At 46.1% G+C, this 144,179-nt stretch overlaps 5 protein-coding genes, 2 long non-coding RNA genes and 1 pseudogene across 20 annotated transcripts in view; 3 read left to right on the top strand and 5 right to left on the bottom strand.

Moving 5' to 3' along the window:
• The window catches only part of tfap2d (transcription factor AP-2 delta (activating enhancer binding protein 2 delta)), a 29,129-nt gene extending 24,868 nt beyond the window's left edge, over positions 1-4,261 (bottom strand). Inside the window, exons 1-2 of the mRNA XM_023839382.2 lie at positions 4,070-4,261; positions 3,856-3,942 (exon numbers count right to left, since the gene is read on the bottom strand). Coding sequence (XP_023695150.2) covers positions 3,856-3,942; positions 4,070-4,243 — 261 coding nt within the window. The 5' untranslated portion in view covers positions 4,244-4,261. The remainder of the gene's footprint in view (positions 1-3,855; positions 3,943-4,069) is intronic.
• On the top strand, positions 2,823-9,043 carry LOC111858024 (uncharacterized). Of its 13 annotated transcripts, none has more exons than XR_002841492.2 (3): positions 2,823-2,915; positions 4,977-5,080; positions 6,739-9,043. It is a non-coding gene; the product is annotated as an uncharacterized lncRNA (long non-coding RNA). The 13 variants fall into 13 exon arrangements; XR_002841484.2 differs by having other exon boundaries at positions 6,180-9,043; XR_002841483.2 differs by having other exon boundaries at positions 5,765-9,043.
• Positions 9,044-53,533: 44,490 nt separating this feature from the next.
• LOC111858044 (U6 spliceosomal RNA) lies at positions 53,534-53,630 on the bottom strand (annotated as a pseudogene).
• An 18,743-nt stretch (positions 53,631-72,373) lies between these two features.
• On the top strand, positions 72,374-83,335 carry LOC111858027 (uncharacterized). The gene is made up of 2 exons (XM_072703101.1): positions 72,374-73,259; positions 74,710-83,335. Exon 1 carries the CDS (start codon positions 72,374-72,376, stop codon positions 73,196-73,198), a length of 825 nt encoding a protein of 274 aa, XP_072559202.1. The 3' UTR covers positions 73,199-73,259; positions 74,710-83,335.
• Positions 83,336-90,449: 7,114 nt separating this feature from the next.
• LOC140581149 (uncharacterized) lies at positions 90,450-92,503 on the bottom strand. Its single transcript, XR_011984198.1, has 2 exons — positions 91,780-92,503; positions 90,450-91,055 (listed from the first exon to the last, which is right to left on the bottom strand). It is a non-coding gene; the product is annotated as an uncharacterized lncRNA (long non-coding RNA).
• Positions 92,504-97,202: 4,699 nt separating this feature from the next.
• Positions 97,203-106,060, bottom strand: hadhb (hydroxyacyl-CoA dehydrogenase trifunctional multienzyme complex subunit beta). The gene is made up of 16 exons (XM_023826528.2): positions 105,957-106,060; positions 105,353-105,425; positions 105,137-105,178; positions 102,510-102,606; positions 102,086-102,130; positions 101,790-101,889; positions 101,228-101,315; positions 100,921-101,108; positions 100,630-100,810; positions 100,132-100,253; positions 99,958-100,037; positions 99,108-99,155; positions 98,777-98,864; positions 98,096-98,170; positions 97,845-98,009; positions 97,203-97,565 (listed from the first exon to the last, which is right to left on the bottom strand). The coding sequence occupies exons 2-16, from the start codon at positions 105,417-105,419 to the stop codon at positions 97,530-97,532; spliced, it is 1,422 nt and encodes a 473-aa protein (XP_023682296.1). The 5' UTR covers positions 105,420-105,425; positions 105,957-106,060; the 3' UTR covers positions 97,203-97,529.
• A 222-nt stretch (positions 106,061-106,282) lies between these two features.
• On the top strand, positions 106,283-114,287 carry hadhaa (hydroxyacyl-CoA dehydrogenase trifunctional multienzyme complex subunit alpha a). The gene is made up of 20 exons (XM_023826544.1): positions 106,283-106,407; positions 108,140-108,181; positions 108,263-108,333; positions 108,446-108,579; positions 109,083-109,221; positions 109,386-109,505; positions 109,784-109,886; positions 110,033-110,155; positions 110,884-111,002; positions 111,107-111,163; positions 111,250-111,359; positions 111,500-111,634; positions 111,742-111,913; positions 112,100-112,186; positions 112,321-112,461; positions 112,786-112,854; positions 112,948-113,143; positions 113,230-113,344; positions 113,428-113,573; positions 113,647-114,287. The coding sequence occupies exons 1-20, from the start codon at positions 106,341-106,343 to the stop codon at positions 113,790-113,792; spliced, it is 2,292 nt and encodes a 763-aa protein (XP_023682312.1). The 5' UTR covers positions 106,283-106,340; the 3' UTR covers positions 113,793-114,287.
• On the bottom strand, positions 114,206-143,783 carry gareml (GRB2 associated, regulator of MAPK1-like). Of its 2 annotated transcripts, XM_023826543.2 has the most exons (6): positions 143,066-143,783; positions 134,774-134,914; positions 127,029-127,159; positions 123,016-124,227; positions 117,865-118,037; positions 114,206-116,528 (listed from the first exon to the last, which is right to left on the bottom strand). In XM_023826543.2, exons 1-6 carry the CDS (start codon positions 143,175-143,177, stop codon positions 115,520-115,522), a joined length of 2,778 nt encoding a protein of 925 aa, XP_023682311.1. In that variant the 5' UTR covers positions 143,178-143,783; the 3' UTR covers positions 114,206-115,519. The 2 variants fall into 2 exon arrangements, with proteins under 2 accessions (XP_023682311.1, XP_072559090.1); XM_072702989.1 differs by lacking the exons at positions 134,774-134,914; positions 143,066-143,783 and adding an exon at positions 131,939-132,051.
• Between the last annotated feature and the right edge of the window lie 396 nt (positions 143,784-144,179).

Below are 144,179 nucleotides of genomic sequence, written 5' to 3'. Positions count from 1 at the left end.
ATCCGTACAATTTCGAGTAGGATGCTGCAGGCATGATCTACAGCACACATACAAGCACAGCACACGCGGGATACATCCATGGCGCTTGCATACCGCCGCTCACGCGCAAGACATCCGCGAGCCAGCGTTGTTCTGAATTAGGAGCCCGGTGAACCCGGCATGGCTTCAAAGCGGGGAGCTCGTGGAGGCCCAGCGTCTGGCACAGGAACTGAGGCGCTCACTATTTTCAAGTTACAACCCACAATTGACCTTGATGGTATTGATTTTATCCGCACTTCGGGGATACAGTTGTGTGAATAATATAAATATGGAGCTACAAAGGAAAAACAGCAGCAAAGCACGTCCTTCAGAGACGGGTGCCGAGCGACGAGGCGGCTGCCCGCCACACGTCTGCGGAATAGGCCAACCTGGAGCCCCCTTTGTGATGGGGTGGGGGCTATAACCAGGCGGCCCCTGCCTTATTGTTAATGTAGCGATGCTTCTTAGTGGGCCTTCCTGACACAGCGCAGACAGATGGGCAAATGTCTGGTGGTGTGGGAATGTGAGCCGCTGAGAGGGGCTTTCATTAGGAAGGTATTAATATTCAGGGTAGCGCAGGCATGGCGGCCGGGGCAGGGGCAGAAGGCCCACACCGCCTGACTGTAAGCGCTTTAATAATACAAATTACCGCCTCCATCCGCATCAAACGGTCAGGCGGGCGGCGACGGCGTCCTGCCACCGGCCCGCGGGCCTGTGCCCGGCCATCACCGCGCCCTCCTCGGTCAGTCTTCAGCTGCTGATGGGGTTGCTGTGGGGTCCCAAACAAAGAGCTGTGGCTTAATGGGAAAGTGGCACTGCCTCTCATTTGGCGATACGGATCCTGAATGCTGGCTGGAGGAGGTTTCTCAGGGAGGAGATTAAATGTACAACATGGACAGATACTGTAGATAGATAGATGGATAGATAGATAAGGACTTCATTTAATGTTGTGATTTTAATTATCATAGATGTATATTCATTCTGTAACAAAAAACAAACTTCACTCAGTTAATAAGATTCGGACTGATGTCTGGACTAATAGTGCATAGTTCGAAATAACTGACACCCCCCCCCCACACACACACACACACACAGCCCTAGCGGCACTTTACCGCCGTCAGCCTGGTGTCAGATGGGGGCGCTGATGCTCATCCTCAGCAGGGGCACAGGGCCCAGCACAGTCCATTTGAGTGGCACCCAGTGCCAGTCCCCGTCCCAGCCTTGCAATCAAGCACGTGTTCAGTAGTGGCACATCGAGGGGGTCCGGAACAGTGCCGAGCTGGGGGGGTGGGTGGTGGTGATAGCTGGCAGAGCCCCAGCCATCACAATTAGTAATTCAAGTAATTTTCCAGAAAAGCCCGCAGCCAGACGGGGGGCCTGCTGTGTGTGCGGCCCACCCCTGTCCAGGCTGCCTATTAATATGCATGCCCGCGCTAATGAGCGGAGCGGGCCCAGGTGAACCGCCGGCCCCACTACCCATAATGCCCCACACCTCGCGCCTCCATGGTCATTATTGTAAAGAAAAAAAAACTCCATGTCAGATCTCTCCTCCACAAATCGATGACTGATTTCTGCTTTTTCCAGGCCATCTTCAGCAAGAGGTGGGGCTCACTCCGGTCATTCCCAGTCCACATCGGAGGAGACGCGTGGATTTAAAACCCCTGGCGTCTCCCACACGAGGTGCGATTCCGCCACATGAACCGAAACAGCAGGCGGACTCTGCAGGTGAGCTGATTGCATAGAGGAGCTTATCATGATCGCCATCGTATGTTGGGGGGAGGAGGGTGCTTCGCTCGTCTGCAGCAAAATGAACGAAAGGAACTGAATATCCAGCATGAAATTTAGCATGGGGAGGGCAGGCGATGAGAATAACGGGGAGAGACACACTGGTGACGGATTTCCACATGGAGTCACGGCCTGCTTATTGTTACCAGGAAACTGCCCCCCAGCCCCCGACACTGCTGTAGCTCCCATTATCTTCCTAGTTTCCTCCTGTTTCCCTCCATTTTCCCTCTGGTTTCCTTCCCAATTTTCAGTCTCTCAAACAGCCACATCACCCCCCACCCAAAAAAAATAAAAAAGCTATCATCCTATTCCATCCCTTTGAGTGGCACCGGGCATGGGGTCCATCGGAAACAGCCCAAGATCTCACTCCAAAGGCTTTCTGGACTGTCACCTGCCCCCCCCACTCCCCGTCCAGCCAAAATGGAGCGGTTGGCATGTGCAGCCCGGCGCTGTGAACTTAACGTCGTTTAGACGCATACGGAGGGGCCGCCCCGGTCCCCGGCACGCGCTGCACACCGCGGGCTCCCCATGTCAGAACAGCATATTTAACATTTCAGGGAGAGGGGATGGCTTATTGTCAGAGAGGGAGAGCCACAGCGCTCCCTGGAGACGCCTCCCATTAATTGTCAAGCGCAAGAGCCCTCGGGGCGTCACCAGGGAAGTGCATTAAATGCAGAGAGGGGCTCGACAGCCACCCCGCTGAAGAAGCATCTAAACAGCGGAAACTCTTCAGAGAGTGCCGCTCTCTCTGCCCGCATCTGCAGATTAAATCCTTCCTGCCCCCCCCCCCCCCCCCATCACGCTTCATGTACAGACTGTGTTCTTCCTACTTATATAGCATTAAGGCTCTAAAAAAATAACTGCAGATAGTCGATATGTATATACATCCCTCTTTTGACCGAATAAATAAATAGTCACACCATGTGGTAAATGCGTTATTCTTAAATGAGTAGTTTTCTATTGCGTAGCTTGTTGTTCACGCCTTGGGCTGTGAACAAACTCGGCCACTAGAGGGGGCACATGTAATGCAAAATGCCACGGTCCAAAATTCTTGCGCCACTCATTTAACACAAACCACAGAGTGACAGACGATGCGGATCGATACACGGACAGTAGGAACCCGCTACATTTATTTTCAGTTATGAAATATGGTGGAGTGTTTTCTCTGTGTAGAAGATAAGTGATTTTTGATGTAACAAAAATATGACTGCTGCAAAGATGTGCCGATATGACATTTACCTGTCTGTCTCTGTTTACGGCTGTCAGTCGGGCATGTGTCAGTGCCGTTATAATACAAACCTCCGCTCAAAAGACAGCTGTCCGAGGTAATCGTATGATATAACGCTAAACCAACTTAGCTGGCTTTATCTCCAAAAGCAGCAGTGTGACCATAAGGCTAGTAAACCCGTCACAGATTGGGCTTCGCCTTTAGGGGGAGAGGTTTCTTGAGGTTTCCCTCATGTATTAAACACACGCATTATTATTCTTGGGTAAATAAACATGGAAGACGACCAGCTCGAGCTGGAAGTTCACTTTCTTGTGTTTCTTCCAGGAAAAGCTCGCCCTTTTCGCTTGTGCTGTCTCAGCGCTTCGACAATCCCCAGAGCGGGAGGCGTCACCACAGTGGCAGCATTTGACAGCCTGGGCTTTGTGTGCCTCCAACTTCTTTAAATACCCGCTGTCTCGCGGGTCTCGCGCCGGCCGGCGCCGCTGCGGCAGGCTCGCGGCCGAATGCTAGCCCGCCAATGCCGGCGCGAGACTTTGCAGTTAGCGTGCGCTCACGATAAACCGTCACTCGAGTTTCCGTATCGCTCGCAGGTGAATGTTTTCCCGTGAACATGAACATATAAAGAAGGGTAACACTAAACGCCGTCAACAGAGTTGCTAACTTCCACGCATCTGGCGTAAAATTCAGTTTTCAGACTCTCACGCACGAAAGCGTACGGCAAATTTATATTATTCCATTATAAACCTAAAATTACCTACATTAAAAGCGTAGGGGTAGTTTGCAATAATATAGACTATTTACAAGATAATAAAACTCTTACATACATGTAAATGAGTGTGCAGACCAAAGTCGGCAACCTTCAGCCGCCACGGTAAAGCAGCTGCTCGCGTCTTCCGGGCGTCAGAGCTTGGCTGATGTTGAGAAGGTTAGTTTTAAAATTTATCCCGTTACAGATTACTGAATACATGTAATTTGAAACCGTTAGATTACTCCAAGGTAGAACCTCAATCAAAATACTTTAAATTACAGACATCCTACCTTAGTTATATTGATTTCAGGAGGGCTGAGATATATACTGTCCAATGCTTGGCTGGTTTTACGGTAATGCCGTATGTATATTGCAGACCTGGGGGGGGGGGGAATTTGACGCAAGGTTGCAACGGTACGGCTTATTGCCAATTTTACCGCAAGAACGACAGATTTCCGGGACATTGCGCATCATTTGCGGGTGTCAGGGAGCTGCTTTCAATTTGCGGGAGACTCCCGGAGCTTCCGGGAACATAAATAAAATTGCCATGGAAGTAATAAATGTATTCAGTTTCTTAGTTACTTTAAAATTGATTTTACATTCAAAAGCATTTACTTTACCACAACTGAAAAATAGTTAACATCGAACTGCACATTAATTCAAAGTGCATCAATCATTTATATTCAAGTGTAAGCAGAATAACAACTGAAAACACGAACAGAATGTTTTTAGAATAGTGGTTTAGTCTGTAGCCCCAAAAGGACGGCCTGGAAGCAGAGCTCGAATAGCACTAAAATGTTTTTTTTTCCTTCTTTTATTTGCTTAAATGTGAAATATTGGTGGAATTTCCATGGATTAAAACTATTGCGTTGTGCAGGCTCGTTCACTTCCTTTATGCGATGTCTTTAGTTAGTACGTGTTTTATTTTTTATTTTTAACTCTGGGGGTATGGGTGACATCTCCATATAGACTACTATTGGATAAATTTTGAATATTTTAAATTGAAACTTAAAAAAAAATGTATAGTGAAATTGAAAGCAATCTCTTGATCAATCTACATGTTTTTGAAAAGTAACTATTTTGCCAGTGTGCATTTGTATGGTAACTGTAGTGAATACAGTTACTCAGCGTTATGTATTTAAATTACAAAATATGTCACATGTATTCCCTTACTCCCCACCTCTGCTTGCTGCTCAGGTAGCTGACTGCGACTCTGTTTGGAGTCGTTTCCTCCTGCGGGAGTGCATGGTAACAGCGGCTTGACATTTCTCAGGCTTTGTGGGCCGACAAGCTGCACATGGGTCTGTACATGTTATGTTTTTTTTTCTTCTTTTGTTTCCCTATTTTCTTCCCAGCCCTCAGTGTAGCGTTTAAGGGTACTGAATAGTGTTTTATAACTTGCCAATTGAAATGACAAAGGGCTGCATTCCACCACTGTGTCATGAACAAGCCTCACTGTTATGCCGTCGCTACACCGTCGCTACACTCACTCTGCACATCACAGTTCAGCATCCCGGCTCATGCTCTGTGGCAGATGGGCTCCGCTCTGGGTTGCATTCAGTAACAGCAAGGGTGCCCCCCTAACTCTCTGCCTGGTAGCACACTGGAGTCATGGGGGGGTAGTTTTTGCTGCTGCAGTCAATCTTTGGCAGAAAGATCCAAGGAGAACATTCTATGACCCCAAAATCTGACCCCTCATTTCCTATGTGGATACTCCACACCATTTTACCCTTTAACCTGTCCATACATGTACTCATCTCTGTCTGTGGCACAAAAAAAATTATGCATTGTTGTTATGCAAAATTGCATTTTGATCACAATGATCGTCAGAATTCGTCATGGTGTTGACCCCTGTTTCTAGCATGTAGTCTAAAATACTTATGACTATTATTTCTTTGTCCATAACGGAATAAAAGAAAGAAGGGAGTCTCAAAAAGGTAACAGTTGATGGGATAATTTTCCCTCCCACTGCATCTTATGGACAGGTTGCGTTTTGGAGCTGCATAAATGGCACGGCATGTATGGAAACACTGTGGAGACACACAACAGGACAGGTCTTCTGAAGGCTACCTGGCAGTTTGGCAACTCTCTCTAACCCTTTTGGCAGTACGCAAAGCCAGCAGAAAGCCCTCCTTATAAATATTTTGCCGTGCTGTCACAAACAATAACAGCGGCAGGGTTCACTCTTTCATGAGTAAGTCGGCACATCAGCCTACAATAGCTTGGAACCTCATTTTACACAGTTCTCCGCACTGTCATGTCCCTACAAGACCTCAAGAAACCTTGAATAAATAAAACATTTGATAAGGCCAGGGTCAAAAACAGCGTCATTTTCATTATCGGATTTCCCTATGGTGTAAAAGACGTTATTCTCACACACATGCAATGTGGACTCGCCAGGAGGTTGATGGACAGCCCTGGAAGTGACAGTCTTGGATTGGAAAAGGAGACCCCAAGACTTCAAATCCAGGAGTTTCTCTAAAGAGTTCTTTCAAGTTCATTATGGCCTCAGATTCCACAGGTCTGTCTTAATCGATAGTCCCCCCAAGCTCACAGTGATCACTTTGAAAATGTTTACAAGGTAGATGCATCGCTTCATTTCAGGGTTAACGTTCCCGTACCTTTAATTAGCTCCGGTTTAGGACCGCGTGTTGATGTAAATATAGATGTAGGAGTGAGCAGGAGCGGGAGGCTACCACAAGATTAAAAACCACTTGTTTCTTTTTGACTTGTCACCACAATAAAGTTGGTGGAGACTCCTGGGAGATGTGCGTAAAGTAGAACGCCCAGGGCTATGTTAGACGAGGCCCCGATAAGTGATATGAAAGGTCTCTAATTAAGCACTTAGCATTTCAAGGCCGCTATCACCGCTAGTCCGTGGACTGAGCTGGCGGTCCGTCACCACTGATAGGCCGGCGCGATGACTAACATGAGTTGAGTTGAGTCTTTTGTACTGCAGGCGAGGAGCCCTGAGGCACCAGCTGATCCGGTGACCCCCTCGGATTCCCCTTCCCCGCCGAAAGCAGCCGCAGATCGGATGTGACAACTTTGCAGAAGGGAAAGTTTTTTTTTTTTCTTTTCGGTGCCGTAAGGCTGAAAGGAGCGGGTGGGTTTCCCGGACTGATGGCAAAGTCTGGCTCAAGAGGCACATCCCGTCCGCCGACCTGTCACGTGACCAGCCAGTCGGTTTAGGTGGGAAAACATTGAAGCCACACCCTCCTCCTGAGGCACTGTTTTTGTTAGGTACCATCCGTTTAACTTGTGTTTATGCTAACGAGGCTCGTCCGCACACTCACTGCACACCTCACACCGTAAATCAGGCCTTTAAATCTGATTATTACTATGAGCTATTGGAGATGACAGGCCTTTGTGCAAAGAAACGAGCAAAAGCCACAAACATGACGCTATAGAGGCGCGAGATTCCTCCGAAGCCTCCGGTCCCCCTTTCCAAACAGAGCCTCATGTATTTCCTCATCTTAATGGCACAAAGAGGGCAAAACGGAGCTCTGGCAGAGATGATAAACAGCCCGTTTCCTCTGACAGATGGGCTGCACCATCGCCCGCCTCCTCTCGTTCCTTAACTTGCCCTTTTTCTCTATTCAAAGCGAAAACAGTTTTTTTTTCCCAAATTGGTGTTATTGGAAGTCGTAGAGGATCGTCTCCAGGTTCAGAGAAAACACTGCTTCCCGTCTCTCCTGGGTAATTCCTGCATGCACTTGCCCCGAAACAGTAACTGATAATGCAGCTTTTAAATGCAAATGCAGCCGTTTCAGATGGAGGAAAGTCTGCATTTCTTAATATATCCAGGAAACACAAACAGTAGGTCTTCGCCAAAGGCTTATTAACGCAGCTGAGTGGCTGAGCGGCACCCTGGTCGCTCATCCCGGATTGAAATTGCTTGAACTTAAAGTTAATGCATGTAAAGGAAGCGGCGAGGGGTGCTGGGGGTAGTGGGCATGGCAAGCCAGGAGCTGACCTCAGTGGGCAAGTTTAAGATCCGAAATGGCAACCATTTCCATACCCTGGCTGGCTGCCATGGAAACCAGCCTAGACCGGGAGTGGAACGATAGTGGACCAGGAGGACTGGGTACCTAAATGAACATGAAGATGAACAGATGAAGGAAGCCACTGAAGGAGACTGCAGGTAGCTCACGATTCATACCACCCACTGTGGGCGTTCATGGGTTGGCTTCTTGTTTTTGGGGCCCCACTCAAAAAGTCACTACAGCCCCCAACACCCCTTTGAATGTTTCACAAATAAATAAATAGAGTCAAAGATTGTAACTAACTAGCTCGTTAGAACATTCAAGTTGTTTCAGCATCTCTGTTTATTTAATACTTAGTGTAGTGACTGTTTGTGACCATGAGGGGGCCCCCAAACTTCAGGGGTCCCATACTCTTCGTCTGTTTTTTGTCCTTTTCATGTCTTCGTTCTGCCTGGACGTCCAATTTCCTATCAGAAACACTTTGGTAGAGTATCTCTGCTAATAAGAGACATACATGTTGTTTAAAATCAGCATAAGGAGGGTGGGTGACTTGTGAAAGGCTGGTGTTTTCTCTTCCTTGTTAAGGAGCACGTGTGGAAAATTGAGGCCGTAGCGTGTGGACAAATGATGCTGGTCTAATACAAGCAGGATGGTAAAACTGCAAACATGCCACACAGCAGAAGAGGCCTGAACAGGGGTGGGGGGTGGGTTGCAAATAGGGCGATTTGTCAAACCCGCAGCACGTCCTGAATAAATGTATTGGAAGAGCTGGGGCAATTTTTCGCGTATGTTTTACGGTTATTGGGAAATGTCCATTTCCCCAGCATGCTATCACAGCTCAAAATGGCCCTCAGCTAAATGCTGCTGTGCTTTTTTGAAACCTATTAACACCCTGGCTGATTTTATTAGGCTCTAACACAGTAACGTGGGAACAAACCTGTCACTACTTCTTCTAAGGTGTAAAATCGGTGATGTCTCTGAAAGTGTTATTGTGTTATTTCTAGACATGCTGCTGTAATATTACATAATTGCTTTGTATGAGATCTTCTGCACAAACTGTGATACAAAGAAATCATTGCAAAAAAAAAAAATCCAGCATAACAGAAGTACAGCTAATATGTCAATTTATTTCAACAGATATTCGACCACCCATTTTTTTCTCTTTAAATAAAATATTAAAAATTTACTATGCATTATTAAGTACCAGAATGTTTTTTGTACCAGCTGAGATGATGTTGGCAGTAATGATGTTCATAAATGCAGTTAGTTTTACAAATACACCAGATGTTTGTTTTTTGTGTTTAATGTTCAGATAGTTTCCATTGGTGTGCATTACATTAATTTTTCCTGATGAATGTGGCAGATTTCAAACAAATATGACCAAGTAGAAACAGCATAATAAATGTTTCATTTCATCATAATGTGCATTTGCACTTTTATATGTTACTCATGTTCATATGCTCAATATGCCTTTTAATTAACAATAAAATCTTGTCCTGTTTTTGTGTTAACAATCAGTATATTTCATTATAAACAAGAATATTGCAACTGTGATTTTACAAACCAGTCATCTGTGTGCTAACAAGTGAACCCTTTCTGGCTGCATGTGGACAATGGAATATCTCATCCAGCCAAAGGGGTGGTCTTACCTGTACTGAATGCTGAGTGGTTCAGCTTTTAATCCAGAAGGCCAATGAGAAAGCTTGGTTTACAGGGGGCTCCTCCTCCTCCAATCTGTGCTGAGCTGGTGCTGTTAAAGGTTGAATATTAATGGTGTGCAGATCAGGGTCTCACAGTGACAGCGAGTGTCCATCTGAAGCAGGGAGCATATGCAAAATAAGCTGCCCGAGTGCTGTCACACTGTAATAAAATATATTCATGCTACTAATGAAAGCACTGCTTCAGTTATAAAGTTAGCAACACACTAACGGCATATATATTCTAATAACCATTCCTGAGCTTCAGTGACAACCAATCTATGATGGACAAAGCAGTTTTATGATTATTCTATATAGGTTGACGTCCTCGTTCCCGCAGACGGTTGACATCATATGTCTTGCACTTAATGCAGATTTTAATGAGTGAAGGCCTTCAGAACGTCGCCACGTGTGTTTTGACATAAACAAATCACGCCAGGCAGACAGACAATGCGAGATGGGAACCAGCAACTATTGATTCCCAGAAGCCTTTGCTTCAGAAAGCTCGGCATGCGGCCCTGGCGCCAGCTTGCACGGAAGATGGCTGGGAGACGTGGGTTTTAGCACTCAAAAGGAGTGCCGTGGAGAACCGAATTAAATGAACGAGCTACAAAAACGAACCGATAGTGGAACCCGATCTGGCAAACTCGTGCAATGAGGGGGTGGGAGAACCTTCCGGGCTCTTTGAGTAGATGGAGTGTGGAGACATCCTTCTCTCCTGTGAAAAGATGGAAGCTGACATGTCAATGCGGCTCTTTGTCAGTAACGCGAGTCTGCAAGAAGAGAGCGGAGTTAAAAATTTAATCTGTAAAGCTATTTAGAGAATGGATAGACCCTAGCAGTCTCCCTTATGAATTAGCAGAACAAGCAGTGGAGGAGTTCTGGAAAAAGCTGTAGCAGCCAGCAGCACGAAACTAAGTTCAACTGACAGAATCAGTTTGGCAAATGAGCTTTAAAGCGCAGACTGCCTCGTGCTCTTTTTCCTAAATAGTCTTTAATTTAAGAGGCTCGCAGTGCACAGTGGATGCACTCCCTCCATACTGTAAAACCCAGCGTCCATTGAGAGCTCATGAGACCTGTTATTTCTTATTTTTATTATGATAATTTTTTTCAGATGCTCAGTGGATGGATGTAAAACGAAGCTGGTGTCCACGTGGATGGAAAATCGGAAATGCGCAACGGAACGGTGGATGCGTCGCCATCGAAAACGCTCAGCCGCACAGCATTGGCCGGTCAGGAATCCCTTCGGTTAATAATAATGTCACAGAGGGACAGTCAGACGGCATGCCGATTGCTTATAACCAGAACAGCAGCCTGTCCATCACTCTCCAACTGTCTGTAATGTTACTCAGAAAAGGAAAGTGGTTTATCAATAACAGGGGGACAGGCCAGTCTCGCCGACAGTAAGCCGCCTTGGGGTGTTTCTGATCACTATATTACTAAACTACCTGTGTTTATGAAATCGCTGATTCCTTGTAGTAATTCAGTACAATTTAAACATTTAATTTGTGACAATATTCCTACTTCTCACTCATTCTGCCTTCAGCTGTTCCATCCCACTGTCCATGCAGTCCTTCTCATCCCCATCTATCGCCCCTTTTTCATGGCACCTGGCTCAGAGCCTCTCCTCCTCTTCCACGGCGGCCCACTGGCCATATCTTGCTGGCGTTGCAGGTTGCCGAGGCCCCCGGTATGTGCGTCGGGGTGGGTGGTGTTGCGGGGAGAGCAGGCAGGCCAGACGCCGCGGCGTCACACATCTAATTAGCAGCTGTTCTGAGCGGGAAACAGGTGCACGAGCGGGGCCAGCCGGGGCCCGGCGCCTGGCAATTAGCGGCAGGCAAGAGAAAGGGCCAGGAATTGGGAGGAATTTCAAATGGCACTCCGCTGGGGACGCGGCGCTGGGGACACGGCGCCAGCCTCAAAGGCACAGTCACCTGAGATCTTAGACATGCTAATGTAAATTATGCAAGCTTTCAAACAACACGGCCGCATAATGAGGCCGGAGCTGGGCCGGGCCGGGCGGCAGGACGGAGGAGGATATTTCGGCAGCCCCTGTGCCCTCGCTGAGCCTTGTCTGTTCCTGCACACTCCTATCGAACCGAAAGTGAAGCAAAAGCGGAGACCCAGCCGGGCCAGAACAGTGGGAAATAGCATCCGCTCTTCAGGCTGACGATAACAAACTTCTGCACGCCTGTTTGGCAGGATTTCCTAACGAGTCTGGCTGCTTGTATCCCACGCAGTCCAGCTCAAAAACTGTTAGCATCGGCCTCATCATCGATTTTGGTGATATAAGAGGAGCACCTTGGAGCGGGAGACAACAGGGCCTCTGGGCTCGGAACAAAATTCCAGGAGCAGAGACACACTATCTTTGAGGGGAAACAGGAAGTGAGAGACCAGCACTCACTCCCTTACTTCCTTTAACAGCACTGTTCTTTTGATTTTTACCTTTTATCTGGTTTATTTGCGCCATACTGCTCCTCTTATGGCAGAAGCTCATCTCCATGCCTTTGCAAGTTTCCTACACATCGATCGGTCTAAAACACACAATTCATTGTTCAGGCGGCTGTGGGATAAAACTACTATAATATGGTTTTGTTTTCAGGGGTTCAGTGAAAAAGTGAAAAAGCTTTTTTCTTCAGACACCAGTTTTCTGTCTTTTGCCTGTTGTACCATATTTGGTCACCTTTCAGGATAGTAACAATGTCATATAAACCCTTTTTTAACACTGAAGTAGTGTAGGGTATTAGTAAGGGCTGAGGTTGAATAACAACAAAATACAAGAAAATAACGTAATGCTTATTCCTAATGCTGGTGTTGATTCCAAACACATATGAAATTATAAATTTGTGTGGGTCCCCATGAGATTTAAGTGTGTGCATCAGTATGATTGTTTGTGTGTTGGTCCACATGAGTGACTCTAGATAGACAAAGTTATCATTGTTGGGGAATCAGGTGCCATCTGAGTGACTCTGGATGGGCAGAGTCGTCATTCTAATGGAATCAGGTGCCATCTGAGTGACTCTGGATGGGCAGAGTCGTCATTCTAATGGAATCAGGTGCCGTCTGAGTGACTCTGGATGGGCAGAGTCGTCATTCTAATGGAATCAGGTGCCGTCTGAGTGACTCTGGATGGGCAGAGTCGTCATTCTACTGGAATCAGGTGCCGTCTGAGTGACTCTGGATGGGCAGAGTCGTCATTCTTATGCAATCAGCTGCTGCCTCGCGCTCCTGAGCTGCACCATCCTCTCTCGCTAATTGAGTCCTTCCTGGCTCCTCCTGTGTTCTGCTGGAGCAGTGTGGGGTCTCCTCGGCGACGCGTGGCGTCTGGGGGGGTCTGACCTTCAACACCCTGCCTCAGGCATCAACTGCCACTCGGCTTGACCCCTCAGAAGAGGCCCCCCCCCCCCTCCCCCGGCGTGGCGCAGAGGGGGGGACCTCGGACACGGCGCTGACGCCTCGTCGAGAGCGCTCACATGCAGCCCATTGTCTGCGGCCACCATTAAAACGTTAATCCTGCTGGAGCATTTTGCTTTCAAATCTTCTGACTCAAAGGTCACATTTACCCGCCTAGGGTCCCCATTTATCATTTTAATGATTGTTTTCACCGCTTCTCTGCAACGATCTTCCGCAGCTGGTCTTGAATCAACATCACCACGAGCGCTATAATGACAAACTCTGGCTGAAATCCACTTCCAGCCACTTGCATCCTGCACATGAGGGACGCCGGCCGGCCGACCCGGGGAATTAGCTCCAGGATGCAGCGATGTGCTGTTTCACCTGCACTTTGCGGACCCTTTTCCCCACATCCACTCATTTTCAGCTTTGGGCCCCAGCACAGTAAGCCAGTGGTGGGGGGGGGGGGGGCGGGGGGGGGGTGCAGTCAGCTGGGGAGTGAGTGTAAGGAAGCTTGTGCGGAGGCAGAGCGTAATGGGAAGGTGCGCTTATTATCAAAAGTACCTAGAAACAAAGCATATGGATTTATTGATGAAGAGGAGATGAGGAGGACCTCCATAACGTACATTAGAAAATGTCCTCTCGTTTTTAGAGCATCTGCTTTTTATGAAGATGGGACAATTTGCCATAGATTCTGAGTGTGACAGCTTAATTTTTCACCCAAAAGTATCTTTTCAAACTGTCCATTCATTCTCTGTAACCACTCATCCTGTTCAGGGTCGTGGGAGGGTCTGGAGCCTATGGGCACAAGGCAGGGAACAACCCAGGATGGGGGCCAACTCATTGCAGGGCACACTCACATTGCAGGGCACACTCACACCATTCACACCTATGAGCAATTTGCAACTCCAGTCAGCCTGAGAATGTTCTTGGACTGTGGGGAGAAACCATAGTACCTGGAGGAGACCCCATGATGGCATGGGGAGAACATGCAAACTCCACACACGGAGCTTCAACTCAAACCCGGATCCTAGAGGTGTGAGGCAACGGTGCTAACCACTGCACCACAGTGCCACCCCTCTTCTTCAAATTATAAAAAAAATATATATCATTACACATACTATGCAATATCTTATAATATTATAATAACTATTATAATTATAACTTTACATTTCAAGTAGCTTACATCACACTTTATGAATTTTGTACATATCTCTCATTTTGATGTTGGTCATCCTGCTAACCGATTTCTCTCTCTGATTTTGCATTAAGTGTTTTCACACATCAAGGCAAAGACTCGCAGAAAAATAGCCACCCTACACAAAACCAGTAGCTCCCTCCTCCCAGAACCTGCTCACTTATCCACACACATGTATCTTCCCATCACATCTCCCATACCCGCCACTCATAACCGCGAAGGTACTCTGCTGCGTGTTCAGGGTCACAGCTGAGCATTAAATTGCCACAATTCGGATTATCTGCTGCACAGTGCACACCGCACCGGATACGCATGCTAAGCCTGAATATTCTGGCCAGGAAAAGCAGGGAAAAACTCCTCAGATTAATTGCGCCAGATTAATCGCATAACAGTCGCGAAAGGAATCTTATAATCTGATCGCGTCACATTAATCGCGTAACAGTTACCTCCAGAATACATATGTAACCTCATGTTCCCTATGAACTCGTCGGTTTTCCAACAAGCTGCAGTGTCTGGGGGGGGGTGCCGCTACATCAAACAGGCGACTGACACCCAGCGCCGCGAGGCTCCGCACCCAGCCCAGCCCCGTCGGCGGTGACTGGCAGATATGAGCGCCGGCTCACCTGGAGATATTACCCTCCTTCTGACAGGCCCAGTGTGTGTGTGTGGGGGGGTGCCGCAGAGCCGGGCCAGCTGTGCGGCTCAGGCGGTCCAGAATCCTTTTGTTCTGTGGACCTGTTATGCTCGGGGCTGACGCAGCCCACCTCGTCCCACCACCCCTCTCTCTTTTTTGATGCAACTTGCCCGCAACCCAGAATTCACTGGTGCGATTTTAGTTGGCTCAGGGCTACGGCGGAGGACTTTTCATGTGGCAGTATCCAGGTCGACGCACGGCACAGTATCTGCCCCCACCCGCTCCCAGCCAGAGTGACCACGTTCAATCCACATACGCTGGCCCCCAAAGAGAAGGCTAATGGTCAAATTTCAGCCACAACAACTGAGTCTTGCGAGATGATATTAACGTGTTTTAAAGTCAATCAAGCGACGCAACATCTCAACGAGCATCCCATAACATCCAAAACGAAGGAATCCGATGGCAATCTATGGCGATCGTTCTGGATCATTCCATTCATTGGATTCAGATAACGCATTCAGTTTCACAAGGACAGATCTGCTTTCCTTCCCAGCAAGACTTAAACTTTCTCTTTACGCATCCTCGCCTTACTTCACAGAAGGTGTGGAATGCGGCATGGAGACCGGCCTCCCAGATGGAGTTAGGGCAACCATCTTCCCTCAGAAGTCCAAGATCAAGGCTACTTATAAAGATCGAGAGAAGTCAGCCACCAAAAGCCCGAGCCTTTGATAGCTGACAGGTACAGACGCCCACAGAAGCATGAAAAGGAATGGAATATGATATGCCTGACAGGATACATCTTCTGTTTGTTTGGTCTGGACCGGCACTGCTACAGGCTTCTGTAGAGCAGCAGATCCTGCCAAGCTCACTGTACGTTATCCCAGCACAACCAGGCACCATCTGAAAGGTAACACCCATTCACAGGTATGGACTGACAGGTGTCTTGTCCAATCAAAGCGGGCGCACGTGAGAACCCCCCCCCCCCCCGCCCCCACCCTCTCCGACAAAGGAAGACGACCATTTCCTTGAGAGCGGAAGCTCCAGGGTACGTTTACGATGAATCCCTCTCACCTTCAGTCACACGTCGGCTTTTCCTGAGCGGCATGTCGTCAGTAGTGAGTGACGGTGTCTAATGGAGATGCACGCCCATTTCATCCCAATTAAGCACATCCCTAAACAGTGAGGAACATGGCTTCTGCAGGTTCTTCTTCCATACGGTGGACAGAAACAAGATGGATGGAAGAGGGAGTCTGTTTCTGGTGACACTGCCCCTTTGTGCCTTAATCCCCCACCCCATTGAGGCCCCCATTAGTGAGGCCTGCCCTCTGACCCACAGCCAAGGTGCTTCACCCCTTCTGACCACGAATGACCACTCCCCCCGACCCCCCACCAAAAGGTGAGCCCAGTTATGGTAGCAGAATTGTTGTGCCCCTGAATTTTTAAAATTGCCCTCTTTTGACACATAAAGTGACGAGCGCAAGAGTAAGGATAAAAATAGGAGCTGTCTAGCTCTGTGGAGTGGGCGGGTTTGAAAGTTTACACCCTGGAAGAGGGTAAACACTCCTGTGTAGCAGTTTAACATTCATGCAGCCGCAGCGCGTGGCAATGAGCGGGAGATTTTGTCACTCTTGACAGGTATGTACTTTAGGAACAAGCCCCGTTCGCCTTTGATCACCGGCAGCTCCAGTCAGAGCCAGTATCTGGCTTTAAGACGCATGTCTAATGCTTTCTGCCAGGGTAAAGATAGCAACAAACAGAGATCTCTGATTCAGGCAGTGACGCGACTGATACTGAGAGAATCTCTACTCGCAGTGATCAGGAATGCAATAATTCGTGTGGATTTCAAACACAAAAATCGCGCTTAACTTGCCATGAAGAAATGTTCTCTTCCTATTTTTATGACGTTGATCGCTATTTTCCTGCAAGTGGAGTTTGGCTGAAAACACTCTTGCCTTTAACTAATGTCATTTTATGGTCTTCATTGCTTTCAAATAATATGAAAAGTGTGTTGTGGAGAAAAAAAAGTTATTGTAAGAGGAAAGGAGGAAAATGAACAGATGGGGAAAAACATATCAGTTTTCTCAAGGCTAGAAACAAATATCACAGGACTAAAATTGATAAGCCACATAAAGCAGATCCATTTGAGAGTGAGCCCAGCAAAGCAGAGCGTAAATGCAAATCAAGAGGGACTCACATTCACTCCACGGTGGCTGGTGAGGGACACATTTAAGCGATGACATTATTAACAGGTGAACGAGGGTTACTCGGAACACTTTGATGAAGCATTTTGAATTAGGAATTTTGTATTTACATTACAGCACATTAAATGTGACTGACTTGCACATTATAATGAACAGAATTAATAAGTGAAATATACTTCACTTTAGTACAGGTACTGTGGCAATCACAAAAGGCATAATAGAATTCATTAGTTTTTGCATATCTTTCTCTCCTTTGAGACACACACATACAGTGGAGAGTGAAGCTTGTGGTCAAAGCACAAGGTCAGTCATTCATCCAGCATCCCTGGAACATTTCAAGCGATTCATGGCCTTCCTCAAGGGCCCAAGACACATACTGCTATTCTGTCAAGGATTCAAACTATCAACCTTCTGATTACAGCCACATATATGTGACGCACATATCTATCTAGTCACATACCATCCTTTATTAGTCGCAATTGCGCTTGCGACTAATAAAGCCAGTTGTGAGGCATTGTCAGATAAAGAGCTATACGGGCAGTTCTCCATTTATATAAAAATGACTCAAAGTAAATCCGGACTTAGGCAAAAAGTATCACATTACTAGTGCTTTTTCAGCTTATGTTTTTTTTTCATGTTTTGAATGGTGTGGGAGGCAGCTGTACTGCTCTCATATAGTGTATAGTGTTGAGATAAGTAAATGAATTCTAACATGTGTTTCAGGGAAAGTCAGACCCCACAACCACTGTATTCTAGGACCAACAGGATGTCAAAATCCTGGACAGCAAAAGAACCAGAGATGGGTATGGAGACAGGTCTCTGCCCCAAAACCAAGACTCTCCAACCCACAGCTTCTCTAACACAAGCACCCCTCCTCCTACCCCCCGCCCCATCCCCCCAAGGCAAGGTGTCTGAAAGGAATCCTATTTATTAAGTGCGAGAGTGCTTGCTGCTATACAACGTTTACCTTCAGGGACAGTCCGGGTAGATGATTTAGCCTTGAAATATGTGATTTATACAACAACCTTGGTTTAAAAAGCGAAACCGAAAAATATCCTCCTGAAACCAAGCAAGACACACAATAAAGGATCTTATTTAGATTTATTTTATACTGCACAAGTGTTTTGGGCGAGAAACCCTGCAACTAAAGAAAATCTCAATTCTTATCTTGGCTATTTTATTTAATATCCACTGCAGGACAGTAGGTCTCCAGTATGGAAATAAAATTGTCACAACACTACGAATGGGCTACACACATGCAGCCATGGCCCATGGGAGCAGGGGCCTGTACCACGAATCCGGATTTCTCGCTTAGCCATGTAACTTGTTGGATTTAAGGTACCCAAGCTGAAATGGACTTTATCTTCACTTACATTTATCCCAGACTACCTTAAATCCAACAAGTTATCCAGCTAAGCAAGTAATCCTGCCTTGTGATATAGGCCCCTTCCTTCACTCTCCCATAAAACTGACTGCTGGCATGTCCACTCATGATGTAGTGACATTGGGAAGGGCACTATGTATAAATGAATTCCACTGAATTGGATGGAAGGACAGATTCTGTGCACAGAGCCGGCCTTGTTTGAAGAAGATGAAGCAGGACAAATGGAGGGACGATCCGCCCTGCCTCCAGAATCCCACCTACTAGCGCTCAAATACCAGGATTAGCTCCGGGATTTGTTCCTCAAACCCAGGACATGGATGCTGAACTTTAAGTCATTAGCCTTTTAATTTGAGTCATCCGCATGGCCCGGTGCTGGATCCCAAGCCCGCCACGATCAATCGGCGCATACTCACTGCTCCACCGGAAAACGGGGATCTCTGATGATGAAGATGTGGAGGAGGAAGACAGGAATTGAGTCAGCGGCATGTATTTTATGAAAAAAGATTACATGAAGAAGAGTTTTAACTAAGTTATATGAGGAGTTTTGCTGTACATGTGAAATGTTAATTTAGCTATTGTTTTCATCCTCACCTCCGCTCTGCTGGCTTAGAGAAAGTCTGCCTGCCATTCTAACTCTCCATAGGTACATCCAATTCTGTTTGAAGTTGCTGATCTGGGTTCAGCTCATAACATTCAGACTTGCTTCACCTGCAAGATCAATAAAGACCTGTTCAAAGCTAGATTGGCTTCATAGAGCCTCAGATTTTTATTAATTTATAGAAACTTCTTGAAACTTTCTCTAAAGGGAGACTAAAAACTTCATGCAACAGAAAGACTGTATGGGATTTATTAATGCTCGGTAGAATTTGGCAACAGCCGCGTAAATTTCAGAAACACTGGCTGTAATGCATGTGCAAATATGGACACTTAAATGACATATGGGTAGAATCAAATGCTCCTGAATATGACTCTTGCAAATTATAAACAAATCCACCATAAAACATTATTTTCAGCACTATTCATTACTGCAGAAGTTTTGAATTTAACAATCATCAACTGATTTGTCAATATCTGCTGTTAGCAATAAGGCTGTCTTAGTTTTTTTCTGCAGCCTCAGTAATCTTATGCCTTATGACCATGTCTAGATTTTGCTGTCTCATGTGTTAATATGTCATGTTTATATTTGATTTGCTACCTTTTTGTACTATGACTAATGAGGAACAATAATTCATCTGAGTGTATGACCCATGCATTTTAGAGCTGAGATTACAATAAATAGACTTTGACTTGACTTTGGATCTTGTTTAAATGTAAGGAATATAGCAATGTACCTTTGCCAGGTCTCCTTCCAAAACCTTGCATCTGACTGTTTTTGCCACAATTTATGAGTTACCAAGGACTGAATCCATGGAAACCTTTTGCTGAATACATATTTTGTACCGTGAGATTCTGAGCTGTTAAACCCAAAGTCGGCACCTCCTCCCAATCTATAAATTGATTACTGCTTCCGATATGTCTATTATCATATCTCCAAGTTTAAATTTTCCCAATCTATGTTTTTTGTGAAAGGGCTGCAAAAGGAAGAGATGTCAACAAAACTTCATCATATGGAAGTATGATGACAATAAAGCCTCCTATCTAAAAGGGGTTTAATTAAGGTGTTTATTTTAAATGATTAGATTTCAATGAGAGCGGTGATTTTGTGTTATAGTCACACCCCAATTCTGCACAGGTACTGCTGTGCCTTTAAGAAAGAGGCAAGAGACAGGCCAAAATTTCTAGAAATTCTGGAGCTACACTCGTTTCATCCCAGGGTCCCAACGTGACAATGTATTCCCTTTTGCTGGTGAACTCTGTCTTCTAGTTTTCTTTGAGACCCACAATTCCTTGCTGCCACATTTCCCCTTGAAGTCGTTTCCCATCTGGAAAAGGTGACCCCAAGGTTGAAGCCCTCGCTCCCACACTCAGTACACTTCACTCAGTGCAATATCCAGCAGCAAAAACACACCCTGGTCGACTTTCGTTTTTTTACTCTGAGCTGGTTTCCTTTCCTTTTTGCGAGTATTTCATTATTAGCCGTTAATGCTTAGTGCTGGCTTCCTCTCCAAAGTACTCTTAGTGAACATTACCCAAACTCACTAGCATTTACGTTTTAGCCGTGCTCATCCAAACAGCATTGGCTGCGACTCAATGCAGCAGAGAACTGGGAAAACCACCACGACTTGAACCGAGTCTTGATCTGCTGGCGCGTGGACCTGGAACAGCTGGGCTTTAGCAAGGCGGCGACGTGCAGGACAAGCCTCCGAATGCCACCCGCTGTGTGCTTCACCTCACTGTCACACACGTAGCAGCAACACGAATCGTACAAAGATGCTCCTAATGCACTTATAATGTCCCTTAGGCATGCTGCAAAGGAAATGTTTATGGAAATCCCTGGGTGACGATGCCATGTGTTATAATGTATGATGTGCATTATATATGACGCTTTATGTAGGCGGCATTCAGAGAACCATAGCAGCTGAATGTAGGACTGGAACCTCAGCTGATATGATCTACCCTGTAGCACATATAAAAATTCCCTTAGTACCAATGCCTTTTTGGGAGGACGATATGCAATATGTCTGAATATGCAAGCTAAACCCATAATTTACCTCATACCTTGTATTTTGTTTTTTGTCATAAATATAGAATACGAAATGAATGTGTGACCTGTCTGGATGAATAGCTACGCAGCCGGGATCGACATCTGTATGCTGCAATGAGGAAGCGTAACTGGAATCCATTTACTCACCAAGTAATAATAAGTGCAAAGAATTTGTTTCAGTGCAGGCAGGTGGTATAAAGTATTCAACTGAACATACAATCAAGACAGAAGTACAAAAAAAAAAACAATGAATAGATTAAAAATTAAAAAACAGAAACTGGAAGAGAAAAATGTGCAAATAATAAATGAAAATAATTATATAGAGACAACTAGATGTAACGTCCCTCAGGTTCACTGGGGCTGAGTCATTCTGCATTTTGTTGTTACACTGTAACACAAATACAATTCAGGTGCCCGATGTCCCTTTAAAAAGCTGTCCTCATTTTTACACTCACATTTCCCCCTTTTTCCCCGTTGTTGTGCGGCAGCAGCCCGTGAGTGCAGTGAAATGCAGGATTTTCCAGATAATTGACAAAGTGCTAAATGGCAGCTGGTCCCAGCATATCAGCCGGACCCCCCGCCCCCCCCCCCACTGACAGGAGCACTTAATGTCAGCCGGAGAGGTGCCGACAAAGCGGCCGGCACAACGCCATGCGCACGCTGCCGCACTTGATGTTTCTTGGCTTCTCCTTGGTTTCCCCCAGGCATTTTTGCAAAAGTAAGGAGGATCCGCCAGCTCTTCGGGGAAACCTGGTGACATTTAGAAGCTGCTACGGCCTGTCCTGCTAATATCCAAACTAATTAAAATCAAAACGCAATCGCAGGTGATTGCTTTCCGACGCTCGGCTCGGCCTCGTGGCGATGCTCTGTGTCCACGTCCTGGGGAGGCAGGTCTGCGACGGCTTCCTCCGGCACAGGGAGCATGTTAATCAGCCGCTCCATCACTGGGGCTCATCTCCTGTTAATGACTCTGCGGCGAATATGGTGGCAGATCCCCCCGGTACAGTGAGCGTAGCCCCATTTTGGTTTAATCCTCATCCATTTTCTCACTAAGCCATGCTTCATGCTTAAGCAATGCTTCATGCTCCATTCTCTCAGACTCCACAAATGATTTTTCAGATTTGAATATAATACATATAATATTCAAATATAATATAATACAATGTTTATCTGTTTCTTTTTTTTTTCTCCGGGTATGGAGGTGTGATGGTTCTTTCTTTGTCCGCCACATTCTGTAACCCGGATACCCGATGGATCGGGGGGGAGGGGAGATGCTATCTCTCGCCAGGTCAGAAACACATTTCAGTATCTCTCAGACCTAGTAAGTGAGTGCAGGTTAGAAAATGACTGGCCTCTCCGGGTCTGATGCGATTGTAGAGGTGAATTAGTGACTGTAACAAAATACCCTGATTTGATAAGTCTGACTCCAAGACATGCATGCGGAAGAAGGACAGAAATGGACTAACAAAAATAGAGAGCTGCTATGAATTATGGGTAGTTAAGCTGAAACAAAATTGTGACCATTAATGATTTAATTTTGATTTATTTATTCATTGGGCCTTCAGCCCAAACGTGAAACATATCAATCACTAATGTTTTCAGTGAATGCCAAAATATACACTAACAATAATGCCAAATACAAATGTATGGTTTACGAAGCAAATTCCTGCATTTGAAAAATGAGGAGGTTTTGTTAGGCTAACAGCCAATGAGAGCGTCCGCATGTGAGAGTGACATAATTAGCCCTTCGCTCCCTGAACAAACGCAAAGTCCTGGCTCACCTCGGCTGTGTGGGTGGATATTTTCTTCACCCATCTGATTTGCTGCAGAGGTTGATTTGAGAGTTTGTCATGGTTGTTTTGACAGCCTGGTCAACCTAATCCAGAGATTTGGTCCCTACGGTTTGTCAATTATACTGCTAACCCAACAGCGAGAGCAAGACTAGAGGCAGCGATCTATCAACCGCCAGCCCAGAATGTCAATGTAGCACCAGACTACAGCCTCTCTCTCTCTCTCTCCCTCTCTCCCTCTCTCTCTCCCTCTCTCCTTCCATCCCGCTCTCTCTCCATCACAGACTTCATTTAATTTATTAGGAAACGACAAGTTTCCATGATACTCGAAAACCTAATGACAGTGGAAATTCCCTGTTAGTGCCACGTTTTTTAATGAGCGACTGTAGAACTGGGATTTGTGAGAAGGCTTTTAAATGGGCTAAAAAAAACACATCTTTAGACACACACATCAGGTTGAACTGTGGGGAAAATTAATAAGTGTTCAGCCGGAAAGGTTATTTAACATATCGACTTAATATTCTGGACATCTAAACTTTCTATAACAAGGGCGGAATGGAACTTTCAAAGATTCTGTCAAGATATGTTCCGGTTGGAGGCATGACACAATAGCAGAGGGAATCTAGTAGCACATGCAAGATGGGTCCCTAGTGTAATCTGAAGAGCGGGGAGATCTGTCAGGGGCCAGGGCTGTGACAGGGAAGACGGAGGACCAGTGGGCTCAGCCCAAATTGCTCCTGTCACTTGTTTTCACCTGTCTGCACCATGTGGGAGTTGCAAATGACAGTCTAGGTAAAGTATTCAAAGTTACAGGAAGTCAGACCAAGAATGCAACTGAATCCCAAGAAATTGAGGAGATATTGTTGAGAACAAGTACTTAAAGGGCAAATCCCATGTTTTTCATCAAATTGTTGAGCATCCTCACCTTACGCACACGTCGACGCCACCCGCTAGAAAGGCAACTGCGACACACGGCTCGTTCGCCACCGACCACATATTGAGAGATTTGCGCTGTGGGGAGGCTCGTTTGGACTGGAGGAGTGCACGAAGGGGGACGGTCTGGACGAGCTTCTGGCCTGGACACATGGCTGACATCAGCCCAAAGGAAGCTGCCGGACGGTATTACCTGCATGTTCGGTATGAGATCAATAATGAATGAACCAATAACAATCGAAGTGATGCTAACTTCCCCACAGATGGAGCGGGATGACAAGTGTTACAGCATTATTATAATGAGTGGAGAGAAAGTCCCTGGGAGAGAGGCAGTGTCAGGGAGCCCAGCAGTAACGCCATAAAATGGATGTAGGCAGCAGAGGCTGATTTACAGCGGATCATTGCATTGTATGGTGGCGCTTTAGATCCAAATAGACACATAAGAGACTGGAAATGCAGCCTAGAGGGTTAAGGCACATCAGCGCCAGCAAACACACTTCCTGTGCCCGCTATGCCCGCTCACGCAGAGACGCCGAGCCAGGGAGATTTCAGGAGCACGGGGAAAACGCCGACGCTCTCCCCGTGAACTCGGCCGAAGCCAGCGTACGGATAAGCATTGTGAAGAGGGCGCCGGGATGAGTTTAATTCGGGGGGGGGGGGGGTAGTGTCGCGGGTCGGCCGAGGGAAAGCCCACCCACAGCGAAGCGGGCGGACTCTGAAACGGCATTTCTCCGCTGTTTGATAAACTGTTGTTACAGCTCTAACCTTTTTTCATTACGTTTGGTAAGAAAGGGATCAATGTAACTTTGTGCGATTCACCATCTGAGCCTGGGGTTCTTTGTGCGAGCAGGTGGTTCTGGACCTTGCCTGGAGCAAAAGTCATTGAACAGTTATGGGTTCACGCTGCACCTCGGGCTAGAGCAACAATGCAGCAATTTGTGCCTATATGAAATTACGCTCTTTTATGACAGGAAAATATTCCCCTCAAATCATGAGCAGAAATGCAGGCGATGAAAAACCCCTTTTTTACACATGAGGTCATGTTTTGTGATATGTATGCTTATTATTTCATTATAAAATATTAAATATGCTTGATATATGGAATTATATTCAACTTTATTTTGTGTATAATTATATTTTCGATTAAACTGAATCTAAAGTAATTACGAGTCAATATTTGGAAGATGCAAACATCTTGGAGACATCATTGGTATGTGCATATAACCTGGCAGGAAGCTGGAGCACCAGGACGGATCCCACACAAGGAGAAGAAACACACTACAGTCCACCCGGGCTAGATCAGAACCATCAGCCCGGATCAACAAGGCAGCTGTGTTACCCAGTAAAAGCCCAGATGTACGAGGTAGTTGTGTTACCCAGTAAAAGCCCAGATGTACGAGGTAGTTGTGTTACCCAGTAAAAGCCCAGATGTACAAGGTAGTTCTGTTACCCAGTAAAAGCCCAGATGTACGAGGTAGTTGTGTTACCCAGTAAAATCCCAGATGTACGAGGTAGTTGTGTTACCGAGTAAAATCCCAGATGTACGAGGTAGTTGTGTTACCCAGTAAAAGCCCAGATGTACGAGGTAGTTGTGTTACCCAGTAAAAGCCCAGATGTACGAGGTAGTTGTGTTACCCAGTAAAAGCCCAGATGTACGAGGTAGTTGTGTTACCCAGTAAAAGCCCAGATGTACGAGGTAGTTGTGTTACCCAGTAAAAGCCACCACCAGTCTCCTACAGCTGTGACTACATGTCATCAGACCTGCATCATAATTTACAAATTAATGGGAAAAAATACAGGCAAATAAATTGTGCTGTGTCCCATTTCCCAATATTCAAACTCAAAATACAAAACACTCAACTCACTATTACCAGTTATTGTTAATTAATCATGAGTTATTAACACAACAATTTGTTGGAGCAAAACAATCTGTCTGTAATATTAACCCCACGTGTCATATCAGGAATTAAGTAGATGATTTATGCCAAATTGACTATATACATTTAATAATCTTATTCATCTTGTACTTTTTGCTTGTTATTTGTACTTTAGGAATAATTGATTGGAATATCTCTTTTATAATTGCTTTATAACTGGGTAGGATGGATGGGATGTAAGACAATCACAGGGCTTTTCTTTGGACCACCAAAGAAGATGGAGCAGTCAGCAGAAACCCACAGGGGCGCGGGAAGAACATACAACCTCCAGACACGCAGTCCATGACAGGAAATCGTGACACAGTGAGGTACCTCCGAGGTTATGACAGCCCCAGCCGGGCCGATGCATCCTGCTGACAGTCCGACGTTCAAACAGGACTCCACAACACTCCCTGCTACCTCTGCTAGCTTAATAATTACGTTAAATCTGCTGCTATTTCCTTGTTGTAGACGAGATGTGGCATGTCACAGTCTCGCGGCAGACATACACACGCTTCAGCAGTCGATTCCTCTCTTTTCCCCTGACAAATTTATGACTGTGGCTCAGAAGTGCAAATGCGCCGGCCTTTTCCCATTATACATTTTCAGAATCAGCACATTATCTTTCGTTTTAGCTCCTAAATGTTTGGAAATTCACTCCCAGTGATGCTGTGACAGGCTTTTTCAAATCGCCTGCAACCGAGCTGAAGGAAACGTTTGGGGCTCTGTGAAAGGATGACTTCTGATTATTTAACTGCCTAACAGAGGCAGCCGGATTTGTAAATCATGTATTTCATGCAGCTACAGCAACTTGTTTGCGTTAGAGTTACATTGCCAAAGAGATGCATTTACCGTGTTAGATATTGTTAACTGCCAAAACCGGGTTGGAACACATGGCAGGAAAAAGACCCTCCAGGAGTGCAGCTCAGTGATGGGACACAGCGTTAGTCTGTGATCCAGTGATGAGGACAACAATAATTCTTCACTCAGTGATGGAACACAGTGTTAATCTGTAACTCAATGATGTCATACAGTGTTAATCTATGACTCAGTGATGGGGCACAGCGTTAGTCTGTGATCCAGTGATGAGGACAACAATAATTTTTCACTCAGTGATGGAACACAGTGTTAATCTGTAACTCAATGATGTCATACAGTGTTAATCTATGACTCAGTGATGGGGCACAGCGTTAGTCTGTGATCCAGTGATGAGGACAACATTAATTTTTCACTCAGTGATGGAACACAGTGTTAATCTGTAACTCAATTATGTCATACAGTGTTAATCTATGACTCAGTGACGGGGCATAGCGTTAGTCTGTGATCCAGTGATGAGGACAACATTAATCTTTGACTCAGTGATGGAACACAGTGTTAATCTGTAACTCAATGATGTCACACACTGTTAACCTATGACTCAGTAATGGGGCACAGCGTTAATCTGTGATCCAGTAATGAGGGCAACATTAATCCTTGACTCAGTGATGGAACACAGTGTTAATCTGTAATTTAATGATGTCACACAGTGTTAATCTATGACTCAGTGATGGGGCACAGCATTAATCTATGATCAATGATGGGACATAGTGTTAATCTGTGTCTCAGTGATGGGACACGGTGTTAATCTGTGACTCAATGATGGGACACAGAATTAATTAGTGGCTCAATGATGGGACACAGCCTTAATCTGTGATTTAGTAACGGACACAGCGTTATTCTCTAATTCAGTGATGGGGCATAGCATTAATCTGTGACTCAATGATGGGACACAACGTTCATTTGTGACTCGATGGGTCACAGCGTTAATCTGTGACTTAGTAACAGACACAGCGTTATTCTCTGATTCAGTGATGGGGCATATCATTAATCTGTGACTCAGTAGAAGCACAGGGTATAAATCTATGAGTCAATGATGGAACACAGCATTAATTTGTAAGTCAATGATGCAGACAGTGTTAATATGTGATTCATGGACAGGAAACAACATTAATCTGTGACTCAAAGATAGGAGGCGGCATTAATATATGACTCAACGATGGGACACAGCATTACTCTGAGAGTCAGTGCAAGTACAGCGTGAAACTGTGACTTTGTAATAGAACATGGTGTCATGGGTGGTGTGAGACTCAGTGGGTTAGCTGTGTCTGCGATTGGAAGGTCACTGTCTTAAATTCCATCGGACTCCTGAGCAAGGCCCTTAACCCCAACTTGTCTCAAGGCCAGCCTGTTACAACACATTATGTAATAACACCACATTATGTAATAACACCACATTATGTAATAACACCACATTATGTAGTAACTCAGCAGAATGTAAGAAATTTTCATCACATAATGCAATATTATTACATAATATGATGTCACACACCATGTAATGACGTATTATGTAATAACACCACATTATGTAATAACTCGACAAAAAATGTTACAAATATATAGACTACATTATAATTATACATTGCAACAATACCCAATTATTATTATTGTTGTTGTTGTTATCATTGTTATTATCATCATTCAATTTGTTACATTCTGTCGAGTTATTACATAATGTGGCATTATTACATAATTTCTGTGCAGTGTGAATTAGTGAGAGTATACTCACTGTACTGTGTTGTTCTGTGACTCAGTAATAAGGTACAGCAGTAATGTAACTCAGTGACAGGACACAGCAGAATATGATAGAATATGACATTATTCAATGACTTTTTTATAATGCTAATTCTATCATTTCTTAACTGTTAATAACTAATGTGCTGTACTATTGTGCACACTATCATTTCTTTAATAGGGATTATTCTGATGTTACAATGTTGTACACACTGTCATTACTGTAATAATAACTCTTTCTGATGTGCTACATTATTGCACATGCTGTCTTTTTTTAGTAGTAATAAATCTTTTTGCAGTTATAGTTTCTAGAACAAAAATATCGAAACAACTGTAAACTAAATTCTGTACGATTTCTAACAATAAAAAAACCTGTTAATCATTAAAGCATTTTCCCTTATTTTGATTTGCACCGTCTACTTGGCAATCCTTCTCAGTCTGGGGTGGGGGCATAGTACCAGCAGAAAATATGCAAACCTTGTGAGACACTGAAACATAGCAGGAACTCTGGTCATGGCATTTAAGTTCATCAAAGAATGCAGTCCTCATTAAACAAAGTATTTTCACTGCACAATTATTCTTTCCCTTTGGCAGAAAGACCTTCCCTGACTCGCAGCTTTCCAGTCAAAGGATAGGATGAATGCCAAAGCAGTGATATCGTGAACCGCTGACCTACAATTACACGAGACACTGAGGGTTTGCTCAGCCAACATCTAGCAGTTTAGTTGAAAATGTTCCGGCTTTTAGAGCTGCAGAAATCTTCCCCATATTTGGTCTTCCTTTGTCCATTAGGGATGGTAAGATTCACCGATTCGCATCGGAGAACCGGCATAAAACTTCACTATGCGACTGATTAAAACAGGATGCAATTTAGGATGAACTCGAGATGCATCGTTTCTAACATCGTTAAAGTCCGATTTATTTATGTACAGTTAAATCATTTTTTGCTTTGTTAATTTCGTATAATACATTTAGCTCACAGCTGGTGTTATTAATGTTTTCGGGGGTCATTATGGTTCCATTCCACAGGAGTTAACGTCTTTGGGGTAGTTTGCTAAACCTACAAAATATTTACAATGTAAAATAACTGTTACAAGCCTTCTTTTGTGTCTGTTTTTGAGAAGCTAAAATAGAGCTTCTGGCTCATCCGACTTTTAGGGGAATAAAATCGAGCGATCCGTATGTTTTTATGTTGAAGCATGTTTGGTAAGGAGCCGGCTGGAAATGTATTTGGTTCATTTATATGTTTAGCGGTTTTCAAAATGATATATATTTCAACAAGTCGCGGTGATGCTGTGGTACAGTTAATTAGCGGCAAGTTATTTGGGGCTAATAAGTGCAACTAAGCCAATAACTAGTTAAATATTACTTATCAATTTGTTGTATTTACCCGTGTTTTATGGAGCCAGCATTAAAAAGTTTAATTTGTGACTATTGCAAATTTCGCGAAAAAGCAAACTCTGTCTGTGAAGGAAGAATAATAACGGACTCGTTCTTATGTTTATGGGAAAGTGAGGAAGAATCTGTATTACACTAGGCTATAAAGTTTGCTTGTTGTTAGATTCATTATTTTTACTTTAAGTAAAAAAATGTTTTTTTTAAATGTAGGCCTACAAGCAAGTCTGTTTTTTTGTTGTTTAGGTCATATTAGCCTCTAGACTGTACTCGCCATCACACCTCCCGCGTCCTGTTGCGCTCCCCGCTGGGTCAGAAAACACCTTCAGTCAGACTGCCCTAACCCTTTATTGTGTAGGAATGTGACAAATAATTTATGTCCAATAATTTTACATTTAGATTGATTCCCCCTCTATAGACAGTAGCTCAAGCGAGCTCTCAAATCTCCTGTTCTCTATTGCTGGCAGTGACCAAAGTTAGAGGAGTGTCCAGCGATTCATTGCACCCTATTGTATCGTGTCGAATCGCACTGCGTCGCAGTAGGGGTGGATAGTATCACATCGCAATAGTAGTTGCTTCTTATGTATCTTTAATGTATTGTATCGTTGGCAATGAATCGAGATATATATCGCATAGCCTCAGAGATGCACATCCCTGCCGTCCACAGGTGAAACACCACCCTGTTAACCCTCCCCTGCAGTTTCTGTCTCCTGCGCTCAGGACAGTCCACAGCAATGCTTGACATTGCCGCTTTTATCAGCACAAAACAATAAAAACGAAATGAAATAGCTTTAGTATTCCTGCAAAATTTGGGGTGGGGGGTGGGGCTTAAACAGAGGTCTTCTACTGGTTTTGCAATTCTTCCTAGGGAAAAAGCACACAAAAATTACAACTCTCCATAAAGTGCTTTGACATTCGTTAAGTTTATTTGTAGATTTGCGTATTGTGGTGGTGCATCACCCATTTTGGTATCTACTTCCACATTAACTTATCATCATTGAATACCTCTACTACTACTACAACTAATAATTATAATGATGATGATGATGATGATGAAAAGCTGGTGACTGAATCCACAGTCCTCACAGCCTCTTTATCTACCAACACAGCCCAGGGTGATGTTGGCGCTCAGTGGTAAAATCAATGGGCGCGCGGCCCTTTCGGGGCACTGACAGTGTGTCACGCCGCATCAGCCGCCCTCCGACTGCGGCTTCAGATCACGCCGGGCGTCAGTTAAACTCGCCCCCGTCTGAAACCGAGCAAAACGCGGTAATGTCACAGCCACAGGCAAACGGAGCCGGCGGGCCGGCGCACAGAGCAGGGCGGCCCCCTGGCCTGTCACAGCGGATCTGTCTCAGGCCCCGCACCCGCCGCCTACCCGTCTCTTTTCAGGAATTATGCCTGGAGCACTGCGCCAGCGCGCCGAAAGAGAGGTTTCTGTTCGACGCTTAGCGACATTAGCACGCTTCACTCATGCTTCTGACGCCCACAAGCATGGCGGCCAACGCAGGAACCCCTGTGATGAGCGGCGACGGTGTCGTCATGCCAACCCGCAAAACCTATTCATTTATATTTAAACTTGTCTGCTCTACTGCCCGGGCTCTCCTCTCTGCAGGATCTGTGTAACCCAGACATCACTGCTCCCCCCCATGGGCACCTCACAGTGGGTAAACACATCACAGACATCGGGGCAGGGACAGGACCTGGGGAACATGCATGGAGAGTCAGTGCTGGCTGAACTGGTACCAGTACGTGTGTGTGTGTGTGTGCATGTGTGTACTAATACCGACTAGGATATCGCAAATATAACACAATGCATGACCTTATGTCATATGGGATCAATACAGTACCATATTTAGATAGATAGATAGATAGATAGATAGATAGATAGATAGAGAGATAGAGAGATTGCAGATATCCTGGCAGTGCTACTGATTTTTTCATCAAAACCAAATATATATTAAGAACTAAATTATAATTATAATAATAATAGCAATACATGGCACACACACTGGCCACATTCCTCTTCACACATTTTTAAAAATGTCTCCATTCAGTCTGTGAATGTTGGGTGGACCTGCATCCTGAGGGGGTGGAGACCATCCCCCCCCCTATGGGGACAGCATAAGAGTACCGGGAACCTTGGTGATCCTTGGATGAGAGTCCTGCCACACTCCTCCCCTGCCCCCCCCCCCCCCGCGATTTCAGGCTTGTGCAGGGGGGAAATATCATTATTTCTGGCACTAGGTTGGAGATTCTGGTCTGGTCAGTTTCTTATATTGCACCTCTTTCCACAAAAGCATTGAATAGAAAGACAAGAAATACCTGCAAAATCATGTAAGCGAAGCAGAAACAAAGGCAGCAGCTCACCACGGTGTGTGGGGTACATTGGACCTAATTCATGAATCGCAGCCAGCGTGAAAAGCGAGAGAGGACTATCAGTGATCAGCAACGGATGAGTAGATGAGGATTACACTCCGAAGCTGCAGACTTTACATGCTGTATTTTATCATTTTCTGCACCGCTACTTTCACAACCCTACACGACCTCATGGAAACATTCCACAATAATATCACATGCAGAACTATTACTTCACTGTAGGGCATGATGTGGGTTACTTTCTGACAGGGAGATTAATTTCTGGACAAACAGTCTTCTTCCAAAAATGGTTTCAAAGGCTGAGTCTGACACGTCGGCCTTTCATATGAAATACAACAACAGAGGTGATTTTACTTTTCCTGAATACTGCCTAAGGATATTTTATATGTGTGTGTGTGTGTGTGTGTGTGTGTGTGCAAGCAGGTATACCTATCCTTATGGAGACACAATGTCCCCATAACGTAATAAATATCCGTTTAAAAATAGATACTTTATAAACTCTATTTTATAAAGATCGGTGACTGCTATGAAAAAACGAAACATGGAAAAACTCTTGTATTTTGTTTGGTTACTTATGGTTATGGTTAGGGCAGGGTAGGGGTTAAGGTTGTCATAGTTAGCGTTAGCATTTTTCCCATAGAAATGAATGTGCGGCCCCCATAAGGATATGTTTACCCGACATGTGCGTGCACGCGCGTGCGTGTGTGTGTATGAGTTTGCATGCGTGTATATGTGTGTGTGTGTGTGTGCGTGTGTGTGTGAGGAGGAAGTTCAACACACTCTGATACATTCTGGAGTCAGACTGATATTAATTAACGACATTAACATATAATGGGTCTCCTCATTGCACTATGGTGATGTAAAATGACTGGAGGCGAGAACAAGGTTCACATTCATTAAATTTAAACAATTCTAACTGGAAAAGGCACTAAAAGTTAGAATGGGAAAATCAAATCCGCTCCCCCAGGATGCATCCATGCACACAGGCGTACAGATGAGTGATATTCTCTACTTAAAGATCTGCTGTCTCTCTGACAACCATGCATCTGAGATGGGTACGGCCATGGAAAATTTTCACAAAAGTGAATATAGTCCTTTAAATAATTATGGTAGTATTACTTTCACCATGAACCTTTATAGGAATGGCTCTGGAAGATGGATGGATATAATTTTTTCCTAGTGCCCGATGGTTTATAATAATACAAAATCGTACATTGGTGCATTTATACAGAGTAGTGAAATCTTACATATTTGACATATTTAAAATGGAAGCTGCAGTGGCCTTTCCATCCCATGACAAACAAGTCGTTTTCACCTCAGAGGTATCTCAGACAGTATTCGGGGTTCCTCAGGGCACAGTGTCAGGGCAATTACCTTCTCATCTCTAATGAGGCCCTGCCCAGAGCCATTCCAACTTTATGTTTGTTGATCACATTACTGCCTATTCGCGCCAGTAATACGGTAAACTGCCTGTTTAAATAGCCTTTAGCAAAACAAATCTCCCTGTCCACCAATTACTCCACAGCCTTTAAACGCCAGTGTGTAAATGTCACTCTCCTGTGCACTTTAGGCAGTGTAACACCACAGCAGTGTTGTATGTGACAAATTCAGCACACAACTGGCTACTCACAGCTGCCTAGTCCTCAGTTTTCCACCATTACTTCCAGTTTGTTCTTCTGCTGTTTATTTTACTTAAAGAGCATTATGAGCCTATGCAATCAGATGTAAATGTTTGTGCAACTCATAACACTCCCATTATATATATTAAAATGCATAATTTCCTTACTTATGTATGTCTAGGCATTTTATTTATTCTGATTTCTGTGGTGAATATAAATGGAAAAAAAAAATAAAACGAAAGGTACGTGTGACTCCTTTGATGATTATGTGGATATAGCTGTGACAGAACTGCCTTCAACAGAAGCTCTGCTCTGTAAATTTTCCACGGAAGTTTAGTTCGCGGTTTCTCGTGTTTTCCTGGGCAGGAGGCCTCGTGCCTGTGGGACGGACAGGCGTCACTGGATGATCGCCGCACTGGCTGGAATTAGGGAGGCTATCTTTATGGCTGGGATACGGAAACTCCCGCGGTCGGCACAAAATCCTCCAGGTCGACCTTTGGCGGGAGCGGGCACTTAGGCAGCCGAGTTGAAGCGGCAGATTTAGGGCTTGACTGTGGCACTCGTAAAAAGCCCCTTTGTGGAGACGGTGATTCCCTGAGAATTCGTTTTCTCCCTTTTTGTTCGCTGCTAATCACAGTGAAGGATTTCTGAGGATCGGGGGAATAGAGCTCTGTTCTTACTGCCTGTCCCCTGGGCCTCTCGTTTACCGCGTCTTCGGGAAGCTTTTCGGGGCTCCTTGCGCAGACTTGTGCTTTAAAGTGGAGCGGAATGCAGCAGAAACGTCGCCGACGGCCTTTTCCAGCTGAGCTGGGCTTAGCAGTGTGGCCCGGCACAAGGCGTGTCCGTCATGAAGGCGCCGAGGCTTCCCACTGCAACGTGAAGCGCCACGATGACCTTCTGCCACAAACCCCACCATAGCTATGGAGATCCATGCACGGGTCGCGCAAGGAGAACCCCTAATCTAGAGATGAAACGGTATGAAAATTTTATATCAAGATTATAGTGGCCAAAATTATCATTGTTATCCGTGTTATCGCAGTATTGGTAAAACATGCTGAAATTGTTCAAAAAAGTGATGATACACAAGGTGCCATCATTTCGCCAATTTTTATATTGAAAACCACAAATAAAACTAGCAGCACTATGCACCTTTTGTTTGCATAAACATTAAAATAACAGCCAGCAGCTTATGTAAACATATGAAAAACGTATCAAAATGCACATTAACATTAAAAATCTCCGGAACGCCGTCACTGTCTTCCCCATGTTTTCACGGACACCAGCAAGTGCTGCTCCTGCGCACTTGCATACTGCGGCTAACTTTGCTTGACGCCGTAAAATATCTGATGTGAGTTTTTCAAACCACGGTATGATCTTAATGACAATTAAAATTTGAAATAGTAATAATAACTGTCGGGGATTTTACCATGGTTTACCATGAAACGGGTAACCAGTTCATCCCCACCTTAATCCCTGACCACAACCACGGTCCTCAGGAGGACTTTAATTAGCCGGCCGACCGCGGTAGTCTCTGCCGACGCTTGGAAGACGACTCCCGCCCAGACCCAAGACCCGGAACGAAGGACCCCCTGACGCGACACCCACTGGCGGCCATGCTTGCTAGCACTCAGCAGCAGTGTAATGACATATTAAATATGAAGGAGCGTAAAAAGACAATAGCGGGACCGGGGGAGTGTTTGAACCCGCTACCCTGCGGCTCCCAGGCTGTAAAGAGTTCTTGATAAATAAATATAGTTTGTGTAGCGCGCCTATCACTTGAAAAACTAATGATTATTGACTCCCCTCAAGCAGCCATAAGGGAGCGTAGCCTGAGGGCGTTCCCAGGCAACCCCCCCCTCCCCCCCAGCACTCCAAACACTAAACACATGCTTTCTGGGCTCTGCCAGCCATTGGACACAAACACGGCAGACGGAATCGGCCATTTAGCATCCAGCTCATCCTGACAGATTCCCTCAACTGTGCGGGATGGGGCGGGGAGGAGGGGTGACGTCTGGCTTTTATTCGAGCCGGCAGAAGAGCCCGGGGGGTGCTTTAGCCTGGGCGACGCTCCGGCGGAAAGCGCCGGTGTCAATACGCGTCTGTGTCAGCGGCCTGGAGCTGCCATGCCGCATCGCGTCCAGCAAGCCGGCGGACGCGGGCCGCACCCCGCCATGTAGAAAGAGGGCTGCGGTCACATGATCGCCACCTCGCCCCACGTCAGGCGCCCCCTGTTTTGTTACTGCTCGCTGTGAGTGGTGCGTAAAAGCGCGCCCTTCAATGCGGAGTCGTAGCTGGCACACACTGGGACGTCACGTGACACTGCTTGGTGTCATTTCACGGCAGGATGTAGCACGGGTGTGGCCTGCGCCCGCCCCCTTCGTGTTTGTATGCAAATAGCAGCCGGTTTGTCTGTCATCTCTCATCCTGTCGTCTCCGGCAGCTGTGCGCTGACAGGGGCTCGTCAAAAAAACACACACACACGTGCCACAACGAGGCTCGCTAACAGCAAAGGCGGCGCCGCCATCTTTCATGGGGCCACCTGAGGATTACTGCTCTCCCGCCTCCGCCTTTCCACGGAGGCAGAGAGCGGGGGTGCCGGGGGACGGCGCCGGGAGAAAGCGGGAGACGCCGCTCATTGTGCCGCGCCGTGCCCGCCGAGATCAAAGCACGACCGCACTCGTCTGCCTAATGACATCAGAATGAATCGTTCCTGTCAGAATCCTGGCGCGTCTAAAAATAGACGCGATTTAAGCCGTTTTCTAATGATATTGTTTAAATGTGAGAGAATAATGGGATTGGTATTAGAATCCTGTAAGTGGGTTACCGTGGGAACCACAGTGGGCCTGGGGATAGCCACGCGGACCTGAGTCATCTGATTTTAAGGTTATGGTGAGGTATATATATTTTTCATGCGAAACGAGAGCCTGTCAAGCCGTGTTTGAGATGTGATAAAGGAGAAAAAGGCATCCTTTAGGTGTTTTAATTTGAGCAGAGGGTACTGGTTAACCCCTAAGTGTTTTGCCCTAAAGACATCCATGAAAAGTTAATTAGCACCACCTGGGACGGGCACCTCAAGGATGCAGCTAATGTGAGCCCTTGGCAGGGGGGCGGGGATTGGGGGGGGGTATCTGATGCAGTGAGGGCTGCGGGACGCGACAGGAGCACCGACACCAACCGGGCCGGAGCGCACAGCACTGAGCTGGGCATGGGGGACTCCATCTATAATTAACGGGCTTCTTCTGAGGGGAGAAATAAGGGCCACGCTGCCCCCGCCATGGGACACTGTGCAGCACAGAGACCGTGTGTGTGTGTGTGTAACTGTGTGTGTGTGTGTGTATATATGTGTATGCATGTATGTATGCCTGTGTGTGTGTTTGTGTAACTGTGTGTGTGTGTGTGTATATATGTGTATGCATGTATGTATGCCTGTGTGTGTGTTTGTGTAACTGTGTGTGTGTGTGTATATATGTGTATGCATGTATGTATGCCTGTGTGTGTGTTTGTGTAACTGTGTGTGTGTGTATATATGTGCATGCATGTATGTATGCCTGTGTGTGTGTTTGTGTAACTGTGTGTGTGTGTGTGTATATATGTATGCATGTATGTATGCCTGTGTGTGTGTTTGTGTAACTGTGTGTGTGTGTGTGTATATATGTGTATGCATGTATGTATGCCTGTGTGTGTGTGTGTATATATGTGTATGCATGTATGTATGCCTGTGTGTGTGTTTGTGTAACTGTGTGTGTGTGTGTATATATGTGCATGCATGTATGTATGCCTGTGTGTGTGTTTGTGTAACTGTGTGTGTGTGTGTGTATATATGTATGCATGTATGTATGCCTGTGTGTGTGTTTGTGTAACTGTGTGTGTGTTTGTGTAACTGTGTGCGTGTGTGTGTATATATGTGTATGCATGTATGTATGCCTGTGTTTATGTGTGTGTGTGTGTATGTGTGTGTGTGCGTGTGTGCTTGTTTGTGTACCTGTGTTTGCGTGACTGTGTACCTGTGTGTGCATATTTGTGTGTCTGTGTGTGTGTAGCAGTGTGTGTGTAATCATGTGCATTTCTGTGTACCTGTTTGTGTGTATGTGTGTATGTATACCTATGTGTTTGTGTGCGTGTGTGTGACTGTGTGTGTGTGCATGTTTATGTACCATTGTGTGTGTGTGTGTGTACCTGTGTGTGTGTGTGTGCATGCGTGTTTGTGTACCTATGTGTGTGTGTGTGTGTGTGTCTGCGTGTGTGGGTGGGTCTGTGTGCGTGTGTGTGTGTGTATATATGTGTATGCATGTATGTATGCGTGTGTGTGTGAGTGTGTGTGTGTCTGCGTGTGTAGCTGGGTCTGTGTGTGTGTGTGCCCCATAGTATATTTTATCTAGATCATTTTTACTGCACCTAACCAACCAAAAAAACTTTTCCTCTTTTGGCTTAAGCATATTAATTCACATTTTGACACAGTTAATTTTATTCAAGAAAAATGCCTCAGAGTGTTTTTCATAAATTCTGAACCTGCATCGAAGATATTAAAACAAAACAATAATTAATTATTCATATGCATTTCAGTTTTTTAATTGAGTCTAAAGCTTTTCTGAATTATACACAGTTCCGCCGCCCTCATTACACGCGTCATCCTTGGCTCTCTGTGGTCGGGTCTTGCATCATAATGGTCAAAGTTTGTTCAGCGGGAACGCCCGTCATCACACTAACACGCACCACACAAGAGACAAATCGTCAAGTTTCACCCTGGCAAACAGCTTTTTAACTTTAGGAATGAACAATTGCACCCTATCGTGTTCAACTTTAAAAATACCAGTGCCAATATCAGATATGAGTACACAAATATATGAGAAAGCTTAAGGTCCGTCGAGATTAATTTAACCCTTTGTGTAACTGATCCTCTTTACGTAAAACTACAATCCCCACAACCCCCACCATCGCTGACCCTGCAGGAATTCTGGGTAGTGCCTGGACCCCAAAATTCACTGTGAGTGAGAATCACGTGCAAACAGAAGTGGCTTCTGATTGGATACACCGCAGATAAGACAGCCCACCGTCACTTGCTTCCCACCAGCTGATGTCTGAGTAAATGGCGCTCAGTGGAGCTGCAGCCAATTTCCTAGCCTCCTTTTAAGCAGAACCACACACTAACCATACAGACTATGATTGAATCAGATGCCATGAATCTGCTGCATTTGTGATATAAAGATGCATTTGCAGGTTCCCTCACACACACACATACACACACTCACTCGCACACAGTATAAGTGTCTCATAAGTAAACAGCATTGTTTCTTCATTAAAATGTAGTCCTTAGGCGGTTAACATGAATAATTTCCTCAGCACCTTCATGGACACACAATATGCAAATCAGATGCTTTCAGACAGGGCTTATGAGGAGGAGTCAGGACTTGTTATAGAAAATCCTATTTTTCCCATTGGCACCGGGTTATTTTTAACACTTTTCCCATGTAAATCCCGGGCCTAATAACCCAGAGGATTAACCCCCCCGAGATTGCTGCAGTCACGTGGTGCGGCCCCACTCTGCTCCTTTGCTTAATATTAACTCTTGCTTTGGGGCTAACCCACCCATTCTCAAAGATAAAAGCGAATTTCGGCAATGCTCCTAAGTTCTGCTTTTAAAAAATGCATTCGGATTAATATTCAAATATAATTTCTCACCTAAAGAAATAAAAAATGCAAATTTATAGAACGGATGGTAATTTACAGCCGAAATTAGTCTGCCATTTGGCGTTCCCAGGGCAGGATCCACAAAAGAGTGAGATCAAAAGACCCCCCCCCTCCACCCCAAATAAGGTAACACTCTCCCTTAAATGGGAAATTCCCCAAGACTGGTGATGTCTGCATTGGCCCCTCATCCCCTTCTGTGTCTCTGAGGTAAATATTCTGTGAGATCCTCACTTCAGCCTTTTTTTTAACCGAACACCTAACAAGCTACAGGAAGACAGAATGTATATGCTGTTATTTCACCACTATCCTGAACCAGATGGGTGTCTGAATATCTTGAATACATGCCAGGGGATGCAGCATCCTGCTCCATTAACGTACACTTGTGTTAGTCCCACAGCAAGAGCCATGTTTCCCAAAAACCTTCATGGGAATCATGTCCCCCCCCCCCCCCCGATACCTCCCGGCCAGTGGTGGCTTGTGGGTAATGCTCTACATGTGGGACATGGACCCTGGGGTGTTCCACCCAACAACAACCCGGAGCAAGGTGGGGGGCCCACTATAACACGGGCGGGGGGATCTTCTGCCTGGAGACAGACCCGCGCGGCCAACCCTGCTGCATGATAACGTGGTCCTATCCTACTCCATTACCCCTAAAAACGAGCAGGACGTTAACCTGTAACATGTCGCTTCTCAGTTTCGTAAGGTGATTTTCCATCCTAATGCTCCTATTATGGTTTATGCCTGATGCCCGTTGGAGATGAGCCCGCAATAAGAGACGTCGTCAGGCCCGGATCGGCGCGGCGGCGAGGTGTGAAACTGCTCGCCGAAATGGCTTAGCTGCCCAAGACGTGATGGGGGCTCCCATGAGCCCCCGATTAAACGGGCCGTCCCGCTCTGAGATCAGTGTCTCTATTAAGCGGCGGCCAAACTCCGCCTGTGATTCCCGGGCTGAGTCTCTAACTGTTTATCTCGCCTCCTGTCTGACGAGTGCCACTGAGACGAGGCCCATAAAGCTGATTGCGAATGTCAGCTCTGCCACCTTTATGGGCGCCCGTGCCTCTCATACGGCTTCCTTTTATTTTCCAATTTTACGAGGCCTAGATGGAAGCCGTTTCTAATCTGCCCGCATCATAAAAATAAAAGAGGGGGGGGAGCTGACTGTGAGCGGCGCTCATCCGGAACGTTCCGGAGGGCCGCTGCGAGTCAAGCGCCCATCGGGCGCACAGGGTTCAGGTCTCAGTGATGTGGACCTCTTACATATTCATCGCATGTTCTAATCCCCAGTCTGGAAAAAGGAAGATTTATTTATTAACAATTTATGGAGCTATTCCACATTAATGCATTCATATTTGGTAGTTAGCGCTATTAATTTTAATAACTGCTTTTTATATATGTTTGCCAAAATGTAATCCGTGTAATATCGTATTGTTTTTGTTTCATTAATTCCTTTAATCTCCCTTTATTGTTCCAGTTTAAAACGGTCGAGATGATATCATCCGCTGAATCAGCGTCTCATTTCTGACTGCAAAATGAAGCAAGAATGACAGAAATTATATTATGTCAGTCGTAATGTGCCATGTGTTGGTCACATGTTCGGCTCCTGTCATCGATTCTCCTTAAAGGGGGTGACTGCTTTTAAAGCGCTGTGTGAGGTTTAGGTTTCCCGCCAGCATCAGGTGACCCAGGCAGCCTGCAGCTGCGGGGGACTGGCGGGGGGGCTGGGGTCCTTTTCCGTGTCCGACAAGGCTGATTAGCATCACGGGCGGGTGCTGGAGGACATCCCCCACCGGCCATAGGTGGGAGCCACACAGGAGGCACAAATACTAATCACATCCAGTGCTCACTCTGCAAATAATAAAAAAAACTCAAATATAGACATCGCGATGTTGCTGTGTGCTTCCTCAGGGGGTTTAATTATCATCTGCATATTTATGTATGCAAACACAATATGAATAATTACAGTTCCCAACTTCTCCTTTCTCCAAAGGTTACAGCCTATTAATTAGAGCTGAACAATTAGTGGGAAGGGTTCGCTTCAGACTTTTATACTGTATCCACACCCCCCTCGTCCACCGAATAACCATGATTAATACTGAGATCATGATTCATCCCAACAGTAATTGTAGCCTTTTAACATACATCTAATTTCTAACTGTATTACTACAGAGATTCCCCACTGCCTCATATGTAGATCATCCTGCTAGGTTTGTTTAAAGAGATGAAGTTCACTCCAGTCTGTTTGACACGCTGTTCCCAGACAGAGTGTGGAAGGAGTACGGAGGGTTCTGGGCATATGATTCCCCGGTGCCTCGTGCTGCAGCACTTTTTATGGAAACACACCCACCCTACTGCCATTAGCTTCATACCATTGACTGAACAGCCAGTTAACCAGCTGAGAACAGCCTGTCCTTTAAAGTGAAGCGTCCTCTCCAGTTTGGGCCTTCGATCAACTGAAGGCCTTTGAAACCAGCCCCAAATTACCTGGACAATATGAAGAGCCGGTTACTCTCAGAATACAACCTGATTCTACAGGCAGGAGAACCTGACACAATCCAGCAAAGAAAACCTGATCCAACAGGGAGGAGAACCTAATTCTACAGGCAGGAGAACCTGACACAATAAAGGAAATTAGCACCTTAAAATCATATTAAAATCATAATTCTTCCTTAGTCATACAGTATCTTACTGTTCAGTACAATATTTTGCATAATGCAAATACCAAACGATATAGTCTATTATATTATATAGTGTACAGAGTATAGCATATTGTGTACTGTATAATGTAGTAAACAATATATTGTGTAGTCTAGCTCCTAGTGTATTCTCCATCCATCCATCCATTTTTTATAACCGCTTGTCCTTTACAGAGTTGTGGGGGTCCAGATCTCTACAGGAACAAGGCAGGGAACAACCCAGGATTGGGTCTTGTGTGTTGTATATTTTCTAACGTTAATGCTTTGTGTGTTGTCTAAATATTTGTTAATTCTATTTGTATCTTTAACCAATTCACCACAGAAAATTCCTCAGACATGTAATATCACTGGCAAAAAGTCTGATTCTTCTTAAGAGAACCTCTGTGATGTTAATCATGTTCAGATATGAAGCCTTATTTCTTTTTCACTGCACAATACAGCCATAACGCCCACTCTACATATTACACTGCCCCACCCACACTGCATGTTACACTGTCCCACTCACACTGCAGGTTGCTCTCTACATATTACACTGTCTCACCCATACTGCATGTTACACTGCTCCATCCATACTGCAGGTTACACTGCCTCACCCACTCTACATATTACACTGTCCCACCCACACTGCATGTTACACTGCTCCAACCACACTGCATGTTACATTGTCCCACTCACACTGCAGGTTGCACTACCCTACCCATTCTGCATGCTACAGTGTCCCACATACTCTACATATTACACTGCTCCACCCACACTGCATGTTACACTATTCCACTCACACTGCAGGTTGCTCTCTACATATTACACTGTCCCACCATACTGCATGTTACACTGCTCCACCCATACTGCAGGTTACACTGCCTCACCCACTCTACATATTACACTGTCCCACCCACACTGCATGTTACACTACTCCACGCACACTGCAGGTTACACTGTCCCACCCTGCAGCTTATACTGCCTCACACACACTGCATGTTATGAAACAGAAGGTGAACAAATCACATAATAAACTGTTTCTATATTTAAAAAGTAGTAAAAAAGTGATACCTTCCACTCCTCATTTTAAACATATTTGTACATTTCAGAATGAATAATAACAGCAAGTCAATGGCATACATAACTTTATTGAAGAGGGCTTTGAAGTCTTCTTAATCAATTACCTCCCACTTTCCTCCAAAAAAACTGGTGCAATATTTATCAAGCTTCACAAAAAAAAACTAAATGTAAAAAAAAAATCCTTGAAATTTTCATCAAAAGCATTCTAATCAGGCATTCCTCAGGTCAGCTAATGAGTTGGCAGGGCCCTTACTGATGCACAGCTCCAGTGGAAAAGATAGAAGATAGCTGCCCATGTTTCATCAAAGGAAAAGCTCATTAGCAGATCTTTCAGGAACTGATTTGATTATAGTTTCACTTTTTAAAGTGAAAAATGTTTCCCTCATTAGGATGATTATGATTCAAGGTCATCGTTTGAAGCCGTGTCTGTCAATATGAGATAAATCGACCTCCATCTTTCTTTTTGCACTACTTCTTCATTTTAAGGCTTTTAAACATCTACTTTTTCTTTTGGTCAGAAAGTTTAATAAATGCAATTATTTTTTAACAAAAAAGTGTAACAAAAGTATCTGAAATGGTGTCGGACAAAGACTGAGCACAGAATTGGCCAGGAAAGATGAGTTTAAATAGGGTATCTGATTGCCTGTATCGACACAGAGAGGCACCTTGAACAGAGGAGTTTTTCCAAGGTTTATGTTGCTGTTTTTCTCTTTTTTAGTTTTCAAGGGGTTTGAAGAACATGTAACAGTCAAAACAAATTTCCAATGTGAATTATGTAAAGTCAAAAAAAAGATGCAAAACTGAAATCAAATTAAATCAATGCCCTAGCATCTGTATTTTGGCTGTAAACAAAAATAATTACATGGAAAGCGCAGTGTCTGCCCAAGCAGGCAGCTGGCAGTGTAACATCTGTCTCCTCGTTATGTCCACCTTCCTTTGCCCCACTGTCTCCAAACTCACTGAATTCCTGAAGGCTCCAGGGAAGCAGCAATAAGAGGGAAGTGAGTCTTTGAGTCAGTGAGACCTAGAGCAGGGGCCAGTCCCAGCCCCCACCCAGCCGACCACTACAGCCCGAGTGAAGAAATAATTATTCATATTATTATTAGTAGTAGTAGTAGTAGTAGTAGTAGCAGTAGTAGTAGCAGCAGTAGTAGTAGTAGTAGTGTTAGTAGCAGTAATAGTAGTAGTATTGTTATTAGTAGTAATAGGAGGAGGAGGAATAGTGTTCTTGCTGTTGTTGTTGACTAATTTCTGTATAAGAGCAGTAGTGGGCAAGGGCTAGCTCTGCTCTGTTTTCATTTGGGGTCCCTGGTTTACAAAAGGTGGAACAACCCTGACCCAGAGCCCTAAGCACAGGATAAAATAATAAAATAATGCCCTTCACACAGTATCTCTGTGTTTGTATCTTACACTCGTGAATCAGGCAGCAAGTGGTTGGGGGGGGTGGGTGGGGGGGTGGACGGTGTCCACAAAGCAGGATTTCTCAGTTAGCTGGTTCACCCAAGCCAAACGTGGAAACTGTCCAATAGGAGGCGAAGTGACATTCCTATTGGACAATCCTTACATTTGTTGTGTTTTATATTACTACTATTTTGCAGTAAATGATCATTCTTTCAGGTCAATTCCATAAACATCCAGCCGAACCACGCACCTGTGCATTGTCCTCGGATTCTCTTTTTTTGTTCATAAATTTTGCTTCTTTCCATTTTCTCAGATAAAACTCCAGTTCTAGAGCTGAGTAATATGTGTTTGCAGCACACTGTACGTTGTTAGTTATGTTGTTTCTCCCATTACCTTTTCATTGTTTTTAATCAGTTCATTCATAAGAAAACAGTTATTTATACACCAGAAAGACTAACAGGAGAATACGGCACTTTTAATTTGCCTTTGGAGGCCTTTGGTTCAATGTTTTCAGGTAATTAGATGATCACAGTGACCAAGCTAAAGAAAAGTAGCATTCTTGTAAAGGTTGGGTTTGATACGTGGGTGCCGGTGGCTGAGCCGTGATTCCCGCCACGGCTGCGGTCGTCTTCCCTGGCAGACTCTTCCTCTCCACAAGGCGGGAAACCTGCCGCATGCCTGCAGCCTTAGGCTGGCATTAGGCATTAAGCGCAATCAATAACCGTGTGATTGCGCCTGACTTTGCCGACCCGGCGCCGCCTTAACCGCGCGGGCGATGCGGATTAAACAGGGCTTAACTCTTGCCGACAAAAAAAATTCACACAAGAAGAGGACATGTCCGCCGCTGCGAGCACAATTCAGGGCGTGGATAAAGGGTTAAACCCCCCCCCCAGCTGATTAACCTGCGACGCGTTTTAATTGCCAGAATCTTCAGCCTTTGTAAACGGGCGGTCTTATGGCAGCATTTAGGCGGCAATCCAGATGCCCCAGCAGCGTCCGCACCGCGATCTGCCGCCCCGGTGCCATCCCAGTGACGTCACACCACTTGCATAATAACGTGGCAGGCGGCAGCCTCCTGTCACTGGGAGGGGGGGGGGGGGTCGCCTGACACACAGAAGACAAGCTGAGCGTTTGGTAAATGTTTGGTTCCACGCACGCACCTCATTTACCGGAACGGCAGATGGAGGGAAACCGGTGACAAGATGAGGAGCGGGGGCTCGCCGCAGGCGGTCAGCACGGGAGTCGGCGTGGGGGGGGGGGGCTACCACAGCAGCCTTGACAGCTCGGTGAGGGGGGATTCCAGCGACACCCCCAAAAGCCTCTTACTCTGTAGAAATACATGTGACTCTGATGCTCCTGCCAGGCCTGACAGGTGAAGACCTGTAATTCTACCCCCCCCCCCCCCCCCCCATCTGCTAAATTGTCGAGGAAGCTCCACATGACACCCCAGCCAATCAGAGTTTTTACCCATGACCCGTGACACGAATGAAACTTTACATGCGATTTGTATGGTAGATTTATCGTGTCCTGGTGGGATATTTGAGGTCACACCTGCATTTAATGAGCTTGGTCTGATCTCCACATTGGCCCTCTTAGATACATCTCCTTAAAAGGACTTATGTAAATACAGAATTCCGAGTTCATGGATGGACTAAAAGAAAACAATGACAGCTACCTGTAAGTAAGTAAGCGATCACCCTGTACCTGCTTATATGGTGTCCTCATTCATTCATTTAATATGTATTCTTCAGTATATATTGCTGATATATTTTGTTTATTAATATAAGGTGTCTTGAATGGTGTGGGGAAGTAAATCCAACTTTAATAAGATCTAAAGCACAGTATCTGTCAAAAGTTTGGACACAGTCACCAACAGTGCATTTGTAGTATTCTCCACAATCTAGAATAATTATAAAGACATCAAAACTATAAAATAACATATATATGGAATGATGCACTGACCAAAAATGTATTTAACAAAAAAATTAATTTGTTGAGGGGGGCAGCTCTGTGGGTTGGTACTTAGAAGGTTGCTGGTTCAAATCCGTGGGTTGGCAGTGTGATCTCACCATTGGGCCCTTGAGCAAGGCCCTTAACCCCAGTTACTCCAGGGACTGGCTGACCCTACTGTCTCCTCTATGCCAGTCTAATAAGGTGGCCTCCTGAGATGCTTTTCCAGCTGTCCTGAAGGAGGTCCCACATACATGCTGAACACTCATTGGCCACTTTCCCTTCACTCTCTGGTCAAACTCCTCAAAAACCATTTCTGTGGGATTTTGTTTAGGTGGCCGGGTCATGCGATGCGACACTATCACGCTCCTGTGTAGGCGGCTTGGCGTGTCCAAACTTTTGACTGGTACTGTATGTTACAGTTTGTGGAACAGATTAACTGCCTGTATAAACAAGCAGAAGATCACAAAGAATGCTAAATATTTAAAAATCACTGGTTGTCATTTTACAATCATTTGTAGTATTTCTGTTTGCTGTTTTGTGGAAAACATTAATACTTAATTAAAAATGAATGCAATGGTCCATCAGGCTGGACAAAAAGGCAGAACTCAGCCGGTGGACTGGCCCAGTCGCAGCAGCCTGTGGAGCGGATTAGCCGTCTGCGGATGACCCGCTTGCTAATTGCTCCTAATAGCCTTTTAATTATGGGAATGATGAAGTTGGTTATGGGGGATGGTCCCAGCTGAGGGACCTGCCTCGGCCATTACCGCGCTCGCTCTCCCTGGCTCTCGCTCACCCGCCACACTTTCACGCTCCCGGGGGGATTAGCGGCAGACCCAAGCCCTTCAGCGGACCGCGTTCCCGCTTTTAATTGAGCTTGTAACAGGAGTCTCCGCGGCAGCGCCAATTAGTGTCCCAGCAACACTGCGTATCCAGGAATATCCGTCTGACGGGAACAGTGAGGCCATGGCTCGTGACTCATTTCCACCTGCTGGTGCTACATCCTTCGCGGTAAATCACGCAGTAAAAACCCCAGTAAAACGCAGCGCACTGTGTCAAAAGACAGGGATCATTTTAGACCTGTTCTGTGACACGATGGTATCCGGTGTGTTTCTGCTCTGCTGGCCTGGTTTGGGTTCTGCCATGCAGATTCACAAATGAGACAGTCGGAAGCAGAGCTACCCTTGGCTCAGTGCGTTATAACAGGAAAGCAAATCTTTTAGAAACATATATTCAGGTGTACAATTTCGCTGAAAGCACAACACAGTCTGAGGCTTCATCTAATTACTTTCCTTAATTCTAGAAAATACTTTTGTTGGGAAATTAACCCTTCACCAATGCTGTGCCTTTGATCAATCATGGTGTTTTGTATTCCTCATCATTTTCAAAATCCTTTCTTCCTGTTGTGAGAAGGTAGCTCATTTGAAAACATTTCCATTTCATTGGAATTTATTCGTAATTTAAACCTGATTTTAGCAACTAAAATCGATGCCTGTGGTTATAATTGACTCCTAATGTCACATGTGGAAGTAACAGGACTGGAGAAAATGGAGAGGTAGTAGAAAGGAAGGAAAAATGATAGAAGGATAGAAGGAAGGAAGGAAGGAAGGAAATAGAGACAGTGATTAGATGTTACTCTCTCTCCTGGCATGAGGCATGATTATTAAGAGTAAAAAGTGGACTACGGGGAAAATGAACTGCCTTCACAAAATTATGAGGTAGTTTTGTGTTGTTTCAGAGGTATCCAGAGATGGCTGTTAAACCAGATCATGTGAAGAGGTAATGAATGACATCCGTCCAGCTGTCCAGCACTCCCTGGATCTCCGGGACAGTGTGGAGTGCGTCTAATTAGCCATTCCTGTCTGGTAAAGACCTCCTGAAGACAGACGCGCCAGTGATTGTTGGGAAATTGGCCCACAAAACTCATGACCTCATCAAAATGCATCTCCGTCATGAATATTTAAAATATCACTGAAAGCCACATAAAGTGGGAATCGGTCGTAGTTTCCGGCAGGAGTGGTGAGACAGGCTGAGCCAGAAAGGGGGTCTTTGTGAACGCTTCGCTGAGCACGGCTTGGGACCGTGGCCGGTCCTGCCCGATGCTCCTGCTGATGGAGGACAGCGGTTTCTCCGAGCAGAGATGAATGGTGCTTCTGCAGAATTGAGTTTGAGCGTGAATGCAAGATGCATGTCGGTTTTAGGCTAAAAACGGTATCCTTTCTCCCCTGGCACCAGCGGTCAAATGAGCCAGAGGAAAGTAAGATGTAAATACCGTGACCTTCGAACCTGAAGAGGGGTGCAGGAGACCCAAAGAAAAGGGAAGAGGAGCTCAGTCATGCTCCTGGCAGTCGGCAGCAAAGGACATGCCCCAATCTCAGCGGCGTCTCTCTGGCATTTAGAGAATCAGCCTGATCGCCCTGCCCCTGATATATCACACTTCTACATAGTAATACGCTATAAGGCAGTTAAATGAGCACAGAAACTGCTGTACATTCTTCAGGCCAGGATCATAGACCTCCCCTCAGCAGAGGCCTCCCCTCAGTATAGACCTCCATTCAGTATAGACCTTTTATCAGCATAGACCTCCTTGCAGTGTAAACCTCCTTGAAGACTATTAAAGGTCTTTTGATGCCATCCTGCGTGGCTGGCTGGTTTGTGGGGTCCTGTACTGGTAACTTCCCCTGCGCTCAAGCTGCTGTCTGCCATGCGGTTCCCAATACATAGAGGAGATATAAGGATAAGGAGATAGGGGGTGTCCCAATACATAGAGGAGATATAAGGATATGGAGTTAAGGGGTGTCCCAATACATGGAGGAGATATAAGGATAAGGAGTTAAGGGGTGTCCCAATACATGGAGGAGATATAAGGATATGGAGTTAAGGGGTGTCCCAATACATGGAGGAGATATAAGGATAAGGAGTTAAGGGGTGTCCCAATACATGGAGGAGATATAAGGATATGGAGTTAAGGGGTGTCCCAATACATGGAGGAGATATAAGGATAAGGAGTTAAGGGGTGTCCCAATACATGGAGGAGATATAAGGATAAGGAGTTAAGGGGTGTCCCAATACATAGAGGAGATATAAGGATAAGGAGTTAAGGGGTGTCCCAATACATGGAGGAGATATAAGGATATGGAGTTAAGGGGTGTCCCAATACATAGAGGAGATATAAGGATAAGGAGTTAAGGGGTGTCCCAATACATGGAGGAGATATAAGGATATGGAGTTAAGGGGTGTCCCAATACATAGAGGAGATATAAGGATAAGGAGTTAAGGGGTGTCCCAATACATGGAGGAGATATAAGGATATGGAGTTAAGGGGTGTCCCAATACATAGAGGAGATATAAGGATAAGGAGTTAAGGGGTGTCCCAATACATGGAGGAGATATAAGGATATGGAGTTAAGGGGTGTCCCAATACATAGAGGAGATATAAGGATAAGGAGTTAAGGGGTGTCCCAATACATGGAGGAGATATAAGGATATGGAGTTAGGGGGTGTCCCAATACATATAAATAGTTCTCAATAGTGGAGAGAGAAACACTTAAGCCAATATATTCCAACAGATAATAAATACTTGCCCTCACTTCATATTTGGGTAGAGAGCATGGGCACATGGGTATCTGCAGCACGTCTCAGTGACTGTCCTTGTTTGTACCTTTGCAGTTGTTTACAGTCTCACCGCTGCAAAGCCCCCAGAAGCCCCTGTGTCTCTCCCCTGCTTTCTGACCTCTCTGTGTGCCCGTCCTACATAATTGCCTATTTGTCAGCAGTCTACATTGAGACTGACGCTGCTCCCAAATTCTATTTTTCATCTTATCTCATTTTTTATGTATGTAAAAGGACACAACCATGCAAAATTTATACAGACAGCGAAACAAACAATCGCATTCATGCATTTTCACATGAATCCTTCAGCAAAACCTCCGGCTTCTGACAGGCAGGCTCTGGCCAGCCCTAACTCTCTGAACTTTGAAAAAAAAATCCCACGAAGGTCCCCACATGTGGGGCATAGCTGATGGGAGACTGGACATTCATCATTAACATGTAGCTTAACCCCCCCCCCCCGGGGCCATAGCCATTATGTCACTGTTATATGTGCAGTGAAAAGTATGAACATGGTTTTGATTTATTGCTGTTGAAGCTGCAATGCGTATTTTATATTTGGATATTGTATTTGGGAATTATATTAGTATAGTACATTTGGATATTGTATATGCACATTGTAATATTATATATGTATATTTATATATTGTATACTGGTTCACCTTCTCAAAAGGTTGAGGAGGGTGAACGTGCTGAATCTGTTCCTCAGAACAATGCTCAGCAGCCGTCCAAAATATGTGCAAAATCTGTATAAGAAACACATTTGTCCCCCTGCAAAAATGTGTATTTCAGGTACTCAGAAACATGATTTAAAAAAAAAAAACCACGAGAGAATGTTCCGGTTGAATTGTACAGTCATGAAAGGCTTCCTGCAGTAATTATACTTAACAAACGACGCCGGCGGAGTCTGTTTTTCAGCAACACACAACCATCTGTGCGGCCCCTCATTAAAAATGAATCGGCCCCCTCCACATCTTATCTTGTATGGATATACAGTGTGACGGCAAGATTAAAATTGTATTGATCCGCTGTTGCTTTTGCTTTATGAAGGGATGAGGCTCTGCGGGCGGTGGGGCGTCCTGGCCTGTCTGACGGCGACATTCGGGGGGGAACGAGAGAAAAGCAGAGAGGTGGAACAGGCCCAGAGAAAAATCCGGAAGCCTCGGGCTCGGGGCAAACAGCCGAGACACCTGACAAAGGGCCAGCCCTGGAAGAGACATATTTATCGTCGGCTAGCCGCTAATGGCTAGCTGGCACCGCTGCGCTGGAAATGCTACGCTCACAGCTTCCTGTAATGCGTTAAAACGGGAGCAGAATCGTTTTGATGAATGATAAATGTGGAAATACTGTGGTATTATGTCATCTCTCTTCAGTAGATTTCGAATGGAGTCCATTAAAGGCGGGACTGTGTCCCTTTTAGGCGACATTTTGCAGCGCTATCCTGATAAGCTGCAAAAAAGGGCTTAAAGCCTGCCTATTGATCCTGACCAGGCCAGCGTCTATGAAGCGGTTCTGTGCTGCTCCCCAGTCAGGCCTCATCTGGCCCATCGCTCTCTCCCTTATTTACCCGCACTGATCCATGAAGACTAATTGAAGCGCAAAATCCTGGCCATTGTTGTGTGTGTGTGCGTTTGTGTGCGCGCGTGTGTGTGTGTGTGTGTGTGTGCGTGATTTCTTGGGGGAGGGTCCAGGGGTGTCGGTGTAGGGAGGCGAGGCTAGGGATGGGTCAGGATGGGAGGGGATGTGGGGGGAGGGGGGGGCTGACAGCGAACAGTGTCAGCTGCACAGGCAGCAGAAAGAGCCAACATCTTAATAAAACAGCCTGGGGCGAAATCCCATTAAAGCCTTCTGAAGCTTGTTTCCCCACAGTGGGGCAGGTAGGCGGTGAGCTGTGCTGCACTCTGAGGGATGCTGCATCAAACACACATGGGCTTTAAAAACACAGGGGGAGACACACACACACACATATGTATATACGCATTATACATCTGCCTGTGTGTGTGCGGGTGTGTCTGCATATTTCTATACTGCATGTTTATTTATTCCGTCTTGCTGATATACGCCCCCATGTGGCTGGAGATGGACCCCTTACGCCACCAGCGAGCCATCGGAGCGGAACATGACCTCAGTGTGACTTCGAACGTGAACCCCAACCCCCCACCCTCCAGCCGAGAGAAGCAGCACAGCATTCTGGGATTGGGGTTGACAAACAGCTTGCGTATCATTCGATTTTGGATAAATTTGCCCTATGCTGCATTGAGCCAACCAAAAATTTACTATCCAATTTACAAATTTACAGCGGTCAAGTTATCAAGTCACTATGAAGATAGATGGCCATTACGAAAGTAAGTGCACCAATAATATATGCACAAACAAATATACGTGTGTGTGCATATACAGACGCTCCTCTACTTACGAACAAGATACACTCCGAACAGCCGTTCGTTACTTGAAATGTTCGTAACTCGTTATTCGACATCATTTTAAGGGTATACGCAAGTACTAAGAATTAGGATGCTGGGAGTACGCACGCTACGCTGCTGCGCGGCGGGAGTAGCGGCCAGAAGTCGTACTACCTGGAATTGGCACGCAGAAAAAAAAATTGATGTTGCAGACAGGAAACGGGAGCCCAATGAACACAATTTGGACTTGCAGTCCTCTTCGCTCGTATGTCTGAAAGTTCATAAGTTGAAAGTTTGTAAGTACATCATAAATCATAATTAGCGTAATATTTAATTAGTCAGAGAATGTTGGGCAGTTTTAATATTCTCCTCCTTGGCCAGTAGGTTAGCTGGTGCCTCAGTGCATTTTGGGATATATAGTCCCTCATACCACACATGCTGTACTGGGGTGAGCAGGCAAAACTTCAGAGTCATTTTCATGATCAGCCTATTAGATCCAGCCATGGTCCGTATCAGCTGTCCTCATCGGCTACCATCCTTCATCCTGCTCACGAACAGAGGTTTCCTGAGTTACTATTCGTCGTCAAAAGATTTTTTTGGCACACCACTGTGAACAAAAACATGCACCTTTTTGATTAGCGAGAACAGAACTTTAACAATATAATTCACATACCGTTTCTGTTCAGCCGATGGAACTTTAAATATCCGTTCAAAGTTGTCTTCTGCTGCCTTTAATCTGCTCCGGCTTGTGTGTGTTGTTATCATCAGAGAAGTGCGCCCCCATCTCTCCTCATTTGGATGTTGCTTTTTTGCATCGCTCTAATGTTGTAGGAGTGTGCGTTTACCCCCCCTCTACCTCCCGAAAGCAAACACCGCAAATCTTTTGATATCACCTCATACGAGCGATGCCCACAACATTCCCGTACTCCAAACTTTCCTGAACTCTGTTGCCTACGTTTGTTGATATTTACATTTACCATTTCATTTATTTTGCAGATGCTTTCATCCAAAACAATGTACACATTTTTGATCAGAAAACAGGCTGTCAGTCCTTGGAGCAATTGGGGCTTAAGGGACCAGCGGTAAAACCATTCGACTGACCCTGGGATTTAAACCAGCAACCTTCCGATCACAGGCACAGCATGCAAAACCACGGTGCCACACACCGCCCCCCAATATGTGGAACATAAATCTACGTGTCATTCTTGCACAGGGCTCATGTTCACCTTCTCTGCATTTTTCCAACTTTTTCGTATATGTGCTGCCACAGCAAGTACATTTAGAACCATCTCCACAAACACCCAGCCCATCTCTGATGAAATCATATCACATAAATGCAAAACCGACAGTCGAAAAAGTAATTTATCAGTATGTATGAACATCTGGTACATCTATGCATGAATGGGTCCCCAGCACTTCACAGTCCTTAGTCAGATAGGCGCATGCTGCAGAAAACAACACAGAACTTTGTTTCTAGTTTGTCCAAATAGTAGAACGCAAATGAAGCAGGACGAAAGTAAACGGAAAAAAATGGATGAAGAGCGGAGGTAGTAGCAGACGTCACAGTGGAGGAGAGAGAGAGAGAGAGAGAAAGATGGGAGCCGTTTGTGGGAGCTGAAGGCGAGTCGAGCTCTGGGGTGCTCATTATCACTCCTGAGAGTGAATAAGAACCACAGGACTCACCATTAACCTTCAACGGGACTCTAATGATATGTCTTTCCAGTTTCCATTAAGCCACAGTTCAGGGCCCAAATTATAAACTCCTGGCCAAGATTTTATAATGTCAGTCAGCTTTTGGCATCGTGCGTTTGAGTCATCTGAAGTGCGAGGCCCTCGGAGACTTACTGAGCCTGACCTGAGCTGTTCCAGCCATCCATAGCCACGCTGTAGACATCTTCCAGCGCCAGGCTCGGAGCTGATTCGGTCTGCACCTTCTGAAGCCTGATTTAGACCGGTCTGAATTACCATGGTGACGAGAATGTCACTTGTTGTCGAGTCGTCGCTGTACCATCTCGCCGTAAATGGCTACGACAGAAACAACTTATGGTGCAGGAGTTTGAAAGTTGTTAAACTGAACTTTCTCGGGGAGGGAAGGAGGCGGAGAGGTGGGTCTTTACGGGGGGGAGGAGCTTTCCTTCAACTTTTACCATCATTCAGGTGAATATCAGCACCAGGAGGTACACACACATCCTTAAGCATCCTTTGTGAGTGAGCGTTTTAAACCCCTTCTTCTGTATCCACAGCTTTTTTTCCATCCCATCAAAGGTTCCGAGCCTCATCCTCCTACGGTACATTAGCGACTAGCAGCACAGTGGTGATTCCTGCCAAATCATCTTTGTTTTCAGTTTTGTGCACCGCACAGCCAGGATGAACCTTTAAAAGGCAGCTCTCTGTGTTATGTGTGTCATTTACAACCTTCAAACCGGCGTTGGGGGGAGAGAGACAACGCAGTTTTGTCACAACATCAGTGGGTGTGCGGAGTGTGGCAGCTTCTGATTAACGAACGAACCGTCTCGATCTGCCGCTGAGAAAGGCTCGCTCTCGTAAGAGCAGAGGCTCTTTCCCAAACCTCTTTCGGAAGTACGACGGCCTGGTCCTGATTTAAGGTGGTGTTTTCTCAGCTGGTCTTCAGTTATTGATGCTGTTTTGTGTGTCACGGCCACGAGCATGGAAGGAGACGTTTCATTTGCTCATGAACATTCCGGGCTGCTTGTTATCACACTGGGTTTTGCTGCCTGAATATCCAGCCAAGGACTAAGTATCAGAAAAAGCGAAACCAAACTTTAACATCTCCAGTGCCGGCGGACACAGTGCTGGGGGGGGGGCGGGGGGGGGGGGTTTCCACTAACATTCACCTTCATGAGAACAAAAAACAAAAAAAACAGGTGGCCCGCTTTGACTAAATTGTGAGTCTAAGGGGCGCCCTCTCCGCGCCTCCCCCTCAGCAACGTCCGCCATGGATCCCCGCTTCTGGCCGTGGAAGACAGCGGTTCCTGTCCAATTAGGCCTCCTCCATCCACGGGCTCCTGCGCGGCGACCCCAGGGCCTCACGCCTGCACAGCAAGCCCTCTGCCGCGCCGTCCCGGCAGGAGACCAGCGCCAGCTTCAAGGAGACCTTTGTTATCATTTCCTAAAAGCTGAAGATGAAACGATTCAGGGGGAAATCTAAAGAAATAGACAGAGAGGAAAGGCCCTCCCCCTCTTCAGGTGGAACACAGTGCCTCACATTTTTGTAAACTATTGTTTTGACAAGATGTCACTTCAATTCGCGCATTAACTTCATGAGGATATATAGCAGAGCAGTGTGAAAACGGCCTGGTTATCTTTAACTGAGGCCTTAGGCTATTGTCATAAAGCGCTGCCATGCTAAGCCGCTGAGCTAATTCACTTGTCAGCTGCCTTATAAAGTGGCTCCCGGCCGCCATTTTGAGGCAAGAGCGCCACGGGCCCGCGGGCAGGTCGCGGTGCGGCGCCGGGGCCACATGGCGCGTTTCCAGTGCCGCGGCGCTTCCCGGAGGAATCACAGTCAATGTCACGGGTCGCATTTATGGGAGGAGAGCATTCCTGGGATAGAATGGGAAGGAGGAGTGTGGCAATTCCACAAGGGACGTGTGGTTCCCAGAAGGCCCCCTAGTGGCCTGGAGCTCACAGGACACCTGAGAGCCGCTAGATGACACACATGAACAGCCGAGGCAGGCTGTCGCCGTCCAGCTACATGGCACAGCAGGGTCAGATAGGAGGCAGTGTGTGGGACAGCCGGTTAGGTTGCTGTACCTCTGCTCAAAAGGTCCTTTGGTCAGCAGAGTTATTCCATAGTTCCAATAACTAGCTATATGAGCACAGGTGATGTTTGGGGAGCAGGCCTGAGACATTTTAATCCAGGCAAGCATTTCTGTCCATAAAAAGATGAAGTGTGAAATCAGCCGGCTTCGGCGTGGTCACTGCCGTCTTCCTCAGCATCGCTGTGGTGTCGACTGTCATGTCAACACCAGTTTGCACCGTTTACATGTGCTTCCATGTGACTTTTTTCCTTTAGGCTGGGTTCTCCAATTCTCTTGTACCAGGGCATTGAATGGATGCTCAATCTAGCTGCACATAGGCCAGATCGACTCCTTGACAGCCATTTTATAATATGCTGTTTGTACGTCGCTTTGAAAAAAAGCAGCTGCTAAAAAAAAATAGATAGAGAGATAGATACAGAGACAGACAGACAGCCAAATGTAAGATATAAGTTTGCCAAATTATTTTTCCCCATGAGCCAAATCCCATTAGCAACGTAACGCCAAAGTCCAGAACATCTGAAAAAATTGCCAATCGGTTCCCCATGGTAAAATTCGCAATTCATTGAACGGTCCGGATTCAATTGCAGTTCAGTCCGGATGCTGATGATTATTGCACTAATCTATTGGCTACTTTCAGAGTCTGAGCCACGAGTCCCAGCCAGGCAGCACTCCTGCGTTCCTCAGTGGTCCTCAGCAGTCCTTACGAATGACCAGGGCGGGCAGCTTTAGCCGGCAAAGTGGACATGTTAGAAACAGGATCCATTGCATGGCTCTGAGCGTGTCAGACACTCTCTGTCCCTACCCCCAGGCTCTCTCTGCATAAAAGAAATTTTAATCTTTACATGTGACCTGCGTGACACTGGTGTGTGAGTCACAGTGCCTTCACCACATGTGTTTTAATGATCCTTCTTGTTATATCTAGGTTAAATGTGACATAAACAAAGATTCGGCCAAACATTCACAAGTGTCTTTAATAAAAACTGCAATGCATTTTGGGAAGGGATACCTTACCGTGCCCCGTTTCCAGGTGGGGATGTTCGAAAGGGAATAAGCTGCTACCATGACACCCCCTAGCCTCCCATACCTGTCGCCATAGCAGGCGAAGACCCCGCCGTACCCCCCCTCCGTGGAGCACCCATGACTGTGCCGCGGTTCCCAACGTCTGAGGAAACAAAGAGCCAATGCCAATCAATAAAAAACAAGGAGCAGATAAAATGGCTGGGGTGGGGGCTGCAGATGGCTTTGGCACCAGTGGATTGCTCCAGTCAGGCAAAGGATGGGGCAGTTACCCTGGGGAGACGTCTCCATGGACACCTTCAGGAGGTCTGCTCATTACCTGCAGTGGCTCCTGTTGCTTATCGTGGACCCACACAGCTATGCTGCCTGCGGCCTCATCATTACACATCAGATATTACTGCTTTTTTTTTTTAACACATCCTTACGCACCGTAGCCATTACAATGGTGTCAGTCATGGGCTCACTAAGATCAGGGTTTACCGTACACTGAAAAACCCCCGATTCAACAGGCTACTTAATGAAAAACATCATTTGGGTGTGTTTCATACATTTAAGTGGTTTGTAGGTTCTATTATGATACAGCTTCATGTGGAATTTCCTCTAGGTTTCTGGGGATGAAGTCCAAAATCCATCTGTTTTCCTGGTTCCACCATTGCGAAGACCAGCAGGAGACCAGCAGCTAACAGGGACTGATTTGGAGCCTCGACATCCAGCAGTTCAGCCCAGAACACTCCCCCAGTCCACTGAGCCATACGACAGCAGAGTAAATAAACCTGCAGCCCAGAATTACATGTAATGATGTGTGCTGCTAATCTGCATTATTTTCAGGTGGCAAAACGCAGCACTGAGTGATAAGGAGCCCAGAGCAGGTTGGCCACACTTACCTCTCCGCGGACTCTGCTACCTTTGGATTACAACATCTCTGGGCAACGTCCTATGTGTCTTCTGTTGTCCTTCCACTATCCGGGCAATGATGCCATCGATGTATATTATTTATAAAGCCATTTTAATGCTGTAGTATCAAAGATGAATTGAATGTACATTTCTGCGCACATTGCCGTGACACGTAACCACAAGAGGTCACCACAGTGACTCACCCTAACCCTAAACCTATCCTTGACTGACACACTCAGTGATGTCACCACTCAGTGATGTTGCCTCGGCCGTGTTCTGTGCTCCTGCACTTTAAAGAACCATGCTGGACCCCCTACCTTACTGCTTGAGGGCCTATGAATCCACAGGTGGCGGGGGCCATCTCTGGACGAGATGCCACATGTTAAAAGGCCCCCAGAGGGTACCAAGCCCAAAGATGTGTGACAATAGGCAGCCAGTTCTCTAAGTTCTCGCCCTCAGCCAACTGAATGGACCCCACCCTCAGCAATAGTGTGTACCACCACTCAAGCCATGCATTTGCATGAGGCCCCCTGTTGGCCACAAACCGCCACTACATTAAATGTTAAACCACTGATGGGTCTCTTTTCATTTCTTTCTCCAAATCCAAATTGGTGACACAATTTTCAAGGCCTTGGGGTTGTCTTCTATGATTATGAGCGTAACAGAGAACTCTGACCACGGGGTGCTTGTTTACGCCCTCATCTGCCCTGCTTCCCATTCATTCTCTCAGGTGAAGGAGGGATGGCAGAACTTTCAAAACTTTCACTGTGCCATTTAGTGAGAGCCCAAATCTCACCGGTCACGGGATGACAGGCAGGGACGGCGGCCTACCTCCTGTGACAGCTCTTAATGCCATCCAGTGGCACGAGATTTGAGCTAGAGGAGTTAATTAAACCCACGGCATCGTTTCTCACAGAGCTGATCAGACGGGCCACCCAAAAGACAGACGGGGAAACCGCAGGCAGCGGCAGCATCTAAGGTTCTGCAAAGCGCTCACAGGCACGTTCGGTTCTGCTGAGATCGCACACCGGACGGGAGAAACCATTTATCAGCACTTTGAGCTGGGGTGTCTAACAGAACACCCTGTGGAAGCCTGCTCAAATAATGCTCCGTATAAGACCCCCTTCTGGGGGGACAGGAACTCAATTAGCCCCCTTTTGTTCAGGCGGAGCGCTCAGCAATGAGCTTGGTGAAAAGGGGTTGCTTGAGCGGCGGGTAAACTTTGCACGGTCCTCTACGTCCAGGCATAAAGTGGATTATTGCTGGAACAACAGTGACATCTAGTGGTCAAACTCAATACCAGGCATGAGGGAAAATCAGTTTAATAGTGTTCTGTTAACTCAAAACATTTTATGTGCGTGCATATAACTTATAGCAATATGCATTTACTCTTTTCTTTCACTATTAACACATAATACCACAATGAACTCCCCCGTTCTATTATAAAACTTGACAGAAACACTGTCCTCAGAGTGTTCCCATTCAGGTGATGAACAATTACTAACTATTTCTATAATTTTGTGGGTAAATTTTAAGCTTAATTTATTACTTGAACATTGGTATTTGTTTATTAATGGATTTACTATGAACTAAATAACTGTGGTCATTAAGGAATTTTCACTTCCGTGACTTTTTTCGACTTCTTATAAATTTATTAAGGTTCTTTTTTGATAACATCTTTATGTTTTGAAAATTACCATTTGTATTGTAAAGATTTGAGAATTGAATATGAATATTGAGATTTGTTTTTCCGAGGACAAAGGGGGAGATCCCAAAGAATGGGGGAGTGCCAAGCTCGAGAGCTGGAGTCTGGATCACAGCTAGTGGGGAACAGAGAGGCCAAGCATGACACTGAGTCACTACTGAGTCTCACTGGACACAGGGCCATAGGTGAGGGGACAGCAATACTCATATAAACACAGAGGCTGAAGCTGAGTCACCATGCTGAGTCTCACTGGACACAGAGCCATAGGTAAGGCAACAGCAATACTAATATAAACACAGAGGCTGGAGTTGAGTGACCCTGCTGAGACTCACTGGACACAGGCCCATAGGTAAGGCAATAACAATACTCATATAAACACAGAGGCTGGAGTTGAGTGACCCTGCTGAGACTCACTGGACACAGGCCCATAGGTAAGGCAACAGCAATACTCATATAAACACAGAGGCTGGAGTTGAGTGACCCTGCTGAGTCTCACTGGACACAGGCCCATAGGTAAGGCAATAACAATACTCATATAAACACAGAGGCTGGAGTTGAGTGACCCTGCTGAGACTCACTGGACACAGGCCCATAGGTAAGGCAACAGCAATACTCATATAAACACAGAGGCTGGAGTTGAGTGACCCTGCTGAGTCTCACTGGACGCAGGCCCATAGGTAAAGCAACAGCAATACTCATATAAACACATTAGGCTGAAGCTGAGTCACTCTGCTGAGTCTCACTGGACACAGAGCCATAGGTAAGGCAACAACAATACTCATATAAACACAGAGGCTGAAGTTGAGTCACCCTGCTGAGACTCACTGGACACAGGCCCATAGATAAGGCAACAGCAATACTCATATAAACACAGAGGCTGAAGCTGAGTCACTCTGCTGAGTCTCACTGGACACAGAGCCATAGGTAAGGCAACAACAATACTCATATAAACACAGAGGCTGAAGTTGAGTCACCCTGCTGAGACTCACTGGACACAGGCCCATAGATAAGGCAACAGCAATACTCATATAAACACAGAGGCTGAAGCTGAGTCACTCTGCTGAGTCTCACTGGACACAGAGCCATAGGTAAGGCAACAACAATACTCATATAAAAACAGAGGCTGAAGCTAAGTCACTCTGCTGAGTCTCACTGGACACAGGCCCATAGGTAAGGCAACAGCAATACTCAAATAAACACAGAGGCTGAAGCTGAGTCACTCTGCTGAGTCTCACTGGACACAGAGCCATAGGTAAGGCAACAATAATACTCATATAAACACAGAGGCTGAAGCTTAGTCACTCTGCTGAGTCTCACTGGACACAGGCCCATAGGTAAGGCAACAGCAGTACTCATATAAACACAGAGGCTGAAGCTGAGTCACTCTGCTGAGTCTCACTGGACACAGAGCCATAGGTAAGGCAACAACAATACTCATATAAACACAGAGGCTGAAGTTGAGTCACCCTGCTGAGACTCACTGGACACAGGCCCATAGGTAAGGCAACAGAAATACTCATATAAACACAGAGGCTGAAGCTGAGTCACCCTGCTGAGTCTCACTGGACACAGAGCCATAGGTAAGGCAACAACAATACTCATATAAACACAGAGGCTGAAGTTGAGTCACCCTGCTGAGACTCACTGGACACAGGCCCATAGGTAAGGCAACAGAAATACTCATATAAACACAGAGGCTGAAACTGAGTCACCCTGCTGAGTCTCACTGGGCACAGGGCTGTAGATTGGGGGCACCATAAGTGATATAAACATAGAGGCTGAAGCTGACTCACCCTGCTGAGTCTCACTGGACACCATTACTCATTTAAACACACAAAAGCCAAAGTTAGCCCTGCATTTGTCTGTCCTTTACATTTAGAATCATACTTTGGTTTTCCACTTATTATGCTGAGCAAGCTACAAAATATTGGGGATTCTAAATAAGACATATATATTATTCTTGGGGGGAAAATCAGCTTAATTTTTATACTGGATTTACCTTTCAAGTTAGACATTTAACATAAAAAGTACTGAGAATACTTTATTAATTTTAAATTCCCATTTATATCTTGGACATATTTTATGCATGATATCACTGACATGTTGGTGGAGTGAAACATCTTGAGTTATATCAGCATGAACATACTGCTGCTAATTTTCACTGCAGTTAAAGGTAAACGAACAAAAAAATAGCACGTAGGAAGAAAGAGATGTGAAGGGAAGAGGAGTGAAGAGGAGGAGAGCAGAGCCTCCATAAAGGTGCTGGTTAGACATGTTGATCTGATGTGGCAGTAACGAGTTAGGAATGAACTTCACATCCTTCCAGTCCAAAACCTTTCCACATCTTTCCATGTTTAGTCAGGTTGCAATTCATACAAGGATCTATCTTACTTACATATTTTCTTTTTCCCAAAAAGCATCTTAGAATTACAGAATGAATTTTCACTTAAATTTGTATTCTCTGTTAAATTTGTATTCATTTTGTTTTAACAAGTTCATCAAGGGGGTGATTTTGTAGCATTTGGTTTTAACTAGTTCATCATTGCATAGTTCTCAGGCATTTTGCCTTAATTAGTTGGGGTATTTTTTAGCATATTTTTCTTAGCTTGTTCAACATTGGAGTGGATTTGTAGCATTTTATTTTCACTAGTTCGTCGTGGGGGTAGATCTGTACCTACATGTTCTAACCAGTTCATCATGGGGGTGGTTTTGAAGCTGGTGTACTGTGTTAGTACAGTGGCTCTGTCAGCAGAAGCCGTAAGCAGACCGGAACAGGGGCTCAGTCTGCCAGTACCACCAGGCCAGTCTGTACCACTGTACCACCAGGTCAGTCTGCTTACGGCTTCCGCAGACCAAGCCACTGTCCCGTCATGTCTGCAGAAGCCATAAGCAGACTGACGTGGCGGTACAGGGGCTCGGTCTGCGGAAGCCGTAAGCAGACCGGAATGGCGGTACAGGGGCTCGGTCTGCGGAAGCTGTAAGCAGACTGACGTGGCGGTACAGGGGCTCGGTCTGCGGAAGCCGTAAGCAGACCGGAATGGCGGTACAGGGGCTCGGTCTGCGGAAGCTGTAAGCAGACTGATGTGGCGGTACAGGGGCTTGGTCTACGGAAGCCGTAAGCAGACTGGCCAGTACAGCGGCTCCGTCTGTGGGGGGCATAAGCAGACTGGCGTGGCGGTTCAATGGCTCGGTCTGTGGAAGCCGTAAGCAGACCGGAATGGCGGTACAGGGGCTCAGTCTGCGGAAGCTGTAAGCAGACTGGCGTGGCGGTTCAATGGCTCGGTCTGCGGATGCCACAAGCAGTCCGACGAGGCAACACAACATCCAGGTGTTTCCTCAGAGACGGGGCAACGTGTTTGCTGGGTGACATGATGTCACACATTCCCGAACGCTGTACGGGATACTGGCTCACATACATCTATGTCCCAAGTTCATTTCCATGGAATGATCTGAGGAGCCATTACGCAAGTGACATAAACTGTGAAGAACATCTTCTCAGTCCTTTACCTCATACCTCATCGTAATCTACATCTTGTCGCCATTCACGTATGAAGCAGCAGTAGGTTTGCAGTATCACACACTGTCTATTTTAAGCAAACAGGATCTCTGTCCGCCCCCAGCTTGGGTACTAATGCGGTGCCTTGAACCAAAATGGCTGCCCAGAACCCCATCCCCTGTCCCTCACGGGCAACATGGGGGGTGTGGGGGGGGGGTAGCCGCAAACAAAGCCCTCCGGTCCTGACCTGCAGGGATGAAGAAGAGAGGCATCTCGTCGCAGCATAATAATCACTCTTCAGACTGATAGAGCGCAGTGAAGCTGCATCATCAATGCCAAGCAGCAAAGCCCCGTAAAACTGAACAACAAACGGAAACAGGGGGGTCGGGTTTTGGGCAGGGGGGTGGGGGGGGGTGCAGCACTTTCAGACAGCTAATGCCAAAGCAGACCTAAGCGTTCCCCAGCAGACAATGTGATGATGTTTGTCCAAACATTCATAAGACTAGAAAAAAGGGAATTAAATGAATTCTGGGATTCCGGTACCAGAGACCTGTCAGTCAGGAATCCATCCATCTAACTAATTGGCTTCTTACCCTTTTTCCATCAGGTTTTTTCTTAACTGGTTGCCTCTGGCTAAAAATGCAAATGAGGGGGAAAGGAGCCGTCTCGGAAAAAAAGAGGAGAAAAATGCAGCTTTACTTAATTATCTGTCTGAGTCAGGACCAACTGACGCTGGCCCACACAGTGGAGTTATGCTAAACAGCAAAGCATCATGGGAATTGGAGTGACAGCTCATTTTCCTCCTGCAATTTAATATGAAAGGTGCAGCAGAAGCATAGGGTTTTTTTTCCCACACTCCCTCTGAACACCTTGGTGAGAGCTCAGGGGAGCGCGGTGCCAAAGCTGTCATCGGCACAGACACGCTCTGTTTGCCTCCGCTGTGACGGGGGTTGTTGACAAACGCCAGCAGTCATCTCACTATCCTGGGAAATATCTGCCATCATTTTGTCAGCAGACTGACAGAAGCTGTTAATGTCTGATACCGTAACAGTGACAGAAACCCATCTTCCTCACAGCATTTGACATACTGGTCTCAATTCATATATATAATATTTTTCCTGTTTTCCCTCACTGAAAAATTAACAATTACTCAATTTCTCGCTATCCGTGTCCCGCTGTAAGAGCAGGGGTGGATTTTTTTTTTATGAGAATTGCGGTTCCTGCCAATTTAAGGCGAAATAAATTGACATTCTGTGCAATTCCCATTATTAATTCAAGGAGTCTCTTCTCCTGCATCGGTTAACACACTTTACAAATTAGAGGGAAAAACACGAAAAGAAGCAATTAATTTATTCCCTTTCTAGTTCTCCTGTCCTTTACATGAATGCGAGTCTCCGCCGAGAGTATTAATTAAAGACCGAAGGCTGCCCTGCACCCGTTTTAATCTTCCGCTCACAGGTATTACGGCTGTAGCCTTGCTAACGCGTGTCCGTGGCGGCTAAACCGCGGGGGACACTCACTAATTGTCATGCGTTTTTTAAATCCAACATCAGTGGGTTTAACCTACTGTACAGTGAGCAGCTTTTACAGTAAAATTTTATTTAACTGCAAGAATGTCAAAGGGCAACAATTAACCTTGAAGAAAAAGGCTCGATGAATTAACTTTCCCATCTTGCTCCACTCAGTGTTCTCGCGATCGTTACATCGTTAAATCGAGGCCCTGAAATCCTTGCTGACTTTTGCAAAATTTGACAGTCAAGTGATTTGAAAAAGAGCATTTTCAGCAACAGATTTTTGTCAAGTGCACTGTGTATATATGTGTATATTATTATTTTTTTAAAATTCGTAATGTAATGTTTGTTTTTACCTGACCATTTTGCTATAAAGTTCCCAGTTGAGATACACGCTTTTTTTTTTCTTTTTCATTTTGGGGTCCTCACAGCCCCGAACACCCACTAGTGTATCTGACGCGTGCTGTTTGTTCCAGTTCTGTTCCGCCGGACCATTATGAACGATGGGCCATTGGCTCTGAGCGTCTTTTTCCTGACAAATATTAAAATTCGCTTTAAGACAAGTGGCACTGCCGGTGTGTTGTCGCTCGCTACCATCCGGGTCGTACACGGAAACGCCGAAGGCCAGAAAACAGGCATGCGAGTGAGGGAGCGATGCAGCGAAGTGACAGGCGTGTGAAATATGAAAATGTCTTCCCAGGGGTCGTCGCTCTGCATATATGGGACCTCTACTGCCTCCGCACACCCCAGCAGTGCTGGGAAGGGGGGGCCCAAGAGCACTGCATGATGCTAGGAATGGGGTGTAATCCCTGGACTGCATCTGCGTCGCTCTGCAAGCGAAAAGTGTGCAGAAACTGCTGACGCGTGACACAGAGCAGCACGGCGGCCTTCGACGAGCCCAGACCTGACAGACTCCAGTGGGGGGGCGCTCCAGAGCCGCGATGGAAGGACCGAGCAAGCTCACTGCATCAGTCACTGCACTGCAGCTCAGGTCACTGCTGCCGGTACGCTGATGCATGGACGGACGGACGGATGGATGGATGGACGTAGATAGATAGATAGATAGATAGATAGATAGATAGATAGATAGATAGATAGATAGATAGATAGATAGATAGATAGATAGATAGATAGATAGATAGATATAGATAGATAGATTGATTGATTGACCTGTCATAGGATGGTTTGTTGTATAGTCTAACGACCAAACGTAGAAACAACCTTATATAACAATCCTTGGAGCAGCACATCTGTCTTAGTCTATTGCTGAAATTTTACAGGAGTGATTGACACCAAAGCCAGCTTTTCATCTAAAACTCTATCACTGTTACTGTAGATTCACCCCATGGGACAGGAAAATAACATTACCAGTGGTAATTGAGTTAAGTCAGTCAGTTCACACAATAAACCAACCCCTGAGTCTCTCCCATCAGCTGTCTGTCTCAGATCATGACACTATAACTACAATGTGATACTGATGTTGGGACATATGCTTTTCACTCATCAAATCGACAGGTATTTACCAGGCTTACACTGTTTGCTTAGCAGAGGCTCACGCGCTAATGACCAGATCAAAGTGGAGCATCGGTGAGGTTCAGGAGGTGAACCAGTCTGCATGCTATCTAAAGGTATGTGCCACAGAGCACGACTGATCTTTGAGAAGATGGAGTTTTCCAGCACAAGCCATTCGTTTTATACAGCACTGCAGCAGGATGTTTCACACTACAGAGTGCAGCCGAGTTTCCCGTGCTGTCAAAACTGTCAGGGAGACTTTGCCTGTAGACATAAGCTATGCCTGCAGTTATTTTCTCATCATACTATAGCATAATCCACAGGAAAAATCCACAAAAATCTGTACCCACGTATTTCTGACTGCAATACTGTGGAAAGCATATGTTGTGCAAATAGCCAGGAACATTTTTTTCTTCCCAGCATTTACCGTTCAAAGGAAGATTTTGTCAGCCTTGTCAAATTTGTTTTCACATGAATGAAGACTTCTTTTGAAGAGTATGTATGGGGCTGAATAACTCAGTGGTTTTTCTGAAAGTGTAAGCAAGGGTTGGTGTGTCAGAGGTGGCCCTTAACCTCGGCAAACAAACGCAGATTTCTGGGTACAGGAAGACGAGCATCGAGGCCACGCCTTCTCGGACCCGCGACCATGGGAGGACACAATTAAAGTGCGCCTGGTCCTTGGTTTGGGAAGGATGCTGACTCTTAACAGCAGCAGCTGGGGCATTCGCCAGGCAGCCGTTTGTGAATCCACATCCAGATCAAAGGCAGCTTGTCTTCGGGGGGGGGGGGGGGTGGCTTGGTTCCTTGTTTCTCTGTGGGGGTGAACACTTCAAGGCTGGGGAACACAAGCCCATTTTCCTCACTGTCACCGTTTACCCTTCAGCTCTCAGGTGCTTGTTCATCTTGGTTAGAATCAGCCTCAAACCGCTATGCATGAATCCGTGATGCTTTTAAAGCTCACGCTGTAACCTGTGTTGGTCACAGTCTATATGTGGTGGGGTGTGACACAGCAGGTATGCATGTTGTCTTATAATCAGAAGGTCGCTGGTTTAAGTTCCAGGGTCAACAGAGTGATTTCAGCAATGACTCTGTAAGTGAAGTCAGCTTCTCCTTTGTCTGCTTTCTCAATTATTCCTCACTTCAGAAAAATGCCTTCCAACTAAATAAAATGTAAATGGTTTTCTCTGGTTCAATACTATATTGTTTCAAGTTTGAAAAACAATTTGACCAACAAATGCATACAGCACATTATCTCTGGTGTTTTACTCCTGCATTTTTCGATGACTGGGAACAAAAAACAAGCTGGTAAATGTGGCTAAGAAGTGTAGTGCAGTCTGTTTAGAAAGAAGACCAAATACAACCCACACACCATAAAAATGGGCAGGAAGACTTGATCCTTTAAAGATTGTGGTTTAATGTTGGTTTTCAAATATTCATCTAATATACGCAGCTTGATCCAGACAAGACAGCTTATGAAGTGAAGGAGTTAAAATACCATAAAATGAACATTTTCCACTGGAATTTGGTGGTGATGATGGAATGGGCCTTTGTGGCAGATCAGAGACACTTTTCTGTCTACTAAAGTAAACATGCAAAAGTTCTGGCTCCGTTTAGAAATGGAAAATCACTTTTTATCTTTTTATGTCATGTACTGAATAGGGTTGGTGTGACAATAAAGACCCACTTGACTTTCATGTGAAAAATCCGAGAAGCAGCACATCTAAATAGGCATTTTTTTTTAACTATATCCTGTAATTTGTTTTAAAATGTGATAATAAAAAAAAACATAAGGCAATAAATACTGTTTATATTATTATGGTAGGATTTTTTTGCTATTTACCAAAAATACTAATCTAAATGTAGATTTTTAAGTTGCCATGTTTTCGATGGCAAGTTTTGTGCTAAAAAAAAAAACCCCAAAATGGCTTGAGGAGTAACTGAATAACAAAACCCAAAGACTCTCAAAGAGGCGGATGAGGCAAGAAAGTACAGAAGCCTGAGCTCGTACGAATGCACTTGGGGGAAGAAGGGAATGTAAATGTGAAGCGTTTGAGTCCAGCAACACTGTTTCAACAGCCAGCACAGAAGCTGGAAGACACACCCCGGAAAGGATAACACACAGTTTGGTGTGTCAGCCATGAACACACAGGTTTAACAGCAGAATTTCACACACAGACATATTTTGGCAGGGATCTCCTGGTTGATTCTGAGGCGCCAATTAAAAAGTTATTTTTTTCAAACACTAAATAAACAGCTGGTGAGGAGAGTCAGAAGACCGTAGCGAGAAAGCTGGTTAGGAGAACATACTGCTTCATCGTCTCCTAAATAAATACCAAGTTTATTTAATATTTAGTGTAGTGACGGTTTGTGGCCAACAGAGGGCCCCCTAAGCCTGGTTTGAGTGTGGTAAACACTGCTGTTGCATTTTTTTCAAATGTGACATTACAACAAAAGTGGAAACAACCGTCCCAAAATGTTTAAACGTAACAGCAACACCTAACAAGAGTGTTTTTGAAAACGTTAAGTAAATTAATAGAATGTTTAGGTATCCACTCATTTGTTAGGTTCGTAAACAACTTAAGAACGCACCCATTTGTTAAAACTGGGAAAAAAATCTCACCAGACAATCCGGAACGCCACTCCTGACTTCATTAAGTTTTATGCTGAGAATTTCTGTTCTGTAAAAAGTTCATGCAAATTGCTTTATATAGTGCATAATTGTTTTACCACTGTAATGTTAGAGTGGGACCCCCCCCCCTCCCTCCCATTGTGATTTGCCTTTGGCTAATTCCACTGTACATTATTATGCTTTATTTGAGATATAAATAAAATAAAAATGTCTGACGCCTTCCATCAAATACTTCGTAATATAAGAACTAACTGAAGTTTTGAAAACAGGACAGCAATAAACAAATCAAGAGTGCAGGGTCAGCCAGTGTCTGGATTAACTGGGAGTTAAGAGCCTTGCTCAAGCCCAATGGTGCTGATCAGAGGCAGAGAGTCCTAACTCAGTGAACCACACACACACACACACACACACAACCATAACTGACACCGTGGTGAGTGCTGCCTTTCATTTTTAAACAAAATCGTGGGGTCTATAAAACCACACCAAGTCTTCACTTGCTGAAATATCAGTTTGCTTTATTTTGCTGGTGTAAATCACACGTTCGATGGGGCAATGTGATCAGGGGGGTGTCCACAAAGCAGGATTTCCCGGTTAACTGGATCACCCAAGCCAAACGTGGAAAGTGTCCAATAGGAGGAGAAGTGACATTCCTATTGGACAATCCTTACATTTGGCTTAAGTTAAATTTTGCTTAAGTTTTTCTGTAACACACCCCAGCATAGGAAGACACTTGGACTAAATGTATTTTTGATGCTTAAGCCAAACGTATCAAGTGGACATGGGTTATATTTATCAACTAAATGAAGGAAACTGCATCCGCATGAAGGAAAGTGCATCTGCATTAAGGAAAGACGGGGTTGTGTGGCTGTCCCTCTGTTTGTAATTGGAAGGTCTCCTGTTCAAATCCAGACCATTTCCAATCCATTTCATTTTCATTTTTTAGTAAATGGTCATTTATTATGGGATGCAATTCAAAACATGTCCACGGCTGATTGTGGCTCCACATAGTCTAATTAATACACATTAACACATTTGCTAAAGGATACAAACGGTGTTCATTTCTCATACAGCTCTGAAGGATTGTGGGATGTAACTGCATCGCTAGCACACCAGTTGTCTGTCACTAGCTGCACTGTCTTCGTGGATGTGTACGACACATTACAATTTACGGCGCTGCCCAAATGAAGGCGTGCATACACTTTCCAACCCAGTTCCAGTAAACCTCTTTGTTTTGACCCCATCGGCCACAGGCTCCCATTGTGATTGGCTGGTTGTCAGCTGACATGGAATTCCACAAAACAAGCTCCATTTCAAAATATGGTAACGTTATGGTAGATGGACTGCTTTTCTACTCCTACGAGTACTCATAGCGCTTTACAATACATGCCTCACATTCACCCATCCACACTCGCATTCATACACCGGTGGCGAAGGCTGCCATACAAGGGGCCAACCTGCACACCGGGAGCAATTTAGGGTTCAGTGTCTTGCTCAAGGACACTTTGATGGAGTCAGGAGGAACCAGGGAACGTTAGTTTCATACCCGTAGCCAGAACATGCTCTCGGCGAATTTCGCCAACCGGGGGGAACCCATCCGGCCACATTAAGCCTAGTTGCTAAAGACCGTCTGTAGCACAAGGCTAGCTATTGTGTATAATATAGCTCCACATGCAAAGAGGTATACGTGTATAAATGGCATGATAAACCAATGCATCCGGACACACATCTACTGCACAACGATACAGTACCAGACTGAGAACTGCAGGAGTTTGTACTGTATTTTCTCTTGGATATCGTCTAATCTATCAAGACCACTGAGGCACAAGCTTTAATTACTAAACGATTCGGCTGCTGCTTGTGTAATAATAATTTAAAATAATATTATCAGAGTATGGGAATTTAAACATCAAGTATCTCTATTCCTGTATTGCATGTCTACACAAAGCTGATTTAAAGCAGACTCGGCATATCTCAGGGGGAAAACAACTAGCCTATTAAAGAGTTTACTATGGGTCATGGGTCGTAAAATGAATACTGAGGAGACATACTAGACAAATTACCTCAGAACGGTTGGTCTGTCATAACTACTTGACTAGCACGAATTAGTCGCAACAATAAATAAAGTATGAATAAAAGTTTTAATTATAAGGCTCTTATAAGGTCTGCTGCTCGTAAAACATTAGAGCGTAAGTTTAAAAGCGGACAAATGACCTCAGAGATGTCTCTACCTTTGTGAAGTTCGCAAAGGCGGGGCAGTACAACGTTGGGCAAAGCAAAAGACTGCCAGAGCGCAGCTGGACCGTGGTTGTGACAAAGGGGTGTGGTTTATTGGACCTTGGTTGGAAATGGCGTACATGCCGGGGGTGTACATTGCGCATGCGGAAACACTTTACGGCACACCTATTCATCCCTTGCAGTCACGTGATATGTATTTACAACGACAATACTTGGCAGCAGCAATTGCAAACTTCGAATGTTTAAGTAGCGGAAAAGAAAAGATATGCCGGAAAAAGTCCATTATTTAGTATTACCAGAGGTTTTAGACGGCTGTCCTCAACAGACATCCGGATAGAAATATAATTAAATGTGCCCCCGGCAGATTTAAGTTGGTGAATGGATATACACTTGGATTTATGTGGTTTGCATATTCGAGGGATGCGAACAGGGTGTCACGGCACCATTCTGGTATCCCTTCCACTGGTTCCTGTCATGTATGCTCGTGCGCTTGCAATCAGAGTCCACTCTCCAGCTGTGCTATGTCTTTAAGCTGGGTGTCCACTGCTCCAAGAACATAGTATAGTGACTAATATGTTCATTTTTTTAATTGTAGTGATGCGGCATTTTCCGCGAAAAAGATAAACCAGCATTGGACGCGCAGCCTTTTGCTAGGAACCGTCTACAAAGTGCATTCAGTACGAACAGGGGAAACAAATATTGCTACTGGAGCATTTCTGCTAAGACTTTCTAACACGAAAATCTGTGAAGTTCTTCCAAAAAGACACTTGGAAGAAAAATAAACAATTTTAAAGTATAATAAATTAAATCCTAAAAAAGATACAATAATTTCACATACATAGTAAACCAATTATTGACCCTTCAAAGGTAGTAGTAGTTTCCAGATATGGTTAATGACTTACTACACTTGGAATTTCATAAAAAACTCCAATGACCAGAATACAACAAATCAATTTTTTGAAAAAATATTTTTTTTAAAATGAAAGGTTATACTACTTGGCAGACAAGTACACAATAATTCAATACATTAAAAATTACTGAAAATCACACAAATGAATTTCTCATTAAATTTTTCAGTGAGTGCCAGAGGTGAAGACTCACTTACTACAAGTGGAATTTTACAGAAATATCCAACAAAAAAGTTTACAATAATTCAATACGTTACTTGAGAAATTACTGAAAACCACGGAAATTAATTTCTCTCACTTCAAAGACGGTAGCTTCCAGAGGTGATGACTCATTTCAAATGGCATTTCCATTTATTATCCATTTTGGCTGCCTCTACAAGAAGACCGGAAGCGGACGCTGGCGCAAATTGGTTGCCGCTGCTTCTCGGTTTCTCCTATCGCCGCTTACTGCCATTGTCTGCTACCTGCTGGCCTTCCTGTCACGCTGCCGCTGAGAGCGCTGCCTACGCCGCTGCCGTGAGCACCTACTACGTCGTCTCCGAGAGCACTGCCAACGCTGCCGCAGTACGCACCTTTTACACCGCAGCCAAGAGCGCTGCCAACGCTGCCGCTGCGAGCGCTGCCTACGCAGCTGCCGTGAGCACCTGCAACTTCTACGTCGCCGCCGTGAGCGCTGCCTACGCCGCTGCCGTGAGCACCTACTACGTCGTCGCCGAGAGCACTGCCAACGCTGCCGCAGTACGCACCTTTTACACTGCAGCCAAGAGCGCTGCCAACGCTGCCGCTGCGAGCGCTGCCTATGCAGCTGCCGTGAGCACCTACTACGCCGCCGCCGAGTGCGCTGCCTGCGCCGCTGCTGCCTACGCCGCTTCCCTGAACACCTACTACGCCGCCGCCGAGTGCGCTGCCTGCGCCGCCGCTGCCTACGCCGCTTCCCTGAACACCTACTACGCCGCCGCCGAGTACGCTGCCTGCGTCGCCGCTGCCTACGCCACTTCCCTGAACACCTACTACGCCGCCGCCGAGTGCGCTGCCTGCGCCGCCGCTGCCTACGCCGCTTCCCTGAACACCTACTACGCCGCCGCTGAGTACGCTGCCTGCGTCGCTGCCGTATGCGCTTCCAAGCTGTGCTCATCACATCGTTGCTGAGAAAGATACCACTGGATCTGTTGCTGCTCTCCTCTGCTTTCACCGGCAATCATGTGGATAAGTACGCCATTTGTCTGTGGTTTACTCGCTGCCTGGACTATTTTGTCCTTCATGTTTAACCCATCAGCAGCGATACTGCGATACACGGCTGCTGAGCTTCTGCAATTATGCCCCCAGTCCACAATTAGTATTGTACCACTGTTTAGATATTCTTCGCTACCCCTGTCGGAAATACATCCATCGTGGTTCACGTAGGGGCTTTAGTGTTGATACCTCCAAGTTAATACCATCTATTTGATCCTCTACTCGTCATCATTATAAATTTGCTGGTGGGAAAGTTGACCGTAGGGTGCTGGCCAGCCTAGCCAGATTGACACAGGTCAACTCCAGAATGGACTGCAACAATGTCAATTTTGGTTTATTTAATACCCGCTCTGTCACGAGTAAGGGTCCCCTCCTTCAGGATCTCTTGGTTGATCGTAAATTGGATTTTCTTTGTCTTACAACCTGGAGACTTTTCACAACTTAATGACTGTACTCCACCGGGGTTTGCATATGTTTGTCAGCCCCGTGAATTAGGAAGAGGTGGTGGTCTTGCGATAATTCACAGTAAAAAGTGGAACGTTTCAACGGTGCCCCCGCCTTCATATCGCTCATTCGAATCAATCTCCATACAATTGAATGGGTCTACTCCGGTCATAGTCTCTACTGTCTACCGTCCGCCCAAGCCTAATAATGATTTTATAAATGAATTCTCTGCTTTTATTTCTTATTTTTCTTCACAGTGTCCTAATGTAATAGTACTGGGTGATTTTAATATACACATGAATGATTCTAAATCTATTATGACCAAGGACTTTACATCTTGCCTTGATAGTGTTGGTCTTAGAGGTCGACCGATATGGGTTTTTCAATAGCCGATGCCGATATTTAGGAGTCAGGGTCAGCCGATGGGCGATATATGCTGCCGATATTTTTTGGCCGAAAATTGGACGTTTTCCCCTCTATTTGCATGGTAAAATATCACATTAATAATAACAAACGATACACAAAATTTCTCAACTTAGCATTTATTGAATACTGACTTGTGTAAATTTAAATATAAACTTAAATAACAAAAACACAATACAACTTATAAACAACTTAAACTTATAAACAATAAAGATAGCAGCATCAGAATCTCTTTAGCAGCAAACTCATTCTGTGCTGGAGTGTTTGTGCGCTGAGTAGGTACGTTCGAATCGCTGTGGGGAGTCCAGTCAGAACTCTGACACAACTGCAACTGTTGATACTTTATTACGTGGAATTAGGGTGTGGTCTGTAAACATAAATAACGCAATGCCAGACTTAACATTATAAATACAAATTACAGATTACACTGCGAAGTAATCTGGCTCGTCTTCGAATTTAAACCTAAATGATATATACATATATCCAACATAAATCCAAAATCCAAATACTCAAAAGTTGTCAGCTAATACCTGACTATGTCGCCATCTTCTTCGACCCAGAATCTCAGGGCCTTCATAGACGACTTGGGGTAGAGACGCGTCTCGCCGCCCCATGAGAAGACAGTTGGGGGTGATGGGATCAGGGTCTGCTACATCTGATGAAGTGTACCCAAGAGGCTTCGAATTGAGGATTCCTTCAATCTCAATAAGGACTGTGCGCAATACCTCTTCAGTAACCGTCTGGGCTCCTATTGTTACCCTGAGTGCTGTTTTGAGAGAGCGGATCTCCCTTTCCCAGCACCCTCCAAAATGTGGTGCCCCAGGTGGGTTGAAGACAAATCTGATCTGCTGGTTAGTTAATTGGTCTTGGAGCTGAGGATGGAGGTTGGTGAAGGCTTGCTGGAGTTCGCTGTCTCCGCCTCTAAAATTCGTGCCTTGGTCACACAGGACCTCATGAGGCTTTCCCCACCGGGCTATGAAACGTCTCAGGGCCATCAGGAACGCGTCGGAATCTATACTACTAAGAAGGTCTACATGGACTGCTCGGGTAGTCATGCATTTAAACAGAATTCCCCACCTTTTCTCATTCCGGCGTCCAACCTTGATGGTGAATGGCCCAAAACAATCAACACCCGTGGAGTAAAATGCAGGCTTGAATATGCGCTGTCGTGCAGGAGGGAGGTCAGCCATCTTAGGTGGAGTGGGATGGCCTCTCCATTTCTTGCACTCAGCACAGTGCTTCTGGTAGTGCCGCACGGCTTCACGCCCACGTAACACCCAATATCTTCTTCTAATGTCCGAAAACACCCTCTCAGACCCAGGATGGTGTAACTTGTCATCATAATCCTGTATGATTAACCTGGTGAAGGGATGCTTAGGGTCAAGGACAATGGGGTGTATAGTGTCTAATGACAGGTCATTGCTACGGCGGAGGCGGCCACCCACTCTGATGAGGCCGGTGGTCTCATCAAATTCTGGAGCAAGTGTGAGGAGACGACTGGTTCTCACCACTGGTTTACCGGCCTTTAGCTGGGCTACCTCGTCTGGGAAGGAATCTCTCTGAGCCTGTCGCAGGGCGTCCAATTCAGCATTGGCATAATCCTCAGCTGTAATTGGAGTCTCTGGTGTAGCTGCCCCGTGCAGCCGACGCGCAATAGTATCCAGGTAGTCGCACCTGGTCTGGTGTTGCTGGAGATCTGGCAGATGTGAAACGGAGGTTGCCAGGATGACTATAGCTGATCTTCTCATCTCGCTGTCGGGCTCGACATGAGGCAAACTCAGCTTCGCAGGCCATCCATCGGGTGGACACTTCAGAAAGGCTGGGCCATGGGTCCATCGGCTGCCATCACACATATCCAGAAGAGCAAGTCCTCGCGTGATGTCGTCAGCTGGGTTATCTTCCGATGGCACGTATCGCCATACAGAAGACTCTGTCAGCTCCTGGATCTCCGCAACTCGAGTACCCACAAAAACTTTGTAGCGACATGAATCTGACAACACCCATGTAAGGACAGTCATTGAGTCAGACCACAATGTGCAGCTACGGATGGGAAGGGTTAGCTCAGTGGATATAACCCTGTAGAGCTGTGCTCCTGTGAGGGCTGCACACAGCTCCAAGCGTGGAATGGACTGCTGCTTCCGGGGTGCAACGCGGGAGCGTGCCGCAAGGAAAGAGACCTCAACCTTGCCCTTTTTATCCTCAGTCCTGAGATAAGCGACAGATCCATATGCCTGCTCTGAAGCATCGCAGAACACATGGATGTCTCTCATACTGCTGGGGTTGTCCATTTCTGGGCTGGAGTAGCACCTGGGTAACGCTATCCTTTGCAGATGTTCCAGCTCTGCCTCCCAGGTATGCCATGAGTGCAGCAGTTCCTCTGGTAGATGGGGATCATCCCACTCCCTTTTCTTGTCCCACAAGCGCTGCACAAGTATCTTTGCTCGGGTTGTATAAGGTACTATGTAGCCAAGAGGGTCATATAGGCTAGCAAGAACTTTATATATGTTCCTCATAGTGGCTACAGAATACTTTACCTGACGATGCTTGTAGGTGAGAATGTCGGACTTACAGTTCCACTGCAGGCCGAGGGCAGACTCCTGAGCATCTGGTCGACCGTGACTAAGCCACAACTCACAGCTGGTTGATCTGGCTTCAGCTGGGAGGTGGTCAATGATAGATGGGTCATTGCTTGACCACTGCTTTAACTCAAAACCCCCCTCAGCTAAGAGGTGACGCAGTTTGTCGATTAGAGCTTTAGCCCTATCCTTTGAAGTGAGGCTCAGTAGACAGTTGTCTACGTAGAACGACTTGTGTACGGCAACCCATACATCCTCATCTGGCTGGTTATGATCTGTCACGTGCTTCTGCAATGCAAACGTCACACAACAGGGGCTACAGGTTGTACCAAAGGGAAGCACGTGCCACTCGTATACGCTCGGTGGGCAGTCTCGCTTCATATCTCTCCACAGAAACCGCAGCAGTGGTCTATCTGTGGGGAGCAGCCGCACTTGGTGGAACATCCCACGAATGTCACTACTGAAGGCGATGGCATGTTCCCGGAAGCGTAGCAGTACAGCCAGTAACGAGGGACCTAAGGTAGGACCAGGCAGTAGGAGTTCATTTAAATTGTGCCCCTGGTGCTGGAAAGAGCAGTTATATACCACCCGGTTCTTTCCATTGTGTTGGACTATATGGTGGGGTATATACCATGTCTTCTCCGACTTCTCTATCTGATGTGGCTCTAATTTCACCACATAGCCTGCTTCTTCTAATTTATGGATCTCCACCTGATAAGCAGAGGCTTGTTCTGGGGCCTTCGCCAGCCGCTTCTCAGTGCCTCTCAGATGTGGTAGTACAGCTTCTGGTGAGGCGTGCAGTCTAGGCATGTTCTTCACTCGTAGGAGGGGTGTGGCATACCGCTCGAGGCCATCAACATTCACCCTGACCGTCTGCTGCTGAAGGAGAGCCACTGCTTCCTCATCTTGTCGGGATCTCACGACCAGCTTCTCATTGCGATATGGAAGCACATCCATCTGCCACAACTTCTCTATGCATGAGAAGAGGTCCGATGAGGATGACACAGATGTGAAGAGGCACTGCGGCATTTGAGGGCCATACTTGGTATCCTGAGCTGGGCCTTGTAGAGTCCATCCCAGACGTGTCCTCACAGCGGCTGGACCTCCAGGAGGGCCCAATCGAACTGGTTCTATAGGCATAATGAGGTGGGCACAGTCAGAGCCAATCAGTAGCATGGGGCGTACTCATTGCAGGGACTGAAGAGGCAACCCAGCTAGATGTTTATACTTCTGCTGCAGTGCACTAACGGGATGGGTGTGTTCCGCAAGCCCCAGAGACGTAGCGGAGAATGCACTGTCAATCATATACTTCTTCGGCTCTGCTACAGGGGATATTATGAAGGATACTGACTCACCCTGAAGCACTTGCAGCTCCTGTCTGACTGTGCGGAGGGCCAGCTCCTCTGGTCTGCCCTTAAGACCCAGCTTCCTCACTACCGGGTGAAGGAGTATGGTACGCTCTGAGCCATCATCCAGAACAGCATATGTCTCCAGAGACCTGTCGCCATTCCTTATGATGACCTTACTAACCTTCAGAAGCACCTTACAATTATAAGCTGGGCGGTCGACATACAGAACCTTACTCTCTGTACTCACAAGACAATTCTCGGTCTTAGCGGCCATTGGTGTTCGGGGATTGTCCTCTACTCTCTCATTCACCTCATGCAGCACAGGCAGATGCCTTCTATTGCATATCTTGCAAGGGGCTTTCAGGGTACACTTTGCTGCCTGATGCCCACGGCCACATCGCCAGCACTTCGTTACCTTTAATCCACTGCACCTTCTGCTCCTTGTTTAGCTGCTTGAAATTAGCACAGTTGTTTAATAAGTGCTTATCATTGTCGCAATACGGGCAGTAGGCCTTCCCCTTTTCCATCTTACTAGAGCTACTTGCTAGGGGCTCTGACGCAGGTGGGTCTGCCGGGAAGCTAGCTTCTGCAGCCACCTCTGTCCCCAGGAGAACAGTAGTGGTCCTACTGGTCTGCTTTACCTCCTTCCGGCAATCTCTCTTCTTGTTGAATGGCTCCTCTTTCTTGTAGTTGCCATACCTTACACTCTCTTCTTGCACTTCAAGCTCGTATTCCAGCCATTCAGCAAAGTCAACGAGCGTGGGGATAGCTACTCTCATAGGGTGGATGAATCTCTTAAAGTTAGCAGTGAGGTCATGGGGCAGCTTACCTAGCAGTCGTGACACGTGGGAGCCACACTGAAGCTCTACCCGGCCTCTTGTCCCTAGCTGCTCCAGCATACCCACCAATGAGCGTACATGGAGAGCGGACAAACGAAAGGCCTTTATATCTCCACTGCGAACACTTGGGCCGTCCATTAACTCTGTGATACGCTGCATAGCCAGCTTGTGAGGCTGCCCATACATCTTAGTGAGAGCTAGCATTGTGTCTGTGTAAGGCTGTCTGGAATTGCAATATGAATCTGCCACCAGCAAAGCTTCTTCACATCTAAGGTGATCTGTGAGGATCTGGAACTTATACCTCTCTGTGGCATCATCAGGAAGGATATTCTCCAGTGCAATCTTCATCCTAGCAAACTCTCTTGGATCGGGCGACAGCAGGTGGGGGATGGTCGGCTTAGGCCCTCGGTAAGTAAGCTCTTGGGCACGTGGTGGGTGCGCATAGTAGGAATGAGGAGGGGCGTGTCCTCTCTGCATTCCACCTGTGTACCCATGCTGTGGTTGATGTGGCAATGGCCTCGCCTGGGTTCTCTGACCGTAACGGTCTGCACAGGGAAAGCTGACTCGAGATGGAGCAGAATGGTCTGGCATGTGAGCGGCATCCTCTTCTACCTGATTGGTGACTCTAAGGTGGAAGAGGTCATCTGATAGCTCGTTGCCATCTTCAGGTGAGACAAACGGCACTTCTCTGCATGTAGTAGGCTGCACCGTGTCTTGCATCTGGGGTGGCCATGAATAGCGTCTCTCCTGCCCACGGTTATCTGATCCTGCTAGTAGACAGGAATATGGAGATTGCTGCGCTACTGCATGTCTGGAGGGGGTGCTTATCTCCGTTACCCAGCTCTGGAACTGCTGCCGGAGTTCAGCGTTCTGCTGCCTCATCTCCTTCATCATGGCTACAAGTTCAGGTACTTGGCTAATCTGCTGCCTCAGAGTAGCATTCTCCCTATTTATCTGCTGTAACTGGGTAGACAGATCTGACCTCTGACGCACTGCAGAATGCAGACCCTCTGCCTCACCACTCATGTCATCCCTGTCCCTGGTCAGTGGGCTCTGATCCAGTGCGCTGCCTTGGCTGATTGGTGACATGGACCTAGAGCAGGGTTCTTCAACTCTGGACCTCGATTCCAAATCCAGGCCGTGTTTTCAGTTCTCCCAGGTAGTTGTTTAATAATTACTGATTCTGATTGGTCAGAGGCTTCACACCTGACTGACAGGTAAAGAAAGGCTGGAAAACCAGCAGTGCTCGGACCTCGAGGACCGTGAGTTGAATAACCCTGACCTAGAGGGTACATCTGGCTCCAGCGACTCATGATCTGCTTCCTGTATGTGCTGGGGCACTGGGAACTGGGCACGTCTCTGTAACCCTGGCCTACTTAATTCATAGTCCAGAAGGTGGGACGGGATTGTTGCCTGCCGTCTGGGTCTAAGACCACTCTCATCCAGCCCGGGAAGTTGCATCGTCACACAGCAATTCGCTGATCCGGCTCGAAGGACCAAATTGTGCTGGAGTGTTTGTGCGCTGAGTAGGTACGTTTGAATCGCTGTGGGGAGTCCAGTCAGAACTCTGACACAACTGCAACTGTTGATACTTTATTACGTGGAATTAGGGTGTGGTCTGTAAACATAAATAACGCAATGCCAGACTTAACATTATAAATACAAATTACAGATTACACTGCAAAGTAATCTGGCTCGTCTTCGAATTTAAACCTAAATGATATATACATATATCCAACATAAAGGAATCAAACCAGACAGATAGCTTAAAGCCAAATTCACAATCAGAATCTAGTGATCCCGGAAAATAAAATAAAATAACTGTGGTATTGCACAGCCTTGTATGCAAGGACAACATAAGCCCCTAGTGATTGTGACGTTGTCTACGTATAAGCCCGTATAAAGGATAGACATGTTTAATGAGGAAACTAACTGCGCAAAGTCATGCACTTTTTATCTAGACGTCTGACAAATTGTTTGAATCTCCGGTCTCAAATGAAAAAAAGTTGCACAGAAGGACCATTGTCAGCATCAGCTCAAGTAAATGGTAACCACGCTTTCGAACAAACACTTTTCTCCGCCATGCACTGTTCTTAGCAGCTCTGTGTCTCCGAGGACGGCACTGTCTGTGATCAGGGCAGAGTAACGCAACTCTCACACACGCTGCAGTATTTGAGAGCCGCCTGCTCCGCCCCACACACTCACAAAGTGAAACTCTCCGACACAAGAAAAAAAAGATAACTGATAACATCGGGCTGATATGGTAATAATTAAAATGTTAACAATTAAAATGATTTTTAACGATTAAAAAACGTCTGTGAGCCCACCAATAAGCGCACAAAACGAACTCTATTAGAATCAATGATCCTTCATGTTACCTGTAAGCTACAGTTGGTTGAAGGCTCATTATCATTACCCCAGTTCCCAATAGCGTAATTCGCGTTTTCTTTAAAAGCAACATTTCATAGCAAACTACTTAAATAAACAGGTCATTGAAAGATCAGAATTTAAGCCTTAGCGTTTTATCCCAGGACTCTTCCAAAACTTCTGGCTGTGGTCCTGCACAAGGCAGCATGGGTCACGTGTTCCACAGCAACAATAACACTGGGCTGCCCGCAGACGTGCCTGTCTGAAAATCGGCGTCGTGCACTCGGATATCGGCCGATGCCGATACATAAAAAAATGCTAAATATCGGCCCGATATATCGGCCGGCCGATATATCGGTCGACCTCTAGTCAGAAGCATTTTGAATGTGGGGGGGACACACTGGCATAAAACTAATATTTTATGTTAAATGTGGGGGGGTCCAAACAAATAGTTATGAAATGTGAGGGGGGCACGTTCCCCTCAGATTTAATGGCGGCGACTCCCAGGCACATACATGATATCTTGTAGTAGATTTATTACCTTGCACACACATAAGATTTCAAATGGAAATATATCATTTTGATGCACCAGGGGCTTTTGCTGTTTTATGCTCAGATCCGGCATCAATGCAACATGAATGGGGGGGTCAATTGTAATGCAGAGGAGGGGTGGTAACTTAAGCCAAAGATTATGCACGCTGTTCAAGAAGTGTATCATCACACTATACTGACACACAGAAACAGACACATGCTAATAGATCAACAAACCCCAGGAATCACGTTCCATCCACAGACCATCGCACTGAGCTTGATTTCAAAAGAGCCAGCAATGTTTACCTATTAATGAATTGTGGGGGGTTTTGTTCCATTTTCAGATGCCCGTTTGGTTTGTTAAAAGCTAGATGGATATAGATGCTAAGCTCACAACCTTCTTGAAATGCGTAGAAAGTTGCCAACCAGCTTGTGCTCCCCCACACAACTAGTCAAGTGACTGTGAGGATTTGAAGACCTGACTTTGGCTTTAATGAATTATGCTGGGCTGAATTATGTATTAGTATTTCTAAATGAAAATAAATAAAAGTAAATATTTCATTTTAGGCCATAATCTTCACTGAGGGGCGGGGCAGACCACCTGAGAGGGCGACACCGTCTTACCACCTCCCACCCACCCGGCGATGTGGGGCCTGTTTAGACTGATGTTAAGACTCCTGATTTAGAACGTTTTAGATGTTTTGAAATTGCTGTCCCAAGTTTCAGAAATGTGCCAGGACAAGAACAGTGACAGACAAAACCAAGACTTCATCACTCAGCAATTTACATTACAATTTTATTAGAACCCTGAGCTCGTGGAATGTTGACAGCAGCTGCTGCAGGAGGGGGGGAGCCCCGTGCCAGGCTGATCTCCGTTCCCAAATGCTGGCCTACACAGGACCGTGCAGCCGCCTCCTCTTTGCCGTGGGGCTGGATGTACTTGCGGAGCTGTCAGCTGACCGCTTGCGTTTCCTGCAGTGCATCGGGGCAACCGACTGTTGGAGTCTCTCTGCATCCCTGAGATGGATCTTCCAGGTCGCCCGATAGAAAACACAGCAACTGAAGCCCTCCTGCCTGCCGAGGGCAATGTGTCTCTGCAGGGCACTGAGGCTGTGGTGGGATCTCAGGCAATTGGCACACCTGTAGTGCGGCTCCCCATTGAGCATCTGCATGCGGGACACGCTGCTTATGAACTGCAGCTGCAGGTAATCATTTTCATGCAGGAGTGCTTCCAGCTCCAAGTCATCGGTGTGGCGATATTGGTGGCCAGCAGCTTCAGGCACCATGGCCGCGATGCCCTGGGTGGTACCGGTATACGGGTTGCTCTGGTAGCTGCTTCCTGCCATGGTGGCATCTCCAACAGAAGATCCGTGACTAGTGGAGTCTGTAGGAAGACAGTCATCCCAATGATTTATTTTTAATATGATCTTTCTACTGTAAGGACAGATGATTGAAAACATAAAAAATGTATTTGCCATGTACAGTTGTTGAGATAACTCCCAAAATTAAATGTATCTAATTCAGTGAAGGCAGAAACATGTATGAAAGGCAAAAACTGTCTGCCAACAAATGTCCGAATATACAGAAAAATCTAGAAAAAGTATTGCGTGTTCTCATCCGAGGTATATTAATGCCTTCAATTCCGATCTGACTCCAACTGAGAACTCCACTGTTTGACACCTGTTTATATAGGCAGTAGCCCCTCCCTTTTTCTTCCACGCACCGCCTCTTCCCCGCCCCATCAGTGCGTCAACACCAAAGACATCTTGCGGTGTCTTCCTAGCCATACAGCATTCCAGTTTATAGGGTAATATTTGAATGAAGCACGGAATGGACAAGCTAAGTGTTTCCGGGATATCTGATTAATAAAAACTATTGTACAATGAGAACGTACACGGTGCTGATTACTGGAGGCGTGGTGGAATGGGTAAATGCTAAATATATTAACATGACACCATTACCTACATGACAATAAAATAAGTGTTAAAATGCTGGCAGACGATGGCCTTGTCATATTTTAGTCTCTCATCGAGGCTCAGCATCAACCCCTGACAGCTCAGTTACATTTCAGTTAATTCTCCAAAAAGTATAAAAGATAGGAAACTTACAAGATTCGGTTACATCCATTGGTTCTTCGTCCGAGGGAGAATGAAACGAGTCCATAGTGTCCATTAGCGACATCTCTCGTCGTGAAGGCGCACTTTACTAATCGGTGCTGGTGTTACTTTAATAGATCTAATTTTCGAGACAGTGAGCCGCGTCGCTTCACTCCCCGACTCATACATTAAATTTCGGTAAAGCTTTGTGCTATCCTGCCTCGACGTCCCATGCCCCGTTAACTTTCGGTGGATTACATTTTAGGTATGTAGCAGACGCTTTAGTCCAAAGCGGCGTACAAGCCAGGAGACATTTATCCGACATTTTTAATCAAAGCCACCAACAATAGCGGGAAGAGTTACAAATTACATGGACTCTCCGGGTTTGTGACTCACGACTCGTGTCTTGTTAGGGCAATGCTCTGTTGGCTGAGCTACAGGAGCAGACATCCTGATGTCTCCCCCTCTCGTGCAGTAGTTTCGTTTCTTTCTCGTCTCTGGCCAAAAGACGGTTTTGACTACCTGGTACTAATTACCGCCACACCCGAAAACGTGATCCCCTGTGATCTTGTCCTCCGCTTTATGATTCCGCCTGTTTTTTCATTGTCGTCCACACTCGCAATACTTTTCTTCGTGTCTCTTTTGTAAGACTCTGACAGATAAGGAAGGGCAGAGATCCACAGTCTATGGGCTCACGGCTTGCCATACTGTAGTTCAAACAGCTGTAACTCGCGCCTCTGTATTCCGCATAATGTTAATTCTCTCCCCGCCACTGCGAACACTGAACATCACAGGAAACATTGTTTATCAGGGATCAAAGAAGGGTTTAATTTATTTACACCCTATTATTTTGCTTTTTACAAAGACGCAATTAAACAAACTTTCGATTTCTGTCAGACTCATTTATTTAAATGATTTGGAACATTGAAAAACATACACTTTCGACAACTTCGGTCATATTAAAGTCGTGTGTTCATCATGGCAGCTCACAACAGCTTCGCCAATTGCCCCGTGTCAGGTTGATCTCCGTTCCCCAAAACTGGTCTACACCGGCTAGTGCAGCCGCATCCTCTTTGCTTTTGGGCTGGAAGAACTTGCGGAGCTGGAGAGATCAAACAAGCTGTTTAAATTTCTTTCAGAATGATTTATTCAAAATGATTTGGGAAATTGCAAAAATAATACAAAAATAACTTTGGACAACTTTGCTGAAATTAGAATATTTGTCTTCATTAGGAGTTCATGATATTTATAAATGTAGGCCTATATTATAGTGAAAATCGTAATTCAACAAAAGTAAAACATTGTGTCTGGGTCACTGTAATCATGGGTGTTGCTGGAGATTTTGAGCCCAGTGAAGGCGCATCATACTGCCCCCCATGCAGTCTAGACCAATTCAGTCCAATATTTTTAGTTCCCCAATCGCTCAGGGGCCCTTGGAATCGTCCAAACCCACCCCCCCATATGGCACCACCCTTGACAATAATTTTAGCGGCAGTTGGCCTAATTCAAAAGGCTTGATGCAAAACATTTCCCTAATATTTTTGAAGCCAGTGCTTCATTTATTAGACAGAGGAAGCATTGAAGCAGCAGGACTTTCACCCAGACCTGAAAAAACAAAGTGAGGTTATTTTTTATTGTTTTGTGAACAGGCACATACACAGGTGTGTCAGAAGCATTTTGAATGTGGGGGGGACACACTGGCATAAAACTAATATTTTATGTTAAATGTGGGGGGGTCCAAACAAATAGTTATGAAATGTGAGGGGGGCACGTTCCCCTCAGATTTAATGGCGGCGACTCCCAGGCACATACATGATATCTTGTAGTAGATTTATTACCTTGCACACACATAAGATTTCAAATGGAAATATATCATTTTGATGCACCAGGGGCTTGTGCTGTTTTATGCTCAGATCCGGCATCAATGCAACATGAATGGGGGGGTCAATTGTAATGCAGAGGATGGTGGTAACTTAAGCCAAAGATTATGCACGCTGTTTAAGAAGTGTATCATCACATTATACTGACACACAGAAACAGACACACGCTAATAGATAAACAAACCCCAGGAATCACGGTCCATCCACAGACCATCGCATGATAGCGACTCACTGAGCTTGATTTCAAAAGAGCCAGCAATGTTTACCTATTAATGAATTGTGGGGGTTTTTGTTCCATTTTCAGACGTCTGTTTGGTTTGTTAAAAGCTAGATGGATATAGATGCTAAGCTCACAACCTTCTTGAAATGCGTAGAAAGTTGCCAACCAGCTTGTGCTCCCCCACACAACTAGTCAAGTGACTGTGAGGATTTGAAGACCTGACTTTGGCTTTAATGAATTATGCTGGGCTGAATTATGTATTAGTATTTCTAAATGAAAATAAATAAAAGTAAATATTTCATTTTAGGCCATAATCTTCACTGAGGGGCGGGGCAGACCACCTGAGAGGGCGACACCGCCTTACCACCTCCCACCCACCCGGCGATGCGGGGCCTGTTCAGACTGATGTTGAGACTCCTGATTTAGAACGTTTTAGATGTTTTGAAATTGCTGTCCTAAGTTTCAGAAATGTGCCAGGACAAGAACAGTGACAGACAAAACCAAGACTTCATCACTCAGCAATTTACATTACAATTTTATTAGAACCCTGAGCTCATGGAATGTTGACAGCAGCTGCTGCACGAGAGGGGGAGCCCCGTGCCAGGCGGATCTCCGTTCCCAAATGCTGGCCTACACAGGACCGTGCAGCCGCCTCCTCTTTGCCGTGGGGCTGGATGTACTTGCGGAGCTGTCGGCCGACCGCTTGCGTTTCCTGTAGTGCATCGGGGCAACCGACTGTTGGAGTCTCTCTGCATCCCTGAGATGGATCTTCCAGGTCGCCCGATAGAAAACACAGCAACTGAAGCCCTCCTGTCTGCCGAGGGCAATGTGTCTCTGCAGGGCACTGAGGCTGTGGTGGGATCTCAGGCAATTGGCACACCTGTAGTGCGGCTCCCCATTGAGCATCTGCATGCGGGACACGCTGCTTATGAACTGCAGCTGCAGGTAATCATTTTCATGCAGGAGTGCTTCCAGCTCCAAGTCATCGGTGTGGCGATATTGGTGGCCAGCAGCTTCAGGCACCATGGCCGCGATGCCCTGGGTGGTACCGGTATACGGGTCGCTCTGGTAGCTGCTTCCTGCCATGGTGGCATCTCCAACAGAAGATCCGTGACTAGTGGAGTCTGTAGGAAGACAGTCATCCCAATGATTTATTTTTAATATGATCTTTCTACTGTAAGGACAGATGATTGAAAACATAAAAAATGTATTTGCCATGTACAGTTGTTGAGAGAACTCCCAAAATTAAATGTATCTAATTCAGTGAAGGCAGAAACATGTATGAAAGGCAAAAACTGTCTGCCAACAAATGTCCGAATATACAGAAAAATCTAGAAAAAGTATTGCGTGTTCTCATCCGAGGTATATTAATGCCTTCAATTCCGATCTGACTCCAACTGAAAACTCCACTGTTTGACACCTGTTTATATAGGCAGTAGCCCCTCCCTTTTTCTTCCACGCACCGCCTCTTCCCCGCCCCATCAGTGCGTCAACACCAAAGACATCTTGCGGTGTCTTCCTAGCCATACAGCATTCCAGTTTATAGGGTAATATTTGAATGAAGCACGGAATGGACAAGCTAAGTGTTTCCGGGATATCTGATTAATAAGAACTGTTGTTCAATGAGAACGTACACGGTGCTGATTACTGGAGGCGTGGTGGAATGGGTAAATGCTAAATATATTAACATGACACCATTACCTACATGACAATAAAATAAGTGTTAAAATGCTGGCAGACGATGGCCTTGTCATATTTTAGTCTCTCGTCGAGGCTCAGCATCAGCCTCTGACAGCTCAGTTACATTTCAGTTAATTCTCCAAAAAGTATAAAAGATAGGAAACTTACAAGATTCGGTTACATCCATTGGTTCTTCGTCCGAGGGAAAATGAAACGAGTCCATAGTGTCCATTAGCGACATCTCTCGTCGTGAAGGCGCACTTTACTAATCGGTGCTGGTGTTACTTTAATAGATCTAATTTTCGAGACAGTGAGCCGCGTCGCTTCACTCCCCGACTCATACATTAAATTTCGGTAAAGCTTTGGGCTATCCTGCCTCGACGTCCCATGCCCGGTTCACTTTCGGTGGATTACATTTTAGGTATGTAGCAGACGCTTTAGTCCAAAGCGGCGTACAAGCCAGGAAACATTTATCCGACATTTTTAATCAAAGCCACCAACAATAGCGGGAAGAGTTACAAATTACATGGACTCTCCGGGTTTGTGACTCACGACTCGTGTCTTGTTAGGGCAATGCTCTGTTGGCTGAGCTACAGGAGCAGACATCCTGATGTCTCCCCCTCTCGTGCAGTAGTTTCGTTTCTTTCTCGTCTCTGGCCAAAAGACGGTTTTGACTACCTGGTACTAATTACCGCCACACCCGAAAACGTGATCCCCTGTGATCCTGTCCTCCGCTTTATGATTCCGCCTGTTTTTTCATTGTCGTCCACACTCGCAATACTTTTCTTCGTGTCTCTTTTGTAAGACTCTGACAGATAAGGAAGGGCAGAGACCCACAGTCTATGGGCTCACGGCTTGCCATACTGTAGTTCAAACAGCTGTAACTCGCGCCTCTGTATTCTGCATAATGTTAATTCTCTCCCCGCCACTGCGAACACTGAACATCACAGGAAACATTGTTTATCAGGGATCAAAGAAGGGTTTAATTTATTTACACCCTATTATTTTGCTTTTTACAAAGACGCAATTAAACAAACTTTCGATTTCTGTCAGACTCATTTATTTAAATGATTTGGAACATTGAAAAACATACACTTTCGACAACTTCGGTCATATTAAAGTCGTGTGTTCATCATGGCAGCTCACAACAGCTTCGCCAATTGCCCCGTGTCAGGTTGATCTCCGTTCCCCAAAACTGGTCTACACCGGCTAGTGCAGCCGCATCCTCTTTGCTTTTGGGCTGGAAGAACTTGCGGAGCTGGAGAGATCAAACAAGCTGTTTAAATTTCTTTCAGAATGATTTATTCAAAATGATTTGGGAAATTGCAAAAATAATACAAAAATAACTTTGGACAACTTTGCTGAAATTAGAATATTTGTCTTCATTAGGAGTTCATGATATTTATAAATGTAGGCCTATATTATAGTGAAAATCGTAATTCAACAAAAGTAAAACATTGTGTCTGGGTCACTGTAATCATGGGTGTTGCTGGAGATTTTGAGCCCAGTGAAGGCGCATCATACTGCCCCCCATGCAGTCTAGACCAATTCAGTCCAATATTTTTAGTTCCCCAATCGCTCAGGGGCCCTTGGAATCGTCCAAACCCACCCCCCCATATGGCACCACCCTTGACAATAATTTTAGCGGCAGTTGGCCTAATTCAAAAGGCTTGATGCAAAACATTTCCCTAATATTTTTGAAGCCAGTGCTTCATTTATTAGACAGAGGAAGCATTGAAGCAGCAGGACTTTCACCCAGACCTGAAAAAACAAAGTGAGGTTATTTTTTATTGTTTTGTGAACAGGCACATACACAGGTGTGTCAGAAGCATTTTGAATGTGGGGGGGACACACTGGCATAAAACTAATATTTTATGTTAAATGTGGGGGGGTCCAAACAAATAGTTATGAAATGTGAGGGGGGCACGTTCCCCTCAGATTTAATGGCGGCGACTCCCAGGCACATACATGATATCTTGTAGTAGATTTATTACCTTGCACACACATAAGATTTCAAATGGAAATATATCATTTTGATGCACCAGGGGCTTGTGCTGTTTTATGCTCAGATCCGGCATCAATGCAACATGAATGGGGGGGTCAATTGTAATGCAGAGGATGGTGGTAACTTAAGCCAAAGATTATGCACGCTGTTTAAGAAGTGTATCATCACATTATACTGACACACAGAAACAGACACACGCTAATAGATAAACAAACCCCAGGAATCACGGTCCATCCACAGACCATCGCATGATAGCGACTCACTGAGCTTGATTTCAAAAGAGCCAGCAATGTTTACCTATTAATGAATTGTGGGGGTTTTTGTTCCATTTTCATATGCCCGTTTGGTTTGTTAAAAGCTAGATGGATATAGATGCTAAGATCACAACCTTCTTGAAATGCGTAGAAAGTTGCCAACCAGCTTGTGCTCCCCCACACAACTAGTCAAGTGACTGTGAGGATTTGAAGACCTGACTTTGGCTTTAATGAATTATGCTGGGCAGAATTATGTATTAGTATTTCTAAATGAAAATAAATAAAAGTAAATCATTCATTTTAGGCCATAATCTTCACTGAGGGGCGGGGCAGACCACCTGAGAGGGCGACACCGCCTTACCACCTCCCACCCACCCGGCGATGCGGGGCCTGTTTAGACTCCTGATTTAGAATGTTTTAGATGTTTTGAAATTGCTGTCCCAAGTTTCAGAAATGTGCCAGGACAAGAACAGTGACAGACAAAACCAAGACTTCATCACTCAGCAATTTACATTACAATTTTATTAGAACCCTGAGCTCGTGGAATGTTGACAGTAGCTACTGCACGAGAGGGGGAGCCCCGTGCCAGGCTGATCTCCGTTCCCAAATGCTGGCCTACACAGGACCGTGCAGCCGCCTCCTCTTTGCCGTGGGGCTGGATGTACTTGCGGAGCTGTCAGCTGACCGCTTGCATTTCCTGCAGTGCATCGGGGCAACCGACTGTTGGAGTCTCTCTGCATCCCTGAGATGGATCTTCCAGGTCGCCCGATAGAAAACACAGCAACTGAAGCCCTCCTGCCTGCCGAGGGCAATGTGTCTCTGCAGGGCACTGAGGCTGTGGTGGGATCTCAGGCAATTGGCACACCTGTAGTGCGGCTCCCCATTGAGCATCTGCATGCGGGACACGCTGCTTATGAACTGCAGCTGCAGGTAATCATTTTCATGCAGGAGTGCTTCCAGCTCCAAGTCATCGGTGTGGCGATTTTGGTTGCCAGCAGCTTCTGGCACCATGGCCGCGATGCCCTGGGTGGTACCGGTATACGGGTCGCTCTGGTAGCTGCTTCCTGCCATGGTGGCATCTCCAAAAGAAGATCCGTGACTAGTGGAGTCTGTAGGAAGACAGTCATCCCAATGATTTATTTTTAATATGATCTTTCTACTGTAAGGACAGATGATTGAAAACATAAAAAATGTATTTGCCATGTACAGTTGTTGAGATAACTCCCAAAATTAAATGTATCTAATTCAGTGAAGGCAGAAACATGTATGAAAGGCAAAAACTGTCTGCCAACAAATGTCCGAATATACAGAAAAATCTAGAAAAAGTATTGCGTGTTCTCATCCGAGGTATATTAATGCCTTCAATTCCGATCTGACTCCAACTGAGAACTCCACTGTTTGACACCTGTTTATATAGGCAGTAGCCCCTCCCTTTTTCTTCCACGCACCGCCTCTTCCCCGCCCCATCAGTGCGTCAACACCAAAGACATCTTGCGGTGTCTTCCTAGCCATACAGCATTCCAGTTTATAGGGTAATATTTGAATGAAGCACGGAATGGACAAGCTAAGTGTTTCCGGGATATCTGATTAATAAAAACTATTGTACAATGAGAACGTACACGGTGCTGATTACTGGAGGCGTGGTGGAATGGGTAAATGCTAAATATATTAACATGACACCATTACCTACATGACAATAAAATAAGTGTTAAAATGCTGGCAGACGATGGCCTTGTCATATTTTAGTCTCTCGTCGAGGCTCAGCATCAGCCCCTGACAGCTCAGTTACATTTCAGTTAATTCTCCAAAAAGTATAAAAGATAGGAAACTTACAAGATTCGGTTACATCCATTGGTTCTTCGTCCGAGGGAAAATGAAACGAGTCCATAGTGTCCACTAGCGACATCTCTCGTCGTGAAGGCGCACTTTACTAATCGGTGCTGGTGTTACTTTAATAGATCTAATAACTCCTCGACTCATACATTAAATTTCGGTAAAGCTTTGTGCTATCCTGCCTCGACGTCCCATGCCCCGTTAACTTTCGGTGGATTACATTTTAGGTATGTAGCAGACGCTTTAGTCCAAAGCGGCGTACAAGCCAGGAGACATTTATCCGACATTTTTAATCAAAGCCACCAACAATAACGGGAAGAGTTACAATTTACATGGACTCTCCGGGTTTGCGACTCACGGCTCGTGTCTTGTTAGGGCAATGCTTTGTTGGCTGAGCTACAGGAGCAGATATCCTGATTTCTCCCCCTCTCGTGCAGTAGTTTCGTTTCTTTCTCGTCTCTGGCCAAAAGACGGTTTTGACTACCTGGTACTAATTACCGCGACACCCGAAAACTTGATCCCCTGTGATCCTGTCCTCCGCTTTATGATTTCGCCTGTTTTTTCATTGTCGTCCACACTCGCAATACTTTTCTTCGTGTCTCTTTTGTAAGACTCTGACAAATGAGGAAGGGCAGAGACCCACAGTCTGTGGGCTCACGGCTTGCCATACTGTAGTTCAAACAGCTGTAACTCGCGCCTCTGTATTCTGCATAATGTTAATTCTCTCCCCGCCACTGCGAACACTGAGCATCACAGGAAACATTGTTTATCAGGGATCAAAGAAGGGTTTCATTTATTTACACCCTATTATTTTGCTTTTTACAAAGACGCAATTAAACAAACTTTCGATTTCTGTCAGACTCATTTATTTAAATGATTTGGAACATTGAAAAACATACACTTTCGACAACTTCGGTCATATTAAAGTCGTGTGTTCATCATGGCAGCTCACAACAGCTTCGCCAATTGCCCCGTGTCAGGTTGATCTCCGTTCCCCAAAACTGGTCTACACCGGCTAGTGCAGCCGCATCCTCTTTGCATTTGGGCTGGAAGAACTTGCGGCGCTGTCAGAAGACCGCTTGCGTTTCCTGCTGCGCATCGGGGCGCCCATGGTGCCCTGTGAGCTCCGAGTGTCGCTCCAGTAGTTGTCTCCTGCTACCGTGACAACGGTGACATCTCCAACAGAAGATCCTTGATTACTGGAGGTTGTAGGACGGCAGTCATCGAAAATATTTATTTTCAACATGATCTGACTGCTGCAATCACAGATGATTGAAAACACCAAAGAATTTGCCATGTGGAATGAGTCCAAAGTGTCCTAAAGAATAGATTCTCGACGTGAAGGCAAACTTTGCGAGTCTTCGCTGGTGTTACGGTAATAGCTCTAATTTTCGAGACAGTGAGCCGCGTCGCTTGAGCCAGGTCGCACGTCGCCATTCACTCCCAGATTCATGCATTAAATTTCGGTAAAGGTTTGTGCATGTTATCCTGCCTCGACGTCCCATGCCCGGTTCACTTTCGGTGGATTACATTTTAGGTATGTAGCAGACGCTTTAGTCCAAAGCGGCGTACTAGCCAGGAAAGATTTATCCGACATTTTTAATCAAAGCCACCAACAATAGCGGGAAGAGTTACAAATTACATGGACTCTCCGGGTTTGTGACTCACGACTCGTGTCTTGTTAGGGCAATGCTCTGTTGGCTGAGCTACAGGAGCAGACATCCTGATGTCTCCCCCTCTCGTGCAGTAGTTTCGTTTCTTTCTCGTCTCTGGCCAAAAGACGGTTTTGACTACCTGGTACTAATTACCGCCACACCCGAAAACGTGATCCCCTGTGATCCTGTCCTCCGCTTTATGATTCCGCCTGTTTTTTCATTGTCGTCCACACTCGCAATACTTTTCTTCGTGTCTCTTTTGTAAGACTCTGACAGATGAGGAAGGGCAGAGACCCACAGCCTATGGGCTCACGGCTTGCCATACTGTAGTTCAAACAGCTGTAACTCGCGCCTCTGTATTCCGCATAATGTTAATTCTCTCCCCGCCACTGCGAACACTGAACATCACAGGAAACATTGTTTATCATGGATCAAAGAAAGGTTTCATTTATTTACACCCTATTATTTTGCTTTTTGCAAAGAAGCAATTAAACAAACTTTCGATTTCTGTCAGACTCATTTATTAAATGATTTGGAACATTGAAAAACATGTACTTTGGACAACTTCGGTCATATTAAAATCGTGTGTTCATCATGGCAACTCACAACAGCTTCACGAATTGCCCAGTGGTCAGGTTGATCTCCGTTCCCAAAAGCTGGTCTACACCGGCTAGTGCAGCCGCATCCTCTTTGCTTTTGGGCTGGAAGAACTTGCGGCGCTGTCATCCGACCGCTTGCGTTTCCTGCTGCGCATCGGGGCGCCCATGGTGCCCTGTGAGCTCCGAGTGTCGCTCCAGTAGTTGTCTCCTGCTACCGTGACAACGGTGACATCTCCAACAGAAGATCCTTGATTACTGGAGGTTGTAGGACGGTAGTCATCGAAAATATTTATTTTCAATATGATCTGACTGCTGCAATCACAGATGATTGAAAACACCAAAGAATTTGCCATGTGGAATGAGTCCAAAGTGTCCGAAAGAAGAGATTCTCGACGTGAAGGCAAACTTTGCGAGTCTTCGCTGGTGTTACGGTAATAGCTCTAATTTTCGAGACAGTGAGCCTCGTCGCTTGAGCCAGGTCGCACGTCGCCATTCACTCCCAGATTCATGAATTAAATTTCGGTAAAGCTTTGTGCTATCCTGCCTCGACGTCCCATGCCCGGTTCACTTTCGGTGGATTACATTTTAGGTATGTAGCAGACGCTTTAGTCCAAAGCGGCGTACTAGCCAGGAGACATTTATCCGACATTTTTAATCAAAGCCACCAACAATAGCGGGAAGAGTTACAATTTACTTGCTGTAACTCGCGCCTCTGTATTCCGCATAATGTCAATTCTCTCCCCGCCACTGCGCACACTGAACATCACAGGAAACATTGTTTATCAGGGATCAAAGAAGGGTTTCATTTATACAAAGAAGCAATTAAACAAACTTTCGATTTCTTTCAGACTCATTTATTAAATGATTTGGAACATTGAAAAACATGTACTTTGGACAACTTCGGTCATATTAAAATCGTGTGTTCATCATGGCAACTCACAACAGCTTCACGAATTGCCCCGTGGTCTGGTTGATCTCCGTTCCCCAAAGCTGGTCTACACCGGCTAGTGCAGCCGCATCCTCTTTGCTTTTGGGCTGGAAGAACTTGCGGCGCTGTCAGAAGACCGCTTGCGTTTCCTGCTGCGCATCGGGGCGTCCATGGTGCCCTGTGAGCTCCGAGTGTCGCTCCTGTAGTTGTCTCCTGCTACCGTGACAACGGTGACATCTCCAACAGAAGTTCCTTGATTACTGGAGGTTGTAGGACGGCAGTCATCGAAAATATTTATTTTAAATATGATCTGTCTGTTGTAATCACAGATGATTGAAAACACCAAAGTTGCCATCTGAAATGAGTTCAGAGTGTCCGAAAGAAACGATTCTTGAATGCAAACAGAAATCTCTGATGACAAGTACACAGTAATTCAATACGTTTCTAGAAAATTTACTGAAAACCACACAAATGAATTTATCTCATTTTAAAGACAGTAATAGGCAAATTTTGCAAGTCTGCGCTGGTGTTACATTAATACCTCCAATTTGCGAGACGACGTTAGCGGAGCCCTGAGCCGGGTCACCCGCCGTCATTAACTCCCTCACTCATGTATTAAAGTTAGTCTTCACTTTATTCTGTCCTGCCTCGGCTCTTTATTCCCTCCTCAGTTTCTGTACTCAGCGGTTTTATTGACCACATCCCAAACCTCTCACTCGCCCACCCCCCTTGGAGATTTAACCAATAAACAGTCTCAATTATTATTGGCAAATACTGAAACGAAAATGATAATCAAACCATTTCTCCTATCAAAAGTAAAATGAAACTATACGGGCAAATGATACTCGAAAACTAGCCGGAAACTGAAACAAACTTACAATTGGTAGAAACGAAAATCTGTGGTTTGTCAGTTTTTCATTGATTGCATAGAATTACTTTGATCCAATACAATGTTTTATGTGTGTTATCTTAGCTTTTTGTCCGTAACAAAGTACAAACGTCGGGTCTCAACGCAAAAGCATGATTTCAGTGATGGCAAACACGGCCGCTGCTTATGGACTCACACCCCATCGGTAACCCGCTCCTGATAAAACCGGTGTTCTGTCGAAAAATACTACCTATCGAGACGTGCTATCGAGCCTTTCTGCGCTTATGCAGTTCCACCGTCTTGGGGTTAGGGTTAAGGTAAGGGTTTTGGGGGGTTAGGGTTAGGGTAAGAGTTAGGGCTATCGAATTAGCACTACGGTAGCATTTTTCGACAAGACAGAATATATCGACAGAACACCGGCCCTGTCTAGTTAACTCTCCCTATGTGAACCTCTCTTCATAGTTCAGTGGTAGCTTGTCGGATTTATAACGTACCACAGTTTAAATGGACTTCATATTCGTTCACTTACATTTTGCCCATTTTGCCCTTAAATCCAAGAAGTTATCCCGATAAGCCAGTAACCCCTCTTCGTAATACAGGCCCCACGTCACCGCACTCTGAGACACCGACAGCACTTTTAATCAGGGATTAATGGACGCGCACGATTTTTATTACCCTTTATTCTGCATTTTTTGTGTATGTAAAGAACTAGTACAAGAGAGGAATAGACTCATCAATTTTAATAGAGGGAAAAAGGCCATGACAGTTATCATGGGTAATGTGTACTCAGCCATTACAGAGAGCTGACGTGTGACTCAATATTTTTGCATATATAGTCACCACTCCATAGATGTGCAGCATACCAACACCAAGATTTTAGAAACACTTGAAACATTAAAATAACTTTTCATATTAAAAGTATAGTATACAGTTGCAATAAAACATGTTGAATAGCACTAATATTTATATATAGTATGATTTTATGACCCAAACCATTACATAGTTTTGGCTTTTATTTAGTTTCAGTGATCTTTCAGCAAGTTCCTCAAAACAATTCCCATTTTTCACAGCCAACTTGCAGATAATGGACACTGTGTCAAATTTGCTAAACTGGACAGGTGACTGCAGTGCCAATCCCAGCACAGGTGCCCAAACGTTCCCTTTAACTTCTTGTTTAGCACACAGGAGACGGACATCAACTTGCCATTAGTTAAAAGCACCAAATACACCTCAGAAAACACAGCATCCATCGCCACTGTACTGGGGTGGCTGTATTCATATACTTTGGCCTAATCAAAGAGGATGTCTGAACATTTAATTGGCAAAAAACCCATCACGATGGAGGAAGATGAAAGAGGATATTGAAGACCATCAACTGAAATATTAGTTTATTGTTGGTACAAATCAACATGCTGATATCACAGAAGAGAGCAGCAAACTATTTTGTCCCAGTGAGGCTTATTTGTTATTACAGGACGGAGCGCCTTATTTCACAAGCACTGATACAGTCAGAGGGGTGGGGGGGGACACAGTTTTCAAGATGCTACATGCTATCAGACCTCCCCAACCCTCGAAGCCACTGCAACCTCCGACAGTACAACCTCCCTACAGCGATTATTAGCATCAGGCAAAGTAGTTCAATTGACCAAGACCCTTCAGGCAGGTTCTCCTGTGACTCCAGAGGCTCCCTCACCTCAGAGTCACTGTGGATATGCTTCAACAATCATGGCATGACCCTAGAAAAGACACCAACAATAAATCAGAGAGTGAGACAAACATCTTTCCGAGAGAAACACTGAGTTTGCTAATGTTCTTATTACTTAAGTTCATAAAAAAGGGGTGGAAAGCCTTCTCAGGTACTGCTAAGGAGGTATTTTTGCTGTGCGATTATTCTTTGTCTTATCCAGCAGTTAAAAAAGCAGATGAAAACAGGCCAGTACACAGTGACTCCCTGTATAACATGTCATGCGCAGGGCAGATTTACGGTGACCCAGGACCCCCGCCTGCCAGATTACCTGCCCTCCCGCAGCACAGGCCGCCACCAGTCCATACTGCCCCCCCTCCTTGCGCAGCCTGTGAGCTGTGGTGGTCACCAGCCGGCAGCCGGTGGCCCCGAACGGGTGGCCCAGGGACAGGGAGCCTCCCCAGGTATTCAACTTCTCCATCGGCACCGACCCGACCTGGACCAACAGGACCACTGTCAGGCGTCTGAAGATCAGCACTAACTCTCAGCTCTCCCCAAATTTAACAACAGTGCTTAAGTTACCTTCGACTTCTTTCCAACATAGGTTTGGGCGAACCAATCCGAGTCCATGGCTTTCAGGTTTGCCATAATTTGGCCCTAAAAAAAACAAAAACAAGAACAAAAAACAATTGTACCAGGTTATCCCCTCTGGGGTCTAGGGGTAGGAAACACACTTTCACTGACTGGGGCATGATCACACATTTCTTCAAATATCATAAACTTAATTCATGGCAAATCAATTATTTCTTATATATTTGTTTTGCCATTACACTCATCTTTATTTTAATGTATATTGTAAATATGTATAATGTATATATGTAAATATGATTTTTGTTAAGTTTGTAATTTGACATCAAAGCATAGGCATTGCAAAATGCAGTTTGGAACACTTGCAGAAACATTATAAAATCACATAGTAAGCAATGCTGGCAGTTTGTTTTGATCCCAGATATCTGATCACCAAAGTCTTGGCTACATGAAGAAGACTAAATGGTGAACCAGTGACCTTCTGATCGCCTGCTGAACCTCATGTAAACATACAGTCCCTGGAAATATGTAATGTACAGTAACAAAAAGAAATCAAACAGCAAAGGCAAACAGATCTACAGTGTATTGCTCCCACCATGATAAAATCACATTTGCCCAGTTTCTTATACCACGGTGGCAGCAACACGCTGCCATACAGATGAACTACAAACTCACCGCAAAAGCTTCATGGAACTCGAGAACATCAATATCGGCTAACGTCAACCCGGTCTTCTCCAGGATCTTCGAGGTGCTGTAAGTGGGCCTGAAACGGGCCAGAACAGCTGCATCAGAGGACCCACAGACACAGGGGTCATCGCCCAGAGACTCTACATCACACACACACACACAATATTAGGAAGACAGTACTTCTCCTAGATGTTCAAGATGGTTTGGACAGAACAGGACAATCACCCATATGATTCTTTGTCTGGCCCAGTATTTTACCAATTAATTAAGACTAGATAAATGTTTGGTAGGACAGGTTTAACCCCTCAATGCAACTCACCCTAAAAGAAGCTGATCTTTCGGGTCTTGGGACACAAAGACAAAATCTCTGCAAAGGAAACATGACACTTGAAGCGTAAAACACAAAATGACTGGCTGAGAAGGTAGACAGTTGACGTGAACAACCCCATGAGGCTCAGGACCAACCTCACACACACGTGGCCTGGCTGAGGACCAACCTCACACACACGTGACCTGGCTGAGGACCCAACCTCACACACACGTGACCTGGCTGAGGACCCAACCTCACACACACGTGACCTGGCTGAGGACCCAACCTCACACACACGTGACCTGGCTGAGGACCCAACCTCACACACACGTGACCTGGCTGAGGACCAACCTCACACACACGTGGCCTAGCTGAGGACCCAACCTCATACACACGTGACCTGGCTGATGACCCAACCTCATACACACGTGACCTGGCTGAGGACCAACCTCACACACACGTGACCTGGCTGAGGACCCAACCTCACACACACGTGGCCTAGCTGAGGACCCAACCTCATACACACGTGACCTGGCTGAGGACCCAACCTCACACACACGTGGCCTAGCTGAGGACCCAACCTCACACACACGTGGCCTAGCTGAGGACCCAACCTCACACACACGTGGCCTAGCTGAGGACCCAACCTCACACACACGTGGCCTAGCTGAGGACCCAACCTCACACACACGTGGCCTAGCTGAGGACCCAACCTCATACACACGTGACCTGGCTGAGGACCCAACCTCATACACACGTGGCCTGGCTGAGGACCCAACCTCATACACACGTGGCCTGGCTGAGGACCCAACCTCATAATGCCCCCTGCCATTAGGGGTGTGACACCTGCCTGGCTTACCTCAGATACGCTTTGGGCTTGAATCCCATGGCCAAAGCCTTTTCTTCTGACATGATGAGAGTGGAGGAGGCGCCGTCGGTCTGTTCAATCGGCCGCCCGGGGGGAGGGAGACAGGAAACGTGGGCATTAGCGCATGTTAGCCAAACGAGCTAGCGCAGCTGTCTGTCCACTTACCAAGAAAGAGGAGTTGGCAGCAGTGACCGTGCCATGGGGCTTGATGAAAGCGGGCTTCAGCTTGGCCATCTGATCCAAGGAGCTTGGGCGGATGCCGTTGTCCTTGGAAACCATGCCCTTCCCTATTCAGGTGGAACAGGTGCCAGCCTTAAAGCTTCAGAAGAAACCTTAACCCAGTACACCCCACACACCAAAAACCTCCAGAAGCCAGTGTGAGACACTAATGTTAAGTAGTGTTAAGTACACCAATACAGAAAAATAATTTGAATACAAAAGAACCCGCGCCTTGCTAGTCCGTGCACCGCTAACCTGTATCCTGCTAACCTATACTTCGCTAATCTTCCACACGTTAGCCAACAGTCTGCTAGCCCACACCCAATTAGCCCATATCCCGCTGGCTCATGCTCCCCTAACCCGCAATCCGCTAATCCATACCCGCTAACCCGCAGCACGCTAGTCCATACCTCGCTAGCCCATTCCTAGCTAACCGGCACCCACCTGGCACACTGATGCTGAGAACGTCACTGAGGAACCCGGCGTCCTGCGCCTTCTTGGCGAAGTTGTGGGAGCGAAAAGCAAACTCGTCCTGCTCAAGGCGGGTCACGCCGAAGGCGGCTGCCAGTCGGTCCGCGGAGTGACCCATGGTCTCCCCGGTGGAGAACTCTGCCACGGCAGGCAGCTGTCATACAGCAGTGGGAAGGGGGAGGGGATCAGAACAGTCACACGTCCAGAGTACAACTTCACTGCACCACCAAAGCAGAGCAAAGTGCATGTGGCACACAGGGTCACCTCAGGGGCAAAGTGGCTCAGTCTCATCTTGCCCAGCAGCGCCATCCTCTGGCCAAAGGTCTTAGCTTTGTTCAGGGATAGCATGATCTTCCTCATCTTGCGGCTGTGTCGGATGGGAACGTCGGACATGAACTCGACTCCACCGGCCACCACGGTGTCGCACTGTCCCGCCGCTATCAGGCCGACAGCTGCGTGGGAACACCAACAGCGCGTCCCTCACAGTCAGTAACGGGAACCCGACTCGCCATGCCCCCTCAAAGTTTAAACGAGGCCCCCGCTGAGGAAGTCGGGGACCGGAAGCACGTACCGGTGGTCATGGCCTGATTGGAGGAGATGCAGGCCATCGTTACAGTGTGGGCTGGGATCTTATCAGAAAATCCGGCTCCGAGAGCAGCCTGCACACATTACCAAACGAACTATGAGCCAGACCACATCAACCACAGGCTCTTCCTAAAATATGACAGCCACATGGGGTCTTAAAACCATTCTGAAGACAGTTAACAGCATTTGAACAGAGGGGACTTCAAGCCCTAAGATCGATTTAGGAAATGCATAGAACATTCTGGCAGAGTTCGGTGCATCATGAAGATTTGTTTCATTGGCTTGGACTCTGGCCAAAAATCAATTGTTCAAATACAAACTACAAAGACCATTACAAAGCGTGCTCTGGAATGGCAGCCAGTTGACCCACTATCCAAAAGACTAAGATGAGAATAGGAACATGGTCTGCATTTCAAGCAGAGACTTTGTCAGCAGACACCAAGGTCTCAATCGAACATATTATATCTGGTGTCAGAAACATAAAACCATAGTTTCTACAGCCAGATCTCCAAACTGTTGATTTACTCAAGTCATTTAGTGGTGCTTACCTCTCTGGCAACATTACTGGTCTTCACCTCCTGAATCACTGTGCCAAACACGAGGTACTCAACAGCGTCCTTTGGGAGGCCGGTCTTAGTCAGGAGACCCCTGGAGTGAGAAGATAAGTCCATCACATGATCCTTCAAGGCAGCTAGCAGAACATTCTGGAAATTATAATCTACTGTCCAAGATATGACACCCCCCCCCACAGAAGTTAATCCACATTGCCAAGCATCAGTGACCCTCATGTTTTCACAGGGTCTTCAGGCCCTGCTCACTGCTTATAAAGACAACAGCTGCTTACTGGAGAGAAGCTCTGGCCAGGTCGTGGGGCATCAGATCATTGTATCTGAACAAAGACAAACAGATGAGACTTAAAGTGCACTTCATCTGACAGACAACTGCTGAAAAAATGCTAATACATTATGCTAGATCAGGATAAAGAAGATAGCCAGGGGACGAGAAAGACAACAGATATGATTACAAGAACTGAGGCCCCCTGGTGCCTGAAACCCAGTATTGCACTGTGGACCTGAGTGAACCTGACAGTTTCCACTGACCGGGCAAACAGGACATACACATGGCCACCAGCTACATCCCCCTACGACTGCCTGCAGAGGCCAAAGGAGGGCATATAAACCCAATAAAACATGTACATGAACTGAACATGCTGTGTTCTACAGGTCCCATAACATGTTACCTCAGGAGAAGATGTGAAGATGACTTACGTGGTACCAGCCATCAGAAATGGTGTGCGGACCCCTTCCACTAAAACGATGTTCTTCACACCAGATTTGGCCAGGGTTTTTTTGCTTTTAGGTTGACCTTTTTTTGAAAAGCCAGGAAAAAAAAAACCACACAATGAGTTAGATAACTGGATATTTATCAACTAGTCACACAACATTCGCCACAACAGCAATTCTCAACCCATAGGTTGTGACCCAAATTTAGGTTCCGGCAAGTTCTGAAAGGGTCACGAGGCAGAGTTGGAAATGTATGCATTTTTTCAAATCAGCAAGCTTCTATGCTGATCCACGATCAGATTTCCCAGTCCCAATCCTAGAATTAACCTATATAAACAGGTCTTGGTTCTACAAATGCTTAGCACAAAACTAGTAAACACTATCAAAGAAGCCAAATCACAGATGCTTAATTTAAAATTCACTGGCACATCCAATCAGATTTGGGCGATAGGCATTGACTGGTATAAGCTGCAGAGTGCACTGTGTGCTTGATCATAGTGCTAATTTAAACCAATACTTGATATTGGGTCATGACTGAGCTGGCATGGTAAAAATTGGGTTATGGTGCAAAAAGGTCGAGAACCACTGATTTACAAAGTGCCATTGTTTTAAGGATCCATCCATCACATGGTCATGTGAAGTATCCTAATATTAGCAACCTAGCAGTTTAAAGCTGAATTTATATTAACAACTTAGGACTGTCTTATGGAAGTCAACCACATTCTTGGACCATCAACATCAAATTAAAGAGACATAATAATAACATTAACAAATCCGAGAGCTATACAAGACTGATAAATGAATTGAATTTAAGAATATGATTCAGCAGTTTTTCCAATTTACGATCACAATATTTTTCCATTAGGGTTGTAACAAACATCCAAACTCTCCAGAGTTTGCAAAAAATGCGTTCGTGAACCTAAAGCAGTGTTCGTGAACCTAAAGCAGTGTTCGTGAACCTAAAGCAGTGTTCGTGAACCTAAAGCAGTGTTCGTGAACCTAATGCAGTGTTCGTGAACCTAATGCAGTGTTCGTGAACCTAATGCAGTGTTCGTGAACCTAATGCAGTGTTCGTGAACCTAATGCAGTGTTCGTGAACCTAATGCAGTGTTCGTGAACCTAATGCAGTGTTCGTGTATAAGTAGAATTTATTTATTCATTATTCTGGATTTTCACAATTACTAAAGGAGAATAAGTAATCATTAAGTCTAATAGTTTATACCAGAGTTTACTATACCAGAAATCTTTGTAAATTATATTACTGTGTTCAGTAATATGACTTCAACACATATAATTTAGATGCCTCATATTTATACATTTATACATATCAATACAGATGTGATTTTTACTGGCCTTGTTTTACTCTTCAGTTGATATTATTATAGCAAGCTCTCTTGTTGCAGAGCTAATCTCTTGCACAGCTAATTCATTTTACATATTCAAATATCACCAATCGTTCAAAAACAATAACTCTTCAAAAAGCATTTCTACTGTCAAACATTTGTAATGATATGGAACACGTCATTATTAGACCATGAAACACCAAATCTTAACTAAATTGAAAATGAAGACTGATAACATGATTCGAAACTTCTTGTGTTTCGGGGCGAGGCCTACTTGATGAACTGTGTATAGATAATAATTCACTCATGATGCTCAGTTTGTAAAAGTTCCCTTATGGAGTTTAAACATAGTGGAGGCACCACAAAGTGGAGGAACCACAAACTTTAGACTAAAACTAATGATGTTTAATAATAAGGACATCAGTAGTGTGCTAATGCAACCGTAAACTGTTGATAAGTGACATTTCTGAATTAAAACACTGAAGATAAAAGACATGCAGTATTCCCTTATTTGAACAGCTGGCAATGCTGAAAATTTCCAAATAATAAAGAGATAAGAAACTAAAAACTTCTGTGTAATAATAACGTCTTGCAAACTGATTAGTGTATTGCTGTACTGTGTCGTGAAATGGTTCCTCTTGCCCACGGCCTGGCGACACACAGCCCTATTTTCAGTTTTATTTTAGCATATGGAACTGTGTGATTTTATGACCAACATCAACACAACTTCAAGGTTTTCACTGCTATGAAAGTAAAAACACTAGCTGTCCCACCCAGGACATGGAGTATCTGAAATTTTGATAGACTGATATAACAGCGCCCAAAATGTACATCACATACCGATACAGTGGCCTGACTAATAAAGACACCTGCCTAACACACACAGCCTCTTCCGCCAAACAGTATATCGTTTGGCTGCAACAAATGCAGCATGTACACAGTGCCAAGAGGTCCACTTACAGTTTGGCTGAGCATTAGAATGGCTAAGGTGCTAGAAAGTAAGCGATTTGGTCCCAAAAATCACACCAAAATTGGTTCAATACACGGTGCTTCACGGTATTTCAGTGCTCAAAAACAACCTGTTAATGAGCGGGAGGAGAATCACCAGGTTCTTTTCAGATAAGACAAAAGCCAGGGTGTGCGGAAAGGTGTCTCTAAATATACAACTCGACAACCACTGATGTGGTTCTGGAGACAAAGGGGATTCCAGCAGTACATTACTTAATCAAGCAACCACTGAGGGTGTAACATCACCAAACTTTATCCTACCTGGAGCCTGGAGGTGAGTGGATGTGCCTAAACATCTGGCCACTAAAAAAAAAAACAAACAAAAACAATAACCACAGGAAACAAGTGATCAACAAAGATTCTTTTCACTTTCCAGAGTGAAATTACACACATTACAGTGGCTTGCACTGCCCTATCTTCATATAAGAGAGAGAAGTTCACCCTGGGAAGCAGATGATAATTTAAATGTCACTTTACCAGTATGCCCAACCCAGGATGAGGTCACTGGGCTGTTACGGACACTCTTCATTAGCATCAATGCCATTTTCACCTGAAACACAGAAACAGCAACTTTAACACATTGCACATTTTCAGTTGCATACTACATTTTAACTTGTGGCTATTATTAGAAAAGCTTTGCTCTTAGCACCAGCTTAAAAAACAAACGCAGCCATGATACATGTATAATACACGGTAAAATAGGTGCGCTGTGTCTCTGATCTTTAGCGTCTGTCTGTTTGCTGTATGGCATGACCTTTCACCCACTTTCCACTCAGTCTCAAAGGGCTCGTTAAATCAGGGCCAGCAGGGAAGGACGTTCGCATTACAGCACAAATTTCCTTTAGTGGGTTCGGATGAACACCCCAGCTCCCAAACACAGCCACAGCGTACGGTTACACAGCCGGTAATGACCGCCATGTACAGACACTCAGCCGACAGCACAGATAACTAACAGACTGCCAACTAACAGACTGCCACCTCACAGACCCCACAAAAAAAGTATTTTGCTGCACGGAAATAAACCTATGTTCACATGTACTTATAGTAAAATGTATGCATGTAAGCAGATAAATAATCTTACAACTTCTCAGAGAGTATCCACAGGAACAGCACTTCTCCACCTTCGCCTACAAATCGCAGTTCAAGTGCGCTGCTGTCTACTACACAACATCCCCGACAATTCGTCACGGCTTCAGGACCCCAAAATATAGTTGTCGAGAACTATGCCTGCCATTAATGTTCAGCTTTAAAGTCCTCGACATCATTTAATTAAAACAATTTGCCGTTTTAAGACGTTATTATGTGTTTAATAGTGAAATAAACCTGATACTAATTATTATTTTCTTTTTATTTGCATATACATTTTCCATTTTTAATAAGGGCAAGTGTCGGTCATCCAAATGGACAGCGACCGTACCCGTCTCCGCTGTCAATGCCCACTTGCAGCGACTGACCTGTCCTCGAAATGACTGGCATGCGTGCAGTGGGCATTCTCTCCAGGTTCGCTACGAGCAGATGTAGTCTGCTTACAGGTAACAGAAAGGTCCAGCGGTTCAGAAGGGTGTGTGGACTGCAGGCTTTGCGGTTGATCAAGCTGCAACCGGCTGCAAATCTGTTGGAATACGGATCTGTCGCTGGTGCCGGTGGTGACCTTTCACCTAGTTAGTATTGCAGCCAAAAGTATTCTGCGTAGTTGTTAGAGCCATACAGTAAAACACGAAAAGTAACGTAAAAGATTTGCATTTTCGTTACATAGCCATTGCAAATGATTTATATGGGATTGTGATTTTTGACTTGACTTATCAGTGTGGTAATACATCTGCCACATAAAATAGGTGTATTTTAAGCAACTCAGCATTTTCTACCAAACAGGTCTGAATTGTAGTGTTTTCACTATTTAAGAACCTCTGCAATGTATTCAGATTGAATTGTGCATTTTCTCAGTTCGCTGCTCTGCCTGTATATAAAAAAATGTTAAATGGTTTTTTAAAGCATGGATTGCTTAAAATGGGTGTTAACATAAAAGTGATACATGTGTAACAGTTTAAACCTTAACCAAATATGAATACAGGTGTTAAGAAATAACATTTATACAGGATATTATCCAAACAAACAAATCCTAGTCATTTTGGACAGGCCAACTATTCCACTCTGCAGTCTCCTTCTGTGCCAGATACAATTAAACAAATGTGGCAGTCAGTGTTTATATATGCATTTCTACTTTGTATTTAACAAAAATTGTATTTTGATGTAGGTTAATTTTGTAATTATGAACTAAGCAGTAATTAGTGCATTTGCAGTAATGATAACTACACTTTATCATTGTTGGTGTGTTGTGCTTTGAAAGTAGCATATCTCAGTCATGTTTCTTTCTTTTTATTATTCCTGTTTTGATATTTTTTGATATATTGATATATTCAGAATATGAATATGTGTGGTAGTTTCACTGTCTTACATTACTTGTGAAATTTCTTTAAAAAAAACTGAAATTTTTAATTGAGATCATTTTAAATTATGTCCCCAGAGCTCTATAAATATGGTAATTATTTTATTTTTATATTATGTTTTGTAGATTTGTTTGTGGCTGTTTAATATAGCAAGGCCCTTGCCTTCCTGTTGTATTATTCAGGTTGTTGTGGGAGTTGTAAGTGTATTTTTTTACTGTATTATATCTAAAACCCATTAATACATAGATCAATATCTGATCTGAGGTAACTGCAAGCTGCATCGTTTAGAAAGAAATGATGCTTGATTTGCCATTTGTATAGTGGAATGCTTATTTCCACATATATCATCTTGCTCTCTTTTGAGACATACACACTAGTGTGAGTGAATCCTAGGGCCTGCCTGCATGCAGCACCCCTGGAGCAATCAGGGCTCAAGGGTCCAACAGCAGCATCAGTCTGCTGACCTTGAGATTCAAACTGGTGACCTACTGTTCACGGGCACAGGGTCCTAACCTGCTGACCCCCCATGACTGTCGTAACTCATTCCTGGAAAAGATTTAATGTTGTATGGATGGGTTAGAATGTGGTTTGTATGTCAGCAATCTGGGCCACAGTTCATCCATTTTTGTGTTGCTAATATCATGGTGTTAAGCAGCCATGTGGCTGGTATAGACCCCGCATGACCTGTCTCTATAGTTTCCATTCCTTTTATAGTTTGTCTACTTGTGCAGCCTCTGTTCTTTATTAGCCCACGGTATGTGTATGTTGTTCAGTTACTTGTTATAACCAGTCATGTTTCCTGTTTTTATTTTTTTAGGCCATAACTGCCGTAACCTTACAGTTTTATCCACCATGTCAGGTAAACACATTTAACTTCAGCTGTGTTCAAAAGCTTAAAACAGAGTGTTCAGTGCTCATTTTCACCTTTCACTTTACATAGCTCGGACGTACGTCAATTACGAGGTCAAGGATGACGTGGCCGTCATTCGGATCAATGACCCGAACTCAAAGGTACCTGTTCCCTGTGTTGCCTGACAGTGGTGGCAGGGGGTTATATGCCCTTTGCATAGGGGTGGCTGCTGATCCAGCTTTTCTGTGGCACGTCTCTACTGTGCCAACGCAGGTCAACACGCTGTCGGCCCAGATGCAGAGCGAGATGACCCAGGTGATGAATGAGGTCTGGGCCAATGGCGCCGTGAGGAGTGCCGTCCTCATCTCCTCCAAACCCGGCTGCTTCATCGCCGGAGCAGATATCAAGTCAGTGATCCAATCCTGAATAAATCCTTACCTAATGTTTCAGACCCCCTCAGTCTCGTCATACACTTGTACTAATACTTTTACTACTACTAATACTACTGCTAATAGTAATAATAATAAAATGCTTTGATATTTGCTGTGTTCTTGTGGCCACCGTTACTCTCAAAAAATACTTTGTCAAATGCTTCCGGAAACCCTGAAAGTATTCAATATATTGAACTGATCTCCCAACTTCTCTACAGCACTGACACCTGCTGGCAGCTACATGGAATGACATATAGAGCCTCACCCTCAAAATACACACACATAACTGTAGTATTTAACTAACAGTCTTTAGTATCTCAATACCCAGCACTGCTTTTGTGTTTATAGGTCGCGAGAGTCTGGAGACAGTTCAGATTTAGACTTATGGGAGACCAAGGACAGAATAATGTCTCATCAAAGCTAAACGCGCGTTCTCTGGTGAACGGAGAACCATTTCATTCTGTCTGTTCTGTCCACAGCATGATTGAGGCCTGTCAGACTGAAGAGGACGTCACAGCCATCTCTCAGGAGGGACAGAAGATGTTTGAAAAAGTCGCCAAATCGCCCATTCCCATCATAGCGGCCATTAACGGCTCCTGCCTGGGGGGGGGGCTAGAGGTGGGCCTCACCGAGCCGTTCTGTATGGTCAAATGTACCGGAGTCACTCTGTTCCAGAAACGTCTGCATGTACCGATTGCTTGGGGGTCACCCTCTGCCTTCTTCCGCGTTGTCATGTGACCGCCTGGAACGGCTCACGCTTTACACGAGTGTCTCTCTTTCAGTTTGCCATCGCCTGCCAGTACCGGGTGGCGACGAAGAGCAAGAAAACCATCCTGGGGACCCCAGAGGTCATGCTGGGTCTGCTGCCAGGGGCGGGGGGCACACAGAGACTGCCCAAAATGGTGAGGATATGAATATATACATTTATGTAATAGATGCTTTGATCTAAAATGATGTACAATTGAGGAAGCTGGGTCAGTCAGTCCCTGGAGCAACTGGCCCAAAAATCACTCTGCTGACCCTGGGATTTGAACCAGCGACCTTCTGATCACTTGCACAGCATCCTAATCCACTGCCCCACCCAGAGCCAGGGTGTTTTCACCCCCTGGATGTAAATAATGAATATCAGCATGTGAGGTTGTTTTCAGTTTAACCATCTTCTTTCGCTCCTGGGTGTCAGGTCGGGCTTCCTGCCGCTTTCGACATGATGCTGACCGGGAGAAACTTGAGTGCGGATAAAGCCAAGAAGATGGGGCTGATCCATCACCTAGTCCATCCCCTCGGTACAGTCCGCTGGACTCTCTCCTGACCGCTGAGCAGTTTCTCTCGACTCTTTCCTGACATGTTTACACATTTCTATGCAAAAACGATGAGATTCGCTGATCACTCAGTTGCTTATTCGCAGTCCTGTTACTTTTAATTTTCTCAGGTCCTGGCCTTAAACAGCCTGAGGGAAGAACGATCGAATACCTGGAAGAGGTTGCAGTGGGTCTCGCTAAAGGCGTTGCCAGTGGGACTGTCCCTGTTAAGCCCCAGAAAAGAATCATGCAAAGTCAGTAGGCTGACCGACTGGAGAAGTGATGTCATCCTGTATCTCCACAGCTATCATTTGGGGGTTATGAAAAGGCTCCAGCATTGTAATTTGAATGCATCTCACAAATAATTGGTTATAATCCTTACCTCTCAACTTGTTTGAAAATGGTTACGATAAATTTCTGCGGAGGAAATGAGAGCTGAGTTCTTTACCTGCCCTTTATGTGGAAAATAACTAACCGAAAACACTTTAGGTGAAATGTATTAAACGTTTTGTATATAATACCTTGAGTATAATACCTTACAAATCCTTTCTAGTAGCATAAAATAGAGCAGGGCTCTTCAAATCTGGACCTCGATTGCAAATTTAGGCCTTGTTTTCAGTTCTCCCAGGTAATTACTTTAATAATTACTGATTCTGATTGGTCAGAGGCTTCACACCTGGCTCACAAGTAAAGGAAGGCTGGAAAGTCAGCAGGGCTCGGACCTCGAGGACCGTGATTTGAACAGCACTGCTTGTGTAAAATTGTGATCCCCATATGCACCCTGGAGCCTTTCTGAAGCACATAGCCGCACCTCCGTTTATCTGATGCCCCTTAATCCCATTTAAACCTTGTACTATGTATCATTAAGTCATTCACTCATGTGTCCAGTCCTGCTGTGGAGCCTCCTGTCCTGTTATGGTCAAAGATGAACCTGTCTGAGGCAGCCAGGGTCCCTCATCTCTTACTACCAATCTTTTCACAGAGATACAAGATTACATCATGGGGATTCCATTGGTACGCCAGCAAATCTACAAGACCGTTGGCAAGAAGGTAGCGAAGCAGACGAAAGGCCTGTATCCAGCCCCTCTGAAGATCATCGAGGTATGTGACCCACCACGGCCTTTGGAGGTCATCCGTCTCTCGAGCCTTTCGTTACAGTCCATTCCCTTAGAGCCTCGTCCCAGATCTTGTCTGTCCTCCAACAGGCCGTTCAGGCAGGATTGGAGAAGGGCTCCGAGGTTGGATACGTGGTAGAGTCACAAGTAAGGAAGCCTGTAAGGGACAAAACGTTTCCCAGGAACGGAAGGTGAGACATGGCTTTAGCCTCTGTTTTTTTCTGTCCTTGTAGAATTTCGGGAAACTAGCGATGACCACGGAATCCAAGGCCCTTGTCGGCATTTACCATGGTCAGGTGACATGTAAGAAGAACCGATTTGGGACTCCGGAAAAGGAAGTGACGTAAGCAGAGATATGTGGCGATGACAGCATGCTAGAATGGATGGATTTCCAGCTGGTTATTCCTGACTTTCAGTGTGACGTAAAATATGACGTACGTACGAAAACCTTCCAAACACTACTGATGATTCTGCACGTGTCAGGAAGCTGGCAGTCTTAGGAGCAGGACTGATGGGAGCAGGAATCGCCCAGGTGACCGTGAACCGGGGTGTCGGCACTATCCTGAAGGACACCTCAGAGGTGGCTCTGAGCAGGGGCCAGCAGCAAGTTTACAATGGGTGGGTGTGCACTCGCAGCTGACAGCCACCAGAGGGCACAGTCTTCTTGTAAGAGCACATAGGCGACTGGCCAACAGCAGCCACACGTAATCATTCACATTTCTTAGGTTTAATGAAATGACCAAGAAGAAGAGGATTACAGCCTTCGAGAGGGATACCAGTATGTCCAGCCTCAGTCCACAGTTGGACTACAGTGGCTTTGACAAGGTGGATATGGTCATCGAAGCGGTTTTTGAGGACATGGATTTAAAGCACAAGGTCCTGAAGGACGTAGAAGCAGTAAGTAAGACACTCATTTGCTGTAACTGTTCAAAAAGTCCCGTGGAAGATACCTGACCAGCACTGTGAACTGTTGTTGAAGGTTCTACCGTCTGAATAACCTTCAGACTCAAAACATCTTCATTTTTAGCTGATGATGGTAATGTAAACAAGCTGTGCTGTGATTCTTTAACTCATCTCTTTAAGGTAATATCCCCTCACTGTGTTTTCGCCACCAACACCTCTGCACTTCCAATTAAAGACATCGCTGCTGTAAGCAAGAGGCCGGAAAAAGTGAGTAACTGGTCTGATTGGTCAGATTTGGACTGGGCATGCCAAGTGAGACACCTGATTGGTCAGATTAGGAGCAGACAAAGTGACTGACCGGCCTAATTGGACCAACACCCTGATCTGAACTGCCTTCTCAGGTCATTGGGATGCACTATTTCTCCCCCGTGGAGAAAATGCAGCTGCTTGAGATAATAACTACTGACAAGACATCCAAAGACACGACTGCCTCTGCCGTCGCTGTCGGTCTCAAGCAGGGCAAAGTCGTCATAGTCGTGAAGGTGGGTCTGTCTCTGTGGACATACTCAGCTACAAACGCTCTGTCTGTGTGTGTGTGTGTGGTGGGGGGGGGGGGTGGGGGGGGGGGGTGTAGCATACTTGGTGGTAATATTGGTACAACTGCACCTGAACTCTTTCAAACATTATTAGTTGTGATGGGTGGTCTTTTTCTTAAAGGGGTAGTGCAGTATTTTATCGTACATTCTAACAGGCAAAAGTATTTTGCCGCCTTTGAAACTACACATGGATTATTTTAGGCTCTTGAAGTTCTGGTGGATGGATATAACCTTCATCTTGTTTATTCGCCTTTTCTCCTGCCCTCATAGGACGGCCCTGGCTTCTACACCACCAGGTGTCTGGCTACCATGATGGCAGAAGCGGTCCGAGCTCTACAGGTAGTCACTCGTTTTTCGCCCCCCCCCCCCCCAGAAAGCAGAGCGCCCTTGTGCCCAGTGGGAGGGTTCACACTGCTGTTGTGTCCCCCTTAGGAGGGCATGGGCCCCAAGAAACTGGACTCTGTCACCACCAGTTTTGGCTTTCCAGTTGGTGCTGCCACCCTGCTGGACGAGGTTGGCATCGACGTCGGCACCCATGTGGCCGAGTACCTTTCCAAAGCCTTTGGGCCACGTTTCGGGGGTGGCGATATCGAGGTTATGAAGGCCATGTTGGAGAAGGGGTTCAAGGGTAAGGCACGTGAAGGAGACCGCCCGATCTCCTGGCTGAGCTGCGAACGCTTCGTAGACTATTTCAATGTTTGCATTCGCCTGTAGGCCGCAAGTCAGGAAAGGGATGTTTCATCTACGAGAAGGGATCGAAGAAGAAGAAGGTCAACCCGGGAGTTGAGGAGATTGTGAAAAAGTTCAAATTGGCCATACCAGCATCTGTGTAAGATGGTCTGCCTGGCGTCACCCCAACCCGCTCTGTTTGTCTATAAATGGCACGATGAACGTTGGATACTGTATCCTCAGATCTTCAGACTTGGACCTGCAGTTCCGCCTGGTGTCCAGGTTCGTGAACGAGGCCGTGATGTGTCTCCAGGAGGGGATCCTGAGTGGCCCAGTGGAGGGGGACATCGGAGCCGTGTTCGGATTGGGGTTCCCTCCCTGCCACGGAGGTGAGAGGCAGCCAATCTGGTGACCACAGTGTCTTACCTGGATACCGTTACGAGAACCTATCCCCGTCTCTAGGGCCGTTCTGGTTCGTGGACTCGTTCGGGGCAGACAATCTGGTGCAGAAGATGAGGAAGTTCGAGGAGGTGTACGGGAATCAGTTCACGCCGTGCCAGCTCTTGCTTGATCACGCCAAGGACAGCAGCAAGAAGTTCCACAAGTAGCTAGTACAAGCAGCTGCGGCCAGCGTCCGGCATTACGCAGCTCTGCCATTTCCCATGGGAACCGAAGTTTGCCTTGTTCGCCAATCCTCTGTTTGGCTCTCAGTACTCAAAGTACTCTGAGTACTGCGTCGGCAGCTTTTGATCATAAAGCGCTTGGATGTATTGCCAAATGGTTCCTTCCTAGTTGCAGGAATCTAGCCTACAATTATGAATGTACTCTGCACTTTTTTGCTTGTTTTGGAGTTACGGGTTAGTGCAGGTTTAACGGTCATGCACTTTAATTCAATTCAATGAAGGAACAAAATTAAGGTAACCAATGCAAACTAGTCTGCACTAGTGTTTTTGAGTGACGGATACATGATTCTGGTTTATCAAATGCAGTAAAATTTAAAAAAAAGAACCACGTTACTGTATAATTTTGTATGCTATTTATTTTCTTCTAATCCATAAGGATTAAAGCATACAGAAAATAAAATTTCAGTACAATTGAAATAACGCTACGGTTGTTAAATATTATTTAATAATATAATGCTCTACAGAAGGGAAATAAAGTCGATCCATAAATATACATACAAACTTTTGGGCACAAAGATGTTAAAACCCAGTAATTAAACTGTAATTTACAGCCATCTGACAAACACTATACACAGACAGCAGTGATTAGTAAACTCAAATTACAGTCCTTTAATACAGTGTACTTAATTACAGGCATGTTCTCATGGTCGTACAAAAGATGCTTGCTTCCCTTTTTAAGAGTTCTGCTGCAAGAAGTTTATTTTATATATAAAAAAAGTGGTTGGAGAAAATTTGTACTTGTGTTGAGAGAGGAACCACGCTGTTCTGGAAGGAGTTCTGGCAAATGCCAGGGGTTCTGGGATCCATCCGTGCGGTTGCCTAGCAACGAGGCCCAGGGTACAACTTTGCTGTGATTTCTCAGAGTTTGTCCTCTTGGCTTCAGCAGGAAGGGCAGCACAGACGTGGGTTCGTGGGTGGCAGGTTAGTGGCCAGCGTGGGCCCTAGCACCTGGAGAACCCCAAACTTAAAACGGGAAAAAAAAACTTCAACATAAACAACCGTTTGTGCTGACGGCAGTCTCAGGAGTGTGCGACCCATTCAGCTGCGAGAACCACCCGCACCCGACTGCATGAACCTCTTCAGTCAAAGGTCTAAAGGTCATTCCAGGTTGGGCTTGTATTTAAATAAATGGAAAAATTAACATTAAGCTTCTGCATTTAACATTGTGTTTTACAGACTTTTAGATTCGACTCACTTCAAGTCCACCAAGTCCTGGCTTCAGCCGGACCTATAATTCACATTAAAAAGAAGAAAAAAAAAGACGAAACTTACTCCAAATCAATTCACACGGAAGCTTTTTCCACAAATAATGATTTTAAACCACAAGGCACATGAAATGATTCATCAGATGATTCATAAAATCATTCATAAAGCTCGGACACACAACATCGACTCAGCGTGCAGACACTGTCCTTTGGGAACACATGGCCATATCGTTTACCGGTGGTTTAATTCCCTGCGCAGACACCCGTCAGGTTCTAACTGAACCCAGAATGAGGGTGACCTCTAAACGGCCATGGGGCAGGAATAGCAGTAGCGGGAGGCTGCTAGGCCTGTGTTAGTGACATTTCTGCTGTCGTGGGGCTCGGCCCCCCGGCCCTGCACAGGTCTGAACCGCGGCCCTCACAACCACAACCACGGTCAAGCTGCGTTTAGATCTTGGGCCTCCAGCCTTTGATGAACTGCATGATCTTCTTGACCTGCAGCTTGGTCAGCTTGAAGTCGTCGGACAGGATCTCCTCTGTGAGCTGCACGAAGATGCTGCCGTCGATGCGTTCCCTCACGAAGAAGGCCACCACGTCCTCCGACAGGCCGATGAAGCGCAGGCACTTAGAGACTTCCTCCACAGAGAGCATGGAGAGGTCCGAGGGGGGGTGCCACATAGGCCCCTCCCCGGTAGTCTGGGCCGCGCTGGGGGCATCCCCGGAGGGGGTCGAGGAGGAGCTCTCGGAGCTGCACTTGGTGGACGCTGGCGGGACCTCGATGACGCCCTGTGTGAGGTAAACCCTGGTGATGCCGCCCTCGGCCCCCCTGACGACGGCGGGGGAGAGAGGGGCCACGCTCCTGATGACGATGTTTTCAGCCTCAAAGCCTTTGGCTGGCCGGGGAGGGGGGGTTGGCCCGGTCCCCTGGCTGCCCTCGCTGCCTTTCAGGGTCTGTTCATTCTGGCTGCCTGTCGTGTCACGCCCCGCCTTGGGGGCGGCGATGTCGGGCGATATGCGGCTCACGCAGGAGTCAAAGGTGTCTGAGGACAGGGAGGGGGGCCGTGGCCGGTCCCTGCTGTCCAGCCACTCTGCTGGGGACGAGGACAGACTCCGTCCGTAGCCGGGGTTGGCGAAAGGGTTCAAGGCCCCGAAAGGGGCGAAGCGCTTTTGGGAATGCGGGGGCTTCAGTCTGGGGCAGCTGTAGTAGCTCTTGTGCGTGGAGTCTGTGCTCAAGAGCGGTGTGGAGCGACCACTGGCCACGCTGGGCGTGCTGTCTGAGAAGGCCCAGGGGTCCGACCAGGAAGCCTGGGCGGGCTGCACCCCGGGGCTGCCCCCACCCCCGGTGAGTGGGCGGCTGGCCGAGTCGGTCGCCTTACAGTCCCCCCACGTGCAGGGGTAGCAGTAGAGGGAGTAGGAATCCGGGGACGGCGAGCAGCTGCCACTGCGAGGACCGGAGCTGCAAGGGTCAGCAAAGGGGGATAGGTGTCAACACAGCTGCAGCAACACACCACAAGGGGGCGCTGTGCCCACTCTTCCTGTTATGCTCTGTTAAGTCAAGGTGTTTGTCATTTTTCCATGTTTCTATTTATTTATAATGGAAGAATTAAAACATAATTCATCCACCCCTCACCATATATAAGCAATAAGGTGGGTAGAAGGTGAATTCAGACCAGTGGATGCAGGCTAATCACAGAAATGTAAAGCATACAATATCCCTCTTAATACTCCACGAAGAGGGCGGAAATTAACACAGACAGCTGCAGTTCGGTGATTAAAACGTCAAGCATGAGTCAAAGGAGGCAGTGAAGAGCCGTCGGCACGGGGGAAGTGACATTTACAGCACTGATGCTGCGATTGTGAAACGGGTAAAGCGGGTTAGTTAGCTGGTAATGGGAATCATTAGGCAACGGAGGAGCTCAATGCTGCGTTTTGTATGGATCCCTAGAAGAACTTCAAAGGAGCAGAGTGAATCCGGCTGGGCTGCTTCATTTTCCGGAGGGCACGTCACAGGAAGCTGGCCGGCAGAGATTCAATTTATTCAGTATGGGGGGGGGGGGGGGATGATTGCTTGACCAGCCCGCAAAGCCCTGGGACACTGGAGCTGCAGAGATACAGCATGGGAATCGCTGTGCGACCGGCATCGCAAACCAAAGCAACAGCTCATCATAATAGACTATCCATGCATCCTTTTCCCAACCACTTACCCAGTAATGATAATAATCATAATAATTTGAACCCACAACCCAGGGTTGTGGGTTCAAATCGTTCCTCTGGGTGTCAGGCACTTGGCTTGATCTCCCCCAGATCTGCATGTTTCTCCCACACGCTTTGTGGTTTCCTCACGCAGCCCAGACAGCTAGCCTAAATGGCGGCCATTGCATATACACATATCGGCTCTGCCATTCAGGGGGCCCCCTATGCTGCTGGGGAAATGGATTCAGGCCCTCCCTTCCCCATGGCAAACTTGAAGTCATGAAGATGTTTCTTTTAAGCTAAAGAAAGTTCCAGACCATTCAGATATCTTGAAAAGTATAGACGTCATAAAACTGGGCGGGGGGGGGGGGTGTGTGAACGGGAACAGGAAGTGCATGCTCTGCTTGGGCATTACCATGGCAACATCACTAGTCCTTTCAGCAGACTCTGGCTTGCGCCCCTAGATTTCATGTAACAATAACTGATGAGCCCAGGATGAGGCAATATTTTTAGATATTTCATCTGAAACCGTATTGCAGCATGAAGGGGCAGAGTGCGTAGTGGCTATGTGGGCAAATCGCGGCACCCGGGACACTCACACATCCTGAAGCCCCGATGAGTAGTAGGAGAGGCCGGGGCTGGGGGTGCCGGAGGCCGGCGGCAGCTGGCACTTGGGGAACCGCGGCGGCACCGGTGGGCTGGGGGCAGGGCCTCCTTTGGCAGCCCGTGGCGGGACCGGGGGCGCGTTGAGGAAGCGGCATTCCTCCTTCACCTGTGCCAGACACGGGAAGAAGCTGTCAAACAACCGGAAACAAGAAGAAGGAGCTTGTGACGAGAGTAAGTGACAGAGACAGGGATTGTCTGATAAGAGGAGTGATGAAAGAAAGGTGAGCAGGAAGATGTACATGTTGCACAGTGAACACATATCCCACAATGCCCTGAGGCACAGCTGTGTGTAAAGAGGGGCTTTTTTGTTGTCCTGGCTCACAAAGAGCTGCACATGCCAAGGTGATCACCTGGATACAAGCTATATTTATGGGGTGGGGGACCCACCGTGCAGGATTGTAACTGGACCCCCTGTCAGCCAAGTGTACCCCCCAACACACATAAGCGGAAATGCCAAACTGCAAGGGAAAAAAAAACATCTCTCCACATTCACATAATTTAATAACTCTTCATTATTTAAAGTGTCACTTCACAAAAAACACACCGGATAAGAATTCATGAGTTTCCTCTTCATACTTTGACCGGGATTAAATCCACCAGGTTCTTCACATGCTTTAAAAATCACAGTGACAGATTTATTGTGCCATGTGGTGTTCTGTATCTCTGATAGGGAGAAAAACTCGACCAAGTCAAAGTCTCCCATTTCTATGAGACAAATGGAATAAAGGAGGATGGAAAGCGATGGCAGGGGCCTTGGGGGGGGGGTTAGCCTTTCCAGCCCTCAGCATGGGTATCCACACACACTTCACACAGTAACCTCATTCCTTCTGTTTACTCTCGGTCAGTCTGTGCCGCCGAAAGGTTCCAAATACCCACAGTCCGTCTTGATTTTTAAGTCTGAGGGCAGCTCGGATATGTCCTGGCGTGTGTGCCCATAAACGCCATTGTCTCGGGAGCGAGGGGCTACGCATGGCATTCAGAGAGTGTTATTTACATCTGACCGTTCCCCTCGTTCCTCAAGTACAGCAAACAGCCCATCATCAAACACTCTAGGCAGGGTCTTATTTACATTCTGTGTCCATCTGCCCAGGGGCCGTCAGCCAATGAACCGTGGGAACGAGGTGGCCTCGATCCCTGTCTTAATTACCGTGCTCGTCAATCTACCTGGAGACCGCTGACCTGGTAACGAGGCAGCCTCACCACAAGGCCTTATTTAGTCTTAGGGTGCTTTTCCACTGCATCAGGTACCGTACTTTTGGTACTTCAGGTGTTGGTTTTCCACTGGCATAAAAACTGGTACTGGCGCTGTATGACATCACAACATGAGGCGGGGTTTGTTGTACTGAATTCCAAAAATGGCTGTAGTATATTACAGGACTGGATGATGTGTGATATTAATGGCAACATTGCATGTTATGCACATCCAATTCTTAAATCGCTAGTCAGCTAGACTGAGATCAGATTTTTTTCGTACCTTCAGACTGTACGGACATTAATATCGCAGAGGGGTTAGTTTTGACCAAAACATTTTTACTCTGTAAAACATTTTGCCGAAAATATTTTTACTCTAGGAAACAAAACTGCAAGAACTGCAATTTTAATGATTGTTCCTTTTGAAGATTACCTGGTATATGTTTAAAAATCAGTTTAAAGTTTACCGCTGCTGCTTTCGCGTGAGTGCTGCATGCGCTCCCCCCAGCCAATCATAATAGTTTTCATTCTTGCAGTTTAAATTACTCATAGATGGGTTTTGGAAAAATTTATTAACTCTTTTTGCTTCATTACTATCCCAATATTTATTACAACAAAATCACATTTCAATATACACTCACCTAAAGGATTATTAGGAACACCTGTTCAATTTCTCATTAATGCAATTATCTAATCAACCAATCACATGGCAGTTGCTTCAATGCATTTAGGGGTGTGGTCCTGGTCAAGACAATCTCCTGAACTCCAAACTGAATGTCAGAATGGGAAAGAAAGGTGATTTAAGCAATTTTGAGCGTGGCATGGTTGTTGGTGCCAGACGGGCCGGTCTGAGTATTTCACAATCTGCTCAGTTACTGGGATTTTCACGCACAACCATTTCTAGGGTTTACAAAGAATGGTGTGCAAAGGGAAAAACATCCAGTATGCGGCAGTCCTGTGGGCGAAAATGCCTTGTTGATGCTAGAGGTCAGAGGCGAATGGGCCGACTGATTTAAGCTGATAGAAGAGCAACTTTGACTGAAATAACCACTCGTTACAACCGAGGTATGCAGCAAAGCATTTGTGAAGCCACAACACGCACAACCTTGAGGCGGATGGGCTACAACAGCAGAAGACCCCACCGGGTACCACTCATCTCCACTACAAATAGGAAAAAGAGGCTACAATTTGCACGAGCTCACCAAAATTGGACAGTTGAAGACTGGAAAAATGTTGCCTGGTCTGATGAATCTCGATTTCTGTTGAGACATTCAAATGGTACAGTCAGAATTTGGCGTAAACAGAATGAGAACATGGATCCATCATGCCTTGTTACCACTGTGCAGGCTGGTGGTGGTGGTGTAATGGTGTGGGGGATGTTTTCTTGGCACACTTTAGGCCCCTTAGTGCCAATTGGGCATCGTTTAAATGCCACGGCCTACCTGAGCATTGTTTCTGACCATGTCCATCCCTTTATGACCACCATGTACCCATCCTCTGATGGCTACTTCCAGCAGGATAATGCACCATGTCACAAAGCTTGAATCATTTCAAATTGGTTTCTTGAACATGACAATGAGTTCACTGTACTAAAATGGCCCCCACAGTCACCAGATCTCAACCCAATAGAGCATCTTCGGGATGTGGTGGAACGGGAGCTTCGTGCCCTGGATGTGCATCCCACAAATCTCCATCAACTGCAAGATGCTATCCTATCAATATGGGCCAACATTTCTAAAGAATGCTTTCAGCACCTTGTTGAATCAATGCCACGTAGAATTAAGGCAGTTCTGAAGGCGAAAGGGGGTCAAACACCGTATTAGTATGGTGTTCCTAATAATCCTTTAGGTGAGTGTATATAGCCCTAGTATATTATAGTAAACACTTTAATTTCTCGTCGCACCATCCAGATCTTCTGGTTTTTCTGACCATATCGCATTTAAAACTTGGGTCTCTTCATCTGTTCATTATTTATAACTTTTTTTTTTTTACTTTGTTTATTGTTGTTTTCTGAGTCCGTAATTTTTTTCTAGACAACAAATGTATTATGTTTCAGAGGCAGGTTAACTGCTTAACCAATCAGGAATAAACGCTTTGCAAGTCCCACCCTAAAGTACCAAAAAACCCCAGCTGGTTTGGCACTTTAGGTACTGGAACCTTTGGTGTTGCTACTCGACCGGAAGTCAATGGAAAAGGGAAAGTACTGAAAGTGCAGGAGAAAAGCAGCTTTATTTAATGTGCTTGTGAATCTACCTGGAGACTGCTGACATAGTAACGGGGTGACCTTACCACAAGGCCTTATTTACCGCTAACATGGTAACGGTGAGGCCTCACCACAAGGCCTTAGCCTTATTTACTACTGACATGGTAACAGGGCAGCCTCACCACAAGGCTTTAGCCTTATTTACCGCTGACATGGTAACGCAGTGGCTTCACCACAAGGCCTTAGCCTTATTTACCGCTAACATGGTAAAGGTGCGGCCTCACCATAAGGCCTTAACCTTATTTACCGCTAACATGGTAACGGTGAGGCCTCACCACAAGGCCTTAGCCTTATTTACCGCTAACATGGTAAAGGTGCGGCCTCACCATAAGGCCTTAACCTTATTTACTGCTAACATGGTAACGGTGAGGCCTCACCACAAGGCCTTAGCCTTATTTACCGCTAACATGGTAACGGTGAGGCCTCACCATAAGGCCTTAACCTTATTTACCGCTAACATGGTAACGGTGAGGCCTCACCACAAGGCCTTAGCCTTATTTACCGCTAACATGGTAAAGGTGCGGCCTCACCATAAGGCCTTAACCTTATTTACTGCTAACATGGTAACGGTGAGGCCTCACCACAAGGCCTTAGCCTTATTTACCGCTAACATGGTAACGCAGTGGCTTCACCACAAGGCCTTAGCCTTATTTACCGCTCTCGACAGTCAACCTGGAGACCACTGACATAGTAACACGGTGGCCTCACCACAAGGCGTTAACCTTATTTATTTATTATAACTGCGCCCGACAGTCAACCTGGAGACCACTGACATGGTAACGAAGAGGCTTCCCTGCACTCATCAACTGAACCATAGGACCAGATATTCCATTATGTAGTGTTAAATGATATAAATTGTGGAGGAACATCAGACCAGGCTCCAGCCGCCCTGCAAACCCTGACCAGGATAAGTGAATAGAAGATAGATGGATGGATGGATGATCAGACCTTTTTTAGAGTGAAGCAAAGCCACCAGAGCTGCTAGGAGCTTCTGAAGCAGGACTGAGTCTCTGTCACACCTCCCGCCCCGAGCAGAGATCAGTTCATTGAGAATGTGCCATAGGGTATAATTCGCCCGCTATGAGCTGCTGGAGCCTCCTGAACATCCGTCTCCCCACGTCCACAGGTCCAGCCACACCTCGCGTTTCATATTCACACTGCAGCGATTGGACGGGCTCCCTGTCGGCTCCGTGTGCATGCGACTCTGCTCGGACCCCCGAGCCCCTCATGTCCGCACTTTACGGGCTACCTCCCGAGCATAATGTACAGACGATCATCATGGTCTATTAATGTTCCTCTGCACAGAGCAGGGTTCCAGTAAACTGGTGGTCAGAGCCTGCAGTTTAAAAGCAGCGTTAAATGAATTATTCAGTGAAGCTCAGAAATGTGTCTATTAGTGTTTTATGACCGAGGTGAAGTGTAATAAAAAAAACATCTGTTTATCTTTCTAAAAGCGCGAGTAAGACACGGATTTGAGGGCTCCTTGCAAACCGTTTTTTTTCCTGTGATTAATTATCAAAAAAGAAGGCTGTGGGGGGGCTGCACTCTGCAGACGACCTGTCTTCTCAGGACGGGGACAGTTTTTAATCGATTAGACCTTCTTCGGAAGAAGAGAAAGAGGAGTACTTACAGCTTCCGACTTAGGAGGGACGGGAGGTGGAGTCGGGACGGTGCTCGTCTCGATCTGCACCACGCTGACGTGGGATGGCCCCATGGCACTCTCCAAGGAGGAAGAAGAGGAGTGGAAGGATATCAAGTTGTGCTCCGCCTTCCCCGTGGGGTCCGACATGGCGGGATTTCCGCAGGTGTCGCCTTGACCCGCTGGGTTTTGATTCATCCATAGCTCCTCATACGGAATTTCCAGCTGCTCAGGGTTCCGGAATTCACCGTCAGGCCAATCGGGCGTCATGTACTCGCGGTCGGTGTCGCCGCCCTCGCTGGGCGTGAGGAGTTCGTGTGGCAAGATCTGCTGCTCGCCCAGTGAGTCCCTGCAGCTCTGGGAATGCCCGTCGCCGTTGGCACTGATCAGTGAGCCGCCGCCGCCGCCGCCGCCATAAACGCACAGCGAGAGGCGCTGCAGCGACTGTGTGATGTCATCACGCCCATAGCCTGGGGAGGTAAAGCCCGGGGAGGTGTAGCCTTGGAGGCACACACGGATTCGACGCGGGCTGGTGCACTCCTCCGTGAAGTCGGTCTTAGCCTCCCTCACCGCTTTTGAGTAGTCATCCGGGTTGAATTTCTCCTGGCAGATTAAGGCGCTCTCCAAAGTGACCTTCTCGAAAACCGGGTCGCCCCTGAGGAGCCCCTCTGGCAAGATAAAGCGGGGCATGTCCGTAAGCAGCAGGAAGTGGAAAGGGATCACTTCCTCTTTGCGCAGGATGCAACAGAGGACCACCGTTTTGGAGATGATGCTCACCAACTTGTAGCGGTTGCCCTCGCGGATGACGTGAATGTCGTAGGGGTTGCGGGGGGGCCGGCTGGGCACAGTGACATTGGCGGGCAGGCGGACCTTCTCGATGATGCTGCGGATGGTGTGCTCGCCCTCCTGCATCTGCAGCTCCAGCGGGCTGCGTGTGCTGAACTTTCCCTTGCACTGGAAGGGCAGGCTGATGCTCTCGTTGGTGCGGTGGTTCATGCAGATCAGGCAGGGCATCTTGCCCTTCACCTGCTTGGTGAACGTGTTGCTCTTGCCCAGCTTACGCAGGATGGTATTGAAGCGTGATTTTTCGCGCACCGTCTTGGCGCACAGGATCTCCGCCTGGCCCATGAGCGTGAGCTCGTCGCCCGTCTGCAGTGTGAAGTTGTAGGCCTCGCTGTCTTCGCTGAATTCTCCAGACACGACCTATGACAATGAGTGGTGGCAAAATGTAAAATACACAAACTAACAAGGTAACAGCAAAGAGTTAAAATTATAGATGTGCAGTGTGGGAGTCAGCTCTAAGGTGTGTGTGTGTGTGTGTGTGTGTGTGTGTTTGCACTCGATACAGCAGCTAACTACATGAACTCCGAACCCAGATCCAAGGTACTACATCACTGCCCTAAAACACGAACCTCAATGTGTCACCAAACAACTAAAAGATAAGAATGAAGAGGTGTGAGAAAGTCTTTGTTACTGGCCTAATATCACCATCCGATGAAGCGTGATAACATTATTGGACCCACGTGGACCCTCCCTGGTCACGCCATGAAGCCAGCCAATCAGACTGCGCAAATATTTGTAAATCACGCTGGAGGAAGGGAGGACTTATAAATGAATGAATGTAACTTTTATATGGTACTTTCAGCAACCAAAAAGGAGCCACTTCAATCACCACCATATAGCACCCACCCGGATGATGCAACAGCAGCCATTCTGCGCCAGTACACTCACCACACTGTAGGTAAGGTGGCGAAGGGGCAGGAGAGAATTCACAATTTAGATATAGGGGATGATTAGGAGGTCAGGTTTTAAATGGGCCACAGTGGGCAATTTTTGCCAGGACATCGGGGTACCACCCCTACTCTTTCAAAATATGCCCAGGGATCTTTTATGACCTCAGAGAATCAGGACCTCAGTTTTACATCTCATCCAAAGGATGGCGCCATTTTTATAGCACAGTGTCCCCATCACTGCACTGCGGCACTGGGATCCACACAGACCACAGGATGGGCTGACCTGTTGGCCATAGTGTCCCCGTCACTGCACTGGGGCACTGGGATCCACACAGACCACAGGATGGGCTGACCTGTTGGCCATAGTGTCCCCGTCACCGCACTCGGGCATTGGGACCCACATTGACCTCAGGGATCCACACAGACCACAGGATGGACTAACCTGTTGGCTGCACCAACACTGCTTCCAGCAGCAGACCAGCTTTAATGATTAGTCTCCTATCCAAGTACTGGCCAGGCTCAACCCTGTTCAGCTTCAGGTGGATTACCAAGTCTGACCTGCATGAGAGCTTATCTGAAGGGCTTCTTCATAAATACTCCCAACACCTGAAACATACTATGATCCATGAAAGGTACAAGAGATGGGAGATTCACTCCACTTCCTGACAGAGAGTAAGACCATTTCACTCCACTTCCTGTCAGAGAGTAAGACCATTTCACTCCACTTCCTGTCAGAGAGTAAGACCAATTCACTCCACTTCCTGTCAGAGTAAGGCCATTTCACTCCACTTCCTGTCAGAGAGTAAGGCCATTTCACTCCACTTCCTGTCAGAGAGTAAGGCCATTTCACTCCACTTCCTCTCAGAGAGTAAGGCCATTTCACTCCACTTCCTGTCAGAGAGTAAGACCATTTCACTAAACTTCTTGTCAGAGTGGAGTCATTACACGCCACTACCTGTCAGATGGACACTCTCCACGTGAGGAGAGCCCATTCAGTGTTCAGTTCCTCCCTGATCATCCCTGAGTCCTGTCCCTCTGACTGCACCAGACAACAGTCCTGGGAAGTGTGCAGTCGAGTGACAGTGAGGCGTCCCTCAGAACAGTACAGACAGGCTCCATTAGCACAGATGCTACAATGATGGTGAATGAATGAAAAGGCAATCTTGCTGTACAGCTTTTGCTACCTTATTTTCCAGGCTCTGTGACCATGCGAAGAAAGTCACATGTCACATTTGGTCAAGTCACATCGGCACTCTTAGCCTATCTGCCCCCCCCCCCCCCCCTCAGGCCAGGGGCCTTCTAGGGTCGGCCAGGGCTGCTGTTATCCCAGACTCTCTCCATCATATGACTGGACCTCCCAAGCTGATTCGATTCTGGTCATTTTGAGATCTCTCTGTGAACTTCCATTTTTTAGCAACCAGTGGCATTAAGGTGACATAGGCAACCAAGGGCGTCACATGGGATTTGACTGGAGCTAACTCTAGAGAACAAGACTAATGGTAGTGTTTTACAATACAAGCTGATAATGCTAACTAGCTAACCCTCATAAAAGACCTATGGTTCCTGACAAAATGGAACAGAATTAAAGCTGTACAGCAAAGTGCATTCTATTGATTCATTTTTAAGTCCACCTTCCTGCCACAACCCTTCAAATAACCAATCACAGCACTCTTTACTTGCTGCTCATCACAGGGATGTGAGACGGGGGCTGTAATTGGAGTGTGAACTAGAGTCACGAGGCAAGTCACATGACACCGCAGATACTGTACTGTGCAAAAGTCTTAGGCAGGCAAAGAAAATGATGTTTAGATTATCCTCGTGTTGGTGTAAAACTATGATATTATGCCTGTCAAAGAGTGTCAGCTTAGGCATACATACAGCTAGTCAATCTGTCACTGACTTTTTAAACCAATTTATTTAATTATTTAATTGAGCTGTTGGTGAAATTTAACAAAATCGTGGGACGGCTGAGGTGCCCCTGAGGAGAAGTTTGGGAACTGAAGCGGTGTTCATCTAGCCATCCAACTACATATCAGTAACTTTTTAGAAAACAGAAGAAATTATTACTAGTTTTTATTGTTACTCTTAATTTGCACATGTTCTAATGTTAAATTGTGTTCTTTGTTCTAAGTCAAAGTACACTTGCTACCCAGATAAACAGCTTTAAACATTTCTTTGGACTGCCTAAGACTTTTGCACAGTACTGTACATCCTCTAACCCAGAGCGTGGTTCTGTGGGCCTGGGTGCAGCAAGGTCTCACCACCACTGACCTTCACGCTGAAGGTGATGGCCTCCATCACAAACACTCTGTCAGGGAATATTCCGGCAATCTCCTCCACGCTGGCGAAGTACTGCACCGGCTCTCGCACATCACGGTCCTGGTCCAGCAGCTTGAATTTCCCTGGACAACAAAAAGGCCGTCGGAAGAGTGAGCCCTGGGGACTCGGTCAAACATCCGGAGACGGGACAGAGAGACCCGGAGACAGACAGGAAGAAGAGCCAATCCATCAAGCATCTCTCAAGGCCGGGCTCCGCTCCAGCAAGCAAGAAAATCAGCCATAAAGAGCCGAGGTACATCTAATACATCACAGCGTTTACAACAACAGAGCCAGGCTGGAAGCTTCCAGAAAAAGAGTGAACCAAAAAAAAAGACTGTTCTGTAGATGCCAGCTGGGCCGTTAGTTAATCCTCCCTGTGGAGAAATGGACGTGTCGAAACAAGAACAAGTTTTTTTTTTTCCTGATTTCTTTAAACAAGAAAATAATAAATGAACCATAAAGAGTCTGAAGTCTTTTCGTCAACCGATCACACTCTCAAGCGTATCGGGGGGGCTTTATTTATTAACACATCAGCTGCTACAGTCGGAGTCGGTGTAAAATGTATGTTTGATATGCACAGAAGATGACATCTCCTCAATCCTTTTTCAGAGAATAGTAATTTGGGGAGCTGGGAACAGCAGTCTGTATGACACCCTCCCAGACGTGGCAGGGGCCCTGGGGTCGAGGGGGCCAGACAAGGGCCAGGATATTTTGAAGGGTCTCCTTCGATGAATGTCCCCCCTGCTCACGGGACAATGTCCCTGATGTTCATCTCCCCTGAATGTGGTTCACACGCCACCAAAGACCCCCAGATATCCATCCTTCTGTCACCTAGCAACAGGTTTCCTTGCCATTTAAAAAAAAGGTGTAAATCCATTTAATGACATGAGCAGCATGATTCCGTAATAAAAAACTCTGTAATTTAGTGTAATGTGGAGTCATTATTATAACCATATATATTGTAAACTGGCATTTTTATTTGAAATTCACACTATACTCATAATTTACACAAGATCAGATAAACATCACAGGACTGAAGATAGTATAAACTATAATAACATACACAGAAAAATGTCACTATTAATGTGGCTGCAAGAAAGAATAAAAATTCAGAAGGTTTAATGGTTTAATTGCACTCCAGAGTATCTCCAGCCTGGAAGTTGTTTGGATGCTATGATGTTCTCCAGAGCCAGATGCTCTAATGACCATGATATTCTTGCACTCCAAACTCTCCAAGCCCATCACCATCACTGCGGGGGTGGGGGGGGGGCTTGTTATTGAACAAAATAAATAAACAAATCAATGCAGCGGAAGAACTTGTTACAATGGAGGGCCAGGGGAAAAAACAGGGCACCCCATTACCCAGCATCCACGGCAGCATTTTCAAAAGCCATGGGTGGAGTTACAGCAAACCAATGGAATGAGGCCACGCCCACTAATACCAATACATCCAATAACAGGCAGTGGAAAGCGGCATTTCTCCAGGGCAAGCCAATCCTCGGCACTGTTTGAGGACATGGAGCCAAACTCAGTAGGTTTGCCAAGCCTCTGGCTGCGGATCCGGTAGCGCCGACTGAAGCGGCATCGTACACGGCTGTGGTCACACGTACCCATGGGTATATGAATAACTCCTAATTAATATTAATCAAGCAAATCATTAAATGGCAGAAACTCAAACTGACGAAACTCTTTCTCCGTTTACCTTTTAGCCTCTGTATTAAATTGCAAATCCGAGGCTCCCTACTTCAGTTCATCCTTCCCCCCTTTTGTAAGTGGCTTTAGGACTCGAGGTTGACGCCAGAGAAACTGGACAGTCTGCAGATTATATGAAAGGCCTCCTTCAGTTGGTGCAGCTTCACACCCCGTGGAGCTGGTGGTCAAAGCCTTTGTTGCATGGAGTTGAGCTGGCTGCTGGTCTCCATGGACAAAGGGGGGTGTGAAAGCCTGTCCACCTCACCGCAGTGTCTTTCAGCTCTGGGGATTTGCATGGGACGAGGGCCAGCACTGATAGCCTTTCCCAGCCCCACCCCCCTTAAATTAACCCTTAACCTCAGTGCTCAGTGCTGTAACCCATCATGCTTTGCTGAAGCCATGCTGCGCTAACACCCAGCACCTGACAACATACTGTATTAATATCATTTATTCGCCCTTAGGACCAAAAGAGAAAACTGTTGTTTTTAAGAAACTTGATTCACTTGGATTCACTTTCTCAAAGGTAGAGCTTCAGCAACGTAACAGGACAGGACCTGCTGTGAAGCAGAGCTTCAGTAATGTAGCAGGATATTTCATGAGACAGAGCTTCAATAACGTAGCAGAATGGGACCTGTCATGAAGCAGTGCTTCAGTAACGTAGCAGGACCTGACGTGAAACAGAGCTTCGGTAATGTAGCAGGATGCGACTTGTCATAAAGCAGAGCTTCAGTAACGTAGCAGGATGGGACCTGTAATGAAGCAGAGCTTCAGTAACGTAGCAGGGGGACCTGTAATGAAGCAGAGCTTCAGTAATGTAGCAGGATGGGACCTGTAATGAAGCAGAGCTTCAGTAACGTAGCAGGACCTGCCTTGAAGACAGAGCTTCAGTAACATAGCAGTACAGTGTGTGATTTGCATCTGTTTATTTATATGGGACACTGTAACTACATCAGTCTGCATAAGTTAAAATGAAGCTCTTTTCTGAAATGGACCACTGGCTTCCTCTACGACATTTGCAGTATTGTAAATGTCCTGTAAATGTCTTAAATCAGACCTTACTGGTTATGCCTCATATTTTGTTCTCTTTCGTAGTGCCTTCATTGTGTCTGATGTCACCCCCCTTTTCTCTCCAGACTTAGTGGGATGTAACTGCTACTCGGCCTTTATGCAGTCAGCAATATAGCTGCATTTGAACATCTGTACAAAGGGGTGGCCATGGGGGGCATAAGATCATAACCAATTGCCTGTTTGCTTTTGAAAAACTCTAACATAACCTTTTGTCTCATTTTTCTATGTTGTCATAACCTGCTCATCTCACGATACACTTGTTTCACGATGCATGCTGAGATTTCACCAATTCTGGCGATAATGTAACATTCTGTGGTCCATGTTCAGGAATATATTCTGTCCTGTGACTCACAATATCCCATTAAGAAGTATATATAACAGAATCATAACCTTAATGAACCAGGACCCATCTTAGAAAACAGACCAATAGTGCCCAGAGTCGTGGGAAGGGGGGGGGGGGGGGGGGGGACCAAGCGATCTGTCGAAGACGATACAAAGCTTTGTTTACAGTAACTGATGTAGCAGACATACAAGCGAGGAAAAGCAGGGGGTCAGAGACCACGGTCCCGGGAGGATTTGGGTTTAAGGGTCCATCTGTGAAACAATTACTCTGCCGTCCGCCGGATCCCAGACACAGTCACATACCTCTAACCCAACACTCAGTACAATCAGCAGTATGCAAATCATCATAAGGCTTTAGCAACAAACATCTGCAGTGCTATCCTCTTTAAAAATATGACTCTCGCTAGGATGCGTTGATGTCAATGTCTTTGACATTCAAAGTCACAGCTGGAGATAAGTGATAAACATTTAGGCACTTTCCTTTAATTAAAGTCGGAAACGGTTTGCAGTTTTTTTAAACACTATGAACATTACATTATCCACATGGGTATATGCTTCTATGTTTAAATATTTTAAAGAAGCCTTCACCATGGAGCAGCCTGATAGGCACATAACCCTCCTATCTGCTACGTTAAAATAAAACTTATTCAACCAATCAATACCACTCCTGTTCCTCTGTTTAGCAATTCGGTTATATAATAATAATTTCATAATTATGATTCTTTGAATATTTTTTAGTGCAGTGATTTAAGTATGGCTGCATGTCACCAAAATGCGCTTGACAAGAATCTGTGGAGATCCATTTATCCAAAAAGGCACGAGAAACAGAGAAAAGGGAGGAGGGAAGAAAGAAAGAAGAGAAAGGAGGAGTAGAACCAAAAAAGGAGAAAAAAAACCTCGGCGGGGGTTCAAGGTCGACCGGCTGCCCAACATTATAGAATATGAGAAGAAAAACGACAGAGATCGCTCTGCTAGCGCTGCTTGGCCCCCAAAGAGCTGCTTTAATAAAAGGAAGGTATAACGTACAGGCCTACAAAGGAAGCTTCCCTTGGGTAGAAAGGAGGGGTGTTTATGGTAGGCGGCCCATGCGGACACCCTCAGTGTGACAGGGACACGGGGGGATGCATCGGTGGGCATCCTCACACAAGCCGGCCGATCAGGGAGCCATATGTCGCGTGCGATGCTGAAAACGCGCTAAATCACCACACAATGCCGTCATAATGAAGCCGGCTGCACAATCCATCCCGGCGCTGCAGTATATTACCCGATTAGTAATAATTACAATAACGTCTGGCATCCTTAGGTCACTGAGTTCCTCCCCCCCCCCCTGCAGATCAACGCCTTTCGGAGAGGAGCGTGTGTTTTTAAATTCACATTAAGCTGGGGGGGGGGGGGGATGGGGGGGCGTAGGGCTCTCTCCCTGCGGATCGCTGCTCCGTGACCGAGGGATCGACCCGCAGCCAATCAGGGAGCCGAGGGTGTCGGAGGGCAGGCGCAGATGGGGAAGTGGGGGCCTCCCTGGCCGACCGGCGGGTCTCCGAGCAGATGGAGAGGCCTGGGTCGGCCCAGGCTGCCAAAGCCTCGTCTGGGTACCTCTAGCGGCAGATAGGGTTGCACGGGGCTGATAAAACGGCCCATTTATCATCATTTGCACATAGTAAATGCTTTATCTCTGACTTCACCGTCTCTCGCCGCCCCCACGTCTCAGACTCGGTAAGAGTGACACAGAGCTTCAAAGGCGATTCAGGGAAGGGAATTACCTGGTCTCCACCCCGCCCTGCCAGAAAAACACACTTCGCTGAGCGATGATTACCGACGCTAACTAATTAACTCGTAATTAATAGCTAAAATCCACAGGCTGTGAAACGCCGCCCAGGCTGTCCCCTAAAAGCGTCACCCGGCACCTGTCACCATTTTGCCTCCACTAAGCTCTTGGTGACAGCGAGCTCCGGTGGGATCGGCGTGACACGCCATTACCTCACGGCCCGGCGCTGCCGGAGGTGCCCCGAAATAAACGCTCCGGTCACGAGCGCTGACCTCATCTCCGCCCACAGTGTGGTGGTGTCTCCCCTGGAGAGAATGTGCCCCCCCCCCCTCCACTACTCCCGAGCCTCCTGTTCTCAGACACATTCTTTTATTTCATTACGCTGGGAAAATATTTGGGGAATGACCGGCCCCTCAAACACCCCCCGCCCCCACCCCATGAAATGGAGAAAAGGTGATTACACAAAAGCAGCCTACAAATCGACTCGAAGCTGTTTTCCAAAGCACAGGAAACCAGATTATTTTGCATTAAAACATACACATTAAAACTGGGGCGCTGTGTGTCTCAGTGGGTTATGACGCTGTGTCTGTGATCGGAAGGGGGCTGGCTCAGATCTCAGAGTGATTTCACGGTTGAGCCCATGAGCAAGACCCTTAACCCCTCCCCCCCTCCCCCTGCCGTTTCACCAGGGACTGTCTGACCCAGCTTTCTACAAAAAAAAAATGTACATCATTTTGGGCAAAAGCTAAATAAATTTCACGTAAAGACTGAGAATTTCACTTTAATAATATTATTATTCATTAGAAGGACATGGCTGTGGATTTTTGCTGAAGATAAGGAATTTAAACAGTTGTGGTTGGAGATGAAATCACTCACCTCACAAGGCTTCTGTGACACGATTTATGCATTTAAGGATGACGACTTGCGCCCTTCATTGCACGACAATCGTCCCAAAACGTAAATGCCCTACATGCATCTTCCAGAATGTAGCTTAACGGGCACAGAGCAGGTTCACATGTAAAACATCTGGGGTGATATTTTTGCAGATGTGTGGTATCTGTGTTAACAGGCTGTGGTATGTAGACCCACTGAGCTGGTCTTTGGGGTCTGATCCAGCGCGAGGCTTTCACAGCTAAGCAGCGTGGGGGGGGGGGTGGCTTAGGGGAAGGGGGGGGGGCGTCGGCCGTTTCCCTCGTACCGCTGAGGCGGCTCAGTGTGGAGCTCTGGTGCAGCCATCTCACTCGCTGCCATCATCCCACTACACCGTCGCTACACGCCCTGAGGACGCCCGGTGTATGGGGTGCTTTTGCTGCTCCCCATGAAAATGGGCAGAACACGGAAATGCCCCCCCGCCCACCTCCCAGAGAAACCCCGACAGAGGACGCCCCCGCGGTTACATAATGCCCGCGATGACGCCACCCCGGCGGACGCAGATTGGCTTCCGGCTGTTAACCCCATGCCCGCCCCGAGGGACCGTGGGTATCACACGTAATCTTATAAACATAGATAGATAGATGCATGGATAGATAGCACATATCAATTTTCAACAATGTCCCTTCCAAAAGCAACAGTGCAGCGCATAAAACCAGCCTCATTTCGTAAACAATACCAGCAAAAAAAAAAGATGACTCTGGTCCAACTATGATCACGTATCCTAGAATGGACTGATAAAGTTAACTTTGAAGAAGTGAATGAGAGCCTAATTTGTGAATAAATCGGCATGATTCCACCCGCCCCGTGATTTTAGCCAGGGGACGGTGGCACAGCGGACACACCCCCACTGCAAGATCTAAACGGAAAACCATTGATAAATCCCGACTTACTGAACACGAGTATGAATCAGCTGTCTGACAGAAAAAGCCGATGTTGTTAACAAGCTCCCCCCCCCCCCGCGAGCCACTGATGAGGACCCATCCTGTCTGTCCATTCAGAGCCTGCCTTCAGAGACCTGTGATTAAGTACACTGGATCTCCATTATGCATTATTTATTTATTAGCGAGCCCGGAGCAGGCAGCACTTAAGGCCGTCCATTAACTGAACTTCCCCCAAAGCTGCAGTGACCTCAGGCGCTCAGAATAACGCAGAGATCCGCCTGCCCACCATCTGTCAATAATGGCCCCCACCCCCAGCCCCCGGCGACCTGGCGCCGGGTCCGGCTCATGCTATCCCCCCCCCGGTTCAACTCTGACCTCATCTCCTCCTGCTGTCACCTAAGCGACCTCGCGGCGGGAGTGTCCGGCCCGATCCGCGGGTCGCAGACGGCCAATCAGATTAGGTACGCGTCCTCCTTTCCTGTTACCCCCCCGGTGTGCTAATCATCCTTTTAAGGAGCCTCACGCTGCATGCGCATAGTTTACTCTAATTACTAACAACCTTTTAGAGAGTTTGGGTCAAGACTTGGGCTTGAGGTTCATATTGAGCAGCCAGACACAGACTCTTACATCAGTAAGAAGAGGCAGAGAGATAACCTTCAAACAGCATCTTATGGCAGCGACCAGGAACCCTGCGCAGGTTAATCATGCGATCGCTGCTCATCACAGCGGCGAACATTCAGCTGAGCTCATTGTAAAGGATCCAGAGGCAAAACACAAACAGCTCTTGACTTAGTAATGAGTCAATTACACTTTATATTTTCATTTATTTAATATGCTCTGGGCAGGGGTGGTACTAGAGATTTTGGGCCCCCCACCCCAGACCAATCATCTTCCCAATTTTTATGGCCCCTTACATATAATCTGGGGGTGCCTTACATCAGTCGAGAGCTGCCTGCATTTGGGGAAAGCAGAACACGCCCAGATTAGCAGACGTAGACGAGCAGAGAGATTCCCACCTGGATACTGCAGAGGGATGTCGATCTTGGGCCCGATGACGTAGTGACCCTCCTCCAGGCTGTGTGCCGTCACCGTGGTCCACTGCCTGCAAGAGTGAAGCAGCAGCACGTCCTGCTCGCTCAGGCCCTCTACGTGATCCCCTACGGAGACGGACAGCTGTCACTCAGAGAGCCAGGGCCACACGGCAATCCACGCGTGTCAAGGTCAGCAAGGGATGCCACCCACTTTGGAATCTCACATCATACTGAGGTGTTTTTACTAAATGACACTGGCAAACTCCTGTCTGGAATCCCACAGGAACAACTTAAATTCATAACTGCATCACCTGCACGTAACAAATGCAGGAACTGGCATACACTGCACCTTATACACAGTTTTTTATTTTTTAACTACTGTCCTTCCACTGAAAACTACCGGTACTTACATTTGTAAACAAATATACAATCAAACCCTCAGCAGAGCCCTATTTGAAAGCTGCACTATGTACACCATATATGTTACTTTATTCTGCACCATTTTGTGTGTCTAACTTGTTCTGTGTAGAGCCACATTTCAAGTCTTGGACAAACTATTTCGTTTCACCGTCTGCCTGCATCTTTTGAAATGACAATAAGTTTGACTTGACTTCACATGGGAATTACACACTTCTGGGGTTTGAACCTTCATCTGTTTCATATCTGTCAGCATGAGGCCCGTTTGAGCGTCCTCAAAACAGAAGCTGACAGAACCTCACATCCAGAGGAGATGGGAATTATATTCCCATGCCTTCCCCGGGGGTGGGGGGGGGGGTCCTCGAGGTATCAGACACCCATCTCCCTTCCTAAATTGGTGTCATGGTACTGTGGAGTAATGAATGAATGTCACTTTTCTTGTGGGCAGTGGTGGCTTAATGATTAGGGAACCACACTTATAACCAAAAGATTGCTGGCACCACTGAGGTATCCTGAGCAAGGAACACACACACACACACACACACACACACACACACTCACTCACTCAATCATACACACCCAGGGATGGAACTTAAGAATTTTTGCTAATAGCTGACTATTCAGTAAAAAATGTAGTGCAACATGCAAATTTTTACTATCCAGAGGTCTAGTGTTCAGCATTTGTATTCAACCTTTGTCTAAATTACTCACTGGGGGGCAGTTCAATATCCAGCCCCCCCCCCTCAATCACCCACACACACAGCACCCTGACTTTTAACAGAGAATCCAAGCTAGTGCTACTTGGTACTTGGTTTATTAGTTGGTTTAGTCCTTTATTTTCTCACTGATGGGATATATGATACAGTACATAAAAAGTTAAATTATACTCATTATAGCTGAGTAACAAAGATAAAACACAGAAAAAATATATAAATTAAATAAAATGCTGGATAAATGAAAGCAATAGTGGGTGACACTTTCAGGATGAGTGACAATGACACACAGGCTGTTTGGCTCTCAGAAGTGGGAACGGTCATGACCACTGTCTTCACGTACGGTTGGATATAACATCCATTGTTAATAGGGGCTTCTGCGTGAATTATGCTTAAATTCAGGCTGTGCGATGGGTAGCACCCTGCTCTCACACCTCCAGGGGTGGGGGGGTCACAATAACCCCCCCCCACTGTGTGTGTGGGGTTTGCATGTTCTCCGTGTTTCTGTGTGGGTTTTCACCCACACTCCAAAAATATGCTGTTCATCTGATTTAACCTTAGTGTGTGCCCGCCGATGGAGTGGCATCCTGCCAGGGTGTGCCCTCTGCCTCCTGGGACACTCCAGGCTCACTGTCTCCCTGTACTGGAAAAGCAGTTGGAGGATGGATGGATGGATGGATGGATGGTTGGATGGATGGATGGATGGATGTTTAGATCCTTATGCTACAGTTTCTGAAAAAGTACCACCTGTGAAAGCCAGGTTGACGATTTGTGGTATAAACTGAGCACTGGTTATGCAGCAAAAGGTAGGGGGCGCCGGCACACTGATGCACCACTGGCAAGAGGCAAACATAGCAGACGCCCGTTTGCCTGCCGACCGGCACCATCTGGGGTGGCCGTCAGTGCGGGGGGGGGGGGGGGGGGGGTCGCCTGCCCCACAGATGGAAGCCCATGGGGCACGGCGTGTGGTCGAGCGACGCGAAACGGCGCTGGCCGAATGGGAAGGGTGTTTACAGCAAGCTCTCCTCGGGCAGCGTCCTGGCAGCCAATCAGAGTGAGCGGACACGGGGGCCCGAGGAGCAGCTTTCCGCGGCTGATCGCGCGATTACGTCAGCACCACCGCCAAGGAGTCGAGCAGAGAACGGGAACATGAACCGCAAAGAGGAGAGAGGAGAGCGGATGTGAAATACAGACAGAGACACAGACACACACACACAGAAGCAAAGAGACAGAGATATGCAGACAAAGAGACAGACACAGAGACACACAAACAAACACAGAGACACAGAGAGAGACACACCTATGAATTATATCTATTTTAATGAGCTCTGTGCCTGTACAAAAAAGGAGAAGTACACCCCGAAAAAAGGAAGGACACGAGTTAAGCAGCAGCTTAGATGGTCTTTCCTCGCCAATGAAGTCAGGCACCTGAAGAGAATCCTAACCCCTAACCCCCCCGGACTCTGCCTCTCTGGGGATGAATCTCCCCTCAGACACGTGTGATCCGCACTGCACTCAGCAATAGACCAGATAACACCGCGTCAATTTACGTGTTTATTTAATTACTTATGTGTCACTCTTCAGACATAAATTCAGTTCTTATGGAAAGTTCTGGAATTAAGGTCCCAGTCAGCTGCTGCCCCGGCTGTCATTACCATGCAATCCACATGTGTCAGACATGTTTTGGCGCCCTGTGCTCCCGCAGGACATGCCTGGAACATGCTTCAGTGCTGCATGTGGGTGTGGAGCACTGCATGCGGTCCAGCTGGCCGGAGCCGCCCTCGCTCTCTATAGCCTGTGGGCCGTGCTGCGTTCCAGCCAGTGCGCTGGCGGGGAGGGGATGGGCCGAGGGCGGGGGGGGAAGGCCGGGAAGGGTGGGGGAAAGGGCCGGGGGGGGGAGGTGGAGGGGCGAAGTAGGGGAGGGAAGGGCCAATGGGCCAAGGGCAGAGGGAAAGAAGACCGGGGGGGCATGTCTGCGGGTCTTTGAGCAAGGCCCTTAACCCCCAGCTCCCTGGGCGCCGCTACGGGTGGCTGCCCTTTGTGGACAACTTACTCTACAAGAAAGAACGAGTTCAGGGAGGCGTAAAGACAATTTCCCCACGGGGATCAATAAAGTTTCGATTATCAAAAGGGCCGAGAGCGGGGGGGCTGAGGTGCCAGTGCGTCGTGCGGCAGAATGGAGGGACTTCCCCCTTTTTCATGCCTGACCGCTGTGACAGCAGCATGTCACATGGGGGCTGTGGGGGCAATGGGATTGTTTGGGGTGGTGGGGGGAGGGGGGGGGATTGTGTGATGCTACCATAAGGCGACTCTGCTCAGCCCCAGTAATTACACAGCTTTCATGTACATGCCTCACCCCCCCAAGCTGATCCGCCAGCCCCTCCTGATCCGCATGGCAGCCCCTAATACAGCTCTGCGCATCGCATAATTACTCAGAGCGGCAGCCGTTTTACACGCAGCCCCCGTGTGTGAGGAGACAGCAGAGGCAGAGATAATGCCAGTCGCAGCCTTAGTAAAGATACACCGGGGGGGCTTCTATTTTACACAGGGGGAGGGGGGTGTGGCTCAGTGGCTGTGATTGGAAGGTCATCGGTTCAAGTCCCATGGTCGGCAGAGTGGGATTTCACCGGTTTCATTGTTGGGCGCTTCTGCAAGGTCCCTAACCCCCAGTCACTCCAGGAACTGACTCACCCTGCTCTGCAAAAATGTACGATGATTTTGATAAAAGTGTCGGCTAAATAAATAAAACTGTAAAAATTCCCACAGGCACTCAGCCGGCCGGATAATCAGAGGCCTGTCAGCAAAGGCAGCCTCACCTGTGAGGCCTCTGAGGGAACATGGTCCCTGCTCTATAGTTAAGGTCCATGAACAGGGATTTAGCCCTTTGCAGCTCACTGGTGGCTGTTCTGCCTAAAGCCGTGTTTTAAAGAGGAACAAATGTCTCAGATGAAACGCAAGGCTGGATGATTTAATGCTGCAAAAACACTTAAAAGAAACTCTGAAAGCAGGCTGGCCCAAGCATCAAAAAAGCACTTAATGACTTTGGCCTGGGGCTGGTACCAGCCTGTGTCTGTCACAGGACTCACCTGCGCCAGGTAAGGGAAATAAATACGCGCACATTCCTATCATTGTGGGGACTCTCCATTCATTTCCATGGGCATAACCCTAATCCTAACTATGATAACCTTAACCCCTACCCAGCCCTAAACTTAACTATAAGTAACCAAATAAAATACAAGACTTTTGCATATTTTAGTTTTTTGATTGCATTCTTGGATTTTAATAAAATTGAGGTTTATGTTGTGGGGACCTGAAAAATCCCCAGGAGCTAAAAAGTAACAGGTTCTAATACTAAAATACAAACCCTGGTACCCACAGACACACACACACACACTCCCAGAGACAGACAGACACACACACACACACACACACATACTGTCAGTAAGTGCCCCCAATTTGGCAACAGGAAACTCCATGAGGTTGGAGGATTTTATAACCATTATAAAAATAGTAACAACTGCTTTCAACAGACAAAATGTGAATGCGATTGAATAAACTTGATTAAAAATAAATTTTCATAACAAGATTTCCATCCATCCATTTTCTGTAACTGCTTATCCTATTCAGAGTCCTGGTGGCTACGGGTGCAAGACAGGGACCAACCGAGGATGGGGCACCATCCCCATTCTCACACTCATGCACCAGTCTCTCACACTCATGCACCAGTCTCTCACACTCATGCACCAGTCTCTCACACTCATGCACCAGTCTCTCACACTCATGCACCAGTCTCTCACACTCATGCACCAGTCTCTCACACTCATGCACCAGTCTCTCACACTCGTGCACCAGTCACTGACACTCGTACACCAGTCACTGACACTCGTACACCAGTCACTGACACTCGTACACCAGTCACTGACACTCGTACACCAGTCATTCACACTCATGCACCAGTCTCTGACACTCGTACTCCACTCACTCACACTCATGCACCAGTCATTCACACTCATGCACCAGTCTCTGACACTCGTGCACCAGTCTCTCACACTCGTACACCAGTCTCTCACACTCGTACACCAGTCTCTCACACTCGTACACCAGTCTCTCACACTCGTACACCAGTCTCTCACACTCGTACACCAGCAGGCAGTTTGGTAACTGCAATTAACCTCAGCATGTTTCTGGACTGTGGGGGGACACTGGAGTACCAGTAGGAAACCCCATGATGACACGGGGAGAACATGCAAACTCCACACACATGGAACCAGGACAGAGACTCAACCCCTGATCCCAGAGGTACGAGGAAAAAGTGTTAACCACCATGCCACCCACTAATGAGATTTTTTTATTCCCAAAAAGTATTAAGTGAATCCTTAATGGTTACATGGCATCAAACCCATAACCACATGTGACTCTGCAAAGCTGAAGCCTGGGTATGGTTATCACCATTTATGATTATACAATGTTCTGAATATGTTTAGGATATATTATAAAATCCACTGTATCTGTTTCCCATATTCCCGGTGACCCTGCAATGGACAGGCAGACAGATGAATGTTTCCTGTGGTTTTTGGAAAAGGTGTCATTCCTTGAAAATGATTGAGTGGTGCAGTCAAGTGCCAAATGATTCAGGCTTTGTAATAAATAGACAGCAGGGGGCATGGTGGTTAAAACAATAAGTTGTAAAGTGACAGTACCTGAGTCTGTAGGAACATTACCTGCACTTACAGGTATTGTTCAGATATCCTGTCTAGTCATATCGGCATCTTCAGACTGCCCATGTTTTTAATGAACTTTAAGCACCAGTGACTGATAGCCATTCCCGGCATGTGCACTGTTTGGTCCTATCTGTTAGCACCCAAGCAAAACAATCTGGAATGGCAGCCATCTTTGGTGGGCTCTGAGGTAGCCCTCTGTCCAAATACTCACTGACCTACTTAGGAACCTCTTACAATCTCTCAAAACATATGTTTTAACTTTCATAAACTGTCCCTTTCTTCCATTCCATTACACCACACACACACCCATTTAAGTTCCTTATCTGATGTTTTAATCCAAAAGGAACTAAAAATTAATAAGGCTAGTTATACCAGAAAGGTGGAATAGTGGCGCAGTGGTTAGTACTGCTGCCTTACAGCAAGAAGGTCCTAGGTTCGGTCCCGGGACCTTTCTGTGTGGAGTTCGCACGCTCTCCCCGTGTATGCGTGGGTTTCCGCCGGGGGCTCTGGTTTCCTCCCACAGTCTAAAAGTGTGCAGGGCAGGTTGATTGGTGAGTCTAAAGTGTGTGTGACTGCCCAGGTTTGGTTCCCACCTGTGCCCCTTGTTCCTGGGATAGGTTCCAGTTCCCCCTGGTTATAGTGATGCATGGATGGATATACCAGAAAGCAAATACTGCTAATATTGAATGAAACACTATTTCACTTTCAATATAATTCTTAGCATTCCATCTGTTGATAATAACAAAATTAGGAATCCACGATTTTGTTTAATTATAAAAATGTATTGTGTTTTGTGTTCAGCAGTTTATACAATGCAACACTACACTATCTTTTAAATATTTTTCGCCAAATAGCCACAATGAAAACAAAATGAAATGTGGTTAACCAGCTTAAGGGAGAATGTAATTAAGATTTAGTCAAACGTAGGAAGTCTGTGTGTATAGAGCATGTAATGTGACTCTGCAAAGCACTTTTCTCTGGATGATGATTAAACACACACACACACACAACACGTAGCAGACACTTTTGAGCCAAAGCGACACATTTGAGAAAGCGGGGTCAGACAGTCCCCAGAGTAATGGTGCCATGGGTCTTACTTATAGGCCCAGCAGTGACATCACTCTGCTGACCCTGGGCTCCAAACCAGCAACCTTCCGATTACAAACAGAACTTCCTAAACTGCTAAGCCACACACCACTCCACACATAAATTTACATTTGTAGCGGACACTCTAATCCATTATCCAGAGCGACTTCCATTTTCTAAATTCAGGGACAGTCCCCCTGGAGCAAGTTGGGTTAAGGGTCTTGCTCAGGGACCCAATGATGGTAGTGCCAGAGGTGGGACTCGAACCCGTGATCTTTTGGTCCTAACCACTAGACCACCATCACCACACACACACAGTCACACTAACAGACAGATAGACACACAAACACACACACACACACACTAACAGACATACACACACAGTCACACTAACAGACAGACAGACAGACAGACACACACACACACACACACACACAGTCACACAGGTAGGTCTCACAGCAGTTCCTACCATAATTTTTTCACCCCACTTAGCCGCCTGGATTCGGCCAACTTTCTGCTCTGCCTAAGGAGCCTTATTTGCGCACAAATTAAGGCCAATACCGACTTCGGTGTTTTTATGGTGATCGGTGCGTCTAAGCAGACCGGGCGCCGCTGCACCGAGCGCGTTTATTTCATGTGACCGGCCATTATTTTGTCTCCCAAACTTAGACGAGTCCTCCCCCACACTTCTTAGTATTCAAGACACTCGGTTGCTGATTACAAAATTAGCATGTGAATGGCTGCGGATCACTTTAGGAATACAACAGATACTTTGTCACCTTTATTTGCCAAGTCCGAAATAAGCGTTTTGTCAGGCAGAAAAGCCGAAGCAGCTGATGCTTAGTACGAAGGATATGTGCAAGTTACTTCACCTTCATGGTCAGATAAACACAGAAAGCAAAAGCTCGCAGTTTCCTACACATCAATCTTACACACGGCGCTTGCCATCCGTTATAGCTGATTAATATATTTAGATTACATCAGATAAACTTTATTGATCCCAGGAGGAAATACTTGTGCATACAACAGCAAAGGTACGCAGAGCACACACATTTAGTGCAAAACAAAATGCAAAGACAACGTAAACGTAAACGTAGCGCGCACTGATTGATGTACAGAGTACCCAAATATAATTCGGAAAAACAAACAAAATGAGTAAGAGTTCTAGTATTAAAAATGGGTAGAAATTTGAGCATGTTTTTTCTGCGGGTTTGGGTACCTTGGATCACCGTGTACTTTTCATGTGACTTGCCGTTGGAGCAGACCTTGCAGATCTTCTTTTTGCCATAATAAGTAAACACGCTCATAGGAAAAGTTAACTTGCAGATTTAATCGCTTACCTTGGCTCAGTCGCACCAGTGTCGGCAGCCTGAATTTGCCGACCACCACATCCAGAGGCAAGGACACCGAGCTCCAGGAGATCTCGGAAATGCTCGCCGAAAACTTGTCCATCTTCCAGCATCATAAACGCTACGGACGCCCGACGGACAGCACCATGGCGGGGAGCCGCTGCTTTTCTGCGGGGCTGCCTCCAGGTTTCGCCATGTTGAGAGGTGGATGGGATCCCTCGCCCCCAGGGATGTGTCAGTAGCAGCACCTCCTCCCAGAAGCTGTCAGCATGGCATGCAGCACCACCCTGATCCACAGACGGCAAATCAGCATCCCGGCCGCGATGGGCTCCGGGGACTCAGCCTGGGAGCTCTTCAATTCTCTAATTTCTGTTAAAATGGCTGCTTGTGCGTTGAGACCCAGTCAGCCTGCTGAAGTTTACAAGTCGTTATGTCAAGCGTTGGTGATGCTCACATCAGCCGAGCCAGATGAAGGACTTAAAAGCTGAAACATGCCGCAAGCCGTACTTCACTGTATGGTTTTAGTATCTGTATTTCGCTGAAGTTTCTTTCATGGATTTGTATATCCTGGTTATAACCCAAAGTTTTCGTGATACACCTTTAAAAATTAATACGTTTATTTCACGTTATTTCCCCACTTGACTGGGGCTTATCTTGCTTCAAACGTAGTCTCGGGTCTGGATGAAGATACGGTGTATTTGTAGGCCTACTGCCACGAGGAAGTACGGCAACGCGATGATATGTGTGTGTGTGTGTGTGTGTGTGTTAGTGTAAAGCATCAGGCAGGTGTTTTCCTAAAGATTTCTGCACAGCCTGTCCAGTACAATGTATAGTACATGGCCGTATAGTACACGGCCTTCAAGCGCCGGCCATGACGTGACTCTAAATTAGGTAAGTTAATTATTCAGTCCCCCTCGCAGGTACAGGGTTCGTTCCCAGAGCATGCTTTATAAATTTATGTTCCTTCGTACACAATTGTACAGGTCTGTTTAACAAAGAACAATGATATTCGGCAAATTATTTTTAATTACGCGCTGGGCATGGCTGGATTACTATTATTATTGTAACTGAAAAGCAATGTTAATGTATGAGTGGTGCTTAAATT

This window comes from Paramormyrops kingsleyae, chromosome 19, assembly GCF_048594095.1.
Source record: "Paramormyrops kingsleyae isolate MSU_618 chromosome 19, PKINGS_0.4, whole genome shotgun sequence".
In the NCBI taxonomy this organism is placed as follows: Eukaryota; Metazoa; Chordata; class Actinopteri; order Osteoglossiformes; family Mormyridae; genus Paramormyrops; species Paramormyrops kingsleyae.
Note: the sequence above shows the minus strand (reverse complement) of the source record. Positions and strands in the feature narration are given on the sequence as shown.

Coding starts and splice junctions, on each gene's coding strand:
- LOC111858027 (XM_072703101.1), top strand. CDS start 72,374: ATGACTCATTTCAAATGGCATTTCCATTTATTATCCATTTTGGCTGCC.
- hadhb (XM_023826528.2), bottom strand. CDS start 105,419: ATGGCATTGATGCTAATGAAGAGTGTCCGTAACAGCCCAGTGACCTCA. Junction 101,316..101,789: donor CCAGTAATGTTGCCAGAGAG/GTAAGCACCACT, acceptor TAATGTGTGCAG/GCTGCTCTCGGAGCCGGATT. Junction 98,865..99,107: donor AAAGATCAGCTTCTTTTAGG/GTGAGTTGCATT, acceptor GGCCCGTTTCAG/GCCCACTTACAGCACCTCGA.
- hadhaa (XM_023826544.1), top strand. CDS start 106,341: ATGACTGGCATGCGTGCAGTGGGCATTCTCTCCAGGTTCGCTACGAGC. Junction 109,887..110,032: donor TCACCTAGTCCATCCCCTCG/GTACAGTCCGCT, acceptor TAATTTTCTCAG/GTCCTGGCCTTAAACAGCCT. Junction 112,462..112,785: donor AAGTCGTCATAGTCGTGAAG/GTGGGTCTGTCT, acceptor CTGCCCTCATAG/GACGGCCCTGGCTTCTACAC.
- gareml (XM_023826543.2), bottom strand. CDS start 143,177: ATGGACAAGTTTTCGGCGAGCATTTCCGAGATCTCCTGGAGCTCGGTG. Junction 134,915..143,065: donor ACTGGTGCGACTGAGCCAAG/GTAAGCGATTAA, acceptor CCGTCTCCGTAG/GGGATCACGTAGAGGGCCTG. Junction 118,038..123,015: donor TCCCTCCTAAGTCGGAAGCT/GTAAGTACTCCT, acceptor TGTCTGGCACAG/GTGAAGGAGGAATGCCGCTT.